General features: G+C 41.8%; 1 protein-coding gene across 3 annotated transcripts; it reads left to right on the forward strand.

The window, feature by feature from the left end:
- Positions 1-3,387: 3,387 nt before the first annotated feature.
- On the forward strand, positions 3,388-121,659 carry ZNF516 (zinc finger protein 516). Of its 3 annotated transcripts, none has more exons than XM_035126324.3 (6): positions 3,388-4,085; positions 50,306-52,321; positions 97,442-98,893; positions 106,491-106,595; positions 107,604-107,671; positions 118,574-121,659. In XM_035126324.3, the coding sequence occupies exons 2-6, from the start codon at positions 50,428-50,430 to the stop codon at positions 118,631-118,633; spliced, it is 3,579 nt and encodes a 1,192-aa protein (XP_034982215.1). In that variant the 5' UTR covers positions 3,388-4,085; positions 50,306-50,427; the 3' UTR covers positions 118,634-121,659. The 3 variants fall into 3 exon arrangements, with proteins under 3 accessions (XP_034982215.1, XP_034982216.1, XP_088532390.1); XM_035126325.3 differs by lacking the exon at positions 3,388-4,085 and adding an exon at positions 11,415-12,226; XM_088676264.1 differs by lacking the exons at positions 3,388-4,085; positions 107,604-107,671 and adding an exon at positions 11,415-12,226 and having other exon boundaries at positions 118,574-121,651.
- The last annotated feature ends 14,097 nt before the right edge of the window (positions 121,660-135,756 follow it).

Below are 135,756 nucleotides of genomic sequence, written 5' to 3' on the forward strand. Positions count from 1 at the left end.
GGTCTTTCCTTCCTACCCCCAGTGCTTCTCAGGACCTTTTCTTATCTAAACTTCCACGAATCAGCCTTAGGAATGAGTGATACAGCGCAGAGTCTCATCAAAATGCCATTTTCCTGAGCTTGAGAAAGCCTACTTCCAAATGCTGAGCAAATAATTTATTTGGCTCTGGCAAAGGTAAATAAATGTTTTCCTGTTCCTTGTACTCCATTAGACAGAATTATTACACATAGCAAACTATAAATAGCAAAATATGTATTGAGCTATTAATATCCCTGACATTCTCATATAGTACTGTACAGTGGAACCTCGGTTTATGAACACCTCGGTTTATGAATTTTCGGTTTATGAACACCGCGGACCCATCTGGAACGGATTAATTCATTTTCCATTACTTTCAATGGGAAAGTTCGCTTCAGTTTATGAACGCTTCAGTTTATGGACAGACTTCCGGAACCAATTACACCCATGCTTCAGTTTATGAACATTTCAGTTTAAGTACTCCACGGACCCGTCTGGAACGGATTAATCCACTTTCCATTACTTTCAATGGGAAAGTTCGCTTCAGTTTATGAACGCTTCAGTTTAAGTACTCCGCGGACTGTCTGGAACGGATTAATCCACTTTCCATTACTTTCAATGGGAAAGTTTGCTTCAGTTTATGAACGCTTCGGTTTATGAACAGACTTCCGGAACCAATTGTGTTCATAAACAGAGGTACCACTGTATTGTAATTTAACAAAATAATTTCAAATTGGAGTACTTCTGTAAGATTTCATTGAGACACAGAATAGAAAACAAAGCATCTTTATAAGAGATTGATCAAATTGGAAACTGGGATGTTTATCATTTATTTCTTTGTTATCATGTAACACGATATTATTCCTATTATAATATTATTCTCTGAACCAAGAAACAGTACAATCCATTGGAAGATGATGACGATGATGAAGAACATCTATAGATTAAAATTATTTGGATCAACTAGCTCTCTGCTACTCTGCAGAAAATAGCTTACAGTGAGATTCTAACACTATGCAGAAATAAATCCTGATGATTTCAATGGAATTTACTGTCAAATAAGAGTATATAAGAGGGCAGCCACCATAGTGGCAATTTAATTAAAATATGTTTCTCTTTCTCAGTTTTATTTGATCACAAACCCTGTTTACCTATCTACAAAATTTAAGGCCCAACTAGGCAGCCCTTTCTAAGATGTTTATTCCTTTTACCGCATGAGGATGAGCTCTGTGAAAAGCATTGTTGGAGGACCGCATAATGGCATAGTAAGCTTAACTCCAAACATTCACCTGACATTTGCATCAATGCCAGCCATGTTGTTGAGCCATCATGGCTTATGCTGTCGAGCTGTTCCCACTTTTTGTGAACACAGCGTCTAAAGTAATTAGTGCTTGACACAACACGGCTCACAAATGAAAGAGATGGGTCATGACATTCTTGCAACGTGGAGAAGTTTGGGCATCCTGTCCAACTTTCACTCCAGTAACTTGTCACTTTTCCCCACTTGGAAAATTATTAGCCTCATATTATAGCTTTAAATGCTGCCTAGCAAAGCTGGCTTACAATGGATGCTTTAAAAGTCTGCACCAATAAATGCTCTTCTATTGTGTGCACTATAATGGTTAGAAAATTTGCGCAGCACATTGTCACTTGTATAGGATTTTATAGAGTGAAATCGTATTCCTGATTTCCACCTGGTACAAAACAGAAATTCCTGGAGTGTGCGTATGATGAAGAGAATAATCTGCTGTAGTCTGTGTTCTGAAAAGGACACGTAAGAATGATGAAAATGCAAAACACAACCTTTTAAGTATGGATTAACTCTTTTTTCTTTTTATAGGAAAATAGAATATTGATATGAGATGCCAGTCTCAAGCTGCTGTCAAAAATCACTGAAAAGGGCTATGTATACACTGAAGTATGACTCTCTATGGAATGAATCGAGAATGCCCCAAAATGTATCCCACTCAGGCATTCATGCTGAAACCAGCAACAATTGTCAATGACCTTTAACATGTTTGCTATTCAAATTAGCGCAGATCATCAATTGTACGCAGCATACATAGTTATGTTTTTGTGTGTTCTTCATTACAAACTTTCCCTCCATTTTCTTCTCCTCTTTTTTTGATCTCCAAGTGTTCCCTGACTCTAAGTATTTATATTTATGAGTTCAATTTGCCACAGACAGCGTGCATGCATGCCCCTCCCCCAGCGACTCTGCTTGCTGCCGGAGTAGATTCTGTCGCAAATGGGAAGAAACTGGAGAGGGCTTATGCAGAGGCTTCAAACATTATGTGCACCAAATACCACAGCACTAGGTAACTGTTTAAACTGAAGCAGAAGCATCCTTGATTGTCTGCCTTGCAAAGAACCACACTGAAGAGATTTGGACAGCATGCTCCTTTTAAGTGCTTAGTAATCATGGTTGGGCAGGGAGGAGGGGGGAAGAGGGTGAATATGCAATGGAAGGGAAATGGAAAGATCGAATCAACACTCCTCAAAAATTTTGCCTTTGCCAGTTATCACACACTACAGTACTAGGCAAAGACTAAAACAAAGCTCCATTCTTACCCCCAACACACCCAGCACCTAGCACCACAATTCAGCCAATTAATTTGAGGCTCCAAAAAACCTCAGAACTCAACATATATCAGCTGTGTGTTTGGGCGATTGAAGTGAGCTTTAGAAAGCATCCTGGAAAATATGAGATAAAGTTTGGAGCTTATCTTTTTTAAAAATAAGATATATGGCAAATGGATTTGTTCTGAGAAGTTCCAACTCTTTCCACTGTTAGTAGTATTGTCTTCTTCTTGAAGCCTCTTGTTTAAAAGAAAGGGCGGCGCAGGAGTAAGCCACTTCAGATATTATGACTCCTCTCAATGAGTAACACGTTTGTTTAGGGAATTCCATTGCCAAACATATTGGATAGTATCCAATCAAGGCATACTCAGAGTAGACCCATTGAGATCAATGGACTTGAGTCATGATTTTAAATGAATCATGTCCATTGATTTCAATGGGTCTACTCTACCTTGATGATTATCGTCACATGATACAAGCACACACATATTTGTCCTGTCTATGCACACTGTGGTTGATATGTTTTGGACAACACCCAATGATACAACTGTGTTTATTTAAAAAACTGCGATGCAAACCGAATTCATAGTTGACAAATGTCTGATTCTGATACAAAATAATGTATGCCTTTAAGAAGGAGCGGTGTGCATAGCTTTCTCTTTCAGCTTCCAGTACATTGCCACATGAGATTACTGAACGTATATAATTTGTGTGTGGTCATTCTAGTACAGCATGTACCTGTGATGAAATTAATGCACCCAGGAAAGCCACACGCATCAAATGTCAAACCAAGATTTCATGGAGAAGTTGTCTGCAGCAGACGTCTCTGAATTAAGCAATAAGGACAGCAACAATTTAACAAGAAGAAAATGGGCAACCCAGCAGCATGGTATCTATCGCGAGAGAGTCGAAATTATACAAAATTGCATACTTTGTATGTGAATATATAGTTTCCTTTAATCCCCATCTATTTAGTCATTTGGCTGAAGCAGAGATGAATAACAGATCTGCTAATGAATCAGTCCTGTTAGTGGAATAATTGTTTTTTATGTGACTCGCTTTTGGCTATCTAGACTTTCCCCGCATAATACAAGAACTTTGTGCTGATGAGACAATAGTAGACAGTGTGTGCATTTAATATAGAACAGACCATTCGCCCGGCTGGGGGAAGACGTCAACCTATACGCTGCGAGGAAAAAGACCAGGAAAAGGAGAGGGGGATTCCTCCCGTCGCCTTCCATCCCGGAGCCCTCAAGGGATTCCCAGATGGGCTAAAGGGCGGTGGAAAGTTTGAAGCCGGAGGACCCCTTGGCCAGGGCTTGGCACCGAGGGGTGTAGAGACGCCCCCCTCGCTGCTCGCCGGAGTGGAGCTGGCGCAGTGAATCATGTGCAGTTCTTTCCTTATTGCCTTCAGCGCATGGTTTCACCTTCAGGTTTCTTGTTTGTCTGTGTCCTTCTCAAAATCGCTTCACCTCAACTGCAAGAAGGTAAGGGGATCGGGAAGAGATAGTTAAGCCCTTCTTTTCTCTCCACTCCCTCCCTCTTTCTTTTTTCTTTCTTTTTTCTTTGGAAGTGCTGAGGAAGAAGATGGGAGGGGATCAGAAAGAGGAGGAGAGAGATGAGAATATTCTTAATACGCCCGTGGGAAAAACTTCGCGTTTCCAATTAATAGTTAATCTCGCTCGGTAATGGAAGAGACTTTTTTACAGAAACGATAACTTTGGGCTCTTTGAAAGGGGTGGGGGGGGTAGGCAGAGGGAGGAGGAGAAGAAAAAATGGTATTTTGCGGGGGCTGAATGGATTGTCGCTATATGTTGTTATTTTTTAAAACTGTGAACATTTGGACTTTGTACAGAGGGGTGGGGAGGAGATCTCGCACGCAAGAAAGAAATCTGCCTGTCTTTTTAAAAAATGAAATGTTTGCAGGCTGCGGGAGGGAGGCGATGCTTCTCCAGCTTGGGAACGAGCCACTTACATTATTAAGGGTATTTGCAGATTGGATTGATTTATTGCTTAGTGTGTGTGTGTGTGTGTGTGTGTGTGTGTGTGTGTGTGTGTGTGTGTGTCCGTCCTCTTCCCCTCGCCACTTCTCTCTCTTCCATTCCCCCCCCCTCACAACCCCTCCTGAGCCTCTCCCATCAGCTGAATTAAAAGGACTAGTTTATCCTGGAAAGTTGAGGGCTGTAAATTAGGTGGAGAGGAAGGGAGTCCTTGGAGGGCAATCCCGGAGATTAGTCCTGCCCATTGGATATACCGGGAAGGTGGGAGGGGGGGGGAGAGAGAGAGAGAGAGAGATGAGAGGACTGGTGGGGGGGGGGTGCAGAGAAGAGAAATAATGCAGACATTTTGTCCTATGAAACCCTCCTCTTCTTCTTCCTCCTCCTCTGCCCCTCCCATCTCCACCCAGAATTAGCATAATACTACTTGCTTGCAACCGTCATTTGAATCAAGCTGTTTCGACAAGTTGAGGAAACTTTAGAGGGGTCGGAGTAGAGCTGCAAGAAGTCTCAGGGCGCAGGAGGCGTTTTTCCTCCAGGTTAAGGTGACAGGGAGGTGGTCTCAATTTTGTGCTCTGGCTTTCGGGTCGCCTGCCCTCTGCAGCTGCAGAGCTCTAGAAAATGCTGCCCACTTCCCCGCGGCAACGATCTTGCTCCAGAAGCGCTGAAAAAAACTCCCATCAGTAGACCAGGACGCTCTGGAAAATATATTGTGTGGATCTAGAAGATCTTGCAAATTCAGGCAGCCCCCCCCCTCCAGCTTGTAAAAGGATATTTTGTTGTTGTTGTTGTTTCTTCTAGACCATTTATGGAGATCTATTAATGCATGGTCTTTATCTAATCCAGATGTGGCCCCCTGCCCCCTCACCTCTCTCAATCTCCGTGCAGTGCTTTATTGTTGGTTTACAGTCTCTCTCTCTCTCTCTCTCTCTCTCTCTCTCTCTCTCTCTCTCTCTCTCTCTCTGTGTGTGTGTGTGTGTGTGTGTGTGTGTGTGTGTAAAAAGCGATCTGTGTAACCTGTGGAATTTGAAATGCAAATAAAAGCCCGTGGGAGTTGAGGCAGAACAAATCAGCATTTATAAAGTGGGGAAAGATTTCATGTCTTTGAAAGCATAGGGGGCGAATTCTCTCTCTCTCTCTCTCTCTCTCTCTCTCTCTCTCTCTCTCTCTCTCTCTCTCTCTCCCCCCCCCAGTTCTATTAAAAAAAAACAACCACCGGAGTATTGAACAGTGACGTCAATTCGTCCCTTTTCTAATGTGTGTGTGTATATGTTGTTGTTCTTGTCGTTAATGTCTAAAAAGCGGGCATGCGAAGTGCTTACAGGAAAACAGATTACAAGATTAACATCTGTTAACATGATCGTTTATCTCCAGCCAAAAATAGGTCAGTCCTTTCTTAAGGAAGCTCGATTGGTTGGCGCATGATTAAATAATGAAATTAGACTAATGAGTTCGCAAATTAGACAAGAGTTGGGGGTGCTGTTATAATCCCAATTGACCTGCAAGAATAAAAATAATAATGGTACAGTAATGGTAATAATAGTAATGGATTCAGAGACTTTAGGAGATCAACGTAAGGTCAAAGCCTCTTTCAATGGAGTGACACAACTCCTCTCACCTCACCTCTGGGTCCCTTCCTCCTCCTCCCTCCTCCTCCTCCTCCCCCTCCTCCCTCTGCTTTACAGCTAATAGTGTGTTACAGACTCCAACTCTCGTTTTTTTTCCCCTTTCTCCACTGAAGTGATACATTAATATTTTCCATCTCCAGTGCTTTTGGTGAAGGAGACCAACTCCTCCATGGATATGGATGTTTGTTGCTTCCTAAACAGTGGGGTGTTGTTTTTGGGAGAGGTGGGGGGAGGGGTTCACACAATGTGACACACAGTGGCAAAGAAGAATGGGAAACACCGATGCAAAGTAGCTGTGGTTCGCTTGACTCTGCCCTCCTGCAAAGATTGGCAGACCCACCGTCCAATCAGCAGCTCCAGCCCTCCTTGCTGCCTTTGCATTGCAACTCCACATTACAGGCTCGGGAAAGCGGTGCTGCTGTGCCCTTGTGTTTCTCTCTCCCTCTCCCTCTCTTTCTCTGTGCCTGCATCTGTCTTTGTTGGGATATACGTCAGTATTGAGATAGGTAAATTAATACTTTCCCTCCCCCACCACCCCCGCCCATCTGCTGTGAACTAAAATCCAGTCCTTGGGACCAGAAACTCGAATCATGAATAGAGAGTTATCGTTAAGGAGCTGGTTTTAAGTATCAAGTTGAGACCTGCTGAAGGCAAGGAAGTATAAAATGATCTATGGGTGTATCTGAACAATGTGGCAGACTCGCTTATCTGAAGGGAGAAAAAGGTGGAGTGCATCCAGAAATTCCACCCATTTTCAATCCAAGAATGATTATTTATATCACTTTTGAAAGCCATTGCTATTAAAGAGGGTTTTGTTGTTCTTTGGCCTTTAAGATAGTGCAGATTCACACCACCTCTGTAACATAATGGGTGTGTTTGATTTCTTCATGGTTTTCAAAGCAGACAGCTGTGTAGCCAAATAATAATAATGAATCAGGCAGTGCCCTCTCGATTCTTTCTGCACCAAGTGGTTGGTTAAAAAAAAACAACCTCAAAAATAATTTAAATTTAAAAGTCCGCTTTAGCAAATGTCAGATTTAACCATCATGGCACAACAGCCTGACTGTTAGGCAGCATACTTTGTGAATGCCACACCACACAATGAGCACATTCATGGAAGGAGCAATCCTATACTATGCTTCAATTATGTTAGGCTGTGGATTTGCAAGATACTCCTCCTATGCCCACCATGGCAGCAATGCCCATCCCACTTGCATACCTTGAGAGGTTTGGCCCTTCGGGGTCCAGGCAGTGGGGGCGGGGAAGGCCACTGCCAGAACCCATAAGCTCTTTGCCTGCTTTAGAGAACCATTCTGAGCCAGATTTTTCTAGGGGGTTAGGGGAAAATCCATGGGCATAGCCAAGGGGGGCAGCTGACCCCCCTAGATCAAAAACAATAGGAATACTTAACTAACTGACCAATCACTTCGATTCTCCCCCCCCCCAAAAAAGTCCTGCCCCCCTCAACAAAAATCCTGGCTATGCCCATGGAAAGATCCCAGTTTACATTTTCCTAGACCTAGAGGGAAATGGTTGTATTTAGCTAGGTAACCCAGAGTAAAGGTAAAGGTAAAGGGACCCCTGACTCTGGGGTTCCGATGCTCATCTCACGTTATTGGCCGAGGGAGCCAGCGTACAGCTTCCAGGTCATGTGGCCAGCATGACAAAACCGCTTCTGGTGAACCAGAGCAGCGCACGGAAATGCCGTTTACCTTCCTGCCTGAGCGGTACCTATTTATCTACTTCCTGAAATCAATGGAACAATGTAAGTCTGTATATTCATTTGAATGGGTCTACTCTGAGTTAGACTAGTACCGTATTGGATGCAGCTCAGAGGAACAACATGTATGATAATGTCATAGTCTTATTGAACAGCATCCAGGATGGAGGTGATTCTGGAAGGAAAGTATTTATTTATTTATTTATTTATTTATTTATTTATTTATTGTGTGTGTGTGTCTAACTAGCCACTCCAGCAGGGATTGTACAGTGGCTTGACACAGATATGAGGGTAGTAGCTCCATAGTAAGGACATCTTCACCTGTTGCATCTGTCTGAAATAGAGCTTTTCTGCAGATCAAGAACCTTTGGGAGCATGCTGGTCACTGTTGCAGGTTACGGAGTGGATTTTGATCATGATGAGTGCAAAGTGGGGAGTGGGGCGGATCCTGTAGCTGTGGTGATCAAGGGAAAGACAAATATTGTATTCAATTTTTTACTGTTCCTTGTTTGTTCTGTGTATATTTACCTAAAAAACAAAAACAAACCATTTAAAAATAAGAGAAGAGAGAATATCAAGCAGTAGCCAACAGCTCTCCAACATAATCTCTGTAGAGGGATGCATATTGGGTTCTTGTGAGCAGGTGTGAGAGAGCAGTGACTGGTGCTGCCTGAGTGCTCAGCCCTGTAAGGCAAAAGTGAGCCTGTAAGGCAAAAGTGATCCTGTAAGGCAAAAGTGCACCTGAGTGTCTCACCAGAAGTGGCAATAGTTGCAGAGGAGTGCCTGCCTTTGTCAACAGGTAGCCGTGATAGGAGGCAAGAGAACATCGTGTAAAAGGCAGCAGGCAGTGCGGTTGCTGTAAATAAAGCTGTACAGTTTAGACAAGATGGACGTAGTCGCACATAGCAAAGGGGGTGTGGTAGAGGGAGACACTTGAAGCAGGCATGCGTTACAGGATGTGTTTTCCCCTTTATTTACTTCATTGTTGTTGGGATGGAGTGGAATTTGGTGATAGGAATCTGGAGCCCTATGGTGAGTTACCTGCTACAGTTATCGGTCACTTGCAACCAAGTGAAGATGTACGGCGCCAGAATGGTGCCTATGTCTCCACCATCTGGGGATGCAGGCCTGGGGATCATTGGATCTTGCCTGTTTTCACACAATAACAGTGCATCCTTTCGAATTTTATCTGTGGGGTTTTATCTGCACAACTGGAACGCATTTCATTCCATTTTGGCAACTGTAACCCTGGTTTAAGGAGCCATTTGGTGCCTAGCTTTATATATCTGAGTTTCTAATATTGGATCAGAGTGGTACATAGCTCTATGCACTCTGTCAGCTGATTTAGGATGTCTCTGTGTGGGATTTATCTATTGATGGTGGTGTGCTATGAATGGGTCCTATGCTTTGCCATGAGGATGTGACTGGAGTGATTGTCCATGCAGGGGTTGCTTAAATCCCCACCCCCTTCCACTGATATCTCAGCTGCTTGTGTGGATTCTTTGTGATAGGCTGAGCACTGATGTAATATTGTGCTGTTGATGGGGACGTGTCTGTGGACTGAAGGATTGTAGGATACGATGTCTGGAGTTCTTCCCTGTGTGGCCCATGACTCTGCCTGATATTGGCCTTTTTAATCCTGGAACGGCTCTGCCAACAGAGTGCTCTACATATCTGTCAGGGCGACAGCCCATCTGGCATTCTGCCTGCCTAGCATGGCTTTGCCAGTTTCTACGGCAAATCTCAAGTACTGTATATGATTGCCCCCTAAAAATGAATAGCTGCAATGTGTCCTTCCCTGCTTTGTACTTAGCAAATTCTTTGCTTTGCGATTTCATTTGTTTCCTGTTATATCAATATTATAATTGATTCTGGTTTTGTATGAGGAACATACTGCCTGTTAGTATATTGATTGTTCGGGGCAAATGAGGTTTCTGTGCTTTCCAGGATAAATGGTTGATTTCCTGGGTTTTTCCATGATCTGTATTTGGGTAATGGGACAGGATGGACAACTGAAGGCCTAAATTCGCCCTTTTGTCTAGAAGCCAGCTGCCCACTTCTTTCGGAAGATGGTCAGAACTATTTTTCTTGTTAGAGAGAGAAACCTGAGTAGGTTCAAAGAAGAGTCCTTTATGCTTTGGCCTTGTGCCACATACTTTATTTCATAGCTGCTATGCTAAATGAGTTAACTACCAAAGGGTTTTTCATTAACTCACTTGGCAGCCATATATTTAACTTTTTGAAAAAGAAAAAAAAGAGAGTGTAACTTAAAGAGGACAAAACCTCACACGAGGAACATTTTGCTATTCAGCTGCATAGTTTTAAGAACCAGATTTATTTATTTTTTAAATCATTTCCTCCTATTTGTTCTCTCCATCTCAACCTGGGACAAGAGTAGGTGGGGGAGATCTATCAATATTTCAGCAGCTAATTACCATAGGCAGCAGTAACTGAATATAGTCCTCACCCCTTGAACTCCAATGTCACCAGTTCCCTCTGTTTTATTAGGTCAGGCGTGCACCCATTGTTACACGCTGTGGCATTAGCAAGAACATTGTTCATGTTACAGAACAAGCCATGGCAGCTTTCAGGCCAACGTGGTGTTAGTAGTGGTGATGTCTGTTTTCCTGCTTGACACCAATAGCCAAATCCTATGTATACCTAGTGCTATTTTTCCAGAAAAAGACTCACCATGAGCGCCTCGCTTGTCCTCTTATAATGACAATGGTGCCCACCTGAGGGTTGCCCAGAATTGAATTCTGGTGAGTTCCGGTTGAAAAAAGGCCCTATGTATATCCATTTATTCATGATTACATTTATATCACACTTTCCCACCAAGAAGCTCAAGGTGGCATAACAGTTGCCTCTCACAACAACCCTGTTTGGTAGGTCAGACCTAGGTCAGCCAAGGTCATTTGGTGAGTCTCGTAGCCAAACAATTATTTGAAAACTAGTCTTCCACCCCCACCCCCTGCTCTCCGCACACACACACACACACACCCGGTGCCGGAGCATGAAGCTCCGCTACTGCTTCCAGGTCCAACATTTTAGTCACTACACCTGGTGTAGACTTATGCACTTCTTGAGAGAAAGTCCTGCTGAAATCCATGGGGCTTCCATTGGGGGGGGGGAACCTCCATAGGATTAACCTGTTTAAGCATATTTACATTTCCCATATCTGCCATGCAAAAAGGGAAAACCCACTTGGCTGAAATGTATGTTCTGCTTTCTGCTCTGTATACGCAGAAATAGTGGTTCAAAAGTGCACTTACAAGCACAGTCCTATGCATGCATAAACCAGAAGTAAACCCTATTTTTTTCCTCCAGTGGAACGTCTTCCAAATCAGAACGCCCAGCCTAGGGTCGGAGGCCGAGGCTTCAGTCCTCTGTACACTAACCCATCAAACGCAATGGGACTTCCTCCTGAGCAACCATGCGTGCGTAGGGGGAAGTGCGCTTTTAGGATTATTTCTGAGAACTACTGCAGACATGCCTGGCAGACCCCCTCAGCGACATTGGCACCAGTATGGGAGAAAGGTAGTGTCATTTCAAGGTGCAGTTGTTTGCAGCAGAATAGCAGGAGTGGCTTTGCCCTACCCATTGTAGCAGTGCCAGCTTTTATTATATTCTGGGACTACAATTAACTATCCCAGAAGAAGCCAAAAACCCCAGACGACCCAATACTGGTAATAATCAGGATAATAAATGATGTTTGAGATTTTTGAGTGGGGCTTGGAGCTGCAAGGATTGGGGGACGGTAGGGTTTATACCTGTGAAGGGCAGAGGCAGAGCTGTTTTCTCTCCACGCCCCCCCCCCACCCCAAAAACAGCTTGTTGCTGTGTGTTAGTCTGGAGGAAGGAGGGAGGGGAAAGCAGCAGAGAGGCGAAGAAGGGAGGAGCTTCGCCCTGGCAGGCGGCTCTCACCCTCAGTTGTTTTCTCCCCCTTTTTCTGTAGCCAGAAACGTCACACAGCCATGTAACTGTAATACAAGAAGTGAAAGAGGCAGAGAGAGAGGGAGGGAGGGAGAGAGAGAGAGAACAGGCACAGCTCAACTTCTAACCCTTAACAAAGGCAAAAGAGAGAGAGGGAGAGGATTTGTCAAGGCGCTACCCAAAAGAAAAGAAAAGTGGAGGTGGTGGTGGGGGGAGAGACCGCTGCAGCCCCTGAGAAACCAGGCGAGGCTCAATTTCTGGAGGAGGAGAAGCAAGCAGCTCTGGAGGTTAGAGCGCTGCCCTCTTGGATTATGTGGGGCTCCGGTTGGCGGAGGACACTGACTCGGGAGGTAATTGCTTTCTATTTTCAACTTGAGTTTTGTTATTGTGGAAAAGGGAGAGCAGCGAGGGAGCGTCGCAAGGCGTGGCGAGCGCAGCAATTGTTGCACAAGTGTTTAAAAGGGAGGAGGGAGGAGGGAAAGCATGAGGTGCAATGGTTTGGCTGGCTGGCTGGAAGGGAAATATGCAGCATGCACAGATGTAGATAAATAGTTAAGATGCCGCACAGTGGGGGATTAGTCGCCTGCACCCCCCACCCCACCCCACCGCCTCCAATCGCTGGGAAGCTTTCCTTGGGGAAAGAGGGTACTGGGAAAACGGGGCGTGTGTGTGTGTGTTCAAACAGGAGATCTTTACTCGAGTCTGGAAGAGGTGAAACTTTAGCAACCCAGATGTATTTCTTGGGCGTGAGATGAAGGCAAGCGCAGGTCTGCATAACAAAGGGAGAAGGATGGATCGCGGATTGCAGATCTTAGATGAACTCTTATTCTTGTTCTGGGCTTTTTCAGAGAAGTGGGTGGCTGGGAATCCAAAGCCCGTGCGTATTGACGCAAATATGCATTCGTTCATTGAAATGGGAGAGACTCGTCGCTGTTGTTGTTGTTATGTCATGTTGCATCTTAATCATAGGGGAGGGAGGTCTGCACAGAGTGTTCTCCGGAGTTCTAAGGCCTTAACAACTTATAAAGGAGTTGAAAAGTTGACACCAGGCCTTACATTGTTGTAAGCAGGCTTCCTCTGCTGTGTAATCAGCGGCTGCATTTAGAGATGAAACAAATCCCACAAAATGTTTTCCCAACCAGTGATGTGTCTCAGCTAAATAATAAAAACAGAAACAGCCCTTCAGCTCAGTCCACAGGATGACTATTGCTCTGAAACATAAATATTCCAGCGGCTATATACATATTATCTTCTTGTGTTTGTGTAAGGCAGAAGAGAAGCTTGTTTTGCTAGGTTGCTTCCTTTTCTGTCAGTATGATGTTTAATTGTATCCTATCAAAATCTGGAGGATGTCATGTTGATACTTGCATATATATATAATTGAACGCTCTCTTTCAGACTGGTAGGAGAGAGGGAATCGAGTTATATATGGGTTTTCTAATAAAACTGGAGGCTGAGCTCGCATAGGAACATTTGTGGCATAATTAGTACTAGAGCTCAGTTATCCAAGGAGGCGTCTTCAGTTTCACAAGAGTTACTGCCATAGCCATCTTGAGTAAACTCTGAGTAATAAAGTGATCTTCAGTTCTGTTTGTTTTACTCTGAGTCATTTAATATTAGGCATGCCTTTATTTAGACCTTAGACAATGTGAAAGATGCAGTTAAGAGGCCTCTCATTCATTTGCAGGGCCTTAATCCCTGAAAGCTATATTCACCACCAGTAGGGTTAAAAAAATACTGAATCATTTGAACACTTTATTAGATTATATCTAATTCATACAGGTGAAGATTTGTTTAGATAAAGCTCAGATCCAAAGTTGATGGCAACTGTAAATGAGTATACTCTTCAAATCTGGCATGCACAACATCAGGAACAAAAGAAAGCCCTGATGGATCAGACTTTGTTTCCCACAGTAGCCAAACAAATGCTTCTAAGAAACCCATATGGAGGCAGGAGGTGTTCAGGAACTGGCACTTTCTATTTGGTGGTATAGTGCATTTGAACATGGAGGTTCTATAAAACCATCATATCTAATAACAATTGATAGGCATATCCTCCATGAATTTGCCCAATCTACTGAAGTTATCCAAGTTAGTGGTCATCACCACATCTTTCGGCAGTGAATCCCCTAAAATAATGATGCTTTGCGAATTGGCATTCGGGGTGTGTGTTTTATACGTGCCAAGAAAAACAAAGCCGTGATAATTCAAAAATAAGCAACGATGACTCAAAAAGGATTAATAGTGGAGAACAACGTTTTAAATCGGGCTGCAGAACTTAAGCATTTTATATGTTTAGCTGGTTGGAAATGTTAATTTTTCTTTTAACAGGCATGGGAACGGTTTGTAATCACTAACCAGATGATAACCCAGTGGCATAAATTGGTTGGGGAACCAGATGCAGCTTTTTACAGGGACGTGCAATGGGTCTCTGTGGCTATGCAGTGTGTGGATAGTTATTAAAATCATTCAAAATGGGAAAAATGCACAATTCACATGTTTTCAGTGGTGGAAAGTGAATCTTCTTGGGAAGCAGGTTGCTTCGCAAGTTTTTCACTGGTGCAGCACTTACAGTAATTCCACAGTTGCAACTACAATTACTTAGGAGGAAGCCTCATATTCCATTGAGGCTTCCACTTTCAGTTTTTGGTTGTTGAACATTTCAGAAGTCGAACGGTTTTCCGGAACAGGTTACATTTGACAACTGAGATTGGACTGAATACACAGGTTGGTCTGCAATCCATATACACAACATGATCATAATGACACATAAGCTTGTATGTTTACTCAGAGGTCTGAACAGGGCCGTCTTAAGGGTACCCAGCACCCTGGCGCAAAAAAATTGCCCCCCCCTTCCCTTCGGCCTGCACGGTTCCCGGCTCCAAGTTACTCACCTCTGGTGGCTCTGGATGCTCTCCTCCTGGCGCCGCTGCTCGGTGGCGCTCAGCTCTAGGCGCACGGGTCGGCCCAGCTCACCCAGCTCCGCTTCCCTGCCCAGTGGAGGCCTGTTGTACACGGGCCTGCGGAGGAGCTGCCGGGTGAGCTCGGGAGGCTGCTGCAAGGGGAGCGCGACTCCGCCGGCCTCTCCGAGCTCCAAGTCTGGCAGGCCCCGTTGCCAGCCCAGCGCCCCCTCGCTGCCACCAGCAGGGCCGCCGCCGCCAAAGCCAGAGGCCCTCCCACTTGGGACACCCATGACCGCCAGCCCCGACGCATTTCTGCTGCGCCACCTGAGGAGCGCAGGGCAGGACCCGAGGAGGAAGGGCCACCCCGCTACCGCCGGGCCTGGAGCAAGGAAGCGGCCTTCTTTGCAGGAGCAGCCGAGGTGCCTCAGAGGCTGCACGGCTCCTGGCCTCGGAAGTTTGACAGCCTTCCCGCCAACCCTGGCGCTGCGTTTCATTGGTAGAGCTGCTGCCATGTGGCGTCACCTCTACTAATGAAACGCAGCACCGGGGTGAGGGATGACCCTGCAGAGCGGAGTGGGGTCCTAATGCCCCTGCTCCGCTCGCTTACCTCCCTGCTCTCCCCTGAGCGGCGCGGCTGGCGGAGGGAAAAGGGAGGCCGCCGCGCAGCTCCTCCACTTGCTGGGGCGCCCCTCAGCGCCCCCTGATCACCCAGGCGCTGTGGTGCATTGCGCCACTAGAGCCAATGGGCGAGCCGGGCCTGGGTCTGAACAAGTTCAACTGATTTCCTAGGAAGTGTAGCCTCAACCAATGAATACTGCTGATGGGGCAAGAAAGCAACAGCAAGGTCTCTTTCTACCCTTCACTTCAATAGTCTCCTAGGGAAGCCTCTCAGGAGCACTTCTATGAGCAGTGAGATAATGTGCGGTTGTTAGCAGCAAGTACCCTTAAAGGTTCTCAGCCATTCTTATCTGATACTTGACTAGGTCAGTTCAGGAATAACCATCGTTTTCTTTGTTGACTTCTTTACCTGTTACATATAATGATCTTACTGATGCTCCAGAAGGTATCTTGGTCGGCTGCTGGAGTTTGGTAAGAGTTGTAGCTCAGTGGTAGAGCATCTGCTTTGAAACTAGAAGGTCCTTGGTTTAATCCAGGTAGGCCTGGGAATGTCCCCTTGCCTGAAACCTCAGGGAACTGCTTCCAGTCAGTATGGACAGTATTACTGTGCTAGATGGACTTCTAAAGAAGGCAGAAGGGGATGTAAGCTTGCCCAAGTACTAGGTATGGGACTACAACAACCTGTTGTCATTTACTGGTTCTAGCTGGCAGGTTTTTATTCAGGTCCTGTGATGATTGCAGTAACATTTAAATCCGCCACAGTACCCACATATGTGCCAATGAATATCATCTCATTAAAAAGAAGAAGAAAGAAATCCAGAGGGATGTCTCTTAAGATTTAAGAAGACCCAATATCAGTGCAAAGAACAAATCAAAAGAACCACGGGCGTTCTAAATCTTTGCTTCAAAATTTATTCCAACATCTCAGGGCTTATTTATAGGTGTGGAAGGCACAATTCACTTCACATAAATGAGCAATCTGTACACTTTCAGGTGTTAATATTGTATTTATTTATTTATTTATTTCATTTTTTAACCTTCTCCTGTGAGGCATCCTGAAGGAATTTACAACGTATAATACACACACACACACACACACACACGCACTGCATATGGGTTGTGTTCAGCTAACTTTTACTTAGAGCAGACCTATAGAAATTAATAACCATGATGAATTTAATTTCAATGGGTCAGCTCTAAGAAAAAGTTAGTTGAATGGACCTCTATAGCTCTCTCCCATATCTTCTACTTCTGAGAGTTGCCAGAATAACAATATCAGACCCAAATAAGGTGAAATCAATAGCACCCTTATTTTTCATTTGTCAGATAGGCCAACTTGAGAGATGTATTCATGACCCTGTTCAAGGACACAGAAACTGCTCTTTTAGTTCTTCTGTATGTTGTTTTTGATTCGTTCATATGCAGAGTGTCAGTCCTTTGTTGTTTTGTCCAAACAGTGTAATGCAATAGATTTTAGGGCTGTTTACATCTAATCCATCCATGTGGAGCCATAAGTGAGACTGCGCTAATGGATGCACACACTCTGTTAATATCATATTCCAGATTACTATCTTGGATTGTGTTGTGAAAGGACCTGTTGTGGTTTAATGGAACCAGGGTTTCATCTTTTTCATTGTTTTGAATTAAGCACTTGCTCAATGCTTTCTATCCATCCATACAAGTTGTTTCAGGATTGGGTACTTTGTAATACTACCTGCTTGGCAGGAAAGTAAATTTGTAGCACTGATCTTCCTTAATCTTAACTCCAGCACAAGAAGCTGTACTGTAATAGCATCTGGCTGTTTAGAAAGACCTTGTCCAAACCTTTGCATTTCATTGGTAATTTTTTCAAAAATATGTTTATACTGTACATGCTTCAAACTGTGATGTATTTCTTCTCGGGAGCAGTAATTAGTATTGGTTTATGTGTTTTTGTCAAAAAGTTTGTTCACATTTTTGACAGTGCCATGCGTTTTGGTGTCATTCGATGTGTGTATTTTCACTTACATGAAAGGCAATAACTTCTTGCATCCATTGCAAGAGCTTTTGACACCTGTTATTGTAATGCATTGCTTCTGACAATGGTGACCAACTAAGGACTACCTCTGATGTTCAGAAATATGTGAGTGTTTTCTTAACCCAATTTTATGGCTGAAATTATTACCAGGGCTTTCTTTTCAGGGGGAGCTCACAGGAACTCAGTTCCAGCACCTCTCAGGGGGGCACCATTGTCATGAAGGAAGTGTCCATGGCTGAGTTCCAGCACCACTTTTTCTAGAAAAATAGCACTGATTATTACCATTAATGTAATAGTTAAAATAGAACAGCTTTCTCTGGCTGTGTGTCTTCCACATGTTTTGGACTGCAACTGCCGTCATCCCTAACCAATGGCCATTCATGCTGGAGCTGATGGAATTGTAGTTCAAAATATCTGAAGGGAAACAGTTTGGGAATTCTGGAACAGAGTGCCAGGCTCCAGAACTGCTGTTAAGAGAGCAATTATTTACTTTTATCATGGTGGGGAAGGCTCTGGAATTGACTTTTGCATTCCTGAAGGTATACATATGCCTTATAGTCCTGTCTTTCTCAGAGTGTGAGAGCGGCATAAAAAGCAGAGGGAAAACAACTGTTTTTCTCTGGAAGTGCCAAATTGTATGAGTGCTTTTGGAACATATACTTCCTTTGTTTAGGGGATGATCTCAAAACTGACTTCTTCTGTAAGGGAGAAATGAGATCCTGTGTGGGTTGACACTGCCCATCTCACCACTGGCATGAAGTAACTTTTTTGAAACAAAATTTAAAAATTCCTTCCAGCAGCACCTTAAGGACCAACTAAGTTTTTTATTTTGGCATGAGCTTTCGTGTGCATGCACACTTCTTCAGATACCGGTAGCTCAGTTGGGTAGAACGTGGAGCTGATGACGCCGAGGTCGCAGGTTCGATCCCCCACCAGGGGCGGACAGCTGCCTGGGGAGACGTCTGTTTCAGTGTATTTGAAGAAGTGTGCATGCGCACGAAAGCTCATACCAAAATAAAAAACTTAGTTGGTCTTTAAGGTGCTGCTGGAAGGAATTTTTTAAATTTTGTTTCGACTACATCAGACCAACACGGCTACCTATCTGTAACTTTTTTGAGAAAGAGAGTTGAGTGTCTTTGTGCGTGCTCAGGTCGATATTGAATCACTTTTGAGCAGTGATAGCTGGAGATTTGTCATATTTTGGTTCCACATTGCAAAAAAGAAATGTTAAATGTTGAATCTGGAAAATAAATAGCCAGATAGCAAAATTCAGAAGAAAGTCTCATTTATTTTAGTCAACTTCTTCAGTATGCTGTAAATGTTTGTACCTTGCAGCAACATTCCCTTTTCAAAGCAGACACCTTACATATTGTAAATGTTTATACATTTTCAGTGCTAGGTTAAACTGTTATGACTCACTTATGGCAAAACTCTGATCACTCAGTCAGTGTAATCTTCGTTATTCTGTTGGCATGACAGTTTTGCAAAGATAATATGTTTACAGTCCTGTGTAGACTTAATGTGGGAATGAGCTGCATTGGGTGTGGTAGAATCTACCGGTCCTTCAGAGTAGCCCGCATAAGTCTGGGCTGTTGGTCTTTGTTTATGTTTACTTTAACCCCCTCTTTTTGCATTCTTATTTATTTTTAATTGGAAATCGTGCAATTAGAGCTTTACAGTGTAAACGTTAAATGATCTGAGTAAATCGTTTTTGAATTGTTCACACTGTCATAACTTACATTAGTATGGTTTCGGTGCAAGTGTTGACTTCATTGGGCATTTGACATTCAGCAAGTGCCCTGTCTCATAGTTCAGTGAACTGAGCTTCCTGTTTGAGGCGCAGTTGGCTTTTCAGAGGTAGTGCCCAGTATAATAGTTATTCAACAAACAGATGGTAGCCTAGTTTTAATTATATCCATGTTGCTTTTTTATTGTAATTTCATGCCTTTCACTGGAGATCTGCATGGCTATGTGATTCCCGAGAACACATTTTCTATTGCTGATTTATCCTTGTATTCTTGAAGTTTGATTACAGCAACCGTTGTTTATGCCAGCACTCTCAAGGCACATGCTTATGTTCTGAGATGTGCTACGATCAAGGGGGTGCGGGGTGGGTGGGAATTTATTAAGTAGCTGCCAAATAACTTATTACTCAATAGTAATAGTACACATGTTTTGTTCTGTATGATTTGTGGATTTATTGCTTCTTAACTATGAGGTAATGGCTTTAATATTATGTTTTGCAAGCTAGCTTTATTTTTAGCCTAGCTTATCCAGTCAGTGTCAGAAGCTTCTCCTCTAGAACTGCAATACAACGTGGATTAGACTAGTGCCCTTCAACCAGTCGAGACCCGAGACCCACCTCTGACTCCCAGACAGGAATATGGCCTACTTCTACATTTTAACTTTTGATTTATATTTAGTAGCACTAGCATTTCACTGCATATCACATACTGAGGTGCTGACATGCAGATTTTTTCAATACACATGAGCCAGTATTTCATGTGCAGTATTGTAGGTCAAACCTTTTAACCTTTTAAAATAGCTGTAACCCTCTTGATTTCTGACAGTCTTGTCTAAGCCTGTGGCTAATATTGAGCATTACTATTGCATTATTTTACCAAAAAAGCGTTTCTCTCACTTTCCCCCCCTTTCCATAAGTTTCACCACTTCCCTCCTTTTTCTGTCACTTCTGGTGACTTTTTCGCTGCCTACCTATGTGTACTTTCTGTCCTCCATCTTTGCCTCACCCTTGTGCTTCCTTTGTCTGATGTCACTCCCTATCATCTCATCTTCTTCCGTGATCCTTTCTGTCACCAGCTATCTGCCTGCTGCCTCTCTCTCTGCTCATGCTTTCTTCCACATTTCAGTTACCTACTCAAATATTTCTCACCTTTCTGTTTCTCTTCATCTGCTGGCATTGCCTTTCTGTCTCTCTCTTTCGCTTTCCTTTTTACTGTGCTCACTTTTGTCCATCTTGTGTCACCTTCTCTGCCACCTTTAATTCACCTCTCTGTGACTCTTGCCCCTTCTGAAGGTCAGCTTGCCTGAGATCAAAATGAACAGCATTTCACCCTCAGAATTTATTATCGGTGGCAGCTGTATGTTGTTGCCCCTTTGTTGGATGATGAAGTGTGAAGGAACTCATCATATTCTCCTCCACTGAAGTAACGTATAGTTGTCACTCCAAAACACTTTTTTCCATTTAGTTTGCAAAGTCTTTCCATATTGCAGTCTCTTTAAAAAGCAACTAAAATTAATTTTCCTTCCCAATCAACATTGAACAATTAAAAGTTGGAGTTCTGTGCTTACTTACTTGAGAGAGTAAGTATCATTAAAATAACAGCCATATTTCTGAGTAGGCATGCCTAAAATCTGCTTATTAATTTAACTAAGGTCCTCCCTGAGGAGCTGGGTCTCTTTTCCCCTTCCTGCAGTTCCACCCCCTTTTCTGTACTCTTTTAGGAATGCATCTCTTTCCCTCTTTCACAACCTCTTGTCTAACCTGCCCTCTCCTTATGTCAGCTTACCTGAAATCAAATGTACAGAAAATAAATGTGAAAAGGTTTTAGTGCCCTAAGAACCTAACATATGCATCAATTCTTTGCTGTTATCCAAGTCCACATAAGTTGGAGTAAATCCCATTTAAATGAATGGGCTTTCTGAATAAGTGTTACGGGGAGTCAGGAGGATGGCTCATCAGTCATTAAGCAAGCATGACAGTGCAACCCTAAACATTTAACTAGCATCAACAAGAAGAGTACTGGGCCTTTTGCTCAGCTCCTCTCTCCTTCCCAAGATGTTCATAGTATGCTTAGATTGAGCAATTCTAGCACTATGGAACAGTGAAAGTTAGAAGTAATTCTGTCAGCTTCACAGGAACTGTTCAGAATTAAAAACTAGTGTGTGGGAGCAAGACTTCTCTTTAGGACGCATGGGCATCTCATGGCAAAATGGTTACAATGGATGTTTACTGTATGTAATTGTAGTATGCTCCCAGTGGTAGTTATGCTTATTTGTCACATTCTGTAACAGGCATAAATATTTGAAAACCACTGAAGGTGTCTGGAAACAGGAAATTTTAGAGCCATTAAAATTATCTGGTCACTGTATCTTCTTAACATATATTTTTGGCTGCAATCCTATAGCCATTAATTTGGGAGTGAACCCACTTGAACTCACTGTGACTGACATATGGGTGGGACATGCCTGGACCTTGATACATATTTTGTCTCATTGCTGTAATTAAAGATACCTAGGACAGTACTTTCATTTGCATTGTTAATTTGCTTAATGCAATAGGGATAACTTTCACCATCAAACGGTTGTTTAGTTCTGAATATTTATTGAGAAAAGCAAGGTATAGTTTTAGGGCCATTTGTAAGGAGTTTGTGTTCAAATTATTAAATGAATAAAGACTACTGTACAAGCCTTCAGCTATGAAACGGCCTTACTTCAAATGATTACTGTACAGTGTATAAAATTCATCTTCCAGCTAATGTCTTAGCCATGAATCTTCTTTCATAGAAATCTCATTGTGCCTTCATTCTGCAGCTCCCCATTAACCTTCTTTTCCCCTAAACCTCTGTTTTTTCCACTTGACCTTTCCTCTATTCTTGCTGCCTCTTCCACCCTTTTTCTAGCTGTTCTGCCACTGTGCTCCATGAACTTTCACTTCCCTAACACTGGAGTGTTTTTTTCCCCCACTCAATTTTCCATTCTTACCACACATAGAATTTCCTATCCCTACACTGTGGCTGAGGGTATTAATCCTAACTAAACTTACAACATTCTTTTCCCATATAGATTCTGTACTGTGAGTATTCTATTGATGCTGTTTCCCCAATCTGTTGCAACATTTTGTGATAATGCTCAGGGACTTGATTTCAGAGGCCTCCATGCAGTAGGCACAATATAATATAGATGATGGAGTTGAATTGTCACCGTTCCTGCTATTCCATTACACCAGCAGTCTTCTTATTAAATTATGTGAATGGAGTAGTTAGATCTGAGCATAGAGAATTAGTTTCCTATTTGCTAGCTGCAGCAAGAATGCCTTTTCTGCAAAGACTGTTAATAACACTGAACATTACAGAGTGTGGGAGTTTGCAACTATGGGCGAAGTACATACTTTTTTAGATTCCAAGAAGGCAGGCAAGACAATATAATTTTTTGATAAACTGGCAAAACTTTGTTGGCTGCAGCAGAAGATGTGGGATATTTCCAATTATGAGTTAAAGGTTTTCATTGTTTTAATTAGTTAAGGCAATATAGTATGAGAGACTCTGGCGAGAGCCCCCCCCCTTTTTTAAAAAAACACCACATGCAGCATTCATCTAGGCTACTTACAATAAAGTTACCAGATTTTTTTCAATGAATCTGGGGACACTTTTCAACTTCAATGGATTGTGTATAGGGACCGATTTGTAAATCTGAGGACTGTCCCCAGGAAACGGGGACGTCTGGCAACCTTAATTTACAAGTATATCCTAAAATTAACTCTCTCTCTCTCTCCCTCTCTCTCTCTCTGTGTGTGTGTGTGTATACATATATATACAGAGAGAGAGTTATAGCTTTCAAATAAAATAATCTGACGCCACCTCCCTCTCCTCACTCTCTCACAGTGTTTCCCCACCAAAGGGAATTAGTTTTGTCAGATTAGACTCCTTGATTCAAATGCCCTATCATTATTATTTCCTTGGCCCATTTCCCCACTCACCTCACAGAGTGTTTGTTGAGGGGGAGGAAGGGAAAGGAGAATGTTAGCCGCTTTGAGATTCCTTAGGGTAGTGATAAAGCAGGATATCAAATCCAAAACTCCTCTTCTTCTTCTTAAAAATATGGGTTATAGAAACCAGGCCTGTGACATTTGCTTTCAGGAAGCATTTAGGTACATGTTTACCCGTTGTGACTTCCAACTGTTTTAAGATTTTAGAGTTTATTTGTATGCAAGGCATGTTCAAATATATCAAGACAAAATGACGTTTGAAAAACAACACCTAGATTTAGTTCTTTTCACGTGTAGCTCCTCTACTATTCAATTGTTTTAAAGGGTTCCCCTGCTTGATCGTCCTACATTTGGTAAAATTGTACATACCCATATTGTATAAATAAATCTGAAGTCACAGTTTGTGGTTTCCAAATGTTCCTTTTTCTGAAGTATTATACAGAGTGTGATGGTGCATGTAATGTCAAGCAATTGATCTGTGAGTTTGACGGTTTGTCATGATCCTGGCTTGAATGAGTAAACACCCTTTTATACTATTACCAGAGTAGATATAGATATATGCAAGCTCTGAATATTTGCATATATATGGCAACTTTATTCCTATAAATCATTGGCAGAGCATTGCTCATATGAGAACCCTAGCACTAAATGAGTGTTCATTTATTGGTTGAAACATGGCCTATTTAGGCCGGAGGGTAAGATTTCCAAAGGTATTGACTTGTTTATTAAGAATATTTAGGTCCTCACCTTTCAACATAACATCGCTCAATGTAGTTAGCAATATGAATTTTTCGCAAGACGAATGCGTTTTGCGATTTCAATGAAGACTTGCAAGACGAGGTTTCCTATGGCGCGCTTCACAAGACGATTTTTTTCGTCCCATAGGGTGCCTCGCAAGATGAATTTTTCGCTATACGAAGCGACTCGTGGGACGAATTAAATTCGTCTTGCGAGGCACCACTGTATTTGAGCTGTAACTGGCCACAGCACATTCATATAGTGGGAACCCCATATAAACTGACCAGTGTCTCAGCTCACCCTCAGCGCTAGACTTCTTATAGCCATCGGCAGAGTAGCTGTGGAGTCAGCCATTCTTATGTCTGTCTCTAATGCCTGCCCCGAATACCTCCAGTAGTGCAGCATTTAAAAAAGATGTGCCGTCTTCAAGTGTTTTCATCTCGAAGATGTGAGTTTATACTTATTCTTGCATTGGTGAACAGGAGATGAGAATTAGATTTCCATATGCTGTTTAGAAGCAATCATTGAGTTCTGTATTCTGCAAACCTCTCTCGGCAGCATTTTATTGGTATCTCTTTGAATTCAGCAGTATGTATCATACATTTTCGCACCTGCAAAACTGTAGATGCAGTAGTTCTATCCGTGGTTGATTAACATTGGTCCCTTGCTGACATGTTAATTAATGACTATGCTAATATATTTATGAGAAAAGGAGGCATGTGTATTTGCAGATACCTAGGAAAAAAATCTATATAGATGGGATGCAGGATTCAGGCTCGGCCCTCCCCCCCCCCAGATGAATTTTAATGCTGCGAGTTAATGTCATGATGTGTAATGCATAATTTATATTATCATTAACAGGGATGTTAGAGAAATGTTTTCATGCCAGGTTAAGAAAACAGTGCAGTTAGTAATAGCAACTGTCGTTGGGAAATATTTGAACTGGTATTGCCAGAGATGTTCGGGTCAATGGTATTAATAGAAAAAATCATACCTTTTCTTAATGGGGTGGGTTCGGAGGAATTCACATTATGGAAAGAATGCACACAGTTCCAACGATTGGCCCAGCATACATCTTGATTTGGAATTGTTTTCAAGACATTGACTCTAGCTGGAGCAATGGTGCCTGGATTCCTTAGAATTAATTTATGCGCTCTCTCTCTCTCTCTCTCTCTCTCTCTCTCTCTCTATATATATATATATGAACAGCAAGTAAACCCCTGTGTTTAGCACTGGCTCCATAAGAAAAAATGCAGCATAACTACCTTGGGATTGATGGCCTCCTCTTGGGAATAATTTTTTTAAAAAAATGTCATTGTAAAAGTTGGGGTTTGGGTGTTTTATTTATTTATTTATTAAATTTGTATGCCACGCTTCGTCTGTAGATCTTGGGGCAGTTCACAAGATAAAAGCACAGAGTACACAATAAAAACCAAGAACAGAACAAAACAAAACAATACCCCCCCCAAAAAAAACACTCTCACCTCAAAATACAATTAAAAGGATATAGGCTGTTAATCAGCCAAGGTAAAGGTAAAGGGGCCCCTGACCATCAGGTCCAGTCGTGTCCGACTCTGGGCTTGCGGCGCTCATCTCGCTCTATAGGCCGAGGGAGCCGGTGTTTGTCCGCAGACAGCTTCCGGGTCATGTGGCCAGCATGACAAAGCTGCTTCTGGCGAACCAGAGCAGCACACAGAAATGCCGTTTACCTTCCCGCTTTATCTACTTGCACTTTGATGTGCTTTCGAACTGCTAGGTTGGCAGGAGCTGGGACCGAGCAACGGGAGCTCACCCCGTTGCAGGGATTCGAACCGCCGACCTTCTGATCAGCAAGCCCTAGACTCTGTGGATTAACCCACAGCACCACCTGGGTCCCTAATCAGCCAAAGGCCTGGTTAAAGAAGAACATTTTTGCCTGGCGCTTAAAGGTGTATAATGATGGCACCAGCCAAACCTCCCTAGGAAGAGTATTCTACAAATGGGAAGCCACTGCAGAAAAGGCCCTTTCTAGTGTTGCCACCCTCCGAACCTCTCATGGAGGAGGCGTATGAAGGAAGGTCTCAGATGGTGATTGCAGTTCCTATGGGGAAAGGCTGCCCTTGAGGCATTGCACTCCTGAGCCAACTGACTTTTCATAGACACTGTCTATCTGAATCACATGACCATATGCTTGCTGAAGTATGGAAATTAAAAATAGGAACAATATATTAAGAAATAATCTGCGGATTATGTTTTGTCTCTTACATATGATGCCATGCTTATTGTGTGTCTGTATTTTTAGGTGTGTTATTGTAATAATATATAATCTTCATGGATTGTATGGCCTTGTTTAGAAATAAAGATGATCCTGAGGACAGCTTCACATATTTTATTTTTCATACATACAATGCGCTAGCACTGTGTGGGGTATGGCAGGGGTGGCCAACTTCCAAGAGACTGCGATCTACCCACAGAGTTAAAAATTGGCAGTGATCTACCCCCTTTTTGGGTGTCCAGGTCAAAGTTGTTGAGCTTGAGCTTTTTTTTTTTTTTTTAGGAAGAAAAGCCCTGTTTTGGGAGGTTCACGTAAAAGTTGTTGAGCTTCTTCAGGAATGCTTTGATGGTGTTTCCTGCTTGGCAGGGGGTTGGATTGGATGGCCCTTGTGGTCTCTTCCAACTCTATGATTCTATGATTCTTTAGGAAGGAGGAAAGTGTCATTGAGCTTTCTTTTAGGAAGGAAAACCCAAAGCCCTGTTTTTGGTGGTTCAGGTCATTTTAGGGGTGCAAGGCAAAGGTGTTGAGTTTTTTTTAGGGGAGCCAAAGTTTTTTAGCCTCTTTGGGGGGTGGGGAAGCCACTGATCTACCGGTGATCTACCACAGACATCCAGTGATCTACTGGTAGATCACGATCTACCTGTTGGACATGCCTGGGGTATGGGATTATGCATTGTCTCCTCTGAAGTAAGGTCCTGGAGTTCGTTAGTTGCTAAGTGTCATAAGGCCATCAATCTCACTTGGCATGAGAAATGTGCTCACGCTATACTCAAAATGTGAATTGTTTTATCCATCTAAACCTTACTGTGCCAAATAATATCCAAAACATCCCTTGAAGAGCCTGATGTTGCATTTTTCAAATATCCTTGGAAAGAAATGTCCTCCTTCTGTTTTGCGAGTTCTTGGTTTCTGCAGTCATGGCAGCGTGGCCTGAGATAACCCTGTACAACTTGCATGTAAGGCTTCCATGCTATGAGCTACTTGACAAAAAGCCTAAAAGGAATGTAACTCTTGAGAGCTGAAGGAGGGGTTAGAGGAAGAGCCATAACTCAGTGGCAGAAACATGTGATTTGCATCCGAAAGGTGCCAGTCCACAATATCTCCAGTTTAGAGCTGGCCAAGACTTTCACCCAAAACTTTACAAGAGTCATGACTACCGGTAGTTAGTGTGCAGTACTCAACCAGATGTATCCACCGTCTGACGGTAGACAGCAACTGCCTACATGCCCTAATTCAGGGGTCAGCAAACTTTTTCAGCAGGGGGCCGGTCCACTGTCCCTCAGACCTTGTGGGGGGCTGGACTATACAGTATTTTGAAGAAGAAAAAATGAACAAATTCCTATGCCCCACAAATAACCCAGAGATGCATTTTAAATAAAAGGACACATTCTACTCATGTAAAAACATGCTGGTTCCCGGACCGTCCGCCGGCCGGATTTAGAAGGTGATTGGGCCAGATCCGGCCCCCGGGCCTTAATTTGCCTAACCATGCCCTAAATCCATTGAAACCATCTCTGCATAGAAACAGGATGTTGAAATATATTATGTCTATTTACTGGTATAATCATCATCACCATCACCATCATCTGCCAGTTTCAAAGTTTTTTTTTTTTTTACAAATAAACTTTATTGGTTTCAAAAATGAAAAAAAAATATTTACCAACCAAACAAGCCAGTTTCAAAGTTAAGAGAACATAATCTCTTAATTTCACCTTAAATTATTAGTCAGAACTTTGCCATTAAAACAATCATGAGTGGTAGCAGAGAATAAAATGTTTATTTTGTATACAGATTAGGATACCAGCTGATGTTGCCTGTATGAATTCTCAGATTTTCAAGTTCTCATTTAGCAGTGATATAATAATAATAATGGAGGGTTCCGATTACCTTTTTTGAACCAGGATTACATTTATTGAACTCTGTAAATTATGGCAGGTTTGAAATAAAGCTGTTTTGAGTAATTACGGTGTGTGTGTGTGTGTGTGTGTGTGTGTGTGTGTGTATATATATATATATATATATATATATATATATATATATGCACCGGGGAGGGGTGGGGGTAGGAGGGGTGTGCCCCTTCCTGTTGTGAGGACAACCAGGATAGGACAGGAAGCCAAGAGCAGTTGCAGACCTTGAGGGTGTCAAATTTCAGCATGTGACACCAAAATTCAGCCGCCCCACAACCTCTTGTGTTCCATTCTCTATTATAGTTGTGGCACACCTGAGATTTCATGCCCATTGTGACCAAACCAGTCACACTCCTCTAAATCTGCCTCTGCCAAGAAATGTTCATAAACATTTGGATTTCAAACCTAGTAACATATTTAAAATTTGCTTTGGTTCAGAACTATCTTATCCTCAAGGAAATTGGTTACCCTTTTCCTGAATAAGTATATTTTATTATCCTGATTCAGAACCAAATCATGTGAACCAAAGTCATCTTTCATCTAATTTAAATGCTGGTCGAGTTGGCCTTGGGATAATTGTAACTAATTATGTTTACTTATGAAAGTCACAGTCCTGAGACTCCTTACAAGCTTAGTAAATCTGCTTGATTCCAGAGTTTAGTTTAAATCTGACTTTTAGTTTTAACCTATATTTAAGATGATTAGAGATTTAACTGCCCAGTCTCTGTTACACTATTAGTCATTCCATTTTGTCATGGCTATTGTCATTTTGCTTGTGCATGTATAAAGTTGCACTTGTATCATATCACATGCCTCTTTGAAAATCTACATGTCTTAAGAATCCGACTGTGAACACTATCTTTGCAAATTCATAACAAATAGGAGTGGTGATGTGCTCAGTCATTTACAATAACCATTTCTTTTTCAACCAATTTCTAACCACCTTAATGTAAGTAGTATAAATTGACACATGAAGTTAAAGACAGACTAGCAGCAACTTGAAAAAACAGAGGTGTATGCTAATGTGTCTTTATTGTTTATGATTCTGTTAGTGGCTTAACTATTTTCTGAATAAAATGACTTGTCGTTGACCAAAGCAACTTTTTAATGAAAAACCTCTAGGAAATTAGCTATAACTGGAATATTTGGAGGAACGCAGGTGGCTCTGTAGCTAGACTTTTCAATATCCAGGAGATAATTTGTCTTTAGTAATGAACATTAATATTCATTCATTCATTTTCTGCAAGGAAAATGCAGAAAAATACTTAGGCAAATGTTATTAATTCCTTGGTGTATCCAGAGGCAGTTGTGGGCTGGGATGAAGTTACAGCTAGGATGTACAGCTAGGATGTTATGAGAGGCTTCTGTGAACAAACCATTTGCAAAATAAACTTGATGTAGTTGTATAGTCATTTGGACAAATATTTTTGTGAATTTTGTACTTAGGGGTATTGGTATAGATATCGGATAATGCCATTGGACATGTTTGGCTTAAACAAACCAACAGAATAAATAGTATTCTGTCACATGCATCCCTCCCCACCAAATCAAACATTCTTCTTAAAGTTAATGATCACAGAAGCATTTAAGATATCTTCAGAAAACACATTCCTGAGATGCTGTGAAAAGGATCATGAAAATAGCTGTTTTGTCTCTATGTCCGTGAGAGTTTTTAGAGGGGCTGCCAAATCAGTAACTGCTATATGATAGCGATGTCATCTTCTCACTTCAGTAGTGGTTGTTTGTGCATATGTCTGTCTGTACTCACTATGAATGCAGAAGCCATGTGTGGAATTGTAGATTCGTGTTCGCAACAGGATGAAATAAATTACGGATCCACAGGACATAAAAAGGAGAATTTCTGTTCTCAAGTATTCATCTGTTAGATATTCATGTAGCTTATCTTAACATGGGCTTTGGTGTTTAATTTGAGCTGAGAAAATGTTGGTGTTGAGTTTTCCCTGTCAGACTTCGTTTTAGAAAGTTTTGTTACTCTCCTATTAGAATAATATCCTTTTGGGGATTTGTTTTTGGAAGAAATATGGGTTAATTCATTCTGTTTCATGCCCACCTTCTCTCTTTGCTTATATCTATGAGCACCAAACAAATGGGGTTCTGTTTGTTTGTTTTTGGAAGAGTTTCTTCATTCATTCACCAGGCAACACACACGCCATTCTCTGACCAGATTCATGGGTGCAAGAAGGTGCCTGGGTGGCTCCTTGAAGCACAATATGCAGGCAGCTTTATGGGCAAACTGTGTGAGGCAACTACCCAATTGTGGTGGCCTCTTTCAACCATGCCAATACACCCCACTTCCTTATTTTGCAAAATGTGACCCAAATTGTTATGCTTTCTGATCACCACTCCTGTGTGGAAGATGAATAATACGTCTCATGCACTTCATTGTGGAGAAGCATATATACAAGCAGGACCTGCAACAAAATGATGCCGTGTGGAGTGTTCTTTTTCCGGATTACAGCCCACCTTAGAAACAGAGAATTGTAGATAGGAAGGGATCCTGATAATCATCGAGTCCAATTCCCTGCAATGCAGGAATATGCAACTGGTCCTTGGCATAATTAGCACCATGCTCTAACCAACTGAGCTAAATGCCTTGTTCTCTAGCAGGATACTCCATTGCATAGCCACCCTCCCTGCAGTTTCCCATATTTTTCTCTAAAGGGTCTTTGCATCAGGGCCAGCTCTAAGCCCGCCCCCGGTGGTGCGGGGCGCCAGGCCACCAGGGGCGCCACTGCGCCCCCCTGAGAGGCGCGGCTGAGGCTGCCCAGGTGCGCCTCCGCTGTTCAGCGGCTTCAGGCCGCCCTCCGGAGGCGCACGGGCCTAGGGCCACCTCCACTGCGCGCAGGGGTGTTGCAACAGGGGGCGGGCAGCGCCCCCTGGCCCAGGGCTGGCCCTACGGCAGGCTGGGTGACGCAGTGCAGCTGCGTCCGTGGCAGCTGCACTGCGCGCGGCACCCGCCCGCCATGCTGGGAAATGGGGAGGGGGTGCTGGAGGGATCCGTCGCACCATGGCGCCAGGGCGCCGGGCATGCTTAAGACGGCGCTGCTTTGCATTCTGTGTGCACTGAACACGCTCAGTCGTCATGGAGCTCTAATGGGGCTCCTCTTTCTCTCTCTCTCTGTCCTCTGTTAGGATCCCCATAAAGTTTGTTCATTTTATGTTTGGTGCTTCTGTATATGGTGCTTTCCTCTGAGCCTTCCAATACCTCCCTCCTGTTCTGGCTACATCAGAATCTACACTTGACAAATCCATGCAACATGAGCACATATGCTGCTGATGACTACTTAGCCACTAAATTAAATAAAATAGCTATGTGAGCAGTGTGGTTTCAGTGTTATTTTAGGCCAGGTGTTTTAAAAAAACAACACCACACCACAACATTTTACATTCACTTGTAAGACGAATTAATTGCACTTGGAAGAGTTTCCTGTTTAAAATGGTTTGCGTTTTGTTGTCCTGAAATGGAATTCAGATAAGGCTTCAGAACAACGGTTTCTCTCTGACCTTGAATTGTGCTTGTTTTTCTTGGCATAACTAAAAAAGAAAGTTAAAATACACTTGATGGCAATATATATGCAGACCAAGAAGAATCTTGTATTTGGCAGTGAAGTATTTGGCTACGAAACATTTAAGTTGCTATTTATTCCATCTTAGCATTTTTTTAAAGGAAAAACAAAACACTCCATGAAGCTAATTGCAACCCTTTATTAAAAATGCAGGAATTCATAATATTTGTCTATTATTACATTATCCCACCATTTCTCCATGGAACTCTAGGTGGTATACCTGCTTTTCCCCTGCCTATTTTATTTTCACAAACTCTAGGCTAGGTCAGGCTAAGAGACAACGACTGGTCATAACTCACCCCGTGAGTGGGGATTTGAACCCTGGTTTCCCAGGCCCTAGCCCAGCCCCCTAACTACTTATACCACACTGAGTGTTTCTCAATCAGGAAAGGATCTCATATATTATGTGCCTACGTTTGCTTCATCATACTGGACAACGTGTGAGAAGATTTGCTTGGGCTAGGTAGAGAATTCAGTTCAGGGGTGTGTGTGTGGTATTTTTTAAAAATTTAAAACTCTTTCTTTACAAGGCATTTGAGGTTATTTACAGTGCCTTTTCCATCTTTAGGCATTTTGCCAGTGGAGAACAATAACAGTCATAATAATTTGAGCATTTCCTAATGTGGTGTTCCTTCCATAGTGAAATAGATATTTTCCAAACAACAGATCTTTTCCAAACTTGCACATAGAGCCAGATAAATTGTGTGTGTGTGTGTGTAAATGTTAGAGGCAAAGTACAAAAAACCCAGATATTCTAGATTACCTAGGAATCCTATTTATTAGTAAATAGTGTTTGGTAAATTACCAGATGAGGCCAAATGAAAATGGGCGCAACTTGATCTAACCTAGGCAGACTCCCAAGAATTCTATAGTTTTCCAAGTAAAGCTTAGGGCAAGGATACATAAGTAGTGACCTGCCATATCTTGAGAGCCACGGGTTCCCCATCCATGTTTTAAGAATGCGGGGTTACATGATAAAGACTTGCAGGCTTTCCACAGGCTCTGAATGTTGTTTCTTCAAATTCTCTGGGTGGGATTAGGCAATGGCCAGAAAATGCCAGGAAAAAAAAACACCAAACAAAACACACTGCAGAATGTGCGATTAAATGCTGTTTTTATAATTAATAACAGGACAATGTCTTTGTGATTGTAAGTGAACCAAGCACAAATGCATGACTTGTGACGCCTGTATGAACCACAAACAATATTTCCCATATTCTTAAAACATGCAAAATTGCATATTTTTACTTGAATTTATTATAGCATGGCAAGCCTGAGTGGCACTTAACATTCACACAAAACACCATTTTAACTTTGGGTTTCAACACTTAGGCTTGCAGTTGCATTTTACAAAACCGTGTCTGTTCTAGTCAATTGTTCTACTATACCATCCAATATTAGTGACAACTCTTTGACTTTGGGGATATTGCAGGTGTTCTGTAGAATGGCCGTGTTCACCTTTTGCCTCCAAGTCCCACGCTTTACTGACTCCATGCTAGAGACAATATTTTTGGTAGAGGAGCCATTTAGTGTTTTGCATGGTGTTTTGGAGTGTGCTGTTGATTGTCTAGGTGATAATTAAATTGCCTGAATTTTGCCTCCAACATATGCTTCAAAAAATAACTAAATGGAACAAACTACATGGAACTGCAAAGTGGCACACATTGCTGTCTTTCAGCTGAAACCAGTGCTTGCAGTCAAATAGGAGGGTAGCTGATTTCAGGGGAGTGTGAAGTATTTTCATTTCACAGAAAGGTGTTGTACCCAGTGGCAGTTGGCAAGGGAGTGAATACAGATGGGTATCCTTCCAGTGCGAGTTGCTATAGTGCAATATAGCTTAACATTACAGCCTAGCAACTGTTCAATATTAACATTGCTCATTGCCTTAATTAGCTGCTGAGCCCCGAGTCTGGCTGTAAAAACACTTGGCGGTGTCAAACATTGATCTGCGCTGCAGTTGTGGGTCTGGCAAGCCTGAGAATAAACTCATCGCTCCGTGTCAATTTGTAGGCTGGTGAAATAATGTGCCATTTGTTTTGTACCTGTTTTTGAATGTCTTTGCGCTGGAACAGTAAGAAGAGTAGCAAAGATTCCCCACCCCCACTAAAAATTTATGGGTCACTTTTTGCCCTTTGACCCATCGGAAGAGGAGGAGGAGCTCAACTAATCACAGTTTTGCGTTGCTCAACCATCCCTACTCTAATTCACTGTTTGGGTGATTTGTATAGATGCTCAGTTTTGAAGATGAATTATTCATCTTGGGAGATGAAAGGGTAACCTCATACATTCCCTTCTTAGAATGGAAAGGACTCTGCTGTAGTTCTGGCACTGCTGCTAGCCACCATTTTATTTAATACTAACATGTGGAAAGCCCACCTTGCCATTGTTTACAAGTAACAGTAATGTTGCATGGAGTATCATCTTAATGCTGCCCTTGTAGAATTATGCAGCATCTTTGGAAGAAATCATCTGAATTACTATGTTTTTAATGTTCAAACAGATGCGTTATAATGTGCTGCGCACTTTTTTTAAAATGAAAAGGATTTTGAAAACCATTCAGTGTGAAAAAAAGATACAAAGTACAGAGTTGAACTATAAACTTAGAAGAAATCTAAAGCCAAAAAGCATGCAAAACTGATCCATTCAGCAACATTGTTGAGAGTAAGTTACAAGCACAGTTTACCTAACCCAAAACTGCAACATGAAGTAGTTAAAAGAATAGAAGCTTCTGTAGCTGATCACAAAGATGGGCGGGGATTAATAATAAATTATTATTGTTATTATTTTGTTGTACAATCCAGTGAAGACTTAGGCCTGGCTAAGCTTAGTTTGTAAGCAGAATTTTGTGCTGAATTGTGGCTACCATATATAAGGTTTCCATATATTTAAACAGTTAATATAATGCTTGAAAGTAAAAATATTTTAGGTGCTTCTGTCTTTATCACCACGCCTTAACTGTATGGATTGCAGTCAAATATCACATTTCTGTACTATTTTGTTTCTCATGTCCACGAGGCAGCTGGACACTGTTTCATCAAGGTTCTGTTTAGAACACAAGCATTATAATGACACTGGCATATATGCAAGATGATAATTTACGTGGCAACATGTAGTCCCAAGACACCTTTATCAGCCCCTAAGGATTTTTTTTTTAAAAAAAGAAGTAATGCAGAATCTATTTTTCTTTGAAGTGTTTTCTCAAGGCCTTGTTGTTGAGGTGAGTTTTAAAAAATGTGACAGCATGTTTTGCAAGTTTGGGGTGGGGGTGGAAAGTCTGGTAAAGAAGCCTAAGCTCATATGAATAACTTTTAGAATGATTTTGGGACTCAGTTCAGCATTATCCCCTCCCACCTCTAGTTGCTTTAACTATTTAAACATAAGATACTCAACCAGGTGACAGGCATGTTCACCACATGTTTCCAAATACGAAAATCAGTTGCTGCAGTTTTGGAGTTTGGAACGTGTCCAGAAGAGGGCAACCAAAATGGTCAAAGGCCTGGAAATGATGCCTTATGAGGAACGGCTTAGGGAGCTGGGTATGTTTAGCCTGGAGAAGAGAAGGTTAAGGGGTGATAGCCATGTTCAAATATATGAAAGGATGTCATATAGAGGAGGGAGAAAGATTGTTTTCTGCTGCTCCAGAGAAGCGGACACGTAGCAATGGATTCAAACTTCGAGAAAGAAGATTCCACCTAAACATTAGGAAGAACTTCCTGACAGTAAGAGCTGTTCGGCAGTGGAATTTGCTACCAAGGAGTGTGGTGGAGTCTCCTTCTTTGGAGATCTTTAAGCAGAGGCTTGACAGGCATATGTCAAGAATGCTTTGATGGTGTTTCCTGCTTGGCAGGGGGTTGGACTGGATGGCCCTTGTGGTCTCTTCCAACTCTATGATTCTATGATTCTAAGACATTTCCAGTGTAGTGAGAGGGGTGGTGTGGTAAGAGCCAGTGTGGTGTAGTGGTAAAAAGCAGTGGACTCGTAATCTGGTGAACCGGGTTCACTTCCCCCACTCCTCCACATGCAGCTGCTGGGTGACCTTGGGCTAGTCACACTTCTCTGAAGTCTCTCAGCCCCACTCACCTCACAGAGTGTTTGTTGTGGGGGAGAAAGGGAAAGGAGATTGTTAGCCGCTTTGAGACTCCTTCGGGTAGTGATAAAGCGGGATATCAAATCCAAACTCCGCCTCCTCCTCTTCTTCTAGATTTGACTCTTCAGGTGTGAATGTCTTGCGCACTGTTTTTAACAATGAATAATTAGGGCACAGGTTTTGTTTATGGAGCCAGACTTGTTTGCTATCCATACGCAAACTCTTTGTGAGAATTGGAGTTAGATGTTAAAAATCAGGACAAGCAGCCAAAGTATGTGCGTGTCTAATTTTATGGGGTTTAGGCTAGAAGCTTTCCTGGAGAATGAAGCGACCCTAATCAGTAGACTCTCTAGCCCTATTTTCCTGTGCAAAAGTGCCTGAAGCAAAGCACTGGAAGAATTTGAGAATGAATACTTGCACTGAAATCCTTTATGCTGGAATATTAGAGTGTGCGGTGTTGCAGATAAGAAAAAGGGAGAAGAATAGTGCACTAGCCTGCAAAACAGTTTACCAACTCACAGTTCTGCAGGCTGCCTGCATTGGGTGTGGCAGAGTTGCTCAGAAGGAATTTATATTCATTAGAGGTGAATGGGCAAGTAACAATCTGAGCCAGGCTGCATTAGTGTAGTGCAGAGGATTTCAACCTTTATACGAAGACCCGGGAATGGATACGATCTCTGTCAGTTTCTCATATATTTATAAGTATTTTCTGTCCTGTTTCCTTATTAATCAGTGATTAATAAGTTAAGTTCAGCCAGTATGTCAGGTCCAAACTCCATTCTGGAGCCATGTGCAGTGTGCCCCGTGTGAATGGAAGGATGGGATGGAACAAACTGACACAACAACTTTGGGGGATTAAAATGGGCCACAACTTTATTGATTACAGGTGCAGGTAGGCTTAGGCTTAGGCACTGGGCATGTATCCTGTATCAGCTTCCTGGCTGAAGGCGTAGGTTTGAATAGAGGCATGGCTGGATTATGAAGCACCTCAGGATGCAGGTCAACTAAGGTGGCCGTCCCCAGGCTGCAATTGGAAGTTCTATGGCCCCTCTGCCCACTGTTGTGCTTCAGGACAGAAATGTCCACCCATACCCCTTTATTGGGGTACTCTGTGATATCGTACCTGCCTTAGGTCAGGGTGATGCACCAAGTCACATACCCAGAGTTGGACTAAGGATTCCACCCAATGCCTTACCCGCCACACAAACCGCCCCTGCATTGCTCTTCTGCCAAATACACTGGAGATTTCAGGCACAGTCGGCTTAAATCTTGTAGCGGCAGACCAGCGCGAAGACTTGTGCACTCTGGTCTGCCGCCCAGGCCCTGCCCCTCCCTCCCTCAAAGACCACCAGTGGCCATTTAGGAATTGAAACGAAGACTTATGAGCAATGGCTGAGGGAATTGGGTGTGTTTAGTCTGGTAAAGAGGAGGCTGATATGATAGCCATCTTCAAATATCTAAAGGACGGTCACATGGGAGATGGAAGTTTTTTGCTGCTCCAGAGAGTAGGACTCAGATCAATGGATTCAAGTTACAAGAAAGGAGATTCTGACTAAACATCAGGAAAATCTTTCTGATAGTAAGCGCTGTCAGACAGTGGAGCAGACTCCCTCAAGAGCTCTGGACTTTCCTTCCTTGGAGGTTTTTAAGCAGAGGTTGGATGGCCACCTCTCATGTATGATCCAGTTGAGATTCCTGCATTGCAGGGGGGTTAGACTAGAGGGGCCTGAGGGTCCCTTCTGACCCTGCGGTGCTATGATTCTAGGATTCTATAATATACATTAATATATCTAATTAAATATATATCATTAAATATAGAATCAAGACAATTAATCTATTTAATTATTAAACAAATTTAATACACAAACAGAAGTATGCACTTCATGAAACAAACAATAATTTTTTTAAGGCTTCAATATGTTTTTCTTTCTTGAATGTTGCTGAGGACTGCCCAAAAAAGGCTGCAATTTGTACCACCCTGAGCTAAGGTCATTACAGTGGAAGGGGGTGGTGTGGTGGGGGATTTAAAAACTTGGAGAATGGTCACTATCATTAAAAATATTATTGATTAATGGCACATGGTAGGACCTGTAACTGTTTTTTAAGTGTATGCTGTCAAAAAGCAGCAGAACAAGTTGTACCATAATGTGATCAACAATTAGATCACACCAAAACAGTGCTAACATTTCAGTAGTTGGGGAAACGCCTTGCCTTATGCAAGTTTCCTTTGTCCTTTTTTTCTGCAGCTTTTTAGAGGCAAGGGACCAAGGGGTAAGTGGAATTTTTGGATAGGAAGAGGTATGTTAGTGGTGCAGCTGAGCATCTTGAGGAAGGCCAAATCACATTGCACTGCTCATGACACAGCATGGTTCAGTTGTGTCAGGTAATATGATATTATTATTACCGTGTTATTATTAATTACAAGGATGCGTCCTAGTTTAAAACCTGCAACCAGTTTTAAACACACAGACACACAAACACACACACCACCACCACTCTTAGCCCAATCCAGTTTCAGCAATAAGCCCAACCTGTTTTGCAATAGTTGATAATTCCTTTTGATGTGAACTTGCTCAACTTTACTGGAAGGTCAAAATTGCATGATGCATTGTATCCCATTGCAAATGTAGGGAGCTGCTACTGCGTGGGAAGTTCTATAAGCCTTTCCAGAAGATTGCAAAATTCGACATCATACTTTTCAGAACAAAGCAAATTCAAATGTGGTTATTTTGTAAACATACCTTCACTTAGTTAGCTTAATATATATATATATATATAGAGAGAGAGAGAGAGAGAGAGAGAGAGAGAGAGAGAGAGAGAGAGAGAGAGAGAGATGCAAGTGCTGCAAACTAGCAGGGTGTGTTCATAATAGCATCTTTCTACACACGTATATTTTTATGGAGACTTTCCCCCTTGGCAGCTGATCCCCAGAGAACTGAAAACTGCCTGTAAAACCTTTCTGGGTGTGAAAAGCTGGTGACTAAATAATTCTCTTTAGAAAAATTTCTGGAGGGGTATCATGTATGTAACAGTTTGAAGAACTTCCTTTTAAAACTTGCTTGCACCAAATCTCTAGATCGTCTTTAGAACTGCACTAGGGAAGTCATGAAGAAACGTGTGGTTATGTGAAGGCAGCTGCTAAGAGGGAAATAGTGGGGAAATGGGTGCACTCAGCTATGGGCCATGATAATCATCATCATAACAACTTTCTCTAATAGCAAACTTGGATAGTTGAGTGCCAACAAGACTGCACCCCAAACTGGAGCACAGAAAAGCAATCGGGCTGAACCACAAGTACCAAAAAACAAACAAGCGCAAAAGAACTCAACTCCAACTCCCCTGTCCCCCCCAAAAGCAGTCTGATGAGGACTCACCCTTTTCAGCGACTTCCAGGAAGCATGGGATGTTGCCCCAAACCTCTCTGATTTTATTCTCAACTCAGAAAGGGTGGGTTGATTAGTTGGCTTGAGCTTTCTGGACCCTGAACATTGCAGCTACATCTACACTGCTCAATTTAATTTGAGATAAATAGTTTTGTTTTTATTTCCCTAGTTTTCAGGAAATGCTAGTGCCATTTAAAAAATTGTTTTTATCGAAACCTCTTAGATTCATATTATATTAGGTGGTATATTTTTTATATAAGTAAGTAAACACAAGATTAATTTTTATTCTGTACACACAGTTAAAGAAAGGAGACAAATTAACAGAATGGCCCAAAATTATAATACACAAGTCATGCAATCAAAGCATTTGGTCAGTGTAGTTTATCCTCCTAAAGTGATTTTTTGGGGAAATATACATTCAGGCATAACTGCTGCAATATTTGTTGTGCTCTGATAGCTCTGAGGACATCCATGGTGAATCATTGGGTTGCATTCAGCTGATTTTTTACTTTCAAGTAGAGCAATTGGAATTAATAGCCATGAATAACTTAGGTCTGTTAATTTTAATGGGTGTGGTCTGAGTGAAACTTGTTGTTGTTGTTTAGTCGTTTAGTCGTGTCCGACTCTTCGTGACCCCATGGACCAGAGCACGCCAGGCACTCCTGTCTTCCACTGCCTCCCGCAGTTTGGTCAAACTCATGTTCGTAGCTTCGAGAACACTGTCCAGCCATCTCGTCCTCTGTCGTCCCCTTCTCCTAGTGCCCTCCATCTTTCCCAACATCAGGGTCTTTTCCAGGGAGTCTTCTCTTCTCATGAGGTGGCCAAAGTATTGGAGCCTCAACTTCAGGATCTGTCCTTCCAGTGAGTACTCAGGACTGATTTCCTTCAGAATGGAGAGGTTTGATCTTCTTGCAGTCCATGGGACTCTCAAGAGTCTCCTCCAGCACCATAATTCAAAAGCATCAATTCTTTGGCGATCAGCCTTCTTTATGGTCCAGCTGTCACTTCCATACATCACTACTGGGAAAACCATAGCTTTAACTATACGGACCTTTGTCAGCAAGGTGCTGTCTCTGCTTTTTAAGATGCTGTCTAGGTTTGTCATCGCTTGACTCAGTGTGCAGTGTGGGGAAACAGATCTGCCACTGTTTGCTTCTGCAAGAAAGCTACAACATATGCCTTCACGCTATGACCTGGGTCAAGGTTTTTCCCCTGTAAATAACAGGATTAACTGTATTAGTCATGGTAACCAAATGCTACTTTAATCATTCTCATTGGAATAATGAAATGAAATTTTAGACCCAGCCACCTAATTCAGTTAAAAGCATATTGGAACAGCCAAATCATCAAGATGAGATGAGTCAGATACACATTCACAGGGATGGGGCCACCACTGAAAAGACCTTGTCTCTAGTCCCTTAGAAGATCTCATAGTTCTTAATGGCAAGCCTGTGAGCAGGGCCTTTGTGGCTGTAGATGCACATAAAGCACATGATTAATGTCAACCATATCATGTTATGAGGGCATGAACGCCTGTGGCCAGATCTGCCTTCTCCAGTGTGGGCTCCAGCTGGTGAATCAGCTAAAGTTGACAAAGGGCCTTTCTGGCATTCCTCTTCACCTGCATCTCTAAACATAGCACTGAGTTGAGGACAAGCTCCTGATTATTCATTGAGGTTCACTGAGGTGGATGAAAATAAAACCATCTTGGTTTCCCAATTGTATGCTAGCCTACCTCACAGGGTTGTTGTGAGGATAAAGTGGGGAGATCGAGAACTACCTCGATCTCCTTGGAGGAAAGGTGGGATGCAATTACTTGAATAAATAAATAGATTTAATATATTTGGAGGTGATTTCTGTAATATTTCTAAATCAAAAGCAAGAATTCAGAGCCTGGGTATCAAGTGATATCCGAAATGATATTCAGCACTCCTATTCTCCCTGTAGATATAGTGTATAAAAACAGAATGCTATTAGTGATCGATATATATGTATTCTATAATTCATCTATTGTGCTTGCTAATAGACCATTTTTTGTCACATTGTGCCCACAAAGTGGTTTCTAGCATATAAATAAAATAGTACTTAAAATTCACAAAAAAAGCACAATTTCAGTTGGTGGAGCAAGCAGTGCTATGGAACAAAGCAATTCTGAAACCCAGGACAACCTAAACAATTACCATACATGATAGAGAGCTTTGACTTTGCCTTCCCACGATGCATATGGTGGCAATGGAGAAGTGTCCCAGTGATGCTTCATAGTGCAAGATAATGTATAGGTGGAAAATCTGTTAGTGCTGTTCATTGGATTGTATTCTTAATCTGAGCCCACACTGTAAAAGAAACAAACTGCCCCAGGGGAGAACTCTTCTCCTGTGATAGGTTGGTTGTCTATATCATCCTGTCCAAAAAAAAAAAAGGCAAACAGAATTTAGCCACACTCCCAAGTGCTGAAATGTGGCTAAAATATGTGGTCAAATGCCCATCTGTATGTGCTCTGTTTCTCTCTAAGGGCAAGCAAACTCCGTGTGTTTAGCTCAGAAAACTTGTTTTTGTCTTGCAGGTAGCAACACAGTTGTTATGGACTCTGTGTTTTCTCTGACTGCTGCTAAAATTAGTCAAATGCCTGCTGGAGATTTGCATTGCTACGGGAACTCTAGTTAAGCTACTGAACTCCAGTTTCTCAGATCTGTGTTTTTAAAATCATTCATTTAATGTCATTTTGACTGCTTGCGTTGCTCTTAGATTTCATTTATTTTTCTTAGCATCTGCTTTAAAATTATTCTGGTTCTGGAATGCACTATTGCCTCCATGTGCAGCTGGTTCTGTACGTTTTGTCAAAGCCTTCGGTCGGTTAAAAATTGATTGCCATTCATCATGGATAGTGTACTGTTATGTTTTAAGTGAAAAATAAAAGGCAGTGGGACGTTACATTCCTGCCTAGGAATTTTGGCTTTCCATTTTCAGTGGAAATGTCAGATGTTTTATACTGGATAATTTAAAACCACATGAGGACAGCAGCTTCAGCAAGAGCCTGGAATTCCAACATAACTCTACACTTTGCCTTGACTCCATTGCTTTGGTGTGACTAGCAGCAATTTGTTAAAGTTTGAACAAACCGGAAAGGCAAAATGTAGAGCTCGGACTAATGTGGGATTTTTCTTCCCAGTATTTTCTCTGTTCTGTTTGTAAAGCCAACATGGAAAATGGAAGACAGAAAATACTTGCAAACCTCTGTTTGCTCTTGATGCTCCCTAGGAAAAATAGTCAAGTTTATGCTGACTCTATGGGACAGACATATGAGGGATTCTGTCCTTGGTTTTGTAGTCATTGAATAAATAACCTTGTCTTTACCACCCATTCTGCATACTCTCTTTCAGGAACAGCCTCCCAGAAAAATTAAAACACATCTATTCATAGCAGGTGAGGATAGCAGTAGGAGATCTCTGTACCACGTTGATGCTGGGACAGAATGAGAGGCTTGAAACATGTCTGCGGCTATTGCCCCATATAAACCAAAGTTTATGGAAGTGGTGAAATATGGTTTGGGAATGTTATTGGCAAGCAGCAAACAGGGCTTTTCTTTCTGCCATTGTGCTGTGTGATGTGTTATGCTGGAGTTCCATATAAATAGTTCAGCACTTTGCACCAAAATAAGCTGGACTGGGGTGACAGCTGAAAGGTTTGATTTCAGGTTCGATTTCTTCTCTGCAGGGATAACTATGTCTGGCAGCTTTGGAAATTCAAAATAGTCAGCTTGGGTTTCACATTTTATTTGCTGTATGGAACTATTGCTTTCCAAATTGTCCCTCTTTCTCTGTTTAAAAAGAAATCCCATCTATTACTTAGGGCAGCTAGGTTTTGTGAACGTTGCGTGTATATATAGATGCTTATGAAAAATGTGGGTTTCCAGACAATAATAGGATGATTTAGATCCTGTTTATCATGAAGTAGTCCACACTGTGGAAGTACCTTAATTTCTGCTGTAATGGGTCCATGGCGTGTACATAATGCTATGTGCAAACAAACAACCAGTTGAATGTAGAGTGAAAATTGCAGCTGCTTCACTTCTCCTTTGGTTCTGTTGCCTTCATGGTAGTTGGTGCTAAGCCCTGGATTGGGTTTTTGTTACGTCCACACCTGGGCATCTGCTTTGTCTTGCCCTGTGTTACTATTCAGTGTTACTATTCCCAGTGAAACAAAACAAAACTGAAGAAGAACTCTTAAAACAATCAACAATCAAATTCATCCCAGTATAAACAGCATAGCAGTCAAAGCAGACATAGGGGTTGTTTCGAAATATATGTTTTTGGGAACCAGTTTTTTTGTGGGTGGTGGTGGTTGTTCATTAACTGCAGTTTCTGAGCAGTCTTCATAGAGAGCCCCACACACAATGCAGTTCTGGGCTGCATCAATAGGAGTATAGCATCTAGATCAAGGGAAGCAATAGTACCACTGTATTCCGCTCTGGTCAGTCCTCACCTGGAGTACTGTGTCCAATTCTGGGCACCACAGTTCAAGAAGGATACTGACAAGCTGGAACGTGTCCAGAGGAGGGCAACCAAAATGGTCAAAGGCCTGGAAACAATGCCTTATGAGGAACGGCTTAGGGAGCTGGGTATGTTTAGCCTGGAGAAGAGAAGGTTAAGGGGTGATATGATAGCCATGTTCAAATATATAAAAGGATGTCATATAGAAGAGGGTGAAATGTTGTTTTCTGCTGCTCCAGAGAAGCGGACACGGAGCAATGGATTCAAACTTTGAGAAAGAATATTCCACCTAAACATTAGGAATAACTTCCTGACAGTAAGAGCTGTTCGACAGTGGAATTTGGCAGCGGGTTGGACTGGATGCCCCTTTTGGTCTCTTCCAACTCTATGAATCAATGCATTGCAGCACTCTAATTTGGAAGTAACAGACCATGGATTACTGTGGTCAGGCTCTGTCTGTCCAGAAAGAAGAAGAAGAGTTTGGATTTGATATCCCGCTTTATCACTACCCGAAGGAGTCTCAAAGCGGCTAACAATCTCCTTTCCCCTCCTCCCCCACAACAGACACCCTGTGAGGTGGGTGGGGCTGAGAGACTTCAGAGAAGTGTGACTAGCCCAAGGTCACCCAGCAGCTGCATGTGGAGGAGCGGAGACGCGAACCCGGCTCCCCAGATTACGAGTCTACCGCTCTTAACTACTACACCACACTGGCTCTCACCAGGCTAAAAAGAAGGGACACAGCAAGTGTACGAGCTGCGGTTAGTGGAAGAACTCCATGCTATGAAACCCCTTTGGACTTCCAGTGGCAAAGGTGACCAGCTGCATCAATAGGAGTATAGCAGGCATCCCCAAACTTCGGCCCTCCAGATGTTTTGGACTACAATCCCCATCATCCCTGACCACTGGTCCTGTTAGCTAGGGATCATGGGAGTTGTAGGCCAAAACATCTGGAGGGCCACAGTTTGGGGATGCCTGGAGTATAGCATCTAGATCAAGGGAAGCAATAGTACCACTGTATTCCACTCTGGTTAGACCTCACCTGGAATACTGTGTCCAGTTCTGTGCCCAAGCTGAGCACCCCTGTCTGCAAACCCATCACAGAATGAACTGTCTTACCAACATTCTTTATCAGAATGCAGCTGCAGATTATGGGCCGTCATCCAGTCAATTGCTGATCACAGTCACTGTTATTTATTATTACTAGAAACAAAACAAGAAGTGAAATACAAGATACAAATACCAGATATTGGACATCCATTGCTCATCTGACTGAGAGTCTTCAGCCTACTGATGCTCACTGGGTTTCCTTAGGCAAGTGACTATTTCAGCCTAGGATCTCGTTGGGTTCTTGTGATGATAAAATGGGGTGGTTGGGAAGAATCATATATGCTGCCCTGAGCTCATTTTCCCAGCTGGTCTGCCAATTTGGGCCAATTTAGCACCCTCATCCAGGATTAAATCATGAACTATATACACTATATACACTACACATGGTGCTTTGGCTCATGGTCAGCTGAACTAAAGATGGGTCTCATTTGGGAGTTTCAGCTGATTCAGAATGCTGCTGTCTTCCAATGCCATAAAGAGGAAGGAAGATTTGCATCCAGTTTATTGGGAGATGTGCTGGCTCTTAGGTGCAATGCTTTTTGAACTTTGGAAGTCTTAAATTGTCTGAGCCCTGCAGATATTGAAGAATGTTTCTCAGGCTGGGAGGATGGTGCATAAAATTTCCTCTGCAAAAGCAGCAGGGAGACAGAGCAGATCTTTATAGTGATGTCCTATGAGGTTTGTTACCTATAGGTATCAGCATTGTTTCAGAGTTGGGCTCCCCAATGTGGCACCGTGATGCTCTCAGTCATAACCCTCACTGCATGTTTTGTTTTGGGTGTTTGGGGTGGTGGTGGTTTTGAGCATAGCTAGCTTTTCTTTTGTGAAGTGGCTATTATGTGCCCACAGCAGTTGCTTAGACCTCTAAATGTAAGCCCAGGCCCCCAAAGGCAGGAGACCCCTATTATAAAGCCTTTAAAAGACAATATAAACATTGTTATTTGTTGTTGTTGTTTATTTGCTGGATTTGGTAGCTCCAGAACAGAAGAGACTTCGATACTATTTTTAATGCAGTGATTTTGTTCATTTGTATTGTAGTTAATTGGTATTTGAGTTCAGGACAATTTAAATTGTTTTAAATTATGTGCATCCTGTTTAGATCATTTTTTTGATTGGGCGACTTAAAATGTGCAATACACATTTCCCTCAAATTCTCCTTAAGCTACTCTTACCTGTTGTCTCTCAGCTTCTCCTTAGTCTAAAGTTGCCAATAGCAACTTACATATTTGCATTCTAAAATCAAAATATCTCTGGCAAAACCTCCACACCTACTCATGTTCACGGATTAGTTTTCTTAATCTTACCAACAATAACATGCTGTCCCCCCGACCTCTTTGCATTTGAAGTCAGCTTCAGCTACTAATCTTTATATTACAGGAAATACACTCTATGCTCTTATGCAATAATATTTGGCATCTCATGATTAAATATTCTTTATTTAGATGATTTTCTACTACTTATCTAGCTCCTGTTTGATAACTTAAAAAGCTATCAAAAGTTGACAAAAGAAAGAATAGCTTATTTGTGTCAATGTATGCCAGAGAACGATGGATGCATCATTTTTATTGCTGCCTGTGTGATAGCATGTTTGATGAAATCAGGTTGTGTTTTGAAGATTTGTTCATACTGCTAACTGCAATTGGGAAATGAATGTTTGAGATTTGTGACTTGCTCAGAGAAACAAAGACCTTAAATGAAAAGGAGAATTGTGTTTTATCCACTTGAAAATGTGATGCGTCCTGCAAGTATGGTAAGGCGCTATGTAATTTGGAAAGCACAATTTCATTTGGTGGGGTGCCTGTGTGTTGAGTGTGAGAGCACATGTGTGCAAAATATGTTCACGCAGAGACAGTTTTTGAAATAAAGGGGTTTGGTAAAGGGGTACTGTAAACAGTTTTGTCAATGCCATGTATGACCATTCATTTCGACCTTGTGATGGTAGCATTTTTGTGTGTTCTGTTTCATTGATTTTTCCCTCCTGTACATGAAATAACTGCTAATATTGGCTGTCCTTTTATTCTTCATATTAGAGTGGAAATGTAGTTTGGACATAATGGATTATTGATTGGTCTGAGAACAGCAGAAGCCCCAAGGCCTTGTCATCAATGGTACTTACTCTCCCATTTAGAGAATGCATCACTTCATACAGCTCTTGGGGACCCAAATCTGTAGAATATAAGCTTATAATTGTTGATCTTGTAACAGTGGTTTTTAGGGCAAGGAGTGCTTCATTGTTGTTATGAGTTCCCCTCCTCTTCCCATTTGTTCAAAGAATAGCCTCTTTGTCCTGGTAGTAAGATAAGCTGGACCAGGATGTTAATGATGTATTTTAATTCATTCCTTATAGTGCTACAATGTAGCCAATAAAATACATTTCTTTGTCCCTGGGAGGACAAACAGGACCAGTATACTGAAGCGCAAAATATCTACTGAGTGGGGGACGGGTCTGTGTTTCTCAGAAGTGCACAAGAACACCCTCTTCACATTGATCTCCTTTAGAAAATGCTATATAAGCTGCTTTATTGGACGTATCACTGCTGTTCTTTTCTTGCCTTTCCTTATTGTAGATATTCCATGGCCAGGAGGTTGCATTTGCTTAATATAGGTGCTTGTTGGTGTGCTTTGTCTCTTCTTTGGGGTTATTGTCTGTGGTGCTGTTTCAGAACAGCTTAAATTACATTCTCCGGAGGTTTAGAGCCCATTCAAAATATCATTAGAACAGAGAAGGGAGAGTGAGTCAGTCAGAAAATGCCATGGCAAAGGATTCTCGGAGTAAGGATGCAGGGTTAATAGCTGCAAATCTGAAAAGGATGTATCCCAAAGTGTAAAACAGGATACATTAATTAAAAAGAAAACACATTCTTCAGTAACACTGGAAACAGAAGTAACTTCAGTTTAAAGAGCACACACACCCCCTTATTTATTTGTAGCAGTCTCTCCTTTTCGTTTTTCACTTCTACCTCTGTGTTTTGACAACTTATGCTTCAGTTGTGGCTATAAGTAACAAAACATATTTTGTTGACTGTTTTCTATATATGTATATTTTAAACTGCCAGTATTTTTGTTCCAATGGTTTTGGGGGAAACAAAATCAAGGCAATGTCATGCTGACTTTTTCCTATTGCCTGCATTTACTTGGAAGGACGCAGGTTGCTAGGGTTTCCTGTGAATTCAAGGATATGCTTACTATTTAAAGACAGGCACCCCTTCCCCGCCCCTGTGCATTTTAGCTGCTCCAGTGTGACTGAACAGTTGTGCTCTCTTTGGAAGAAAGCAGTATAACAGTGAATTAAGTTGTCCACAACAGAAGGAAAGAAGAGCCTTTCTGCAGGATTTTTGTCAGAGCAAGGAGGTACGGATTAGGTATTCCATATGTGTTAAGTGTTAGACTTTTACATCGTTTTCTATTTCCCGATAATGTGAACTGCCTTTGATAATGAGAAAGGAACACCACAACAGATGGTTTGAAGCGGAATATCAAGGTCTGGGATTCAATTCTAGGGCAGCCATAGGCGCACTGGAGGTGCTGAGGACAGCCATATCAGTCGTGTAATATAGGTCCTATTGAGTTCAGTGCAATATATTTCTACGTAGGCATGTGAAGGATTGCAGCTTCAAAAGTGCATTTCAGTTTTTTGACATGTTCAGAGCATTCTGGGCGTTCCTCTTGGGTGGTGGGTGAGAGGATTGCCATGCAAAAAGTTAAATTCTCATATCTACCAGAACTGAAAGTTTATTTTTAAACTTGCTTCATTGCTTGAGTAACCCTACAGTCCCCTGTCTGAGCAGATGTTATTTCAAGACCAAGGGTGCATGGCTAAGCTGCTGTTGAAATAATGAAAGCCTAGGTTCTTCATATGTTTATATATGAGAATATATTTAAGTAAGTGAAACAGAATGGGTGTATTCACCGTTTCTTTTAACGAAATGCATGCTTAAGTCTTGATGGTGTAAAGGAGTGGGTGTGGTGAGCTGTGGTTGCTAGGTCAACTTTTTAAAGGCAAAGCTAAATTTATTCCATATTCTGAAGAAAAGGAGGTTGCCACCAATAAGATATGCCGTACATATAAACCAGAACAACCAAAACTCGATCTAGTTCAACAACTGGGGAAATATTCTGCTTTGGATAAACTGCTGCTGTAGATTAGTTATCGCTACTGAATGGAGCAGTAGTCTTTGTTCACTGCTGTTCAGCATTGCATAGTACTGGGCAATGTAGGAAGAGATACGGTATTCATGAGACCATCTTAATAATGGAGTCTTTACTAGCAGTGGAATATGGTCAAAATTTACAAGTGGTATTCTTTGTGTCTGATTCCAGAATTAGGTGCAGGTTTGAGGAAGCCCAAACACCATGCAGAAAACATTTATGGTATTTTTAAATGGGGTCCGGGATGGACATTAGCATTGGGTCCTGATTGGATTTGAAGCCTCTGTCACCTGTCGAAGGATGCAAGGTGCTGGTGCCAGCCCTGGCTGATCATAAATCTGCAACTCTCTCTTCCTGGATACTTGACCAAAGCTTGAAATCTTTTGGATGCATTGCACTGTTCACACATTCATGTTAGTAACTTGGTGACTGCAATATAATAGAACAGGGTGTCTCTTCACCAGCAAAGAGAAGGACTCATTTCTTCTTGAAAAGCACAACAGAATGTCAAGATATCCTTACAAAACTTTGGTTTACATGATTATACTTATGGTCAGAAAGTAGTACAAGTGTATCCTTGCCATCTCATGTAATAGGATTTAAGCAGCCGAAGTCCGTGCAGGCCTCCAGTCTGTATGAGCACTGCAGAAGTTAAGGCATCTCTACCCTTCACTAACTTCTACAGAAAATACAAAATTTCACTCCTGTTGAATTCAGTTTAAAATAACTATCTTTAATGTAGAAGGATTTCAGCCTAAAACAGTTTAACCCTGTTTCGTTGAATGCTCTATGGATCCTTCCTGGTATTAGTAAGGATTTCCAAGTCTACATTAACATTTGCCTAAATAAGGTATTACTGTTACTGTTAATTTGAATTGGCCTGTTTAAAAATCTTATTGAATTGCATTGTTGCTTTAACAAAAATTCGATGCACTCTTAGCTGTCTCCATTCAGCAGCTATGCTTAAGTTACCGTCAACAGGGATAGAGTGCTGCACTCTACAAAAACCCTTTATCTCTAGGCAAACAAACGTTTGGCTGTTTTTCATTAAATTATACATGTCTATAAAGCCACAGACTTAAAATATTACAGCTTCTTCAAGAAAGGGCTTATTCACTTGAAATTATGTATACACACACACACTTTTGTTTGGGCTAGAAAGAAAAAGTACGTGTTTTTTGATACTTAAATTCTTATTTTTAGTAAACATACAGACACATACTCTATTTGCCCGTGTCTGCAACTACTATGGAAGTATACTTGTGTAAATCCTCTACTAAACATTCAGTTTGTGAATGACAATATTCAATGCAAAGTCAGATTTTCTGCAGCCTGCTGAAAATGTAATGTTTTGGTGTAGATGGCAAGAAAATATTAACGGGGCTATTACAAAGGGAGCAAAAGGAAATGAAATGCTTTGCATTTAGTAATGCCGTGTCCTGTTTTCTGTTTTGGTTCCAGGTCCTGCTTGCTATCTGACTCAAGAAACGCCAATGAATGTTTGTATCCCAAATGCTTTTACACAGCTGGAAGGAAACCCAAATATGAGAATGGAGAGATAAAGGCTCCGTCATCAGGAATGCATGATTGAAAAAGCAACCCAGTTTCCCAGCCCGAAACAGGGTTCTGCCCTTTTGACTGATGCTTCTGTGGTGCAGATGGATTGTAGCGTAAGCACAAACATGGAATTACGAAGAGCCTCCAGTCCTCACAAGATGAACAAGAGTGATATGAATGCAAACAAGTCTGTGCTGCACAGCTGCTGCATCTGTGGCAAAAGTTTTCCTTTCCAGAGCTCACTCTCACAGCACATGAGGAAGCACACAGGGGAGAAGCCATACAAGTGCCCTTATTGTGACCACAGAGCTTCCCAAAAGGGCAACTTGAAGATTCACATCCGGAGTCACAGGACAGGCACTATTAGTCAGGGGAATGAAGTGGAGATGGGAGGAGAAGCACAGCTCAGTGAGATGAGAGTATCTGAAGGCCTTGACGGTTGCACTAGCCCTACCAAAAGCACCTCTGCCTGCAACAAGATATTGAACGGAGCAACTCCCAAAGAAGAAGGCAAGATCTTGCTCAGGAGCAGCAGGAAGGAGTCCTCTGAAGAAGCACCAGTTGGAGAAGATGTTAAGCTTTGTTCTTTTCCATGTACCTTCTGCAAAAACAAGTTTGAAGGTAAGAAAGAGTTGGAGCAGCACATCCATCAGGTCCACAAACCTTTCAAATGCAGACTGTGCAACTACATGACATTAAGGGAGGAGACTCTGCTAAACCACATAGAAAGGGACCACATCACCACTCAGATTCCAAACGGGGAAACGTACAATGCCGAGAACTGCAAGGCTGAGTCGAGTGCAGGAGAGTTTCCTTGCGAAGTCTGTGGGCAGGCTTTTAGTCAAACCTGGTTCCTCAAAGCTCACATGAAAAAGCATAGAGGGTCATTTGACCACGGATGCCACATCTGTGGCAGGAAATTTAAGGAGCCCTGGTTTCTCAAAAACCACATGAAATCCCATGGCCCAAAATCTGGGAGCAAAAACAAGCCAAAAAACGATTCGGAGCCTATAGCCACTATTAATGATGTCGTTCAAGAAGAGATGATTGTGACTGGTTTGTCCCTGTATGAAATTTGTACAAAGTGTGGAAACCTGTTTACAAATATGGAAAGCCTAAAAGCACACAATTCTGTACATTGCAAGTCTCAAGGAGCCCGCAGTGAACATAGAGTTGATAGGCTAGTTGACGGGGACCCCCCTGTTGCAAAGCAGTTTTTCTTCCAGTATCTGAAACTAAGGCCATCTGTAGGGATTGATGGCGCTCCAAGGGGCCATTCAGGAAAAAGAGTAGCTGAGCTGGATCCAGTCAACAGTTACCAGGCTTGGCATCTGGCTACCAAAGGAAAAGTTGCAGAACCTTCTGAGTACGTGAAGTATTTAGGATGGGACGAAGTCCTGGCGGATGCTGACGTCACTTACGACAGGGACAAAAGGGAATATATTCTCGTCAGCCAAGAGAAGCGCAAACAAGAGCAGGACTCCTCCAGCTCGTCCAGCAATCCAAAAAAGAAGAATTGTACTAGTGGGCGTTCGGAAAAAAGCAGCCATGTGCAGTCGGGAGACAGCTGCATGCTTAGCCAAGAAGACCTGGAGTATAGGCCGTCCTCGCGCCAGAGCAGAAGGGTGTCTCAGAACAAGTCCACAGAGTGCTTTGAATGTGGCAAGATCTTCCGCACCTATCACCAAATGGTACTTCATTCCCGTGTGCACAGGAAAGACCGCAGAAGCTGCAGTGAAGGGGTGGCAGCCGCTCAGCAAGATCGGTATAGATCAAATAGTGAGGATGGCGACTCTGGGTCTGCCAGTGGACCGAGCACACCAAGTTCTGCTTCTGGCCCAGAGGATTCAGTCACCTCTGGAGTGGGTGAGGAGGGGCCTGAGGATAGTTCAGAGGAAGGAACGCAAGAGCCACCCCCACGTAAGTGTCTGCAATTTTTTTTAACAACTTCCTTCCCCCATTTTTTTTGCTTCCTTTCTTGCAATGCTAGAAGATGCTGTTTCTTGAGCTTTTCAAGTAAAGTAGGAAACATTGAGTATCCCTCCGAGTTGTTGCTGGACCACAACTCATAGAAACATAGAATTGTGGAGTCAGAAGGTACACCAAGGGTCATTTAGTCTAACTAATCTCAAGAATCTCCGGTAAAGCATCCATGAAAGACAGCCACCCGATTCATATCACCCCTGCCCTTTGGCTATGCTGGCTGGGGCTGGTGGAAGTTGTATCCAGATTAAATTAGTTAAACCTAGGTCCTGTTGAAATGTGGAAACATTGTGGAATGTTAGTCATGATTAATGTAAGCTACACTTGATTTAGGTGTGCCTAACTTCATCTGAATCCAACCCCCGATGCCTTTAATGTCACTATAGGTTTTCCTTTAAATGGTTGCCTTCAAATTCAACAAACATACCCACAGAGAGCCGTGTGGGAACCACTTGCATTTGGTGTGATTCCAGGCTGTTGGGGAACATGCACAAGTCATTCATAAATTAAGAAACAGAGAAGGCCATTTAAGTAGATCTTTCCCACCAGATGAGCACAGTCCCTCTCGGTGAGATGTGAATTGGGTGAGAAAGACCTAACTGGCCCCACCCACACGGCTACTTATTCTACCTGGTGCATTGAACTGCACCAGCACTGCTGTGTGTGTCTCTGAAAAGGACCTTGTATATGATTAAACATACCAAGGTTCCTGATTTGGAATAATTATTATTCTTGAATCCTCAACTTAACATGGGATGGTTAGCTGGAATGGTGGCAAGCTGATCCTTCTCTCTTCTCATTTGCAGTTTGGCTTCTGCATCTTGCTTGCAAATCCAAGATTTGAAGCCACTATGTAGTAGCTACTTTGCTAAGAAACCATGGCATTAATTCTTGCCTGGAGAATCAGTCATATGTAAATCTTACTTATGAAATTGTAGCATGCCTTTGTTGAATTTGCCTGATTTCTATTCTTTTAATGGACTAAATGGATATGATGGAAGCAACCCTGAGTTGTTTCCTTTAAAAAAATAAATAAAGAGTAGTTAAAATATAGAAAAGGGAGGTGGGAATATGTGTTGAATTGTCCATGATTCCATTTTAGAGCACCCTTTTAATAGGCATTCAACACTGCTATCATTATACCAAATGTTGCAATGTATCATTAGCTTCTTAGAAGTGTTGGTTTGAATCCAGTTTCAATTATGTCAAAAGATTTAGGAAGCATATTTAGGATGCCAGTGCCTCTGAACGATATCATGGTCTTTGTTATCAGTTAATGTGCATCACCACATACAGGATATCTTGTTCCCATTTATGCAATACTCTCCTTGATTCAATAATTGGTGGCAGTCCTGTTTTGCTGATGTAACCTAAAGCACTCAGATTGCCTAACAATTATCAATGAGAGAAGTGTGCATTCTTCTCTCTCTCTCTCTCTTGGTACTGTGCCTTCAAAAGTTGTTCGAAAAACTTGAAAGGATGTAATTAATCTCTCTGGATTACTGCAGTCCTCAGAGTCTGATTCTGGTTAAATGGAACAAGTTATTCTCCAAATAGAAGCCATGTAAATATTTGAAGAATCACTACTGTGACTGCTTTTGTACAATGTTGTTTTATTATTTTGCATTTTTTATTTCTCTTTGTTTATAAGGCTCTCTTAGATTCTAAGAGAAGAAAATTTCTTTCCTACAAGTTGTTTATATTTTTGTTGTTGGTAAAACAGTGCTTTCCTACTGACATTTTGGTCCCCTGAGAGTTGGCGGATTAGAGTTTTGAGAGTTTTAGCCTGCCGTTAGGAGCTTCGTTGTAGTAGTAATCAGCACAGTTCAGAACGAAATTTATATAACACTGACTGTCGCTATATTGAGGAGCAATTCACACATTGGCCTGGTTCACATGCCAAATTAAACCTTAATTATAAATGAACTGTGCTTTAATGTGAATGAACAGCATGCTGGTGCATGCTGCCAAAAAGTTCTACTGCTCGCCAGAGTCTGGCTTGTCACGGTGTTCAAAAACTTGTCCTACTGTTTTGTTTCTCTCCAAAGCGAGTCCCACAAGTGATAACCAAGGTTTGTGCTTGTGGTTTGTTGGAGAAAGCAAACCACGAACTGTATTCCATGTGCCGCAACAAGCCAGACCCTGGTTTGTCATCCAGCAGGGTGGCGGTCGCAGGAAAAAGAGAGCAGCAGAGTAAGAATTTTTCAATGGTACGCACCAGCATGCCGCTCGTGTACAGTAAACCATGGTTTGCTTTTAAAACTAAGGTTAATAAAGAACAGAATTCAATCAGAACCCTTGAGGAGTGCACATGTATCATGCACCATTCACAGACATGTTAAATTGTATCTGTGAAATCTTATACAGTCATAGCTTGGTTTAAGTACGCTTCGGTTTAAGTACTTTCAGTTTAAGTACTCCGCGGACCCGTCTGGAACAGATTAATCCACTTTCCATTACTTTCAATGGGAAAGTTCACTTCAGGTTAAGTATGCTTCAGGTTAAGTACGGACTTCCAGAACCAATTGTGTACTTAAACGGAGGTACCACTGTATTCCTTTAAATTAATTGAAGTAGGTCTGCTCTTCCATGTTGCCTGGTGTTGGATAGAATCCACAGGTTATAGAATGATTAAAACACTAAAAACAGCAGTAGAAGGTTTCTGAACTATAGTGACATTATTCCATAAGCTCATATTTACTAGCATCAGCAATTAAGGGTATGATGTATTTATGCTAAAATTAGTCGTTAAACTAACCTGTTCTACCAAACTAAATGAATGTAACTACCAAAGGCATTACCTTATATAAGCCTTTCTGTCACAATCATAGATCATTTTAAGAACCGGTTCTTATGAAAAAGCCATCACCAATGAGCAGAATAGATTCTCCCCCTTCCCCCTTTCTTTTAAATGTAGGGCTCCACTTCACAAATGAATTAGCTGGAATTCAGTGAGATATAGTGGGTTCATTGGTTTGTCAGCCAGACTGTGTGTTGCCAAAGTGTTTTAAGCGAAAAACAGATGATAAAATGCTGCAGTTATAGAGTGGAGAGAACCTCTGAGGCACATGGATTGATAATTTATTCAGTTTAGCCCAAAGCTTTTTGATTATAGTCTTTGTTAGGGGCACACTCGTGTTTTGCATGTTGCCAGGTGATAGAGAAATCACTCCGCAGCATGCAGTAAACTCAGAAGCCCTATGCCCATATGACTTGTGTGCAGACAAGTGGCCTTTTAAGTAAGGACTCAGCTATACAGCTGCAAATAAAACATTTTAAGTGTGCTTTAAGTGCAGTGTACAATGTGACACTAGATGACGATGGTGAGCCTTATGGAAAATTCAATGTAATTTTAAAAACGCTTTTAAAAAAGCATTTTCAGAATGTTTTTTATATGTGTGTAGATTCCACCTAAGTTGTGAGCTGAGGCACATTTTGACCCCTCACCTGCAGCATAGCACCTGCTTCTTGTAGTCACCGCATGCTGCACACAGTTGTGTGTAAAGAGAATCGGCAAGCGAGCTCCTGCAAGAGTTTTTGCAAGATTGGGACACCTGTATTACCACGTGTCTCTTTATTTGAGCAGGAACTTACATGCTGAAGTTCCTACACAGAATTGCAAACAGTATCTGGGTTTTATAAGAAGCAAAACAATGTCAGGGGCAGGGCTAAAAGTACAACCCCATTCCCTACTCATTGCATTGTTTCCTTACATGTGAGCTACATGTGCCACAGGCTAGTGTGGTGTTTTATTTTACAGTACCCCCAATTAAGATTGTAATTAAATGCATTTGTCTGAATCTCCTATATATTTTGGAAAGCTGTTTGTCCGTTCCCTTAAGATATCTTGATGAAATTTTGCATGATGGTTCCTGAGATCAGCAAGCCCATCTTATTCTAAATTTGGATACAGTTGGATGTCTTTTTGAATGGAGATGGTGTGCTGTACTTTTCAAAACTGCATTGATTTTTTTGGTTTCTCAGAATTCCTGAGCAACTCTGAGTATGAGGCTGCTAGTAAACTCTTAATTTCATGCACCTCAAACTCTCTCTTGCTCCTTCATTGCCTTTGCCATTTCTGTTTCATCTTAACCAAACAGTTCCACCAAAGTCTCCCCCCTTTTTTTGCTCATATTTAATTTTATCATAAGGCTTTGTGGTGTGAAACCTGCTGTTGAGGTTTCCTCGTTAACGAACAAGCAAGTGTTTCTAGCTGTTGACCTTTTTACAGCGAAAGGAAAACTCATTTTGAAATTAGAGATGCAATAAGTTGAATCGGTACACCTGACATTTCTAGAAAAATATAGTTTGGAACAATCCTTAGTGGTCATAAAGTGGTCTTTAAGTGTTGTTTTAGTCAGAATTGTTGAATTTTGCGTGCCCTCCTCTCCAACCTGAGCTGTAGTTCACTGTGAGTTCATTGACTCCTTCTGTGTACAGGTAACACTTGGGTATATTGTGCTAAGGATATTTCCCCCCCTTATGCTCTTAAGGTTTTGCTGAGCTTCCACTTGCGGGTTTCCCATATGTCTCTGGGTGGCCACTGTGAGAACATTAGCTTGTCCCAACAGGCTCTTCTTTATTGTATGGATGATGGGTGCATGTATGCCATTTTGCCAACATTTTTTTAAAAAACCAACTTTTTACTAGTAATTTTAATAAACACAATACAAACAATTCAATACATTTAAATGAGTCCCAGAGAGAAAGAAAGAAAGAAAGTGGAAGGAAAGAGAGGCAAAAACTATATACTGCATCACAGTCAATTTTGGTTTTATGAAACGATCATGACATCTTCTATATTAACTTTAGTATACTTTAATACAGGGGTCTCCAAACTTACCTGCCCCTCGGCTGGTGCCTCCAGCGCCGATCGTGTGGCAGGCCAGAGCGGGCGGGAGTGCGCACCCCTACACGTGCACACACACGATTTCCGGCACACTTCCGGGTCGCCGGAACACCAGAAATAGCTTGTGCGCATGCGCATGGGTCTCCTCCGACCTGGAAGTGCGCAGGAAATGGCGCTTGTGCATGTGCATAAGCTATTTCCAACCCGGAAGTGGGCAGCCACGCCGCGCTGCACTGGTAAGAGCAGGCGGCAGCCGCGGGCGGCGGGGGTCACCAGGGGCCAGATAAATGAGCCTCACGGGCCGTATCCGGCCCCACACCATAGTTTGGTGACCCCTATACTTCAAAGTTATAACAACCAAATATTAAAACAGAAATGCTGGGGAATGGAAAAAGTTATTCCTGCATAAGCTGATGGCTGAGACCTTTCATGCTCTTTCTTGTTTGTTGTTGTTGTTGTTGTTTAGTCGTTTAGTCGTGTCCGACTCTTCGTGACCCCATGGACCATAGCACGCCAGGCACTCCTGTCTTGCACTGCCTCCCGCAGTTTGGTCAAACTCATGTTCGTAGCTTCGAGAACACTGTCCAACCATCTTGTCCTCTGACGTCCCCTTCTCCTAGTGCCCTCAATCTTTCCCAACATCAGGGTCTTTTCCAATGATTCTTCTCTTCTCATGAGGTGGCCAAAGTATTGGAGCCTCAGCTTCACGATCTGTCCTTCCAGGGAGCACTCAGGGCTGATTTCCTTAAGAATGGATAGGTTTGATCTTCTTGCAGTCCATGGGACTCTCAACAGTCTCCTCCAGCACCATAATTCAAAAGCATCAATTCTTCGGCGATCAGCCTTCTTTATGGTCCAGCTCTCACTTCCATACATCACTACTGGGAAAACCATAGCTTTAACTATACGGACCTTTGTCGGCAAGGTGATGTCTCTGCTTTTTAAGATGCTGTCTAGGTTTGTCATTGCTTTCCTCCCAAGAAGCAGGCGTCTTTTAATTTCGTGACTGCTGTCACCATCTGCAGTGATCAAGGAGCCCAAGAAGGTAAAATCTCTCACTGCCTCCATTTCTTCCCCTTCTATTTGCCAGGAGGTGATGGGACCAGTGGCCATGATCTTGGTTTTTTTGATGTTGAGCTTCAGACCATATTTTGCGCTCTCCTCTTTCACCCTCATTAAAAGGTTCTTTAATTCCTCCTCGCTTTCTGCCATCAAGGTTGTGTCATCTGCATATCTGAGGTTGTTGATATTTCTTCCGGCAATCTTAATTCCGGCTTGGGATTCATCTAGTCCAGCCTTGTTTGTATAAGAAGTAAAAACAGACCATATACTGAAGAAGGTGTCCTTTTTTACCTTGTCAATGCTCAACTCCAAGCCTTTGTAGTAACTTTCCCTCACCATTTTTGTACTCTTTTGTTGTATGTGTCTTCCCTCCTGGGCTTCAAAATACATCCATTATTCTGCCCATGTAGCTTTGGTCCATGTCTCCTTGAGTCTCTGGCATAATGTGAATATAGGATTGATCTGCCTACCTCATGAGATTTAACACGACTTGACTGCATTTTAGGGACCTGTTTGCTTTTTTAATAGTTGGGTTGGGATTGGGTCCAGGACAAAGCCAGAGAAGTAAAACTTGAGTTACTGGTAACGCAATGTGTTTAAAACGACTACCAGCACAAGTAGTTAAATTCAGAGTCACTGGGAGATGTGCCTAGGTTTCAATTCAGCTTGTATTTCCCTCAGGTTGGCATTTGCCTTCAGGGCTTAATTATGTAGGTAGCACATGATTACTCAAGTTGGTCAAAATGTGCTAACTCAGGTGTGTTAACATGTTGAAGTAGATATGCTGACTCTAATCCAAAGCTTCATGTCAGTGCCAGATCAGTGCAAGCTAATGGAACTGTATGAGTAGAGTTGTCTTGCATGTTGAAATCAATGGAAAAATCATTACTTAAGATGGGACTTGCAGGTTTGCATCTGAGCTCCTTCATCTGAATGGGGCTCTTTACTTGACACCATAGAAGTGTCTTATTCTCTTGAGTCCTATTGCAACTCTGGACTCATCTGGAAGCAGCCTTTTGCTGCTGTTATTCATAGATCATGTATAATTAAGAAGGGGAGTCTCTCTCTCTCTCTCTCACACACACACACACACACACACACCTTCCATTCATTTGTGGTTGTCTACTATATCATTTTTGGAGGTGATGGGAAACGCTTTATTTGGTGGCTGCTATAAATAATGGACATTTAGGAATTACATACCGTTACATATTATTTATATCTTCTATAAATCCATAATTTTAGTTTTTAGAATGTTGCTGGCCAAGGCACAACTCATAATTCTTATTTCACAGATTTGTAGGTTTGTTTGAAAATACAGTTGAGTTTTCTGTCCAGGACTGGAATACGTCTCCCAACCACGTATTTGTGGGCATACAAGTCTGGAATAAATATTCAAAATATTTAGGAACTGACGTATCCAGCTGCCTGCAATTTTTCTATATAAAAGCACACACACACTCTTCAACGAGCGTAACATATATATCATGAGTTTTCTTCTGACTATCTGCACTCTCGTTCATTCACCCCTAACTATGGTTTGCCTTTGTTTTAGTATGTGCACTGGGTCATCTTGTGCTTTTTCACTTCATTTCTCAGTAGATTATCTAAAACGACAAAATGAAATATAGGTTGCTATACAGTATACCGAATTCTGAACATTTTGGTGTTAGGGGGCTGTGTAAGATGCTCTGAAGATTGTGCAGATTTGTGGCATCTAATTAAACACATGCAATTTCCCCCTGTACCATTTGAAGTATTCCCAGGTACTATAATTGTAATATGTTGATTTTGATGGAGTACATTTATTGTGTACTGTATTGTTTTCTATTGAATTGACTTATTGTACACTGCCTTGGCGTTATTTTAATGCTAGGTGATAAATACATATTTTAAATAAACAAATTTAGATATGCATTTTCAGGTAGACAGAGATATGCTTTGTCTATTGTTAGGGTTTGAAAAGTTCCATTTCTAATGCAGCCCCGCATTACTGCTATTTTGAATGATGCTAAGACTCAGGGATCCCTGACACACATAGACAGAGCATGCAAGCAATAAAAATCTTATGATTCTCCCATGAAAATGTATAGAATTTAAGCACTCCTAATATTCTGTGGATTATGCTTAGGGTTTTAGTTAATTCAGAAGGGTACAGGATTCACCGCATAACACGACTACTCTTTGTAGCCATGCTGATCCCCCTCCCAGCCCCCAAGAAGTCTGTCTTGTTAAAGAAACAAATAATAAGACTATATTGGGTTTTTCATTACAGCTACAGTGGGGCTACCTCAGCAGATGCTAACAGCTGTTGCTCTGTTTTGTTTTTTACTGACCTTGGTTGTCTTTTTCTCTCCCCCTCTTACTGCATTCAGTCTCAACTAAAAATGCCTTATAGGAGCCCTTAATCACTTGAATCGCAAAAAATATTCAGCAAGAAAGAGTTCATTTTTATCTTATCCTTACCAAAGCATTTTTAGTGGGAAGAACTAAAAGGACCTTGAAAATATATGCATGTATTTTATGTTTCTTTGGATTTCCTGTATTGGTAGTGTAGGAAACCACACAGAAATATCAGCAAGACTGATACAGAAGTAGACTGAATTGTGGGACGGCACCAATCTTTTGTTCTCTTTAATATAAACCTCATCCAGGTGGGCCCACCCACTGCCATAAACCACCGTTGCTGCTTCTGCATCCCTCCCCACGTTGGTTGAACTTTGGCAACCTGTGGGCTCTTGCATGTAGGTTCTTTGTGTGATTTTAACCCAGGCATCCCCAAACTTTGGCCCTCCAGATGTTTTGGACTACAATTCCCATCATCCCTGACCACTGGTCCTGTTAGCTAGGGATCATGGGAGTTGTAGGCCAAAACATCTGGAGGGTCGCAGTTTGGTAATGCCTGTTTTAACCCCTGGAACATCAGGGTTCTAAATTGTGTAAGGAACATACACAAGTAGGAATGTTTCTCCTTGATGCAGATGTTCAGTTGCCAACTAGATATGGGAAGAGCCATAGCTCAGTTGCTCCAAAAGTCCCTTAAAAAGGAGAGGTTCAGGGAAACACAATATAGGTGTGCTAAAAGAACAATGGCCACATTCTGATCAAAATGTTGAAAATGCAGAGTCTCAGATTGTGGACGATATTTAAAGTCAAATGTCTAAAATTCAGGATCAGATTTTAACAGCTGATTCGCAGTTTCTGACAGAGCCACAAGTAATGAATTTGCCTGTGCAAGCATTTCTGTTGTGATTGACAGCTGGCTGCCAAACAGCTGTGAGGCAGAAGAAAATACCTACAACAGTTGTGATTTTCCTTTTATCCTTTTCCCTTTGTCTCTCTCCCCACTCGTACATCACAATTTGGGATTATCTTTTTGGTTGCATCTTTGATACAATTTTCATTTTTGCATGCCTCCTCACTCAGTTGGTGGATGTGGGTTTCTGGTTTGGGGGGGGGTGGATTGCCAGAGGGGGGAAAAGATGAATGGTTTTGCTCTTGCACAGCAATGGAGTATTGTATTGTGAGAGAGAGGATTTGGTGTCAAAATCTTGCAAGATTTCAGACAAAGTAGAAAAGAGAGATCTGGTTTCTGGCCGAAGAATGGTTAGCTGGGGGCAGGCAGGCAGTTCAACACACTTGGGCCTACTGGTCTTTGATTGGTCACTTTTCCAGAGGGCTGTAAGGGATTTTCTTTCTTTTTTTTTAAAAAAAAGTTTTGCCCTGATTGGCAAGTGGACAGGTATGTTTGGTTTACATGCTTTGTTGCTGTTGTTTCACATTCCCTGGGGTACCCTTTTTAATTAGAAAACTCGCCGAGTGTTGGTTGTTTTTGTAATAGCTGCGTACGGTTTGGTTTCCTCAAAGTCAACGGCAGCCTTACAGTGTCTGAAAACACAGCACATGTTAATTGAATAATGGATTTAATGTCAAATTTGAAATACCAGTCCTGAAACTCAGTTTTTAGCATTTGAATTTCAATTCCAGCCATTCTAATCTATCTGAGCCATGAAAATGCCTTGGCTGATTCAAAGTAGATTTTAAATGATCCTTACATTTCTCTCCTTTGGATACATAGGAATAATATGCATGTGATCCTTGCCATGCAATGCATGAGGAAAAGATCCTAAGGCTTTTGAGTGACTACCACAGTAGGGAGCAAAGATGCCCTCTCTTAATTACCCAAATTAACTCTGAACACATTAGCAGGACTAGTCTTCAAGGACTCTCACATTGTACAAAGGCCAAATGACTCAATGAATGAGGTAAGGCAGAGGTGTGGGCCTAATGCTTAGCATTCAGACATCAAAATAATTACTCCTCATTTAGCATCTCGCAGAGCATGATCTGGAACCAAGGGTACTGCAACTTGAACAGTATTTTCCCTACTTAAACCACTGAAAGCTCACTTTACATTTCGGTTTAATTTTAATTCTTCAAATACTGTTTGAATAGATGTGCTGGAAGCACATGGCGATGCATGGGATTTGACCATTTCCTCTGATTGTAGCTGAAAAGCTCTTACTGTGCTTCCATTTATTCACACTCCCGTTACGTCAGCCCATTAGGATATTGATGCATTATTTATCATTGTAATCATGGTTAGGGCAGGACAATCATGTTGAAGGTCTGAGTAAAAATGGGTCAGGCCCACACCGTTGCCAAGGATGGGGAAAGGTGTAGGTAACTACAGCAGAATATGTTACACAGCAGAGAAACTTGACTCTCGCCGCTCTGTCTTTCAGGGCTGATATACACAAAATCCTTTCCAGCCCCTGCCATCCTTTCCCACCACGACCACGCATACACCCCGCCACACACACTATAAAGGTAAAAGACATCTGCAAAGGTGCATTAGCTCATACAGTCGTACCTCGGCTCCCGAATGCCTTGGGAGTCGAACGTTCTGGCTCCCAACGATCGAAAACCGGAAGAGAGTGTTCCGGTTTTTGAACGTTCTTTCGGAAGCCGAAAGTCCAGCGGGACTTCCACGGCTTCTGATTGGCTGCAGGAGCTTCCTGCAGCCAATCAGAAGCTGTGCTTTGGTTCCCGAACATTTCAGAAGTCGAACGGACTTCTGGAACGGATTCAGCTCAACTTCCAAGGTACGACTGTATAGAAAAAGCCCTACTCAGTTTTTGCATCTCTTTTTCATAAGCTAGTCAGTTTGAGAAAAATCTCTTTAACTCTGGATGGGTTTTATTTTATTTTAAGCTTTTGTGATTTTTTGGCTAAAATTTAAAGAGCATAGTAGAAAAAAAATTATGGATACACTGTTCAAAATTAATATTTCTTCTAGTAATTTTGTGCACAGCGAGGAAACAAGGGTGCCATTGATTACAAGTGTTTTGGAATATTTGTGGACCATCGCAGGTGCATGATCTAGCAGTGGTCTGTGAATGATTGACAAGGTATTTGTATGGAACATAATCTATGATAGCTGTGCAGCTGTAGTTTTACAAATACCTAAAAAAACACCAAATGATAAAAATATTATTCTAATTTTTTTCTTGCTGGATTTCATTTTTGCCTCCCTTTACTTAACGATTCCTCTTCTGATGCCGATCCACATTTTTAGAACTTTTCCTTGTCTGTTAAGTTTTGAGCTTGGCCACAACATAGAAGCCACTTCCAGAACTACAGAGCAATGTAGTGCCAGTTTAGTGCTCATTACTGGGTTATTTGCTCCCCCCCCAAAAAAAACAACAACTAAATTTGTGCTGTGTGCCACAATATCTTTTACATTGTGAAAAAACTGAATTATAATGTGGTATTAACAGGGGAACTTTGTGAAAATAGAATAAGCTGCCATGTGAATGCAGCCAAAGTTGCATCTCAACTCATGTTTAAAACGAATCAGGACCACACTTTGGCTTGATATTCTGGTTTGTTAAGTAACCCTAAGCGTCACAGGCCTATGTAAATTATACCTACTCAGTTCCACTCCACTGTCTTAGAATACCTGCTGGGAATGGCCAGCAAATAAAGGCTTCCCCCTGTCATTGGCTGAACAAGCTCCAGCTGTCTCAAAGGACCTAGAGGAACCTGGAACTCTGGTAGGCAATGGCCATTAGCCAACACAAGGTGAGGCCACAGAAGATGGCAGGAAATGGCAGTGAGTAATCTTGGCACCATGTGGACACAATGTTATTTCTTTTCCTGATTCTACACTGAAATATGAATATGATTTTATCATCCAACTCTTTTGTGAACTACTTTGACAGCCTTTTGGAGCTACGAAGGAGGATATCAGTTTTCTAAATATGTATGTAATGGTAACTGTGGTTAGTTCTTGTCATGTGGGAAGGAGAAGGAGCGGTGTGCAAGCCCAAGGCTCGCCATGCAAGTTCATTTTTGCAAACACAAAGCTTGCTTTGACATTACTTCTGAACCTGGCCAAAAATGCTTGGCTGCCAGAAATTGAAAATTGGCATTACTTTATGGGAAGCCATGATTTTCTTATCACATTAGTGTTGGGCTCTGAAATGAAAGGTTTGGGAGGTAAGTTTTTTTTAATGTTCAACGGATGTTTAATTTGTCATTAAAGAATATTGCAGTTTAGTTGGCTTTCTTGGGTCCACTCAGTTATAAAATGTACCTTTCGAAAATCCCACTGAAGATGCTCAGACTGCCAAATTCATTCTAGAGTGTAATGTCCTTTGGGATTAATTCCATACACAAAATATGTTTGCTAAGTATTTATCTGGTCACAGTCCAGCTTTTAGTGCTTGTTTCTGAGACTTCCAAAAGTGGAAGAGGAAATGGAATGGTATTGTAGATATATGTGCTTTTGGTACATTTAATGAAAGATGTGTTTTACCTATAAATAAGCAAGTGTTTTTATTCTTAAATATAATAAAATTTGGTCATTACTAACCCTGTATGGACTTCACGGGATCAGGAGACCTCTCAAGTTATCTATTCTGGCCTCAATGATAAAATATTGGGAGAAGCAACACTGAAAAATTCCTCTGTAACAAGTAAATGTATTCATTTAACATTGGAAATATAATTTCTATAACCGTTAATAATGACATACCTAATAACAGTTTAATAATGTGGATATAGCCAAAAAGCTGGCATTTGTTGCAAACAGTGTCAGGGAAGATAACTACTCCTAGAAATCATACATATGGACAAATTAGATTTATGATTATGGTTGAAGTCACAGGGTAGGGTTGCAAAATCAAACTGAGCATCTGCCAGTATGAATACTATGAAAAACCTGACCTATAACCTCAGCAGACCAAAGTTTTTGAATTCAAACTGGAACACAGCCAGATATGCACCTTTGCCTTAAAAATGACACGTGGGAAGAATTACTCAACGGTTGCATGAGATTATTCTAGTATTAAATTGATATTTACATATCAGTGGAGGGAATGCATGATAGCCAACATGCAGATCTGTTTGTCTTCCTGCTGATACAAGCACAGAACATTTAGGAACTGTGTGGGTAGGGGAGTAGGGTGAAATGGCAGGCCATTTTCCTGGCACCATGGCAGCTAGGGTGCAGAGCTTTCGATGTCTGCCTGTGACCAGTTGGTAGGCTTTTAAGCAGGGCAATTCGCATTGACTGGGTAAATTTCACACTGCGGCATGAGAATAACTGTAGCTACTAGCAGAAAAATCTTATGGAGAGGGAAGGCTCATATATTAACAGTAGGCTGAATATACATTCTAAGCATGGTGGATATAATTGAATGAACACACAGACACACACACTTTTCTCATGAAATGCCGCACAACAAATGTGTTCAAGCTACCTTCACCGGCAGTAAACGGTTTTATCTGTCTTCGCTCAGAGAGCACATGCTTTGAGTGCAGAAGGTCTCAATAGGTCTGCAAGTGGATGGGAACCGTGCATGACAATTTGCAGAGCTGCTAGTCACTGTTGAGGTAGATGGACGATGTATAATTGGGCAGCTTGTTCTTTTCCCAGCCTTTCCTTCAATGGAAAGCATGGGAGAATTTTCTCATGCTTCTTTGATTCTAATCTGGGAAAAATATATCCATCTTTTTCTTCCCTTCAGTGGAAATTTTCTCTCCTAGCCCATAAATCTACAGTGGGTCAGGATTTCTATAAGAGCACAAAGAGACTGGATTCCCAAACGGTTTTGTGTTTTTGGTTCCTCAAGCACTGGATTTTTACACACACACTCACTGTATGTGAATGAAGTGCCTCATGACTCATGAACCATTGCTAGAAAAGTCACCTCACAAAGGGGAAAAAATATGTTTTGGGGCAAAAGAGGAAATGGGATTAATTCTTCCCATTTCCTTTATAATAAACTGTTTCGGGTGGTTTTATGTTGGAGGATTAAGGGGCAGAACAATCAGAAGTGGTCTTAATGAAGGGCATCGCCATCATGGATAATTCTAGTCTTCTCATTGTCACATATTCTTGTATTTAACTTACTGTTTTCTATTTGGCTAGTAGGAGCCTTTTGTTTCTTAGCAACCATCTGTTCATCCAGTTTATTCCCCCACCTGAAGTAATCCTTAGTTTAGCATCACAACTGATTACTGTTGAATTGATTATGGGATGACTGCCAGAAGAGGGCGGGTGAAGACATTTATTTACTTTCCTATTGAGGCATACCTGAAGTTCCTATGAATTTTCACGTTCTGACAGTATGGTTAATGTGAAATCAGAGCTATATTTTATAACATTCTTTTATTTTAGCTGGAATAAAAAGAGAACAGTACATTAGAGACTCACTTCTCATTTGTTTTCATGACAAAATTATTATGAGAAGAATCCTTGGAAAAGACCCTGATGTTGGGAAAGATTGAGGGCACTAGGAGAAGGGGACGACAGAGGATGAGATGGTTGGACAGTGTTCTCGAAGCTACGAACATGAGTTTGACCAAACTGCAGGAGGCAGTGCAAGACAGGAGTGCCTGGCGTGCTATGGTCCTTGGGGTCACGAAGAGTCGGACACGACTAAATGACTAAACAACAACAACAGCAATGTAATAATTTTTTTTTTAAAAAAATAAGTTTCTCCAAAAGGCTGAGTAAAAATCAAGCCCCAGTAAACCTTATTAAACCTAAAATCTCAACTGGAAATATATATGTTACATGTGAGCTGAAAGTTAATTGCATCCCTCTTTTCCTCAAATCAAAAGCTTTCATTATCTCAAGCAGTCTTATTCTCTCCAAGACAAAATTTTGGACTACGATCTGAGAGACCTGGTTCAAATACCTACTTGGCCATGGGGCTTACTGGGTCAGTCACTGTCTCTCAGCCTAATTTACCTCACGGGGTGGCTTTGAGAATAAAATGGGGAGGAGGAAAACCAGGTATGCCACTGTGAGCACATAATGGTAAATACATTAAATAAAAGAGATAAGCCATTTTCCAGAATGTTGGGCTTCTGTGGGGTTGACCTCAGTGACCGTGCTTCTGAGTCCCTGCTTTAAAGCAGAGACGTAACGGTACAAGTGCCTGCTAGATTTTCTGCTGTTTTAAGTTCAAACCCTCTTATGTGATTGGGGAAAATAGCAACTGTCACATTGAGGCAGCTTAATCTAGAACGAGGGACTGACTGGCTTTATCTACTGCTTTCTGGCAGCTAACTGTCATTAGGTCTGAGCCACCTGCTGTTTATGACCATTGGCCAAATACACTACACTACACATTTTTTTAGAGGCCTTGGTCAAATATATTCCTTAGGAGGACTAGAGTCTCAGTCTCTCTCTCTCTCTCTCCCTCTCTTTCGCTCCCTCTCTCCCCCCCCCACTTATATTCACCACCTCAAAGATTCTCTGAGCTATAAATGTATATTGTTCTCTTACAGTCTGTTACTACCCAGTTTTCTATTTAATAGAAAGTTGCAGGTCATTGTTTTTCAGGTTTTATGAAATCACGCCTCCCCAATTTACTGGCTTTTCTTCTTCCCTCAGCAATTTTTGTGTAGTTATTCAGGGTCCCATAACCTCCTTTGCCATTTCAAAGAGGGTTCAAGAATCGTGACATGTGCTTACAAGTTAAGAACAGTCATGCATGCCTGCTGTCAGAGGAAAAGGGAAACTATAGCTCTCCGGGTGCTGCTGGACTCCTCTATCAACCCTGACCATTGGCCATATTGTGGCTGATGGAAGTTGGTGTTGAACAATATCTCTATCACAGTAAAGCAGTTAGGAACATGAGTCCCCCCCCCCATATTTTCCTCTCCCAACTTCAGCTGATGGTCCCCTGGCTTTTGCATTTTATGGCTCATAGATGTCCCTGAGTATGCTTAGCCTTCAACACACTAGAGTTCTCTTTTATTTATTTGCTGAATAATATTTTTCTGCATGCCAGCAGAGTCCCCCAAGTACACAGAAACCATTAACTTTTTAATGGTCAGCCCTGTCTGTCTTTCCAGCTCAATAACTAAATTCTCTCTCTAACAGAAGGAGCAAACGAGAGCTGCAACAAAACGTCGTAGCAGATCCTATGTCCTAAAAGGAAGGTTCTTGCCAGGGTTCCAGTCTGGCCTTTTGGCCCAAGAAAGGCATTCCGCTCAATCCGCCCTCTTTTGTCTTTCCCGCCATTCTACGTTCTGTGGCTACTGAACATACTCAGTTCTCCTTGGGCTGCTTGATTTTTCATTCCTTAGAGTTTTTTAAAGGGAAAAAATGTGTATTAGTATGAATCTTGGAGTTCCCCCAAGCATGCTTATGTCCTCCTCTTCTTGTTTCTCAGTGAGTGCATTTTGGCTATACAGTGGTACCTCGGGTTACGACGCTTCAGATTACAGACTCCGCTAACCCAGAAATAGTACCTCAGGTTAAGAACATTACCTCAGGATGAGAACAGAAATTGTGTGCTGGTGGCACGGTGGCAATGGCAGGCCCCATTAGTTAAAGTGGTACCTCAGGTTAAGAACAGTTTCAGATTAAGAATGGACCTCTGGAACAAATAAAGTTCTTAACCTGAGATACCACTGTAGTCTTGTTGTCTCATATCACTGATTTTTCTGCTAGAAGGAGCAATCATTATAATATTTGATTACTGTAACTATTGAATAATTGTTAACATATACCATCAAGCTCTAAATGGCTGGTAGTCATTGATTTAATCTATAAAATGAGATTATTGTGGTTGTTGCTTTATATGCATTGTGTTGTTCAATTTGCATAACACTCTTCACCCTAAAATAACCCAAGTGCAATATGTTTATCCTGTATATACCTATAACAATAATCTAAGTATCAATGTAAATTTAGCATTTCTCGATATTTCTCTGAGAATGGAACCATGTTTATATTGATACTTAGATGTGAAATGCTTAACATTCTTTTGCCTGTAATAAGTGTTGTTTCCGAAATCTCCAGCTGTCTTTATATGCAAGACTTAAGCTCAAAGCTAAAAGGAGCTGTAAAAAGGGCTGCCTTTTCACTAGACTAATACTAAAAGCAGACTTTGCGCTCTTTAAAGTTAAATAAAATGTTTGTATTTTAAAACAGGCAGCTGAATTTTAATGTTTTGCCTGAAGACAAAGTTGAAAAATGATTCTGCAAAAAACCACTATTCTAGCCTGACTTGTAGTCTGTATCTATGGAATGTAATCCACTTGCCCCGACAGACGTATCTAATATAAGCAAAGAAGGAAAGGAACATCTGAGCTTCAGCTCTTTTCTGGTCTGTCTGTCTGCCTGGCTGTCAGTTTACAGTATATTTTAGGTGGCTTTTATTGTGTCCAGTTGCAATCTACCCATAATTAATTACACACAATTATGCATTTATTTTCTTCTGCACCCAATTTTATTTGTGTTGGGAGTTTTGCTAGTGTCAACCCTCTGACCTATGCAATTTCAGTGTTTGGAATTTGGACAATCTAAATGTTTGCTCTCTGTTTTGAAAACTGTCGAAAATTCAGACTAGGTTCCCAGCCAGTGTAGTGGGAAAAGAATCCTAGTTGTTTTCCTTCACATTCTTGATCAAAACATCACCTTGTTACAAAATGTCCACTGTGCTTTGCATATACTGTAACATAGCCTTATTTTCCTCATAGACAGTTTTTTGTTTTTTGTTTGGTGTGGGCACTAAATTGTTGTCTTCCTTTGAAGATGCAAATTTTGATCCAGCCTCTGTAAGAGAGTTGCACAAGATATATGCTCCATTGATTATGTGGGGGTTAGGAGAAGGGTTAGCTAACACTGCTCTTCCTTCATAATACACAACAGAAATATTGTGCATTGTATTTCTGATATGTGGCAAGCTTTTATGCCCTCCCGTAGCTCCTCTCAGCACTTCTTCCTCAGAACTTGCCAAAAGGCTTGTCTGAATGCTCCAGTGCAGTCTAGTTGTCGCAAGAAGTATTAGGCAATGCAATTTTTTTATTCAAACATTTTGCTTCAGTGATGCCGACTTCCCTGAGATATTGTTCTAATATCGTAACCCGCATGCCTCTAAATTTGTAGCACTGCTGCAACGTGGATGCTTTCAGTCACTGCTCAAGATACTGTCATCTTTAATTCTCTGACTGTGAATTTTAAATGCATTGTAATAGCTACAGATGATTGCTGGCAGTTGGGAAAAAAATTCTCCCTGGCATTATCCTTTGATGCCTGTCAGTTTCTAACTTATGTTGTCACTTCTTGCCCAGAGAATAAAAAGATAACTGGTCAAACAAGTTAACCAGGTTGCTATCATTTACATTAATCATAAATGTCATCTAGGCTGTTCTCGCAGATTTCAATTACAGCATAATCTGCTATCATTTAAAGTATTATGACTTCCCAATCTGTATCTCATTAGCCCATTTCTGGTGAATCTTATTCAGCTTACAAGCTACAGGTATATAGTTGAAGATATAATGTATGCTGCAGAGTGTAAGCAGCAGTTCACTCAAGCTCTGCAACTGATGAATAAGTAGTTTTTAAAAAATGACGCTTGAATTGAGGTTGAGGAAGCTGTGTTGCTTTGTTCTGCACAAGGAGTGTCCTTGGCTTTTGTATGTTTATAAACTTCCTTATATGTCCTCCCTAGTTTTGGTGGCATGGAAAGTAACACTGAGATGTAAAGCACACGTTGCAGATTACTGTTCAATTCTATTCATCATCTCACATCTTTATGCCCTATATTTCTTTGGTCATGGAGCTCGATAGTTCAGGACCACAATGCCTCATGGACTGCCTCTCCCCATATGAACTGACTTCGACTCTGTGATCAAGAACTGAGGCCCTTCTTTGTGTGCCTCCTCCATGATGAGGGGTCTGGAGGATGGCAACGTGAGAACGGGTCTTTTCTGCAGTGGCTCCCCATTTGAGGAATGTTCTTCCAGAGAGTTCATCCGGCCCCTGCATTATATATCTTAAGGCGCCAGGCGAAAACATTCCTTTTCAACCAAGTCTTTGTTTGATTAATATTCAATGTCCTTTTAAATGTGTTTGTGCCAGGGTGATGTGTGTTATTGTTTGGTTTTCATTTAATTTTTTTTTTATTTTGTGCTTTTGTCCTGTGTTTTTCTGTTGTGAATTACCCTGAGATCTTCGGATGAAGGGTGGTATATAAATAAAATAAATAAAATAAAAATACACGTAGCTCCCAGGTGGTCACCCATCCACTAAACGGACCCATCCCTGCTTAGCTTCAGCAAGGCAGTGACCTCATATGCCTTCAGACCATACACTGGCCACTTGACTACTCATTATTCCCAAGTGTAGCTTCTCCCCGCTCACTTTCTTTCAATGTGCAAAGGGATAAAATAGCAAGACTTTTTGTTCTGGTGCCTTTCTTCATTTCCCCCCAGTTTCTGTCTGGTTGCTGCTTTGCTTCCATGGTAGCGATAAGGGAAACAACTATATTGCTCTTGGTATTTTGTGAAGTGATTATATCTGTGCAGACAGAAAACACCTACCGCATTTTCTTTGGCAAAGAAATATCATGTTGCTGTTCTTAGCTCAGTGCTTAATCTGAATCTAAAGATCAGCTTTGAAAGTCCTATTCTTGCCTTAAAGAACAGATTAGCTAGATAGCAGGAAAATATTTTGCTGTTCCTAGTGAGTGAATAATCTGCCTTTATTGCTATAATCTGACTTTATTGTTTGTGAGAGCAAACAGGCACTGTTCTTGAAAAAAATAATTTTAACTGTGATGAGATGATAGCAAAATAACTTTCAGTGACATTTAGAAATTTCACCCATTTATTGTCTATGTCAGTATGAGCAGATGTCAGTAGATCCAACCTTTTTTTCCTTTTTTCCCTTTTTTCGTAGAACCCCAAGATCTACCAAGCAGAGTTAGACATGCAGTTAGTAGGATTAAAGAACAGGGTGAATCTAAGCACATCATGACCATAGAAATTTATTTGACGTAGCATAACTGAACTGGGTCCTTTGGCACACAAGTCCTGGTTAGCTTTCTTCATTCCAGGAGCCTAGTTTGGGTGGGAAGGGCAAAACGTTCCGTGCTTGCACAACTTCACCTCATTTAGATGGTATAGAGAATTGGAGCTGGGTGTCACACACAGATTGATGAAGTGACTTCACCCAGTGGCTTCATTTAGATGTTAAACAGTATCAGGGACAAGATTAACCCCACCTTAAGTGCCATGGAGCCAAATGGATGTTCTTCAGTTCTCTGGAACCATCTTGTGGATGGGAATAGCACCACCGAAAATGGTACCCGCATCTCCAAATACACAAAGCTGTGTCTAGACATGCTTTTCAGTGGCCGTCCTTGTCTTCTTCCTTTTATGGCAGCAAGATTTTTTTTTAAGATAGAGTTTCCCTTCTCTTTACAACAAAATAGCAATCAAATTAGTAAAGACTGAGTATGAGAGAATATTTGTGTAAAGTGTGGGGGGGTGGGGGGGGTGGTGTGTATGTGTATGAAGTTTTTATTTAGCTTTGATCCATTTTTTCTGCATTACACTTTCTGTGCAGAAGGCATTCTGTATCTATATTGACTGACCAAAGTCCTCAGCCCATTTTAGTCTTGAGCAAGAAAGAAGCATTAGTAGATAACATATTGGGCTGTATCCATTGTTTTTGGTCTGCTAGCGCAAGGGCTTTTGTGTTGTCCAATGGGCGAGTCTTCAGGTTGTGCAACAGAGGAATCTAACACAACAGTTGCACCAGCAGAAACCCATTGCACAATCTATTGTGCGAAAGGTCACCAGCAAGCAGCTTTTGCATTTTCTTGCACAAGAACATTTTGCCAGCACAACACATTTTGCCGTTGGACCAGGTATATCGCTAAGTGACTTTAACTCAGAGCTACATTGGATGCAACCTATTACTTTCTTACACACATCAGAGAGTAATTTTAGTTGCTTTTGTACCCTCCCCCTTCCAACTTTCTGTACTGCCTTTAAGAACCTAGCTAACAAATTGGTTACATGTGTGAGCGTTTCCTTATACACTTGTCCACAGTAATCACATTTACAAGGTAGAAAACAGCATCCTTTTGATATTTACAAAACAAACCATAGTATAGTGGCTCTTAGATGGAAAGCCGTTGACAGGACGTTCCATATTGGTGACACAACCAATGGAAAATATATGCTTGATCTATGATGGTGGTGGGCCCAGTGGACTTAGGCAGGTTGATTCCCGAAGGCATCATGATGGGCATGCAGACAGTGTAGATCTTAAAACTGGTGGGATGTGTTCCCAGCAGCCAAGTGAGGTCAAAATCTTGCCTGTTTATCTTCAACTAGCTTCCAAGTCGTAAGCTCATGTGCAATACATTGTAGTACTGTATAAACAAGGTGTTCCCAGAGCATGGTCCTTGTTGCCAGACTGTCCAGGAGAGGCATACTGGCCTAGAAAACACCCTGTGCCACTGAGGACACCTATACCTCAAATGCCAAGGGTGGATCAAGAATTACTCCAAAGCCATGAACCTGATTTTTCAGCAAAACAAGCTGAATTTCCCTTCTCCGGGCCAGGGAGTAATTTCCCCACCACCACGCCCCCATTACACCATTTCTCAGCAAGGAGTGTATCTGGGATCCTTGCTGCTCTTTGCAGTTCTACCGCCGGTAGAAACCACTGCAAAGCTTTTAACAGATTTTTAAAATAGAAAGACTGATGCAACTCTCTGCCACCTTGTATTTATTATGGCGCATCTCCCATCCCTCTGCCTTCTTAACAGAAATGTCCCTTGATCCAAGAAGCCTACCGGGGGAAAAAAATCTTTGGGGAGGGCATTTTTACAGGCCTACAAAGTATCTCAAAACAACAACAACCCTGGTCTGAATACTTCAGCTCAGCACAAGAATCAGGGGTCTGTTGGCGATGTGTTGCTAGGAAATCCAAACAGGAGGAAGGGAAAACTCTCATGGGAGTAATATGGAGATACAAGTGATTTAGCTGTAGAGAGGATTCCCTTGAGCTTCTTCTAGACATTGTAAGTTGCGCAAAATACATGATGTGTGCATGGAGATTTTTATTTTTATTTGGTAAAGGATCTTAATCTGTTTTATGGTATGCATCTCCCCCCCCCTTTATTCTTTATAATAACACTTCCTGAGTGTCCCTGAGTGCTATGATGTTTTTGCAGTAAATGGGGCAAGAGAGAAACAGGCACCATTGCACAGGGCGATTTCACAGTCGTCCATTATTGATTATTTTCCTCTCCCATTTTCTTCCCAGGCCCTTGCCCTCAAACCTGTCAGGTGTCTAAAACTTTCAAAGGCAGCAGCAACACTTCCTTCACTCAAAAATCAAACCTGTTACTTATTTATGCTCAGTAATCTTCCTTTCTTTTTCTTGCTTTGTTCTTTTCTTTTCTTTTCTTTTTTAAACTTCGAGGGGACTGGCCAAATAATACAACTTGTTAGTTTTGCTTGGATATTCTTTAGCACATCATTATTTTGTACAATATTTCTAATTAAACTATGATGTCAGCTGTAATTTTCTGAACTGCTTAACTGAGAAAGAGGGTGGAGGTTGAACGAGGCTGGAGGTTTGCTCATTTGGAATACAGTAAGAATGTTTCTCTTGCTTAAGGTTAGATTGAAAATACATTTCAAGGATATTTTTGTGTAGTTTGGGTTTCACGAATTTGTTCTAGGCTTTGGAGAATTAAAATGGAGAAATATTAAATTAGGGAGTGTTACATTAGGAAACAATAGCTGGAATATATGTTTTTTTTTTACTTTTGAATTAATTTGTTGCTTTTTTCCAAGATAGTAGCAGGTTCCTTCTAGTTGCCACTTATTGGTCAAAGCTTGACATACTTTCAATTGTGTTTCCATGCAATTTAGGACCACACACCATGCAAAGGGAAATGTTGCAATTTGGATTATAAATTGTGAATAGGTGCCATCTAGTGGTTTCTTGGGTACAGTGCAGTTCCAGCTGAATAAATTTGAGGCAGCTGCCCTCTGAATGAATGTCAGTGTCTTATTGTATTACATTCTTAACAAAGATTGCTTATATTCTGAATTTTTTCTTCTGCAGAGGCGTGCACTGGAGACATTTAGCATTTTTTTCAAAAAAAGGAAAAGCTTATCATAAAAGGGGTACTACTTTTAAAATAGAAATTAATTGTTAACTTCCTTGATATTTTTAAATGGTAATAAACTGTTTCAGTGCATACACACAATTACCAAAATGCACAGCCAGGCTTTTTACGAGGTCACATTTCTCTAGTGTGTTGTATCAATGATTTCTTTGTACTCTGCAGCAATATACTGAAACATAATGCCACAAAGAATCTTACATACATAGGATTCCTAGGTTTTTTATTTATGTCAGACTTCTAGCAACAAATACATTGCGTTTTAAGATTTGCACACTATTAGTCCCACAAAGGAATCTGGGCATCGTGCAACTTTTTATTAGTTAATTGCAGCTGTTTATGAGCCATAGCAACAGCAGTAAAAATTCTGTGCACACTCTGAAAATCACTTTCAGGAACAGGAAAATACTTGGTGTATAGCAGATCCTTCATCATGAAGTTTTACAAAAGTTTTATGTTCAGAAAGGAAGCCATTAGAAGTGTTGCTTGATAACAATTTGGAAGGGGAATTGCAGAAAACTTTTGGTGCATTTGTAAAGTTGGTTTTTATGCTTATACACATAGAAAATTGCAGATGTTATTATAAATGGAAATTCTTACATCACAATCAGGACATGAGGTATGGACTTCACAAACTACAAGATTCAAGCTCATATTAGTGAATACAGTCGTCGTGGGTGGAAATCGAACAAACATAACACTAACATTTTTGTGTAATGATATCAGGCAAGTGTAACTTGTACTTAAAGCAATCCCAAAATGCCACCTGAATCTTTCTCACATATTGTTGGCCTGGTTCAATGAGTGGGTTTCTGGACCGATGATTGTTAAAACCTAACTTCATGGTTTAACATGGTTTAATCATGAACTGTAACCAAGGCTTGTTCTGTGGTTCACAGCTCATGGTTTGTCCTTGTGTTTACCTTTACCGTTGTACCTTGGAAGTTGAATGGAATCTGTTCCGGAAGTCCGTTCAACTTCCAAAACGTTTGAAAACCAAATCGTGGCTTCTGATTGGCTGCAGGAAGCTCCAGTAGCAAATCAGAAGCTGCGGAAGCCCAGTCGGATGTTCAGGTTCCAAAAGAACATTCACAAACTGGAACACACTTCTGGGTTTGTGGCATTCAGGAGTCAAAACGTCCAAGTTCCAGGGCATATTAGATCCAAGGTATGACTGCATACAGTATCTTTTGGAATATCTGCAGCAGACCTTGAAGAAGCTGACACCTAAACAAGCTGAGTGATTTATGGAGACCAGCCTACACAACGGGAAGAGTGTCAGTTGTGGGTTCTGCCAGGCTTGTCTGCCTCCAGACCTTTTCTCACCAGAATTGCAGCCTTGCTTCTAAAAATGTGGTCTAGACACTAAAACCTGGTAGTTTGAGCTAAAGAGAGGTACAAGAAAGTCTTATAATCACTTAAATACAGTGGGATGGTATGCCGTCCCATTTCTCTTCATGTAGCCCTAAAACACCCGAGTTATTTGCTGTGGATGTAAAACCACCCCAGGTTGTGAAATGTCAACTGAAGCCAGCCCAGAGCTATTGCTGAAGCTGAGAAAGAAACAGAGAGAGACTGCAGAGACTGGAAAGGCACTTAGGTAAACAGCTTCACCATCCTTTGAAGCCTAAGTCTGTAGAGAAGTTGGGACCCACAGAGAGACATGGCCTAAAGTGAAGTGAATGGGTGGACGAGATGGTTATCAAAATATGGTGCCACAAAAGAAAAGGAAGACTTGTTGTTTTCCCTTGGGGTGGGGGGAAAGCTTTCTGTTTGGCAATAGACAACCCACTGCACACACGAACACATGCAGAATATTATAATTTCTCCAGTAAGAACCTCGCAGTGGCTGGACAGAGGAAGGGGTTTGGTACCAAGTACAGTGCTACCTCGGGTTAAGAACTTAATTCGTTCCGGAGCTCCGTTCTTAACCTGAAACTGTTCTTAACCTGAAGCACCACTTTAGCTAATGGGGCCTCCTGCTGCCACCGCCATGCGATTTCTGTTCTCATCCTGAAGCAAAGTTCTTAACCCGGGGTACTATTTCTGGGTTAGCAGAGTCTGTAACCTGAAGCGTCTGTAACCTGAAGCGTCTGTAACCCAAGGTACCACGGTAGTGAGGTGGTCATTGCTAGTTTGGCACTCCTACTGGTGCACCTGTGTGGCCCTTGCCTAGCCACGCCATGCCCCAGCCTGGTTTTGGGAAGTGGCAGCATTGCTAGAATTGAGGAAGCAGGTTCAGCAACTCGTCTAATGTCCACCTGCTTAGCTGGCCCTCCGCTACAAGAGTTTGCTTTGTAAAATAATTGTGCAGAAGGGGACCTGGCCTCACAATGAAAGGAGTGCACACAATGGGTGGCAGTTTTACTCAGAGTATGCCTATTGAAATGAATGACTGTGGCTAAGTTAAGTCTATTCATTTCAGTGGGTCTGCTGTGAGTAAAACCTAGCTGAATATCTGGAAACCTTTTCAACTGTATGCCATGAGCGATATTAGCTCACATTTGTTAAAGGTTTTAACTTCATTTTTGAAATTTCATTTAATGACTGATTGCTGAGCCATTATTTCAGAATGTGAGTGTTCTCATTCAGATTTGTAAACAAATCTGTCTTAATTTGAAATGAAACTATCCTCCTCCCCCATTTTGAGTACTGCTTAAACATTCCCTCTAGAGTAGACCTTCTCTCTGTAGAAATGTTAATTTTCTTCTACCTCAGCACTTTTGTCCAGCATAAATAGTCACCTACTTTAGATTGAAATCACTTGAGATTACAGTACTGTACTGGTGAACCTGTTTGGTAAATGTGGCTCTCATCAACTTCCTGCTTACTTATGTTCCTAACTGTTCTTTTCTATTTTTAAATTTGCTTACAGGTGCTCTGTTCGTATTTCTTCACTTGTGTACTTAAAAAAGAAAGAAAAGCAGCTCATGTGACTTGAAGGTGGAATATATTTCCAGAGCAAAAAGTGATCTAACACCTGAATTTCACTGGGTTCCTTTTCTTTGGGAATCTGAAATCATCTCGTACTTTCAAAATATACATATGAAAACATTCTACATTGCCATTATATTGCAGATGAGAGCACTAGCATAGTATGGGCATAGTAATAATACGTTCTGTTTATCCCAGTGTGATCATTTGCTATATAACACTTCTAAGCCATGATGCCAGAGGAGTAATAAAATAGCCACAGCTTCTTTGGACAGCACCTGACAGTACAAAATAGAGCCATTTTGCAGATGGAGTGAAGATTCTGAATTGTGAAGCTCAACAGCATTTAGCTACCTTTCCTAGAAATAAATTTAGCATGGCCAGAGTGGCTCAGACAAGGTGATAGTGCTAGGAACACACAGCATAATTTATACAAAGCAGTGTAAATTAAGTGCCCACATAGACCTGGATTGCTTACTTTCCAGAAACATTGGATGATACACTTCTGACTAATACAAAACGCAGCGATGATTACCCAGTGGGACAGTATATGAGTTGCCACTTAAAACTTGCATGAACACAGGCAAGTTGATGATGAAACAAAACAGATTGAAGCAGCCTGGGTGACTGCATTTTATTTATGTACTTTTTTAGTAACTACTTCCTTGTTAATTTATTTAAATCAATGTTCACGTGGCTTTCATAAAGATAATGTGGCAAGTTTATAAGGGGCAAAATACAGTCATACCTCGGTTTAAGTACGCTTCGGTTTGAGTACTTTCAGTTTAAGTACTCCGCGGACCTGTCTGGAACGGATTAATCCCCTTTCCATTACTTTCAATGGGAAAGTATGCTTCAGTTTAAGTACTCCGCGGACTGTCTGGAAAGGATTAATCCACTTTCCATGACTTTCAATGGGAAAGTTCGCTTCAGGTTAAGTACGCTTCAGTTTAAGTACAGACTTCCGGAACCAATTGTGTACTTAAACTGAGGTACCACTGTATATGTAGTGGCATCTCATTGACTCAGTCCCATTCTTTTTCACTCAAACTCTATTCCAGTACATGCAAAAACCCGCTTCAGAATGCAGTGGATTCCCAGGAAATACACAACATTTTTCACGTATATTGTGTTTAGTGCTGAAGGCATCAGAACTTTCCTGATGGAGAAGGGTAGAGCACATGTATTGTATTTTTATTTTATTTTTTAAGTTTCAGATTCAATTGTTGGCACCTTGAAGAAGGGCTGAGAAAGATAGAAACACAGCAGAGATGTGCAGCTAGCTAGTTTCTTGTGCTCTCTAATGTTTAAATGATTAGCGGTACAATCTAAAAGTTTTGCACCATTTGTGAAAGTAAAATGCTGTGAAAATAAAAGCACACATTTGTCACAATGATTTTCTTCTACCCATCTTAGCAAGTGGGTTAGGAATAGAAAAAAAAAGCTTTGATGTTCTCTCTTTTTCTCCTCCCTCCAGAATGAAAACTTCCACTTTGAGCCAGGCTGTGGCAGTATGCTTCAGCCTTTTCTTTGTGCTTTCCAAAACAGCCTCACTCTCCCCCTCCCTCCTACTATTCCCAGCCAGAATCCTTGGGAAGAATCCTGCATGTAGCATAACCCATCACTGAAATCTTTGAATTATACCCTTTCCCATCTACAGTACTGAAATGAATGTACTTTTGCATAAGTCCCTACGACTCACCAGTGTGCAGTAGAATCAATACTACTGCATGTGGATGAATTTATTTTAGGGGTGGTGTTTTTTAAAAAAAGGAATTGGGATATCTCTGAAAAAGACCGGATGGCAGAAATTCAGATTGCTCTTGTTTTCATTCACTCGAACATTAGTGCTGTTGTTATTATTATTATTATTATTAAAAATCTTTCCGGTGGGTGATTTGTGAAATGAATGTTGCCTTCCACTTTTAGAACAAATCTGATGTGACATTTTGGTATTGATTAGTGTCTCCTTTTCTCCCCCCCCCATCATTCCTTTCCTCTTTAGGCTTTATTCATTCTCCTGGTGATCTTGAACTCTTTTGGCTTCTTTGTCTTTTTAAAATAAACTAAATACTTTTTTATGAATTCCGGGAAAATGCACTACCCTTTTCTAAGGAAAAAAGTTGTTTGTTCACGTGCTGTTTTCCTCTGTGATTTCCAAAGTGTTAAGCAGAAAGTGATTCTTTCCCCTTTTGTGAGCTTTAAAATCCAGGCCCCAATTTGAAAGCATTATAATGAGATGGAAACTTTTAAAGGTCAGTGCACCCAGAAGTGGAACCCTCCCCTGCTTCAAGGAGGATTCTCTCATAGATTTGTTGTCCCATTGACTCTTAAAGGAGCTTATTGAAGATGCCAGTAAAGCCTCTCCTCCTTCCAGAGGGGAGGAGTTGTGAGCATTTCAGCCCCTTGCAACAGCTGTCCCGGCTGCCGTGCCGCCCTCCCCGCAGCCAGCTAATAGGGCTGTCTCAGGGGGTGGTGTTTAGCCGCACTTAAGTAGCCGTGGCAGCCCTCAGCCCTCATTGTGCTCCGGATTTTGTCGGATCTCCTGCCCACCCACTCTTTAGGTCATTTCTATGCCTTTGACCTTGCTATGGACTCCGGTCAGCTGCCTTGGTTGCCCAGGGAGCCTGGTAGGGATTTTATCCATTTGGCAAATTGGCACCAGCTTCTTGGTTTTCGCCTACCTCATAGCAAATCGTCACAACTTTTCTGGTATTGGCGGTTAGGCATTGGAATATGTGTGGTGTATCGGAGGGCAGGTTCTGGCCATCGCCTACCCCTCCCACTTATTGGGTATTCCGTTAAAGGAACCCGGCAGTCGTGAATCCTGTCTGACGTCATGCTGGTGGCTAGGGCCATGGCACGATCCCCGATGACATCAGGGGGAGCTTCCAGTTGTATTTGCATCAACAAACTCCACCTTCTGGTTGTTAACCCTTGAATGACTCCCCACTGAGTGGGGTGGAGTCATGTATAGTTTGTTTGATCCAATGCCTAAGCCAATACCATTCACATGCTGTAACCAATAAAAGTTGTGGCCTTTTTTGGCCCATTAACCTAAATACATTGTGTTCTCGTGTCTTTCTTCAAGCGGGTGGCGGGTTCTCGACTCACAAATAGCTGATGTCTTTGGCAATCTCAGTAACGCTGTCACCAGGACTGTTTCATAGTAGGTCTTGAAAGCGGTTTGCTACTTGGTTGTCTTTTTTTTCTTTTTTTATGCCACACATAGTTATCATTGTTTTTCCTCAGTTCTTGTGCAAAGAGGAAAATGGAGGAAGCTGGGATGAAAGGAAACAGGAAATGGAACTGTATACAGTATTTAGTCAACCTTTAGAATTAACTAGTGTGACAGGTCATCTGAGTAGATCCAGTGATTTGTTTTTACAAGAACTGATATTGGTATGGTAACTGCACAAAGCTCACAAGAGTCCCCCTACACATGATAGAAAGCTAAATCAACTTTTGGCCAAAGGTTGAAAACCAATAGGACCTCAGAATTATATTACTTACAAAAAAAAAAAGCTGATGAGATACATTGCCTTCACGCCCTGCACCCCTTCAGAAACCAAGCCTAGATACATGTAGCTGCAGTTATGCACATTCTTCACATGCTACCCTTGCCTCTTATCTTTTTCAAGACACAGTGTTCAGGAAACAATTTTCCGTTTGAAGTTCAAAACACAAGCTTGTCTCCTTCACCACTTTATGGGGGTTGAGAGGAGAGGAGGGAAGAAAGAATAGAGGCAAGGTTTATCAACATCGTGCTGTTACACATTACATTTTATTATTTTATTATTCCATTTTATTATTTTAAAAAAACTAAACACTTATTAAGTACACTTAACAGTTACCTATGTAGATGTAACATTTACAAGAGCCATTAAAATGTGTTGTCTTCAGCAAAGCTGTGGGACATATTTATTGTCTGTCTCCGGACAACAAGACTGACTTCTTCCTCTCTCATGTAAACTTTCCCTTTTCATAGTTTGTCCAATGGAGACTCCTTGTTTCACTCCACTCAATTCAACTTTGCAGTTTTAATTAATGCCTACTTCCCGATAAAACATGGTTGTTGTTTTTCTGTTGAAGCTTATCTTCCCTCTGTGGTTCTTTTTTCAAGGACTGAAAATGGAGACAGCAAAGTGGTCTACTCTTTGCTAACTTCATTTTCGGTCCATACTGAGTGGAAAGTAAAAACAAATACAGGCTGGGGGCAAAGCCTAAAAGTAATTTGGATTCATATGACCATTGGGTTTCAAAGCAGCATTTGTTAAACTTCTCTGAGCACCATTTTATCTGTAGGGATCTAAACTCTTTCTTTTGCTTGTGCTTTTTAAAGGGAAGACCAAAGATTTTACTTAAAAACGATTTATACAGCTCTCTGTCTTAGTGGATTGGCATACATTTTGCACAATAAGGATCCACTTCACAGATGACACTTTTTCCATGTGGACAGAAATGCACTGTTGTGTACTGCATCGTGTGAATAAAGCAAGTGTGTCTAATTTTTTTGGCTTATAGGAAATAGTCACTAGCATTTTCAGTACTGTAAATAATAGCTTTCTACACACACGCACACACATGCACACACTTTAAACAGTCTCCTTTGCTTCCTTCTGCTTCATTATCCCCCCCAAAGTACCCCTTTCTTTCTTCAACTTCTAAAAGTTCCAGTGTTATGACTGCAAGATTAATGCCTACATTTATGATTTCATGGTCCACAAATTTATACTTTTTGCCGTAATGTGAAATTCCTTGCTGGAAGGATTTCCAGAGTTTTATGTTAAAGAAGAAGAAAGGTCTCATTTTCCTGAAATTGTTATTCTTGAAAATGAAATAATTTTATTGATAAAGCCCAGTGGTTTCAGAATGCAACCCTACCATAGCCAGCATTTGGGAACAAAGGAGCAGACACTTGCCTGCAGTCCGGAACAGAACAGATTATTGAATTGGTCTGCTGGTTGTCCATTCATGTTTTCCATTGCCCAAATTCTAAGAGTTTAGTGCTTTTTATTTTCCACAAGCACCAGGTGTCCACTTAGACAATGCTAGAGTGATTAAGATTCAAATATGTTATGAGTTGTAAATTCCTTTTGGCTTTGTGTGTGTCACCTGTTTTTCCTCATTTGTTGCTGTATTGTGTTTTGTTTTGTTTTTTTAAGGACTGGAGGGTTTAAAGGGATAGTTGAAGCACGCATTGGTTACCCTAGAGCAGGAGTAAAGTAATACCTAAAGTATTTTTTTTTTAACAAAAGAAGAAACAAAAATAATTTAGGCAGAAAATGTACTTGGATCTAATTTCCACAAGGGTTATATAAGGTATGGATAGTGAATTACAAAATAGCACAGGTGGCTTTGTAGAATGGAGGTGTGTATGAATATTATTACTAATATTAATATTGATAATAATTCTAACTCAACCTTTAGCTCTATAGATATCTGAGTGGTATGCAGGCATGTGAAATAAAACTAGCAGTTTTTCCGGGTCATGTGGCCAGCATGACTAAGCCGCTTCTGGCGAAACCAGAGCAGCACACAGAAACGCCGTTTACCTTCCCGCCGGAGCAGTACCTGTTTATCTACTTGCACTTTGACGTGCTTTTGAACTGCTAGGTGGGCAGGAGCAGGGACCGAGCAACAGGGATTCGAACCGCCGACCTTCCGATCGGCAAGCCCTAGGCTCAGTGGTTTATACCACAGCGCCACCCGCATCCCAGAAGATGAATGGAGACCTTTTTTATCTGTGGGCCCACCCCTGCTATACAGTGGATACCTACATTTATGATTAACTGGAGAGAAAGGTTCAGGATTAGTTCGTTCTTAACTGCATTTCTTCTTTCAATTGCTGTTAACTATTAGGCCAGGCACCCCCAAACTGCGGCCCTCCAGATGTTTTGGCCTACAACTCCCATGATCCCTAGCTAACAGGACCAGTGGTCGGGGAAGATGGGAATTGTAGTCCAAAACATCTGGAGGACCGAAGTTTGGGGATGCCTGTATTAGGCTGCAATTTTCTATTCACTTACTTGAGAGTAAGTCTCATGGGTCTCAGTTGGGCTTTCGTTTTTATCAAGATGAACATATGCAACATATGTGATCCTGCTCCTGAACATCAAAAGATGGATATTAAGATCATAATCAAGATTAGAAGGTATTGGGATTTTCGGATACAGTGTTGTTTCTAATAACGAAGTCCAGTTTTAAACAAAATTAAATGATACAGATTCCCCTGATCAGTAAAAGTGGTCTAGATCAGTGAAAAGTGTTTGATTTGTTTGGGGTCTTGCTGACATTCTCAGTATTAGAGTAGTACAGTGGTATCTCTATTTATGAACTTAATTCGTTCCGGAGGCCCGTTCTTAACCTGAAACTGTTCTTAACTAGAGGCTTGCTTTCGCTAATGGGGCCTCTTGCTGCTGCTGTGCTGCAAGCACACGATTTCCGTTCTCTCATCCTGGGGCAAAGTTCTCCACTCGAGGTAACTCTTCCAGGTTAGCGGAGTTTGTAACCTGAAGCGTTTGTAACCTGAGGCGTTTGTAACTCGAGGTCCCACTGTAGTGGGTAGTATGGCGGGGCTCTGCACTCACCCAATCTCCAGTTTGTCATGTTGCTGATGCTTACCAAGAAGCATAAGGTCAGTGTGGTGCAAGCGCACTGGCAGAGCCAATCAAGCACTGTGCTGACCTCACCATCAGCTTTTGCACTTGGCCTTTCCCCTTCTACCTCCTGGTAAGCAGCAGCAATGCAACCAACCCCAGGCATTGTGTTGCTGCTATAGAGTTGTTATATGCTATAGTGTATTGTGTAGGTTGTTTGTGTATCTCCTCTCTCATTCTATAATGACTTGGGTAAGCTAACTGGACTTATTTTGCTCTCTCTGGTTCCTTAAAGATGTGTATCAGGTGAGGGCTATAATACTGTTGAATATTAACTGGTCCAACACGTTATATATTGATGCTGTTGTGTAGGGAAGTTTTTAATGTTTGATGTTTTATCGTGCTTTTTTTGGGGGGGGTGTAGTGGGTCTAATAAGTTGAAATTTAATTTTAGACTCCATTTTGAGTTACTTCATCATCGCTAGAAAACAACATAAGAATACGTGAGATTTAAACTGGAATATTCTTTTTTATTATTATTATTAAAGATTTTCTTGGTTTACAGAAATATGTGCAATGTCTCTCGTAACATTTTTACAGATCAGCTTTTAATATTCTAGGGTGGCTGGGGAAACTCAGCCAGATGGGCGGGGTATATATAAATAAAGTATTGTCATTATTATTATTATTATTATTATTAAATGCAGGGGGCCGAGCAAAATAACCTTTATGTCCTTCCATTCTATTAAAAATAAAATTTGAATGTCCAAACATTCATTTCATAATCATTGTTCTAAGACTGACTATGTGGTTCCACATTTGCATTGGGGAGGTGAAAGGAAAGACCAATGCTTTTAAAATACATCCTCCTTTTTTTGTCCAGTTGTATTCGAAATATTTCACTTAAAGTCATAGAAAACGAGAGCTTCTGTTTACAGTTGACATGATATTTAGATTAAAAAATAAATAAATTAGAAACATTCTTTAGCAAAGTGGAACAAACTACAGCGTTTTAAACATACACCTAGAGAAACACACTGACAGGCAACAAACACCCACAACCAGAATGGAAAAGCAACTAGGTTAATCTGATGTCTTTACAATATTTTGCTTACATTTTTTATATTTTAAAATAGAAGATTCATGTAAGTATTAACCGGGTTTTCTGGATGCATTCAAGCCCTTCATTTTTAATATCATGCTGCCAATAAAAGCCATCTGTATTAGTTTCCCATCTTCTGAGATAACACAGCAAAATATAAAATCCTGCAGGCAGCGTCGCCAATCAAAACAGAGCCAGAGGTCTAGCAGTAAAATGTAATAATAACCAAAAGCCATGTAATACAAAGCAGAAATGCTTGTTCAACAGGTAGGAAATCTTCTGAGGTTCTTTGTGGCATTACACTTAAGTAGGTCAGACTTTCTTTTCATTCACTTTTACTGGGCAGTAAAATGAGCCTTTGCCCAACTTGTTTGACTTAACTAGGCTTCCATCAGTGTGACACTCTAAAAGACATCAGAGCCCACTTTCGATATTTATTTATTTAAGAAATTTACATGCCGCCTATCATCAAAAGCCAACAGGGCGATTTACAACATGGTGACATAATAAACAACCTAGTGTATCACATGATATCCACAAAATGCAAAATGTTAGAAGTTGTTGTGAATTGTGTGTGTGTGATAGTGTGCGTGTGCATGTATAATACACAGTAAAAGATAATAGTACTTTATATGTTCTACATTATAAGCAGCAGTGACAAATTATTCATAGTGCCAACCAAGCAATAAACACCACAACCTTGCGAAACACAATGTCTAACAACATGCTATTATTTATATGCATTTACTGTGTCAGTAAAGGTAAAGGGACCCCTGACCATTAGGTCCAGTCGTGACCGACTCTGGGGTTGCGCGCTCATCTCGCATTATTGGCCGAGGGAGCCGGCGTATAGCTTCCAGGTCATGTGGCCAGCATGACAAAGCCGCTTCTGGCAAACCAGAGCAGCACATGGAAACGCCGTTTACCTTCCCGCTGTAGCGGTTCCTATTTATCTACTTGCACTTTGACGTGCTTTCGAACTGCTAGGTTGGCAGGAGCTGGGACCAAGCAATGGGAGCTGACCCCGTCACAGGGATTCGAACCGCCGACCTTCTGATCAGCAAGCCCTAGGCTCAGTGGTTTAACCACAGCGCCACCTAGCCCCCTCCTTTTTGTGTGCAAGCTGTTTTTTTAAAAATGCGAACATAGTAAAAAAAAAAATGGAGCCAAATATGCTGCAAAACCATGTGCAATATCAATTTAAGGAGGAAGCTGGGGTGGGGTGAGATTGATTAAATATCATGTGCAACCGGAACCCCAGTCACAATTCAGACATTGCATTTAGCCAGGTGACCTATATGACCCACTGCTCTGCAAGACTGTAACCACCACCTTAGCTGATTGTATGTTTCAAGCTTACCCTTGCTGACAGGTAACTATGTTCACATGGTAAGAAAGCTTGAACCGCAACTGCTGGTTTAAGATAGCTAATAGTTACAATTATCCTGTGATGAGCAAGGTTGCCATAAATGCTTAGTGCAGCAAAATGACCTGCTTCTCTCATTTAGTAATTTTCAGGTTACACCAGATTGTGGCTTACCACAAACACACATAAAAAGTGCTAAGGGATACAGTAGGTATGTTTGTTGAATTTCTCAAAGTGTTGCCCCTAAACATTTCTATGGCTCCAACATCTCTGCAACATCTCATAAAGTTTTGTGCACTAGCTTTGCAATGGAACAGTGGTTGGCATACCTTGTCCTACAGATGTAGCTTGATGAGTTATTCCTCTGTCGAGTTTATCACCCATGGCTGAAAACTATGGCCAGAAAAGCCACCTCGATTGGACTACCACCATCCCTCTTTTATCATCTGGGCTATGATACAACCCTTGAATCCCTTAGGCAAAGGCTTTGGAACATTTCACATAGCAACCTGCGATCTCGATCTCATGTAATCTCATGTAGCAGCAGGAATCCAATATGGGTACGACTTTCAGATACCCTCATATCTTAGGAACCTGTCTGTACCAACCTATCGGCGTAAAGCGAATTTGTCTAGCGAGGCAGCCTCCACTAGAAAAAACCTTTCGTTAAGCGGAAATTTCGTTAAGCAGGGCATTCCTTAAGCGAGGCACCACTGTATTTACCAAAGCCAGACTAAATGTATTTCCTTCGGAAGTGCTAAAAGGTAGACTGAGAGGCATCCCTTATCATAATAGGCTTTGTTTATGTTCTCAGGACGTCGATTGCATGATGCATATCTTACTGCATTGTGGGCAATACGAGCAAGCAAGGGACCAACTGATCAAACCCCTACTGGCAAATCTGCCGAGAAAATCTGAAGCCTCCCATATTAAATATCTTTTGTCTAATGATATTATAGCGGCCGTGGCAAAGTTTCTTTCGGAAGTCAAAAGAAACTCAAGACAAAACAAAATGACTGCCTTGGTTTCTCTGTCTCTCTTGTGGTTGGCTGTCTTAACTGTATTTTGTTCTGAAATTGTTCTATGGGTCTTTGGACCGCAATAAAGATTTATATATTATTCATTTGTCTGGGCATAATGAGTAGCATTGGGTTTCCCCACTGAGTAAGTTTGCCTATTGGCATCAATGACCTGAAAGTCATAGTACTGACATTATGGAAATAGTGTCCGGATACTGAAATCCTCAGCCTTAGTAGGTAAGTTGGGGTGTGGGGATGTATCCTACTAAATGGATCCTACTAAAAGTGGGTGGGAGAATTCTACACCCACCCCAGAATTCTGTCCCTCACACGGCATAATTTCTTAGCCTTATATAGTTAAACCCTGCATCCTAAAATAATCTAAACTTCCACATGCTCCAAGCCAGTACATTTCCCCCTGTGCCATGTCATTATCAACTCTTTTCTGCTCGTAGGTCTCTTGATTGGTCAATAAAGAGAACTCTGAGTAATACTACCAGGGGCATACTTAAAATAGTTCATTAAAAATTATTCTCTGCAGCACCTCCAGCAACTGCTTGACATCAAGGATGAGTTGTGGGAGTTAGCGAAAATTGGGGGGCTGTGGCTTGGGAAGTATCAAGGCATTTCTCATATGAGATCTTTCCGGAATAAATTGCCTCAGTAAAAGCTGATAATTTCCCATATGAAAAAAGGTGGCATTCTTTTCAGCTGCTGGTTTCCTCCGGATGTGTAGATCAGGGTTAGCCAACATGGTGCCCTGCAAACATTTTAAACTACAACTCCCATCATTCCTGGCTGTTGGCCATGCTGATGGGACTTGTAGACCACAACATCTGGAGCGCACCATGTTAGTCCAGATATTGACATTAAAATCATAAATCAAGAGCCAATTCCAAATTTGGAAATAGTGTGGAAAAGACTACCTGGAACAGCTGAATTCCAGTGGCCCAGTTTACACAAATAGGCAAATGAGATGGTGGAGTTGTGAGGAGTTGTGATTGTATCTGAATAGACTGCATTTAGGCACCCATGTTTCTGAACTCTCATATGGGGACAGGGAAATTCATTGAAAGTAGAAAACTAGCACAAGGGGGGGGGGTATGCTGGTTAGTTGTATGCTAGTTCATTTTTATTTATTTATTTATTTTACTGGCAGGGAGTTTTCTTAGGTTAGGGAGCATGCAAAAAGTACACACACATCCGGGCCAATAGTTTGAAGCTGTAGAGTTATTTTGGAAATTAATAAGAAAAGCATACAGTACTAGGCAGAAATTAGTGAGTTTTAAAAGTCTATATTTCTGTGATCTGCATGGAAGGCTATGATTCTGCGCACAGTTAAAGCTGCTTAAATTGCAGTGAAATCATATGGCTCTAAGGCTGCTAAGTGTGTACAGGATTTCAGCCATTCTTGGCTGTCACTCTAATGGCAGGTGATTTCCCAACCCCGTGAAACACCAAAGTCTAGAGAGCAAGCCTTTGTTACTGAAAATAATGACTCCTAGTGGAAAGGATCAATCTCCTCTACTGTATTGCAGTTGACCGGAAGTGTTAGTTATTTACTTCTGTTTATTATTTAGCTTTTTAAAGCAAACTAACTGCACCGTAGTAGGAAAGACTTGGAATTCTTCAAAACATTTAACTGCAGCAGATGTGCTTTAAAAATAACACAGATGTGCAGTGTCAAATTTCACAATCCCTGGCAGCTCTTTTGATTCCAAGTGTCGATTTAACTAGCGGTGCTGGGCATGTGCTTTCAGGAAGTCTTAACTTCTTGTAAAACAGGAAGAAACACTTTAAATACAAAGAACCTTGTCCCATTGAGAATTTGAAAAGAAAATGATCTTTACCGAATGAGTATTCAACCCTGCTAGACAGCAAATGCATGGGTTATTTTTAAGCTAATTACTCAGAATTAAACAAAGGCTTAAGGCTTTTTGCCTGAACTGGAGATGAGGCCAAATTAAATTGAAGTTGAGACACTGGTTTTTTTTGTTTGTTTTTAAAACCACACTCAGCCTAAAACAGATCACATTTAGCAGGGTTGGAACACTGCCTGTGGTACCAAAGTTATACTAAGCAACAGTGATGTGACTTTCCAAAATACTTGCATGATGCAGAGAGGAGATGCAGATACAGAAAAGACCACTTATGATCTGATTCTTGGAATCTCAGTAATTCTGAGCACTTGGAATATATGTGGAAGATGAATATTACCAGCCACAGGGCCAGGCCCATCCATGAGGCAAGGTGAGGCGACCAACCGCCTCAGGCGGCAGGAGCCACAGGGTCAGCAGATCTGGCCTTCAAGGAATGCATTGCCCACTACTAGAAATGGTCCAAAATAAAACAAGCAGCACGTAAAGGCACCAAATTCAATCAAGTTTCAATCAAGTATTATTAATCCAAAGAGAAAACAATAAGAGAACCATATACAAGTGCTGACACAAGAGCCAAAATCAAACGTTAAGCAGATAGCATGTACAAATTAAAGGCAAACCAGTCTTTATAGTCTTTGAGGCTATCTAGCGGTCAGCAAGTGGCAGCAGGTCGAACGAGGTGTCAATGGTAGTAGACAGGCTGCCGGCGTTTTTTTGCCTGTTTCGCCCATATGACGGGCTTCTTCAGTAGTTCTCCTTGTACTTTTATGTTTAGTACATTCACTGGTGGTATAAACCAGGTCTTATTAGTATTCGAATTAAGACACTAATATACATATAAACAGAACAAATATCAGAAACAGTACTTACAATTTGTATGAAACCACTTATCTTGGCTTAGGCCACAATGCTCAGGTGTTTTTTCAAAAGGTTCTCTCATTTACATATCCACTGGTAATACAAATCAAATTCTGATTATTGTTTGAAATAATACAGTAATACAATTTCTAAAATACATGTACACATAAAGAGATACTTACATTTCTTGTATTCAGAGTATTTTTGGTTTGAGCATGTATTGACTAAGCAAATATCCTGTGTTTGGAGCACACTTATATACAAAAAGTTGGTTCACAGGTGATAATAATTAAAGATGACAATTGGGAGGGGGCAGAAGAATGTGAGTACTGATAACACTTACAGTATCTCTATGATTACTGTATGTTATACTGCTGGTGTGTTCGTTTAAATGAATACAGAAAGGTCAAGATCTGAGTTTAAACCGTCCGGTTGTAATGTCTTAAACATAAAAATCAATTTAGTTTCTTGTTGTCTCAATATTTTTAGGATATCCTGCTTGTGGTATTTCTTGGGTGTGTACTGCCATAAGCCAAAAAACATTAAATCGGAGTCACTGTGTTTCATTTGTAAAAAATGAGGTGTAAGAGGGGCTTCCATCACTTTATTGCGGATGCGTGATCTGTGTTCTCCTATACGTACCTTTAGTGCCCGCGTGGTGCTGCCTACATACAGTTTGTTGCAAGGGCACCGTATGCAATAAACTACGTTCTTGGAGTTGCATGTGGTCATGGAGTTGATTTTAAAAGTGAACTGCATATGTTCACTTTTTATTTCTTTTACTTGTAAACTGTAGGGGCACATATTGCATGAGCCGCATCTATAGTGGCCTTTAGTGACAATGGATGGTGATTCCAAACAATCAGCTTTGACCAATTGATTGCGCAAAGTTCCTTTCTTCCTCAACCCTAAAAGGGGGGGATCTTTACAGCCAGGTATGTCTTCCACAATATGCCAATGTTTATATATAATGTTTCTAATGTGGCTGGCCAGGGGTGTGAAATCCATCCCCATGACCAGGCGGCTGGGTTTTCTGTTTTTAATGCTATCAGACCGTGTTTCAAGCAAATTTTTTCGATTGCGACCGTCTACACGTCTGTATGCGTCCTGTATGATACAATTAGGGTAGCCCCGGTTAACGAGAGCTTTTTCTAGCTGATGAGCCGCATTTCTATAGTCTCTCTTGTCCGTAGCATTCCTTTTCAGTCTGATTAACTGTCCGTATGGTAAATTTCTTTTTAAATGAGAAGGGTGACTTGAAGAGTAATGGAGTAGGGAGTAACAATCCGTTAATTTCTTATACGGTTTGAATGCCAAGGTGTTTCTATTTGAAATGTAGACCACTACATCCAAAAATGGAATTTCTTTTTTATGATACTGACAAGTAAATTTTAGATGGGAATCCAATGTGTTCACCCATTCTTGGAATGCAATACATGTTGCTTCAGATTTAAAAATTATGAGCAAATCATCAATGTATCTTTTAATCAGAATGATGTCATTTGTAAAGGGGTTAGATTCAGAAAAAAAATGTTTGTTTTCAAAGTCAATCATGTGAATGTTTGCTACCGATGGGGCCAATGCCGCGCCCATAGCAACCCCCTTGGTTTGGATGTAGAAGTCATTTTTATACCTGAAGAAATTATTTTCAAAAACAATATCCAGTAATTGGATTAAAAAATAATAAGGAGGGGTTTGTTCTTGTCTGGAACGTAGTAAATTTTCAATGGTCCCTCTTATGGTCTCTAGTGGGATATTAGTGTAGAGAGAACCTACATCGAGTGTTGCCAGGATCGCTCCTCTAGGCACGGGAAGGTCTTCCAGTTTAGCAATGAGATCTTTAGTGTCTCGGATATATGTGGTGGCCCTAAGCACTCGCATTGATGTGTATAAAATGATCCGTCAACTGAAACTAAAATTATTATTTCAGTCCAACACTGATACCTTGGACACTAGTACTCCTTTTAAAACCAAATCAACCTTCATCCCCCATAACCAGGATTTTAGGATAGAAGCTTTTCATCATGAAATTATAAAAGACTTAGACAGATTGGAAAAACGTCATATCCCTACTAGACATAATATAACTAGAGAACAACAAGAGCTAATTCATAACTTGGCGAATGACCGCTCCATCACAATTAAACCTGCGGACAAAGGAGGGGCTATTGTCTTAATGGACACAGTCACTTATGAACGGGAAATAAACAGGCAATTGGCCGACAGAAGATATTATTTACCTCTTAGTTATGATCCCACTCAGAAAGTTTCTAACCTTATTCGTATCACGGTCAATGAGGCTCTAGCGCTAGATTATATTTCTATACAAACCGCCGAGTTCCTACTTTGTAAAAATCCACGGGTCCCTATCTTTTACACTCTCCCCAAGCTCCATAAAAATATCACACCACCCCCGGGCCGTCCTATTGTCTCAGCTGTTGGTTCACTCACTGAACCCTTATCCAAGTACCTAGACTCATTTATATTTGAATACTCCACTGCCACCACCACATATATCCGAGACACTAAAGATCTCATTGCTAAACTGGAAGACCTTCCCGTGCCTAGAGGAGCGATCCTGGCAACACTCGATGTAGGTTCTCTCTACACTAATATCCCACTAGAGACCATAAGAGGGACCATTGAAAATTTACTACGTTCCAGACAAGAACAAACCCCTCCTTATTATTTTTTAATCCAATTACTGGATATTGTTTTTGAAAATAATTTCTTCAGGTATAAAAATGACTTCTACATCCAAACCAAGGGGGTTGCTATGGGCGCGGCATTGGCCCCATCGGTAGCAAACATTCACATGATTGACTTTGAAAACAAACATTTTTTTTCTGAATCTAACCCCTTTACAAATGACATCATTCTGATTAAAAGATACATTGATGATTTGCTCATAATTTTTAAATCTGAAGCAACATGTATTGCATTCCAAGAATGGGTGAACACATTGGATTCCCATCTAAAATTTACTTGTCAGTATCATAAAAAAGAAATTCCATTTTTGGATGTAGTGGTCTACATTTCAAATAGAAACACCTTGGCATTCAAACCGTATAAGAAATTAACGGATTGTTACTCCCTACTCCATTACTCTTCAAGTCACCCTTCTCATTTAAAAAGAAATTTACCATACGGACAGTTAATCAGACTGAAAAGGAATGCTACGGACAAGAGAGACTATAGAAATGCGGCTCATCAGCTAGAAAAAGCTCTCGTTAACCGGGGCTACCCTAATTGTATCATACAGGACGCATACAGACGTGTAGACGGTCGCAATCGAAAAAATTTGCTTGAAACACGGTCTGATAGCATTAAAAACAGAAAACCCAGCCGCCTGGTCATGGGGATGGATTTCACACCCCTGGCCAGCCACATTAGAAACATTATATATAAACATTGGCATATTGTGGAAGACATACCTGGCTGTAAAGATCCCCCCCTTTTAGGGTTGAGGAAGAAAGGAACTTTGCGCAATCAATTGGTCAAAGCTGATTGTTTGGAATCACCATCCATTGTCACTAAAGGCCACTATAGATGCGGCTCATGCAATATGTGCCCCTACAGTTTACAAGTAAAAGAAATAAAAAGTGAACATATGCAGTTCACTTTTAAAATCAACTCCATGACCACATGCAACTCCAAGAACGTAGTTTATTGCATACGGTGCCCTTGCAACAAACTGTATGTAGGCAGCACCACGCGGGCACTAAAGGTACGTATAGGAGAACACAGATCACGCATCCGCAATAAAGTGATGGAAGCCCCTCTTACACCTCATTTTTTACAAATGAAACACAGTGACTCCGATTTAATGTTTTTTGGCTTATGGCAGTACACACCCAAGAAATACCACAAGCAGGATATCCTAAAAATATTGAGACAACAAGAAACTAAATTGATTTTTATGTTTAAGACATTACAACCGGACGGTTTAAACTCAGATCTTGACCTTTCTGTATTCACTACTAGAAATGGAGCAGGAGAACAGTAATAATAATAATAATAATAATAATAATAATAATAATAATAATAATAAATATTTGTATTTGTATCCCGCCCTCCCCGGCTGAGGTCGGGCTTAGAGCAGCTAACATCATAAAAACAACACAATATGCATAAAAACAGACATCAATTAATTAAAATACATTTTAAAATTAATTCAGACATGTTAAAATCTGGGCAGGTGGCAATTATCAGGTTGGAATTGAAGTGGTTAATACTTGCCAGGGCCAGCTGTTTCCACTGAACATACAAGAACCTGTTAGCGGGTTGGGGGCCTCCTTCGGGCTTGTTTTATACAAAGGAAAGTAAGCACAGCCCTAGGACTGGCTCATGTGATTTTGGGTTGTTTTTCTCTCTGAGTAAACTGTCCTCTCTGGTCGGTATTTCCTAAATGGTTTTTGGGAAAATACCATTTGAACCAAGAATACTTCTGTACACTAAGCAAGAATGTCCACAATTACAGCATTGCCCAAACATGTCACTGTGGTTGCAGAAATCACTGGCAAAGTATGTGTATCATTTGCCCACACAGTATGTTTCCCATGTTATCTGATACAGGCATGTATCTGTGAAAATTTGCCCTGAGGAAAAATCAACCCACAGGACTGTGTGAACTGCTCTTTGGTCTTGAATCCTTGCATCGCTTTTCAAATTGTTTTTCATTTCTGGCCATCATCTTAGATCCTTCTTCGTGTACCCCTTCCATGGGAGATTCAGAGGGTGGCAACACGAGAATGGGCCTTTTCAGTGGCAAACCCCTATTTGTGGAATGCTCCCCCCAGAAAGATACACCTGGCACCACTTTGATCTATAGTCACCAGGCAAAGATTTTTCTCTTTTGGCCCTTAATTTGAAGGGTGCGATTATGGCCTTTTAGTGGGGTTGGATATGTTAGACCTGCCTTTTAATTGTAAAACTGTGTTTTTAAGAATGGGGGTTGTTCTTAATTAATTTTAATGTAACTCATTTCAGCAGCGGCGGAGGGCAGGCGCACTGCCCCCAGGAACATGGTGCGCCGTGCGCAGGGGCGTGACAGGCAGCCGCGATGGCGCCCCATGGGATTGCGCCACTCAGGGCAGCCCGCCCATATCTTCCTACGCCCCTGCATTTCAGACACACATTGAATAAAGCAACTGACAAAAACAATAATGTGAACGTAATAGGTAACTTCGCTGTGTGCATCACCCAAGAGAGGTGTGGAGGGGAACCACATGTGATCAGTGATGTGTTCCCCGTCTTGGTTTGTGGAATACTCTTCCCAGGAAAACCCACCTGGCACTATCATGATAAATATTTAGGTTACAGGCCAATACTTTTGTGTTTATTCAGGCCTTCAGTAGCTAAGCCTCTTCTGTAGTGCTCATCTTTTAGTGGGGTGGGGAAGGACTTAGCATTTTGATTGTGTAATGGGATGGCCATTTTAGGAATTGCATATTGCTTTAAAGTGTCTGGTTTTCACTTGATTTTATCAGTTTGCATTTTATCCAATTAAGTCACTTAGAGGCTTCTCTATAAAGTGACTAACAGATGTATTAGTAGTAAGAATAGTGATGATGATGATGATGATGATGATGATGATGATGATGATAGCTTCACTGTGGGCTTGTGCAATGGGGGATTTGTACTTTTGCAATAAGCAGCGCACACAGAAATCCACTACTTGTATGTTTCCCAGTTCCTTTCAGTGGTGGTCCCTTGAGCTGAAAGCAATAGGTGGGAAAGTCTCATGGAGGGCAGGGGCTCACTGTGTGCATGAGAATCACCCACCTGTGGGGCTGCTGTGGTATGCTGTGACTTTGTCCAACCCAAAGAAGCTTTTCCCCATTCTCTGATATTTATCTAGAAAACCTGCATCTTGCATGTGTTTTGTCTTCATAGTAATTCTGTTTTTATGTGTGCCTTCCAGGTAAGAAGCCATACCTTTGCAGTTTTTCTGAAGAAGCACCTCTGGCAACCCTACAGTTCAACCATGGGAGAAACATTACAAGAGAAAACAATGCCAGTGAATCTAAAACAGAGCTGTCTTTGGTGGCATCTATACCAGAAAACAAGACCAGAGAACCCTTTCCAAAACATGTGGATTGCAAAATTTCCCAGGATTTAAAGAGGTCGGCATTTCAGCAAAGCCACAATTTCCCTTGCTCCAGTAGGACGGTTGACTTTGCTTCTAGACTCTGTCCAACGTACTCTGATGTGAGACTGGATTTGCAAACCCCGCTGGGCAAGGGCTCTGAGGAGAATCCTCCTGATATTTGTGAAGACCCTGTGTTAATTGACAGTGCAGATTTCCCAGAGAAGATTCCATTAGATCTAAGTGAGAAGTCAAGCAGGGCTGATTCATGCAATGCGAGTTTTACCTCAACCTTACAGGCTGCTTTGATTGTCCACCCGTGCCCTTACTGCAGTCATAAGACCTATTACCCAGAAGTCCTGTGGATGCACAAAAGAATTTGTCACAAGGTCAGCTGTAACTCTGTGGCTCCCCCTTGGGTCCTTCAAAATGGATTCAAGAGCATAAAACACAACGCCGTTTTCATGGCACGAAGTGGCCGCACCGGACCCCCTCCTGCTCTTGGTGGTAAAGAATGCCAGCCTTTGCCTGTCAGCAGATTCACACGCCTTCAGGTGCCAAGTTTGGGACCTAAAAATAATTCTTCTGGTTCTGCTATGACTGCTAAGCCTGGGGCTATGCAGAAGGATGCGCCACTGCCCACTGGTAGCTATGGTCCACGGTCATCAGGCACAGATGGGTACAGGCAGCCCAAACTGAACCACACCCACGAGCAAAACAGCACAGTATCCCAACAGCCCCAACTGAAAGCAAAATACGAAGCAAACCCCAAGTTGCTGCAGGCAGGGAGCTTTGGCGTAAGTTTGGCGCCTTCCCCGGTGATTGTCTCTAAACCCAACTCACAGCCCTCCAACAGCAAACTCGCCGAGAAGTATACCGTCCCCCAAGTCAGTGCTGGGTTTGTCCCTTTAAGCAAGCATTGCACTTCAGAACCAGGGAAGGCCAAATTTTACTCTCCGCCTCAGTACCTCCCCCCGTGTAAAGCTGAGCCATACCTTGTGCAAGAAGACCCACCTGTGCCTCAGCAAGATCCGAACACCAAGAAAGAGAATGAGGCGAGGGCGCTGGTCAATTGTACAGCAGGATCCAGAGCAAGTCCTCTAATGCTGTCCCAGCCTAACACAGCAGGGCCTCTCCCACCTGTACATTCCACCAAACAGGAGCCACCGTCGGAAGGACACGAGAAGTGCTTGGACATTTTGAACATCTTTAAGACCTCCATTCCAAAGGATCTCGCCACTCTCTACCAAACATGGGGTGCCAATAGCCCTGTAGTGGACCATGCTGGTAAGGGTTCTAATAACTGCTTTTCCATGGTATTTTGTTCAGTTAATGACTATCGCTGACCTTTTGGATTTGTGAAAAGGGTGTGTATTAATCACCATGTTTAAACTAGATTACCTCCCTTGTTTTAACTGTCGCAACTTTACTCCAGTTCAGGCTTCCCCAAACTGCGGCCCTCCAGATGTTTTGGCCTACAACTCCCATGATCCCTAGCTAACAGGACCAGTGGTCGGGGAAGATGGGAATTGTAGTCCAAAACATCTGGAGGGCCGAAGTTTGGGGATGCCTGCTCCAGTTAGTTCCCTGGGAGTAAGTCCTGTTGAATTCTATTGGTGCAAATTCAATGGCATTTTTATTTTGTGTGCAATAAACATACCTTTTAGAGAACGTGAGGCGTGGAGAATTTGGAAATTGGGGCTCGGAAGAGACCCTCACTGGTATAGCCGGCCATGCCATCATTCACTGCCCTTTGCACCAGAATCCTGGGGTGGATCTACACTCATGTTTTTAATGTTAGGAAAAGGTTAAGGAAGGATTGTGGTAAAGCAGAGGGACAATGATGCATTGCTTTTAACATTCTTGTTGTTAAAATGCGACACCAGAGGGTGCTGCGGAGCAACCAGAAGTGTTTTGACTAAAATAAACCAACAACAAGGTAACAAAGACGATTTAAATTACAAGTATGCACTGTGACCTTTTAGAACAATATATCTTACATCATGGGTAGGCAAACTAAGGCCCGGGGGCTGGATCCGACCCAATTGCCTTCTCAATCTGGCCCACGGGCAGTCCGGGAATCAGCGTGTTTTTACATGAGTAGAATGTGTCCTTTTATTTAAAATGTATATCTGGTTTATTTGTGGGGCCTGCCTGGTGTTTTTACATGAGTAGAATGTGTCCTATTTATTTAAAATGCATCTCTGGTTTATTTGTGGGGCATAGGAATTTGTTCTTCTTCTTTTCCTCCAAAATATAGTCTGCCCCCCCCAAGGTCTGAGGGTCAGTGGACCGGCCCCCTGCTGAAAAAGTTTGCTGACCCCTGTCTTACATAGTTCAAATAACGTTAAACAGGTCAGTGTAGATCCAGCTTTTCAGCAGCCTTTGAATGTGAACCCTAGTGATGAGGGGGTGTTGGGAGGGGGGGGAGCCCCTTGTCAGCACTGTGCCAATTGCTCCCTTTTCTCTGGTGCTGATCCTGGTGAAAGTTCCATCTACACACGTTTCTAAGCAGAAGGTAGATATACAAATGTTCTTAGTCTTCAGTGCAAAGAACTAAGATTTTTTATATTTCTTTTCATTTCTTTGTGGAAGAGTCTTTGAGGGAACAGGCTTTATTGAATGCACTGGTAAGGCTGTGCATTGTGACTTAGGGTTTGAGTTGTGTACAATGAGTTATTTCACAACATAAAGACAATAATAAAACAACAGGTGCAGATGGTCATGCATGAGAGAAGAGAGTAAATGGGTAAGGGAATAGCAGGTACCTCATCTTCAAGGATTTGACTTTCCCTATTGGATTCTGTGTGTATAAACTGATATGGAAATCTGCTTCCTTTTGTTCATGGCCCTTGTGTAAACATCCATTGAGAAATCCTAAGGCTTTTCATTCCTAATTCTCTTAGCAAGCTAAATATAGCTGTTATTCCTTACTGGCTAAATAAGAAAGTTTTAACTAACTGTTAGCTAGATAAATCTAACAAGATGCCCTTAGAAAAGTTCCTTCTGTTCTCTCTCTCTCTCTCTCTCTCTCTCTCTCTCTCTCTCTCTCTCTCTCTCTCTCTCTCTCTCACACACACACACACACACACACACCTCAACACCCCTCATTTATACCTGCCTATTGAGTAGAAAAGACCCTGGAAAAGACCCTGATGTTGGGAAAGATTGAGGGCACTAGGAGAAGGGGACGACAGAGGACGAGATGGTTGGACAGTGTTCTCGAAGCTACGAACATGAGTTTGACCAAACTGCGGGAGGCAGTGGAAGACAGGAGTGCCTGGCGTGCTCTGGTCCATGGGGTCACGAAGAGTCGGACACGACTAAACGACTAAAGAACAACATTGAGTAGAAAGGCTTTTAGAAGTGTCTTCTAAAAAATGTATACCAAAGAGGTGAAAGAATGAGCTTGGCCAGTTGTGGATACAAATATAGTCCCGAGTAAGGCACAAGCTTTTACTTTTTGACCATTGTGGAAGAATGCAGTAATATATTTAAGGACGGGCCACCTCATAATTCTGGAACTACTGCTACGCAGTTCCCCCCATGTTGCAAAATAACACCAGAATCTCCAGGCATGAGGATGAGTCTACATTTTGACTTTTCCCCATGACAACATTGCCCCATTTCTGAAATGGTCAATTACAGCATGGGGAAGAGGTACAGTATGGGTCCTGCTCACATGACTCCTGGATGCTGATTATACTGTCATACTCAGGCTACTCCCACCCAACCCCATGTAATGTTTCCCAAATTCTACCCCCCCCCACCAGTTCTATATTCTAGCTTCCCACAAGTAGAAAAGGCCATGCAGGCTCCAACCACACATGGCTACCAGATGTTTGGTGGTGATGTCATTAGTCTTGCTGGTGCAATCATGCTTCTGGATCTGGACACAGAAGCTTGGCTTAGAATCATAGAATCATACCACAAGGGCCATCCAGTCCAACCCCCTGCCAAGCAGGAAACACCATCAAAGCATTCCTGACATATGGCTGTCAAGCCTCCGCTTAAAGACCTCCAAAGAAGGAGACTCCACCACACTTCTTGGCAGCAAATTCCACTGTCGAACAGATCTTACTGCCAGGAAGGTTCTTCCTAATGTTTAGGTGGAAGCTTCTTTATTGTAGTTTGAATCCATTGCTCCATATCCGCTTCTCTGGAGCAGCAGAAAACAACCCTTCTCCTCCTCTATATGGCATCCTTTAATATATTTGAACATGGCTATCATATCACCTCTTAACCTTCTCTTCCCCAGGCTAAACATACCCAGCTCCCTAAGCCGTTCCTCATAAGGCATTGTTTCCAGGCCTTTGACCATTTTGGTTGCCCTCCTCTGGTCACGTTCCAGCTTGTCAGTATCCTTCTTGAACTGTGGTGCCCAGAACTGGACCCAGTACTCCAGGTGAGGTCTGACCAGAGCAGAATACAGTGGTACTATTACTTCCCTTGATCTAGACGCTATACTCCTATTGATGCAGCCCAGAATTAATGGGCCACCCTTTAATTTTCTGGAGTTAGGATATGTGTGCCAAGTTGGGCTGTTAATCACAGGCCCCAGCCTTGGTCATTAGATTGGCCATTCTGCCTACTGCTGGCAGTTCACATGTTCCCTTAATCTAGATTGAAAACACTAGATACCCCTGGCCAATCATTAAAAAATTAAATTATTAACAAGAAAGGAAAGTGGGAAATAGTCTGTGGGCAGGAAAGGTTTTCAATAGCCTTTTAACACGTTTCAGAACACCAGTATCGACATTCAGTTTGGGGGAAAATATAAAAATTGTTAAAACGAATTAGGAGGGCTGCTTTACCTTTAGCTTGTTTTTAAAAGTAAGGTGGAATTGCAAAATGTTTATTTATTAGGATATTTCATCCAGGACAGTTGACACTCTATTGCCAGACTTTCATACATACTTTTTGGTCATTGCATTCCCCATTCACACACATTTTTGTCAATAATAATAATAATACTGTAATAATAATAATAATAATAATAATAATAATAATAATAATAATATCATCATAGGAATTCAAATGGTTGCTTTTGTGTTTTAGTTTACCTTTCATTCTCTTTTCCGATCTCTGTATTGAAGCAAGTGCTGGTGCAGATATTTAGACACACTAAATTTGCTTGGACAAGAGTAGTTTCATTCAGGTTTCATTCAGAAGAATAGTTCAGTGATTATAGTTCTACCCAACCCACAGATTATAATTAGTAGAAATTTGGAATTATTTTAGCATGTGTTTGCCAGCGTGGGTCACAATATTACATTGTAAGCAAAGAATGCTTTTTTGTAGTTCACATACAATCTCTCTCTCTCTCTCTCTCTCTCTCTCTCTCTCTCTCTCTCTCTCTCTCTCCCTCTGTATTTCTCTCTCACACGCAGAAGCATTATTCATCTTCTAATTTTGAATATTCGGTTTATTTCTCTTTTGCAGTAGAGCTTTATTGGCCCCAGTAGATCATTCCCTTATGAATGCTTTAGTATGCAATGGAATTGGGGCAGGTTTGGAGCTTTGGCTTTTACATTTTAAATTGGCCTTCTATTCTCAGGAGAGAAGTGCACAGTTTTGTTTCCTTCTAGTAACACAGTGATTTCCCAATCCCGCAGAGAAATAGTTACAAGTACTGCCAGAATATCAGTGCAAGCTATTAGCATTTGTATTATGTCAGGCATTCAGCAGTTTGATGCTTGCTTAAGAATTTCTAAAAACTAGAACAACAAAAACCAGGGGTCTCAAATCTGTGGAGGTTATTTTTCTATTTTACTGTTTGTGTTATTTACTGCTATCATAATATTAAATGTGACACTGGCAGCACGGTAATTTCCCCATGTGGTTTCACAGAAATTCCTACGTATGATGAGAAATTGAAATTTATTTAAATAAAAGTGACTAATATTTATATACATATATACACTCCTAATATTATATAATTTATCTTGAGAGATAATTCCACAAAGGTGTCATTGTGATCTGCATAAAAACCTTGAGAGTGTTTTTTCTCATCAACAGTTGACAAAACACACTCTCAAGGTATACAACCAGATTTTTTTTTTGCAAAGGGATTGTTAACATTAGCTATAAATTAATAGTGTTTCTCCTCTGTGTGATTTAAGACCAGTTGATTGGCTGCTTTCTGCCCTCCAGCACTGCTTCGTGGTAAGATAATAGTATATATTTATGTAGCACATTATGTATGTATTCATTTGTTAACTGCTTTTTCTGTACAGCCCAGGAGCTGAAGCTCCTTTGGCAGCTCACAAAATGGAGGTCAACCACCATAATATAATAATAAGACATGAAGTAAAATCTAAAATGGATTTTAAAAGCCACAGAGAAAACAACAACAGTGAAGAGCAGCAGTGTAAGGATATTATAAGTGTCAACATATTTTTAAAATTAAAGGACAAAAGAAGTCTAGCAGAATGAAAAAAGTCTTCATCTGGCACCAAAAAGACCAACATTTGGGGGCCACATGAGCATATCTGAGATAGGCGTTCTACAATATGTGTGGCATCACTAAAAAGTAGCTGCCTATTTCCCTGCATTTGGTGAGAGCACCCAGAGAAGGGCCTCAGAAGGTAACCTTTGAGTTTGGAAAGGTGGTCCAAAGTACCTCATATACACTATTTATACACCTCATATACACATTTATGAGATCCCCATGGAGCAGTGGTTCCTAAACTTTCTTTGGTGAACCGTTTATATAGCACCGTGAAACTCGTATGTTTTACAGTGAATGCAGCGCCTCAGAATGCAGCCTGCTTTTAATCCATGCAGAACAGCTAGTTTAGGGGGTGTAGGACAGGCTGCATGACACATGCACACACAGCTCTGTCCACTCACTGCCCCCACAGCATCTGATGCCCGAGGCAGCTATCTCACTCTACCTCATGGTAGAGCCGGCCTTGCTTCTCCTTGGTGAAGCAGATGTCTGGAGTTCAAAGCACAACTTGTCCCCACTTGACTCCCGGATTACAGTCCAAGTCCTCAGAACTCACTGGGTAACCCCTATTCTGCACATGCCTCTCCCAGTGGAACCAAAATCTGAGAACTGGGTTTTTAGAATATACTTTGAATATGACCAGTAGGAACAGCCATTCCTTTTTTTATTGAAAGTCACGCCATGATGCGGCATACTTCCCACTGGGCCATTCTGTTTGCAGTGAGGTGTTATGCCAGGTTGCCACATACCGTACCTCTGCCACAGCTGAAAATAGCACCATTTATTTCTTGTAAAAGGATACTGCAGTTCTATGTTGCCTCATCTCTACCCCTTCTTGAAAAATGTGAGATTTTTTTTTGCCCTTTAAAAACTCTTAAAATCCTAACACCCACCCACCCACACCCACAGTTTTGCAGTCCGTTATTACTTTCAGCTTGAATTCTGGATTGCCTGCCATCCCTTTATTTTATTTTGTTTTCCTTGCAAGGCTGCAATGGAGCAAGAAATGCAGACTGGAGGTGGGGAGAGAGGCAGGACTTGTCTGTGAGGAGGGGATAGAGAGAAGATCTGGAAAAGGGCCAGCAGGAATCATTTACCCGTGTGAGCAGCTTCTCCCCACCTCCCCCTGCCTCTCTGTAACCAGCTTGGGCAGCTGGGTTGGAGCGCCAGAATGAGCTAGGATTAAGACAGGATCACGGATTTGGGTGAAGACAAGATTCACAGTCTAAATTCTAGCCGTGGTTTCGGACTGTGGTTTGTTGGCCACAAGCAATTCATAATGAGCACTGTCCTAATGTGTACATGTGTGTTTACTTCTGTAATGTCTGGATGGCTTTTCTACCACTTGGATGTTCCACAATGATACATTTTCACTTTCAATGTGCCAAGGCAGATGATGCCTATTTTAATTATATCTCTATCTCTCAATAAAAGAAAATTAAAAAGATAAATTCTGTTATTCTACCCTTGATCCGCCTCTCCTCCTCACCACCGCAGCGTTTTGATGGGTTCAAAATTTTCAGCAACAGCCCCTTAAATGATTTTTCTTTTAAAAGGCAGGACATGCTAATGGCAAATAAAAACCTTTTCCCACCCCTTTTGAAGATGCTGCCTAACCCAAATAGCAAAGAAGACGCTTCAAATATTTTTGAGAAAATAAATAACCCAATAAAAGTCAAACGTGTCCTTTTTGATCAGCAGTAAAAGACAAAGACCAGCCCTTTAAGTCAGATACTGTAAACTGACCTTTGGAAAAAAAGAAGAGGTTTGAGTCATTTTTCCACAAATGCTAATGGCCTAGAAAACATGTTTATCAAAAGCTGGCAGAGGACTGCTGCGTTGCTACTATCTCCAAATGCCCGTAATGACACTTTGATTCACAGATGTCTTCCGCCTGTGCCTCAGAGCTCTGGGGTCAAAGCAGCACCAGCAGGCAGGTAAGGCAGGGCTAAAGGTTTGATCAGCTTGTGATGGCTCCACTCACTCTGCATTTGTCTCCAAGGTATTGCAGCCTGGGGGGGACAGTCGGGCTCTGGTTCTACTCACTTCCTATTATCCATGTGACTTGTCTCCGCCACGCTGGAGTCACTTTGATTTGCCTGATGTACTGCTTGACAAAGCTGGGTGATGGCTGAAAAGTAGATCCAGCTGCTATGAAAAGCGCACACCTGACATGCCAGTCCTGGTGCGGGCACATCATGGGGAGCATTTTTTAATTCAATGTAATTTATGCATCCTTGCCGTCCTGTGTGTGCCTGGCCTGTCAGCCGGTGCCTAGATGAAGGCTGACAGTTGTCATCCAGGGCCTGAAGGTAGCCTCACATAATGACACATTAGACATACTAATGATGTTTTCCTCTGGCATAATGTTTTCTTCTCAACTTTCCCTGACTCCTCGCTTCTCTCCCCCCTCCCCTCTTCTCTCTACCATAGGGATGCTTAGGACACAAACACGCCAAGGAGACTATCTCTGCGTAGAGTGTGGAAAGGGTTTCACCCAACCAAGCCACCTCAGAACTCACATGAGGTCTCACACAGGTACATTTTTCTTTACCATTCCATCAAGCGGGTGGGAGAAGCCCTTACTTACAATATTTCGCCTTATTCTTAATTTCCTTTACTAACCTGCTTTTTATTTTATTTTTTGATTTTTGTAAAGAGAAAGATTCCCCATTTTGTTTAATTTCATATTTGATTAGTGTCGATCTTGTTCTTTTTCAGGTACTTAGTTCCCCCCACCCTCCCCACATGCCTTACATAGCACTGCAGCACAATTGAAATAAGCTTATTTGTAAGGTTTTGGTATATGTGTGTGTGTGTGTTTAAAATAAACCCACCACTTTAATTAGAGAGCAGAATACTCTGGAATGAATATGCTAATGAATTCTCTTGCCATCAGCACAAATTGAAATCAAAGACCCTTTTTGATCCAAACATGAAGCTTTGTTTTGCTTTCCCCTTGCTGCAGACTGAAAGAGGTCTGAGGTTTAATTTTTTTATTTTATTTTATTTGGACAATGATAAAACACTAAATCTCAGCCCTTTTCAAGCTGTGCGATTTGGAGAACGTAGCAAGCTTGAAGCTGCTAGTGTGTCAAGTTACCTCAATAGCATTACATGAGACAGTGAGACTAGCAGAGGTTTTTTTTATTTATTTAAAAAAATATTTCTTTTTCTTTTTTGGAGAAGTGTGAATGATGCATACATAAGCCAGTCTGATGCAAAATGACAGAGGCCAAATGGTAAGTAATTCAAGAAGAGGGTCCCTTTACACATACACTGATAATTAATGTTGTCAGTGATTGCTTTCTTCAGCACTGAAGTCTGAATTAAAAAGGGCAATGGCCTTAGGCTGCCATTAGCACACTCTCTTACAGTAAGTGTTACGGTAAATTGGTATTTTCCGGCTACGGGCGAGGAGCTGGTGTCTCTGCTTTTTCCCCACCCTCCCCCAAATGTGGTTTAATCTGTAATGGACTCGAATATTGTACGCGCACTAACGAAGCTTGAATGTTAATCTGTTAACAAGCCCCCTTGTTCCCACAGTGGTATTTGAGTCTAATGGACTCCGAGGTACTGACGTTCACACCACCTCCGCAGACGCCCCAAAACAAGTATGTTTTACAATTAATTGGGTATTTGGTTTTTAATGTGGTAGCTGGGGAGAAAAAAAAAGTTACACCGTGATACTCATCAGTAAAGCACTGACTCGTTAGATAAGAGTGTAAGTAAACAATAACCGTGCTGTGTTTGGTTTTAGATGCTAAAATTTGTGGAAAGGCCCTATACAAATGAGACAATTTATTAGCGAATGTCAACAAAATTGCTAAAAATATATTGAGAAGGGAGGGAGGGTAATTTAACAGCATTTAAAATTGCTATCCTGGTTTCGCTAGGTAAGTTCTTCAGTGCATATCTGCCCACTTCTCTAATTTCTGAAATGCAGCAACAGTAGAACTCACCCATAGTCCGTGTTTTTCTGAAGAGTATTCCTATCACAGTATTATATAGCTCCTATCTTTTGAAAGACGCTTATCTTTCAATCTCTGTGGTCTCTGTGTGGTGGTGTGTTTTCCTCTCTTGACAAGCACCTGGCTGTCCTCTAAATTTCCTTATTTTCACTAATGCTGTCCTGGACGTTATGTTTCTTGCTTTTTATTCCTCCCTGGTGTTTTTGGTTTCATTTTTATTTCCAGTCAGTTCCAGACCACCTAGTTCCCATCGGCCCATCCATGCATAGCATGGGCCTAACATCTAGTGCAAGCAAGTTCAGTTGCTTTTTCAAGTTCTGAATGTGATCCTTTATTAGCACAGGAATAAATTCTGGCACACACACACACTCAGGCAAATACTGAGTAAGCTATGTGTGTTTATTATTGCCTCCTAGTACAGTACTTCAGTCCATCAGAGGAATTTATCAATTTTTCCATTACAACATCCCCCACCATTAGTTTCAACATGGCCGTAGTGCTTGGAGAACTGCACCCAGGATTCCTTGCACAGGACCTGGAACAAGGGATTGCAATGCCCTGATCCTGAGCACACACACCAGGAAATGGACCTGTGCGTATATTATGTTGATACTGGGACGCCTTTGAAAATAACTTCATCCTATCCTGCCCATAACATTTGGGAATGTTCATCAAGGAAAGAATTAGCATCATGTTGAAGGTTTCCATTCTCCTCAGAATGGCTGTCAGGAATGTCAATGGGGTAATGGAAAACTCTCAAAGCAGTGAAAATAATAATCGTTGGTAAACACACATCGTTGGTAAATGCAGGAAATTCATATAGTTAAACACCTCTAAGAAGTAAAAAGATAAGGACATTTGTATTGGGTTAGATACAGTGGTACCTCTGGTTACGAACTTAATTCGTTCCAGAGGTCTGTTCTTATCCTGAAACTGTTCTTAACCCGAGGTACCGCTTTAGCCAATGGGGCCTCCTGCTGCCGCTGCACCACCAGTGTGCAATTTCTGTTCTTATCCTGGGGCAAAGTATAACACGAGGTACTACTTCCGGGTTAGCGGAATCTGTAACCCAAGGTACCCCTGTATATTCCAGGGCTGGATCTAGATACATTTAAAAAACCCATTTCAGGAAAATGCCTTGTAAACCTCATACTGTAATGGGAAATCATGTCGCTGAAAGATGAAACTTCACAGCGCCATCTGGTGTCACAGTGTTATAACACATTTAAAACGCCTTTTCTTTACTAATGTAGCTGAGTCCCAGGTCTCTCATGTCCACCATTTTATTTCCAACAATAGCCAACCCAATAATTTGGGCAGAGACCAGTGCTGACTGACAGACCACAAACTTTACATGGAAAAGGACCTGGGATAAATCCCTGGTACCGCCTGTCAAAGTGTGATATGAAAAGGCTCTGCCTGAGATGCTGGAAGGATAGCGCTGCTGAGAAGAGCAGTACTGGACTAGAGGGACAAAAGAGTCTATCTATGTTGGTACAAGGCGGGCACAAGGATATGTGCCTTGTCACGGGACAAATGATAAGTTATTTATGAAGCACCACATTGGGGATCCTAGTTCTAGGTGATGGGCCTTTTGCAGCAGTTCTGTTTCTTGTTTTATCACAGCTGTCCTTCCATTTCACATATGTATCCGCTGCCCTGTTAGTGTCGTTAATTAAAATGCATACTTTAACTGTGTCTGCTCTCATCTTTTTCACCACAGTCAACAAAAGGGCACTTTACCCACAATATCAACTTCTAGTTCATTCTCAGGGGTGGGGAAGGGATCTCAGTGCCTCCAGAATGCTGGTAAAACCATTGTTTTCCTGTTATAAACTTCTTAATTGGAGAAATAGCTATTCAGGACACTGGAGCAATGTCAGTTCTGGTTATGGCTGTGCCATGATTTCCAGATTTTCTCCATGCTCCAAACCATAACAATAGCTTTGGAAAGAAAGATTAAAATGGTTTTCAGTGAAGGTTTGGTGGTTCTTAGCACTGTGTATATAATTGTACCACTGGCACATTTCAGAATGTAGGGAAATGATGTTTATCCCAGGTGATCAGAACTGAATCCTTTCCTGGCCCATTCAAGACTCCTTGTAAGATATTGGCTTTTAAAAGAAATGAGTATCCAGCTCAATGATACCTGAAAGAGACTGTCAGTTTTGTGAAACCGATTAAATTACAGCCACAAATGTCTATGGGTCGATTCCAGTGTTTATGCAAATGGAATGCAGCTAGTATGTTTCCGAGCACAATTCAAAGTGTTGGTGCTGACCTTTAAAGCCCTAAATGGCCTCAGTCCAGTATACCTGAAGGAGCGTCTCCACCTCCATCGTTCTGCCCGGACACTGAGGTCCAGTGCCGAGGGCCTTCTGGCGGTTCCCTCACTGCGAGAAGCCAAGTTACAGGGAACCAGGCAGAGGGCCTTCTCAGTGGTGGCACCCGCCCTGTGGAACACCCTCCCACCAGATGTCAAAGAGAAAAACAACTACCAGACTTTTAGAGGACATATGAAGGCAGCCCTGTTTCTGACCACAATTCAAAGTGTTGGTACTGACCTTTAAAGCCCTAAATGGCCTCAGTGCAGTATACCTGAAGGAGCGTCTCCACCTCCATTGTTCTGCCTGGACACTGAGGTCCTTCTGTCAGTTCCCTTGCAGCGAGAAGCCAAGCTACAGTGGTACCTCGCAAGACGAAATTAATTCATTCCGTGAGTGGTTCCGCATTGCGAAAATTTCATCTAACGAAGCGCAGTTTCCCATAGGAATGCATTGAAATTTAATTAATGCATTCCTATGGGCAAAAAAAAGCCGCTGCCCTCCGGGTTCCTGCAGGTCCGTCCCCGCGGCACGCTCGCTTCCCCTCCTCCCAGTTCGCCTCGGGAGCCGGAGCTCTTTCCTGCCGACTCACCCGCCGAGCCAGGAGCGGCCACAGCAGCCGCATTGCCCCCAAGTGCCACGACCACTTTAAGGCTCTTCCGCTCCATGGCCCTTTTAAGGCGCCTGAGAGAGGAAGAGAAGCCCACCCGCCTCCCTCACAGCCCCAGCGCTCACCGGCATTATTTCCGGCGCTGCCACTGAGGCCCGAGCCGGCCGAGCCGAGACTCCGCTCTGAGGGAAAGCGGTGAAGCGGGCACGCAGTGGTGCGGAGGCACAGACGAGGCCTGCTGCCGGCTGCGCTGCCCACCCGGGCCGGACAGAGGGCCAGGCTTCTTCAGGGGGCTCCTTTTCCCTTCAGTCATTGCTGCGGCGGCAGCTTCCCTTCCTGTCGCGAGGCTACTTCGTCTTGCGAAGCAGCCTCGGCCATAGACAACTTCATTTTGCAAGTCTTCAAAAAAATATATCGCAAAACGCTTTCGTCTTGCGTTTTTTTCATTGCACGAGGCGTTCGTTTTGCGAGGTACCACTGTACAGGGAACCGGTAGTGGCACTTGCCCTGTGGAATGCCCTCCCACCAGAAGTCAAAGAGAAAAACAACTACCAGACTTTAAAAGACATCTGAATTTAGGGAAGCTTTTAATGTTGGACGCACTATTGTATTTTAATATTTTGTTGGAAGCCACCCAGAGTGGCTGTGCAAACCCAGCTAGATGGGCGGGGTATAAATAGATTATTATTATTTTACTATTACCATTACCATTACTATTACTATTATTACCACATTAACTACATTTTTGCATTTACCACGAAACTCAAAAGGCGCACAAAAATACACCATGTTTACAGTATGGTAATTAATAGGCATATTCTCAAAAATCCTTAAAATGAAAAAGTTTGTAAGCTAATTAGGTGGGGAGGAAGTTCACAATAAATCATTAGCTGCCTAAATATTCTTAAGTAGAAAACATTTCAATGGTTGGTTGTAGAGATGAATACATTTTATCATACATCTAGACTTTCATGTGTTTGAGAAAGAATAGAAAAATGTGATCAAAGGGAAAACACAGGCAAATATTACTACAAAATCTTTTCTCTTTTCTTGACAATTTTCCTTTGCAGTGTTAAGTACTAGTGCTAAGGTAGCAATCTAAAGAATACTGAAGCTAGCAACCTTGGTATCTTCAGCTAAAAGTCCTCTTTTTGACATTTCATTGACATATGGAATAATATCGTGCCTGCTTTCTTTGGCTTTTTTAGCCTTATGATTAATATTTTATTGCAATTGTTTTTTTAAGATAGCTAGATTGAGTCCAAGAATTCCATTAATCAAAATAATGCATAATGAACAAATAAATGGCAATCTATTTTGTCTCCTTCACAGCTAAAAATATTATAGTACAGTCAAGGAACAGGTAGATCCTGTTTGGATTGGTCTGCTTGTGTTTCCTTTTGCTCACAGATGATTCAACTGACATGTTGAAGCAAAGAAGAACACATCTTGGCACCCTTTAATTTTTAGCTGAATGTGGGCAAGTCCATCCACTCAGCCATTCATTCTCATAAACTTCTAAAAAATACACTAGTTTGCCTATATTTACACAGGAACATCTCTAATTTCTTCTGCAGATTTCTTGGAGGGAGAGAGGAGAGAGTTGCTTTTGGTCTGCACAGAGTTGTATCAAAAGCTTGCTCTTCTGCTTGTGTAGCTTAACTTCCACATTCTCTCCTCTCCCTTGCAGTCCCCCACCCACCCTCAAAATTTGATCCAGAGAACTGTGGGACTCCTCCCTGAGTAGATTTATGGGGGGGGGGAGTGCATGGAGACAAGAGAAGTTGGGGAAGTTCCCTTGTACAAGGGGAAACACACTTGCTCAGTGATTCATTTTTGTGCTTCTCGTTCCTCTGCATTCCACAGACTTATTGTGCACATAGATTCATTTGCACATGTTTACTGTTGGTTTTTTTTTTCTTTCTGTTTTACAATATAGGAAAAATTTTTAAGAGGGGTGCTATCTAAGGTGGGGAAATATGCAATGAATGAAGGACAAACAGAAATGAAAAGATGCATCAAGAAGTGCCGCTTCCAGCTAATTAAAATGCAAAACTAGATCCAGATCTGGTTAGATCCAGATATCCTATAACCAGTTCCAACTTATGGAAGTGGGAGAGGGAAGGCCATTTCTGCTGATTTCTCCTGCCCCCAAAGCACCATGCAGCTCCCTCTTATGCACCATTAAGACTCCACTGGGGGGGGGTGTTTAGAGGACCCTCTGGATAAATATGGGAAGTGCTACATGAGCCTGCAAGCTAAAGAGAAAAAAAAGCACCCCCTTCTGTTCTGTGAGCTTTTGCTGGGTCACCAGCCCTTCTGTGAGCTGGATAAACCCTTCCACGAAGAAGCCATTCCATGTGGAGAGGGCTGCTCTGGATCCAAGCTTGCTATTCTTAATAGTTTGATTTTTGCAGGCAGACAAGACTTTTCAGAGTACCAGTGTTTGTTTGTTTTTTTAAGAAGAGTTCACATCTTTTCATTGGATCAGTTCTTTGCTTGATTCATGCTTTCTTCATGGTGCTAGTAAACTCATCCCTATTATCACATCTGTAACCGGGTCAATTTGCTCATAGCAAATTGGTGGCTTTATCCCTCCCCACCCACCTGCCACCATCCTTTACGCTGCTTGCTGGCTATCAAGCTGCCATAACTGCACTGGCAACCCGAACTTTATGTGGAAAATAAACCATGTGGAATCCAAGAGATACACCCCAGCATCTTCCGCACACCGTATTTTTTTTTGCTCCATAAGACGCAGCTGACCATAGGACACACCTAGTTTTTAGAGGAGGAAAACAAGAAAAAAATTCTTTGCTTTCTTTAATTGTCCTAGGCATAGCAGCCAACTCCTAGAGGCCCAGGAGCCTTTGCCTCCCATTAAACATTTGAGAAAGCCTCTCCCCCAGTGGCAGCTTATGTAGTGTAACAGTATAGGGTAATTCTCTCTTGAGTCAGCTTAGCAGTTCACTGTTGGTTGTAGCCAGTGCCATGTTATTCAGAGTAGACTCACACATTTCACTGTGCCTAAGGAGGGATGCGGGTGGCGCTGTGGGTTAAATCACAGAGCCTAGGGCTTGCCGATCAGAAGGTTGGTGGTTCGAATCCCCGCAACGGGGTGAGCTCCCATTGCTTGGTCCTGGCTCCTGCCAACCTAGCAGTTCGAAAGCACATCAAAGTGCATGTAGATAAATAGGTACCACTACAGCGGGAAGGTAAACGGCGTTTCCATGTGCTCTCTGGTTTGCCAGAAGTGGCTTTGTCATGCTAGCCACATGACCTGGAAGCTGTATGCCGGCTCCCTCGGCCAATAACACGAGATGAGCGCCGTAACCCCAGAGTTGGTCACGACTGGACCTAATGGTCAGGGGTCCCTGTACCTTTAAGTAGGATTAGCCTTGGATACAACCTAGATTTTAGCCTAGATTTGGAAGGTGTCTAAGGGCACCTTGACACCATGATCTGTAGTTCATGATAATGTGTTCCTGAAAAACAAAACGGCCACCCAAGTATGCCAATAATATAGTTGTATAGGTTGGATCTCAGAAAAAAAATTAAGGTGACCTTTCTAAAACTCATAGGAGCCAAATATTGAAGAACCACAATAATCACAGTGGATAGCAAAAGCAGGTTGTTTAATCAGAAGCATCGCCATTTGGTTTGGAGGTTGTTTGAATACCTGCTTGCAATACAGGCAGGCAGCTTTTATGAGCAATGCAATCAAATAATTGATTTGAAGTCATTTGGTCTGGAGCCAGTTAAACTAGCCTCAGATACTTGGCATCTTTATCTCTTAGTGGAGCTTTAGTAACACATTGCCCCCCCCCATCCTGTAATGGCTCCAGTTCATCTCTTCTTCCGTGCAACTGGGAAACTTTTTCTCAAACTTCCTTTAAAACAAAACAAAAATCTCTTGCCACTTTAAAGCACTTTCTCTTATGGTAATGCAGACATTCACACAATATCATTACATATTCTAATTTAGCACCGAGGGCTCTGTTCCCATCGTAGTAACACAAGTGTGGGGAAGCTTTGCTCTGAGCTATGGCCTTCTCCATTATTGTACCCAGAGAGAATTCCACTAATGTGGTCTGCTTAGGGAAGAATTATTACGCACCCCTCCCACTCATTGCCTGAGCTCCTGGCCTCCTTGCTAATCTTATGTTGTGGGACAGTTGCTAACCCCTTTCATGTTTCTCCGCTATGTGTTAATTCTCCTCTGTGGGTGAATTGCAACTGGACCTGTAGGGCAAGCCTTCCCGAGGAGTCACTGACGAAGATGGCTGCCCCACATAGATACCTAATTACACCCTCGGGCCAAGGTCCCATCTTCCATCGCTCTCTCTTTCTCCCCCCCTTTTTTGTTTCTCTGGCAATTCTTATCCAGGGAGACTGGATCAAGCTGTTCCTTTTCCCTCCCATCACAGACTTCATTCCCATATTCCCTAGTGCACCTGTAGTGCGGAACGATAGAGAGAGAGAGGGAGATAGCAGGGCCTCTCTCTCTTTTAATTTAACAATGAGCATCACCCCTTGAAATTGTTCGCCTATCTCTTAGGCATGATGTAGCTGTGCAAAAATAAAAGGCATCTTTCTCAGTTTACTGCAAGGAATCCAGCAACCAACTAAAGAAGTTTTATCACATCTTTCACTCAGTTACCGTTTCCTACATTTCAAATATACTGCGGTCTGTACAGCTGCCCCCCCCCTGTTTCACCCCTTTAATTTTGTTGCAAATCTTCCCAACTCACAGCAGACATTTGACTGGTAAATGTCATGAATCTTGGGCCGGCCTTAATTAGGATGCTTTTCTCTCTCTCTCTAAATCTATTAACAAAGGGGAGATGCTTAATACATTATGTCAACCAGCACGGGCTCTTCTTCAGTTCTTCCCAGGACTGCCATAGGCACGGCTTGAAATTTACTGGGAATGGTGGTCCTTTTTGCATGGATGTTGAGTCTTAAGTTGTGTTAATTTAAAATGGTCTGTTTCCCTTCATCAAGGCTTTAGCTTAAGGTTAATGTATGAACATAAGATGCATTGTGCCATAGAGCTTTAGCAATCAGGATTGTAAGCCACATTGTTCAGACAGGGCTGCTCAGAATGCCAATGCCAGGGAGCTGGAGGCACCTATTTCATCGCGACTTTATTTTGAGGTTTACTTGGGTGTGGAACAGCCCCTTCTACTTTTCCATATTGGTAATTTTCCTTTTATGGAAACTGGTCAAAACTCTTACATATCTCTTTACTTTATTTTAAAAATAGTTGTTACCCACTCTTCATTGCCACAGGCAAAATCCCAGAGCAGGGCACAAAAATATGGATTGATTGATTGATTGATTGATTGGGTTTCTATGCTGCTTTTTGTCATACCTGACAGTGTACATAATACACCATATAATTACAAATCACAGAACACAATAAAATATCAGCAACATCAGTAATAAAATCACAAAAGCAGTTCTATAAAATGAAACAAAAAGCTCAAGGGTCAAAAAATAAGTGAAGCAAATAAAAAAAAATAAGCACAGCTAAAAATGCCTAGCAACTGATTCAGAACACCAGGATATTCTATGATAGTATTTCAGAGGGGAGGGAGTTCCACATATATAAGTTCCACAAATCAAGCACCCTGCAGAGAGCTGTGCTGCCCTCGCTTATTAGAGGCATATATACAGTATATGCTCTCAAACCTAGCTTGATCTAACGATTACCATAAGGTCTCTTTTACAGGAAGGACACTTTCGATTGTCATTCACATCTGTGTAATTAGCCGTTTCCCCAACACATATAATAATTTTAATAATAAGTTTATTATTCGTACCCCACCTATCTGGCTGGGTTGCCCCAGACACTCTGTTGCAGACAATCTATACTATGCATATTGATATGAGAGATGTAATTGCCAGTAGAGAGACAGGAATCAGTAGATTTCATTAAAAGAGGAGAGTGGGGGGCTGATTTACACATACAAGCAGCTGTGTGGGTGGCCACTTGAAATATAGCGACTTGAGGGTTCATTTGTATGAAGTGGCTTCCTGTGCAGTTCAAACTGGATGTGAATGTAAATTCTCACTTTTGGTTTGAGCTTCTCTCTCTCTCTCTCTCTCTCTCTCTCTCTCTCTCTGTGTGTGTGTGTGTGTTTGTTTGTTTGTTTGTTTGTTGTGGCTGCATGAGTATCCCTGTTCAGACCTGTGCATGGAGCAGTTTCTGCACAATTGTGCTTCAAGCAGCCTTCCACACAGCTTCTTACAGATATGGAATAAGGTTGGTCCTAAACGCAGGATCAGAACAACCTGCCATTAAAACAGACCATTAAACAAAATGTGCTCTTTCCAGATCATTAAAAGATGTTTGGTCCTGTCCTTCCACTATATTCTTCACTGCCATAAAATAAAGCCCTGTCAACTATACTTTTTCCTGGAGGCTGAGGCATGCTACTGTGCAGGGTTTTGACCAAATTTTGGGATCTCTCAGTGCAGACCATTGGCCATGCTGACTGAGGCTGATGCGAATTGGGAGTCCCATCGACATCTGGGGAGCCAAGGGCTCCCCAATTGCTGTGTACAGAGTGAACCCATCCTGCTTTCTGAGGGCTCCTTTAAAATCTCACCCAAGCATGTGGTTTATCTTGTCACATGAGCAATGGTTACATTTTAAGCCAAAAGAGAAATTCGAAATTACTAGCAGGCTGTCCAGCATGAAGAATCCAATAACTATGTATGCTGTACCAATGTATTGATTCACGGAGGGGAAGATGGCATGCCTCTGTGCCTGGAAGATGGGGTAATTTGGCACAGGTGGAAATCTTAGGCCCAGGGGCCAAATGTGGCCCTCAAAACATCTATTCCTGGCCCTCAGATCTCTCCCCTTGTTGGCCCTGCTTCACAACTTGAGTGTTTTCGCCTGGCTGGAAAAGTATCATTGAACTCTTATAATGCCTCTTGGTTGTAGAAGAATAGATAGCAGCATGTTTGTGTGTCTCTATGTGTGTAAAAACTAGCCTAAAGCACAAATATAAAATTTATCTTCACTAGTCTGCCTTCGAAATGCTGCCCAGAAGGAAATGTGGCCCCTGAACTAAAAATATTTCCTCACCCTTGTAGTACGGCGTAAGTCATTTTGGATCCTTGAATATAGTTCACTATTCAGCTCACATGAACTTCAATCTGGTCCTGCCACCAAAAGCAATTTAAAAACTACCCTATCATTTACTTATAAATCCCCTCAGTTACCGTAAAATTTTGCTTTCCCCTTCCTCTGGTCTTTCCCCTCTTCTTCTAGCTATTCTTAACCTTTTCTTAAATGCTCCTTCAGTCACTATTATTTGCTATTCTAGTATGTCATAGAGTTTATAGGAACTTGACATGCTGTGCTCTCACTGGAGATGATTAAAAATAACTCTTTGTGATGTATTAGGTCAACGTTAATGTGCATAATGCTAATAAAAAGGTAGCTGGGGCCAGTAAAGAATGTGAGATTGCTCAACTGCTAGCCTAGAAATGGAAGCAATAATTTATTTTATTTTTTTAAAAAAGTGTTATGAGAAAATAAGAATAATAAAATGCTCTCCCTCCTCCCTGTTCTATCTCCCCTCTCCCTCCATTTAGGCGAGAGACCCTTCCAGTGCAGATATTGTCCATACAGTGCCTCTCAGAAAGGGAACCTAAAGACGCATGTCCAATGTGTACATCGGGTTCCTTTTGACAACAGCCAGTACCTTGACCGACGGTTCCTACAGCCTCCAAATAATTATTCTCACAACCCTATGGAAGAACAGCTGGAAAACCTCCTCGCAAAGCATCCGGTCCCAGGAGCAACTGTGTTACAATGAAATCTGTGCTCTGTGCTTTGCTGGAAAGCGATGCCTCTGAACTGTTAATCATTTTTTTAAAATAAATGAAGAAGCTGCAGAAGATATATACAAATTGACATACTAATCAGTCCCCACTGCTCCTTATTTCCTTTATAACAAACAGCGGCGCTGGCAAGCTTTCTGGTGGCGCAAGGCATCTCTATTAATCAAGATAACTTTTTTTAGACACTGGAAAAATTAAACTTTATATGATTTGGAGGGCAGGACTGCAACAAAATCCTCCCTCATGGTTGCTTGAATCTTTAAAACACACACACACACAGGTGGATTTGGGAATGTGGGATGGAGTGATTAATGAAACTGCCATTAGCTGTCATGCTGGGGGGGGGCACACAACTTTCCCCCCTCCCCTCCCCCCAAAAAGGAAGAAAGCAAAATGGAGGAGCCATTCAGTGCTGTGAAAGCCAGGCTTGATGAAGGACGGAAGGGACTAAAGAGAAAGAGCATCATTCTGCAGCGAGGTTGTTTCATGATAGTTTGGGGACCACTTGCATTTCCAGTGGGCTTATCCTTGACTGCACACCATTAATAGTATGTGAATATGGAAATTGAAACACTTCTTTAAAATGCTTCTCTTTTCACTTCAGAAAGAAAAGAAAATGGCTAGTCAGACACTAAAAAAGGAGAGGAAGAAGAAAAACAGGCTTCTGTGTTTAGTTTTGTTTTTACTCTCAGGGCCTTTCTGATTGTTTGTTTATCCTGCGATTTCTTTCAGCGCTACTTTCTGTGACCTGATCACAAAGGAAATGTGCATGCTTTTTAAAAAATAAAATTAAAAAGATTTTTTTTGGGGGGGGGGATGATTCAGCTGTTTAAAGCTGCTGATTTGTATGCTTTTAATAGAAAGAAAGAAAGAGAGAAAGAAAAATAAGAGTTCAGGCAGACCTAGGCCCTTAGGGTACTTTATGTGCCTGTATTTCTGTGCAGCAAGCCAGTTACCCTTTCTGGGCCCTTGTGACATTTTGAAGAGAGAGGGGAAAAAAAGATGAATAGCTTCTTTCGTGGTGACAGGTCAGCGTTCATCTAATGTGTCATGTCCTGTACTTGGTAATCACTGGGGTAAGGGGGAGAGAAAGGAAGCTTTATATACCTCTTCTTACAGTGCAGTTGTAAGGGTTGCAAGTTGTTCACCATCCAGTGTCTGCAATTCATTTTTTTTAAAAAAATATATATATTCCACAAGTATAAATATTTTTCTTTCCCTTCATTGCTATGACACTATGTGTGTTGGTAATAATTCAGATTTTCAGATTTTGCACGTATAATTTTATGCATCATCATCATCATCATCATCAAAATGCTGCCTTGAAAAAAAATATTCTGTGAAACACTTTTTGCAAAAAGAAGAAGAAGAAGCTTTACTAGGTTTTTAAAAATTGTAACATTTTTGTAAAGGCAGAAAAAAGGATTTTTTAAAAATAAACTAGCATGCTAAATATATTTTTCAAAAAAAGCAATAATTTTACATGTACAGAAATGGCGCTAACCTTTTAATACTGATCGAGAGCCACCGTTTACTTTCTACAAATAATGGGATCGTGCTGTCTTTGAAGTAAATGGGCTTCTTACACAAAGAATTTTAAATGTGTACTTTTTCTGTTCTAATTTTGTTTTTGTCTCTCTTTGATTTGGGTTTCTACTTAATTGCAGATTACTTGACCGTTCTTGCTTTACAGTTGCTGACGATAATGCAATTGAAACGTTTGTATGCAATTTGCTGGTTTGGGATTTCTATTTGATTCCTCATACACCAACTGTATGCCTGCTGTAATCCTGGTATAGCTAAGAATATCTGTGCAAATGCCTATATAAGTGATTGCAATCTGCTGTCTTTTGAAGTTATCTTGCAGTCTTGCAGAAATTTGTATAGACACATTCCACACTCCCCACTTCCTGTACTCCACTCCACTCCCCCCCCCATCCAGCTCGTTTTCTGTCTTGATTAACACTTGATCAATTTGGGATTCACACTCAAGTGCTACTTTCCCCTTTATCAAGCACTTATTTTCCTTGTTTAAAGCAAACAGGTAAGGATTCAGGAATGCACAAAGGTAGCTGCTTTGCTTATTTTGTGTGTTTGTAGTTATTAAAAAACCCTTCTGTCCCTCAAAAGTTATGTGAGTGTCATGTACAGCTGTAATTATTTATGTTGGTTGATTGTGTTTTGTTGTTGATGGGGGGGGTTGGGGGGCGTGTGATGGGTTGATTTTTGTTTTTGAAAGCTGATATGAAAGGATCTTAGTTAATATTAAGACTTTAAAAGCTCCTCCTGGAGACTGTTTACTTCAGGACTGTCTGACGCAGAGAAAGTGCTGTCACTGCCATTACCAGGGTACTAATCAGCAAAGTTTACAATCATAATTTAGCTACATGAAGAACAACAGCAGGGGAAATCAGTTTAAATAATTATATGCTGTGTATAGCACAGAAATGAGATTTTCACTTAATTAAACAAGAAATGGGGAGGCTGAGGGGGAGCAGTCATTAAAGAGCAGCCGTTTTCACGTGTGAATCCCAAGCATTGTAATTTCCTCCTTTATCATCCATATTGTATCGATTTGTTAATTCAGTTAGACCCTAGTACTTAGGATGATTTGTGTTCTTATTTATTTAGTTCTTTGGGTTTCAGATAGCTTCCCCCCCCCCTTTTTAGGAAACTTGATAATTTTGTAGCATGACACACTTTGTAAGCCATCTTCTGACTGTTACAGAGACTTTTCTACTACCTCTATCAATCTGTTTCTTTTCCTTAACAGGTTTTCTACAGTGTTGCAGTCTAATGTACCTTAGACAATAAAGGGTTCGATTATGAGCACTGCAGATGGTGTATCAGCTATACCTTTCTCAATCTCTCCTTTTGTTTTCCTTCCTTTATTTTTTCTTTTTTTGCCCTCCAATAAAAACAAACAAACATGAGCCATAGCAATTCACCTTCTGCTCTGACACACATTAAAATACTCTACAACAGGCTTCCTCAACCTCGGCCCTCCAGATGTTTTGAGATTACAATTCCCATTTATCCCTGACCACTGGTCCTGCTAGCTAGGGATCATGGGAGTCATAGGCCAAAACATCTGGAGGGCCGAGGTTGAGGAAGCCTGCTCTACAAGGACCAAAACCAAAACACAGGAGTAATGGCACCTTTCCAAAATGCTATGTTTGCGTTCACCTTTGTGCAGTGGAACCTCGGTTTACGGCTACCTCCATTTACAAACACTTCGGCGTTTACATCCGGGTTCCGCAGCATCGGATGCGCAGACGCAATCTGAGCAGCTTGCGCATGCGCAGAAGCAATCTGCGCAGCACGTGCATGTGCAGAAGCGCTCTATCGTCGTTTCGCGCACGCGCAGTAGTGTGTCTTCAGCAAGCAAATGCCTCCGCGGAACGGATTGCAGTTGCAAACCGACATACCACTGTATTCCTTAGATGATTTCTACTGCAAGTGAATGGCTCTGTGTACACACCATACCTTAAAGTCCATTTAAAGCACATTTCCTCCCCCAAAGAATTCTGGGCACTGTGGGTTACATCACACAGAATTGCAATCCCCAGCAACTCTTAACAGACGGCAGTGCCCCATAATTCTTTGAGGGGGAAAACATGCTTGACAGCATCTTCCTTAGGGGATCAAACAAAAACAAAAAAGGTTGGGGTGGAAGACTCAAGTTCTCATAATTTCAGAACAGCCACGTGCAAGTTTGAAATGTGTGACATTGATGCTTTGTGATCAGGTTCACACAATGTGTGTCAATAGCTCCTTTGCAACCCACTCATCCTGGAGACATTACTATGCCACATACAGGAAAGAAGAGTGACCGACATCTGCCTATCCCCACCAACTGAATATAACCAGATGAGAGACAGATAATGTGTGAAAGATTAACACTCAATTAGAGGGATATAACTAGAAATAGTTCCCAAATTATTTGAATTTGCTTCCGACTTTCCACTCCTAATACATAAATTGGGGGGGGGGGGTAGCGGAATTTAAAAATGCTCAATGCAGGGCACTATTCTACTTGAAGATAATGATCTCCATAATTCAGCTTGTCTTTCCAGTAGTGATTTTCTAACAATCCAGAGCACATCAGCTTTGGAGAGTGTCCAAATCACTAAGATTTTACCTAGAATAAAGTGAAATGAAAATTCCAGTGTCAAAGACGAAACTGGGTTGATTCTATCAATGATATCCTTCCAGAAATGTTCACTTACGAAGATCTCCAAAACACATACTAGATTCCCTTGTGAACTTCTGCACCACTAGGATCTCTAAAATGCCCAAATCAAGTTTCATAAGTATGAGTTCTAGATCCACATATGACAGTGATTTGTATATTCTGGGTCCTGCAGTTTATTAGCCTAGTCAACGCAGTTGGATGGCTATGTGATGAGGAAAGATCTGTAGCATGTCTATTACATTGAATCCTGCCTGTGCATGGGAAACACAGCAGAGTATTTGTTCATTTGAGAGGTAATTCTAAATATCTTAAGGACTTTTTTTGAACTAGCAGCAAAATTAATGAGCAAAACTTGAGCATTAATATATTACCTTAAAACTTTATCTGTTCTACTAGTTGTGCTCAAAAACAATGGGTAGGAGACCAGGATCATATACCCCATTGACTGGATACAGACTCCTGTCTATTTCCTCTGCTGAGGACTTGCTATGATTCTATTCCTCACTTGGGTGTTCACAGTACCAACAAAACCATGCAGAAAGGCAAACCAAAAGGAGACTGATGACTTTCTGAAAGCCAAAAGCTGGGCATTTTATAAGAAGTCAGTCTACTTAAAATCTCCATTGACCACGGGCAATGAAAGCAATGGCAACGGATGACCAGTTAAAAAGGAATATGATGGCCCAATGACAAGGAAAAGGCTGGAAAGACAATTTGCCTCTCCTTTCTAAGCAGCTTGTCCTATTAACACAGGGAACAGGAAGTAGGAAATGTGTATGTTGGCTTAACTTAATTGTTCATCTGCCTCAGATCTGCTACCAAAGATGTGGCAGTATCCTTAGCGAATAGGCAAGCAGCAAGACGCCTTGCAAAGTGCTCTGGAAAATGATGCTTTCACACCAAACAGTGGAAACCCGGGTTCTCTACCGGTACTTAAAATGGTCGATGCAGCACTTCAGAGGACCTTCCTTTTTATTATTTCCTAAGCAGATGCCTTGCTGCAGCAGGCCTTTGAGGTTGCTGGAGGGCTGGCACATCTAGCACTCTTCCAGGATGCAGTTTGTACACTTCATCGTTGCATGTTGGACGGCAGTGAAGTGGGGGTAATGCCCCAAGCCTCTGCGAAGAAAGCACATTTAATATTTAAATAGCCTCATGAATTTCTGATTACCAGTTTGAATATTTTTCTACAAAAAAACCCAATGTATATCACAGATTATAAAATAAAGACTAGCATTATATTTGTTCTTTTGAGAGAGAGAGAGAGAGAAAGAACACACACGTTCCAATCAGCAGGTCATTAGACCTAGCTTAAAAGAGGTTTTTCTCTACAAGAAGTTGGTAAAGTTATATATTAAAAAAATAGATCATGTTTCCCTGGTTTGTTCCTGTAAGATAAACTCATGCCATGTCATCTGTTATCTCCATCATCTGGAGTGCAGCGCCATAAAAAGTCCTCAGGGGACGAGAGTTATTCTGAGAAGTGGAAAAGTATTTATTAGCCTTATGAATACTCTCTTTTCCCTATCTGTCTCTAAAAGCCTTCCAATCTTTCAAAGTTGAGGCTTGCATTCGCTTGTAATTAAGCTGTAACTTGGATTTAGAGCTGCCTTGCATCGTGATATACGCAGGTAAGGAAGGATGCCTTCAGATGGAAGTTTAATGTGGAATCGTTGCTGCTCATGTCCACAGCTTTTATTGCAGCATCTGCGTGATGTCATCATCCTCAAAATGCCTGCCCATACTTTTTATTTCTTTTTACATTTAATCCAGATTCCTCCTTACAGTTGGAAATTTGGTAAGTTAAACACACACACATACACATTGTACATCTGTAGTAATTACTGGTGCATTTTTTGTGCTTACCTGGGAGACTTTACCTGTGGTACAGATAACAGGCTTTTGAGCTACATATTGGGATTTTTTTTTTTTTTAAAAAAAGTAATATGAGGAAGATATGGACAATACCTCTTTATCATTCACAAGACCTCAGTATGATTTTAAAAACAAACAAACATACATACATACACACTGGAAATGGGCATTTCCCTGACCACAAATAGCAAAACTCTCAATTTTTCTCATTGTGAAACATGGCTAAGTAAGGCTGCTAATTTTTGCTCTTGTGCACCGTCTGGGACACTCCCACTGAAGATTACCACACAAAGATACAGAAATACATGTCTGCATGCCCAGAATGAGAAAAGTTAGTGGAGGGCAGTGGAAACACAGAATAATACAGCCCCAATACATTGGGTCAAGCTCCACCTGCTGGTGGGAGCAGATAGCAGCATAGCGATATTTATCATGACTGGTAAAAAATGGAACAGGTAACTTGCCAACTTTACACACAGAAAAATAGGACCTGCCTGACCAGGTTGTGATATAAGGTCTGTAAACACCCTAAATTGGTAAGGTGAACACTACTGGTATCCTGCCTGGATTCTTGCTGTTTCCTATAAGGGATCCTCTTCTCTCTGCTCCACCAAACACTCCCCGCCATTCCAATTTGAGCAGCGGTGGGGCAGCATCACAGAGCCCACCTGTCACCTGTATGCTATTTACCTGGATGGAGCAGGGCAGCAGAAAGATTGGAGCTGCATGGGTGCATGTGGGGTTGCAGGATTGGTTCCACTTGCGACCCTGTGCAGCCACAACCTTTCCTCATCCTTGCACCATGGGACAACAGAGCTGGTGTGGGGAGGATGGCTCTGGGGCAGCGTTCTCGATTCTAGAACATTCTCTGGCAGGCTTCCTCAACCTTGGCCCTCCAGATGTTTTTGGCCTACAACTCCCATGATCCCTAGCTAGCAGGACCAGTGGTCAGGGGTGGTGGGAATTGTAGTCTCAAAACATCTGGAGGGCCAAGGTCGAGGAAGCCTGTTCTATGGCGTTCTTGGATGTTGAACGCCCATAGTACAGCAGCAGCTGGTGAAGTGTTTTGTTGGGTCGCAACAACTAGTGCCCATTTTGGGGTAAGAGGCGGAGAAAGAGGGATCCCTGCCTTTTTATCAGAGAGAGACAATGATGGATGTGGGGCTGCCACAATGGCATTCGTAGGGTCAGGGCCAGCCTGCCTATGAGGCAGACTGAGACAGCTGCCTCAGATGGTGGAATTCAAGGGGTTCTTCTGTGGATGAGGAGAAGTGGCTGGCACCTTCTGGGTTCTGGCGAGATCTCCCAAAGAGGAGGGCTGCAAGATCATGTGAAGTTCCCAAGACCCTGGTAAGCATGTCAGAGCACCTTGCTTACCGGGTTTTGGGAAGCTTGTGCAAGACTTCTGGAGCGTCCACATGACCTTGCTGAGCTCTCACAAAATCTCCTCAGAATCTGGAAACTGCAGCCACACAAGCCTGGGAAGTGAGGCTTCAACATGGGTGGCAAGGGGGGAGTATTGACACCTTTCTGTATTGCCTCAGGTCGCAACACGGGATGGGCCACCCCTGAGTATGGAACTGCTGTAACCGTATGGCAGATGTTTCCCTCTAATTCAGGGCTGCAGCCATCTTTCCATACTAGGTGGGGCTGACTCATTTCCCGGTGAAGCTCACATATGTCTTCTTGAAATTTTTCCATGGCATTTCCCTTTCTTTCAGTCAGTGGACTTTTCAGTATTGCAACAGATACCTTACTTTATAATAGGCATTAACCTGAAGCCTATGGGATGATTCAATGACCTAGTAAGATATAAGGGGTGGACTTAATTGCCGCTCTCAAAAGAAATCAGCTTCTTGCAATTATTTGGCTGTAGTTTTTCTCCCTCTGTGTGCTATGTTCATATACAAGGATTTGACAAAGTGCCACAGTATAATCTAATAATAATATCCATTTTGTCCCATAAAATTATTATATGCAGGCTTAAAATGTTAAATATGTCACTATTAGGCTGGAGTAGCGAAGCATTCAGTTTATAATATTAAATGCCCCCAAATTACACAACGTTATCAATCACGCACTCTGGTAACAGTCAACTTTCTTCCCTCTCTCTCTTTAATTTTGCATTTTTCGTCGAGCAAATTATGATTAAAGCTCCCAGTCTTGTGCTAAAAGACTCCTAGTGGTGAGTGGCAGCAAGGTTCTAAGCAAAGCAGTTAGAAAACAAATTACACTACAGTCTAATATTGCAGAGTACAAAGATTTAAGACCCAGAACTACAATCAGCTTTGGATCAGAAAATGCATGCTAGTAATAACAGAGGATATATATATATAAGACTGCAGATCATCACTGAAAGCCTTAAAATAATTTGAATCACCAAAAAGTGGCAATTTTTGAAGGACTTGTCTGCTCTCTTTGGTCTGTTTGCACTTTTAACTCAAAAGGCACTTGACAACAAAGTGATCTTAAGCCTGTTTTCACTTTTTTTTGTTATTATATGTATTTATTTTAAGAGTATTTAAATGGATGGACAACTCTTCCATCTAAAGGGCTCTCCCAGAGCATCTTTTCGATCAATTTAAAAAACAATCATGGGGAAAAGGGGGGTGGGTGGATGGGTGGGGGAGCAAACTCAGGGACCTGTTCTTAAAGTTAAAATTCTTATAGCAATAAGATGGAATGGAAACTGCAGGTAACCTGATGGAGTGGCCACTATTAAGTGGCAGAGAAAGATTGAGGGCACTAGGAGAAGGGGACGACAGAGGACAAGATGGTTGGACAGTGTTCTCGAAGCTACGAACATGAGTTTGACCAAACTGCGGGAGGCAGTGGAAGACAGGAGTGCCTGGCGTGCTGTGGTCCATGGGGTCACGAAGAGTCGGACACAACTAAACCACTAAACAACAACAACAAAGTGGCAGAGAAGGGAGGAACACCTCTGCACCACCACAAGCCGATAAACTTCAAACCATGGTAAGACTAACTGGTTTCTATCTTAATGCCCTTACTGGAAAATGAAAGGGAAGTCAGTCCACCAGGTACCATGGTCCAGAGCACATTACAGTAGTTTAAACATAAATGAGTCACAGTGGCCAAGCTATCCTGGTCCATCTAAAACAGACAGGACCCACCTCCATCAATTCTAGGACCTGGGAACCAGTCACCCACAGTATACTACTGGACTTGATCTTGATCACACCTACACTCTGTTGTTTGTTGCAGAAATGTACCTAAGCATGTTAGCCTGCATCCTGGGGGGGGGGAGTTGACAGGGAGCTGAAGGTGATGCTCCTTAATAATGTAAAAGAAAAGGCTACAATTCAGTTAACCAGGCTCTATCCTTGCACATAATGTACATATCAATTGCCTAGCGATGCATTATATAGCATCATCTAATTCAGTGTGTCAAACTTTTCAATCCAATTTATACATTCAGCTGCACTGAGTCTCTGCATCATTTACACTGAGTAATGTTTGAGCTGCTCAGAAGAAACTGAGTAGATTTACGGTACGCATTACACTCTGGGACCACCAGTGAGCAAAATGAATGAAGTAAACCTCACATTGAAGTACTAGATTATTGTGTGCTATATTTTGTTCTGTGATTTTTCTCTCTTTTTATTTTCCCCATCCACACTCGCCCCCCCCCCCGCAGCCGCCTTGCCAATAGAGGTATCCAGTCTTGAATGTGTCAGTATGTCGTGAATTTGCAGTTGCATTCGGAAAGATGCCTTTGAACTGGTGCTTTGCATTTCTTTGAGAGCTTGCATGGCGAAGAAACAGAACGTGGACTCAAATGCTATGAATGTGTCTCATTATTTCCCTTCCATTTAAAAAAGAAGTTCAACACAGGCAGATAGAGTAGATCCCATCACTTATTATATAGAGAGCATATACTTTGTGAGCTTCTTCTGTCCTTATATGCCAGCCGCGAGACCATAATGATTTTAGATGGTTAAGACAGCGGTGATGTAACTCTCCTGAACAAAGGAACTATGCAAAGCTTGATGTCTATTTTTCATTTGCTCTATCCTGTTAAAAGAGAGAAAGAGAGAGTAAGAGGGAGAGAGGGAGAGAATGAATGTATTTTGGGGTGGGGGTATTATATATATTATATATATATATATAATATTTGGGGATGCCTGCTTTAAACCTTCAATGTCCCTCTCACCACCCATCTGAAGTATGCCCTTCCATGGGTTGGCCCTGTGTCACCTCAGATATTCATCTTTTCACAAAGCGTTTATGCCGGTGACGCAAATAATTGGTACTTCGCAAGACGAATGCCTCGTGCAATGAAAAACTCGCAAGACGAAAGCGTTTTGCGATGTTTTCGGCGCTTCGCAAGACGTTTTCTATGGCCGCGCTTCACAAGACAAAGTTTTTTCGGCGGTTTTTTGTTGTTGTTTTGCCGCAGCAAACTGTGCTTCACAGGAAGAAATTATCGCAAGACGAAGTGACTTGTGGAACGAATTACTTTTGTCTTGCGAGGCACCACTGTATATATATGATGTCCCACACTGACAATACGTGACATGTGACAATTTGCATCCCTTTCACAGGACCCTAAAATCTATTGCCTGAGGAAGTCTGCCATACTCTGCTCAATGGTCAGGCCAGCTGGATTTTAAAAAGAACCTGGAATATTTGAGTAGAGGCATATCTGCATTCTGCCTAAGGTTTCTCTGTGCATGATGCGTGTGTGCATTCAGCATGTGTTCGGGCAGCCCCATTCTTGTCAGGGTGATGTGCTGCTTCATGCTTTCATGGGAATGTTTGTTGCATTTCTAGACTCACAGTCTATCATGAGCAGTGTCTGGGTGCAAGCACTTCTGGGTGCATGTTGCCCCCCCGATCTCTGAGCTTGCTGGAAAAGAGAGTCCGTTTCTAAAGATAGAGAGGGACACCATTGTGAAGTGCAGAACAAATATTTGTGTCACCGGCATAAACGCTTTGTGAAAAGATGAATTTCTGAGCTGACACAGGGCCAACCCATACTTCAGATGGGTGGTGAGAGGGACATTGAAGGTTTAAAGCAGGCATCCCCAAACTGCGGCCCTCCAGATGTTTTGGCCTGCAACTCCCATGATCCCTAGCTAACAGGACCAGTGGTCGGGGAAAATGGGAATTGTAGTCCAAAACATCTGGAGGGCCAAAGTTTGGGGATGCCTGGTTTAAAGGCCTGGTCTCGAATATATTCAAAAAAAGGGGGGACAAAAAAGCAGTACAGTATCTTTTAAGAGCACATTGTTATATCTGATAGCCACTAGAGGTAGGGGCATTAGGAGAGGGATAATACTTCTGGTAGGGGACACATCATGCTCCTTTGGGGGTAGTTTGTCCACCTTTGGTCTCCGTCCTGCACTTAGCTCTCACCTGTGGCTCCTAGAAGCTTTCAGCACGTGACAGTGGTAACACCCCAGGAATGGCTTCAACTGGCCAGCTCAGTCAGGTGAGGGTAGCCGATAGGGCTGGGCAATGTCAGCTTTTAAACATTGTGATGTATCACCAGCCAGACATCATGATATAGTGGTACATTGCAATTTTGAAAAGTGGAGGGAGGAACAAGCTGCACTGCAAGGTGTCGGGGTGAAACCACCTCAGCTCCCTTGGAAGGAGTGACAGCTGTTTCACCCTGGTGCCTGGCGATGTAGCCCGTTCCTCTCTGTGCTGGGCGCTGACTGTGTGGGGACTCCAGAGCGACGGCAGTTTCACCCACAATATACCACCGGGTGAAGGCGCCATCACATTCTGGCCCTCAAACCGGTCCTGGGTGATATATTGGTACATCACCCAGGCCTAGTAGCTGATGACTCTCAAACCCAAGGTGAGTTGGGGACTCCCCCTGCATGTTAAGCCTGGCTTTATATATTTTTGGAGTGCTTTTGCCTGGTTTCAATGGGTCCTTAACTCTGACTGTTGCTTGCATGAATGGAAGCTAGAAAAGGATGTGAGTATGTATAGAAACTAGCCTAATACAAAGGTAAAATTCTCTGTACACTTTTTCCCTGCCCATGGCATGCGGCCCCCAGGAGATTTCATCCTCAAGGGAATGTGGCCCTCTGGCTGGTTAAGGCCTCCCATCCTTTAGCTAGACTTGTGTTGTCAACACATAGCAATCACTCACTTTGCTCTCCTCTCCTTCCTTTGTGTCTTGGTTATGTCTACCTAGTGTATTGTCTCATTTAATTGTTTATAATAGTAATAATTGCTTGGAGAGTAGAATCAGTGTGTTGACCAGAAATACATATTCTCCCAGGGAATAATAATATATGTGGTCTGTAATTGTGCATGTGTGTGTTTGCGTCTGCAAGAGAGATCTGCCGCTACCTTCCCTACATGCTGCCCTAGAAAGCTGGCAATGTAGTTCCTTTTTAACTGAATCAAGAGTTCTGCATTTTTCATTTTGAGATATGCAGAGGAGAAATGAAAAGGTGCACATTTATTCAAACTGATGTCTTAATAAGTTCTACAGTTATTTGCTGCAGTTGCAGCTAAAACTCTCCTGCTTAGCAACTAGTGGCACAGGCTCTTTAAAAAGTGTTAAGGGATCTACAGTACGTCTACTACATCAGTTAATACTTTGCAGTAACGTGTACATTGTAATGTGGGGAATACATTAAAAAAAATTAAAAATCCATTTTGCACATGTCTGTCTTCTGGGGGCATTCAGTAAACAGACTGTTTCTTAAATACAATTTGGGGCCCAGCCTCTGACATGCACTATTTTATGACCTGAAGTAAATGTCTTGATATCAAATATTCAGTTGCATATCTGGGATTTCATTCAGGGTGCTTAGCCAAAAGAAATAGTGGATGGCTGCAGAATTGCCTGGCTCATTTTAGCCTTGTGTGTTGTAGTTTTGTTATTAGCAGTTTTTTATAAGAAAAATAGAGTGGGCTCACTCGAGAGCAGTTCAGCAAAAAGGAAAAATATTGAAGTTCATTAACAGCTAGGCAGGTTATTTTAAAACTTGAGTGAGGACACAATCCATTAAGGAAGTTCTGCACCTTAGACTCTGTTACATTGAGAAAGAGCTGTCTAAGAGTATAACTCCTATTCATTTCAATTGACTTTTCCTCAAGAGAACTTGCTAGTGGATTGTTCCCAAGCAGATCTGGAATACTTGTTCAATGAAAGAAAAATGGTTTCCCTGACTGTTAATATGCCTCTCCAACATTAAGCTAGGCATGGCTTACCATGTCTTCTACAACACCAATTATCATTAAAACCTCCCTACCCATCTCTTCTGTTTTTACAAAAATATATATGCCCTGCTACTTTTATCAAACCCATATGGAACACTCAACTAGGCAAACTTTCATTTGAAAGCTAGGGCCACAGACAGACAGACAGACAGACAGACAGACAGACAGACAGACAGACAGACACACACACACACACACACACACACACACACGGCTTCCAGCATAAATGGGGACAAAGGGAAATGGTACGTATCAACCTAGTTTGGCTGTCAGTACCAAAACAGGGGCTGTCTATAGGCACAGCAAAGAAGGATGGGGGGGGGAATCACTCCAAACTTCTGTTGGTGCAAGGAATAAATAACTACTTCACTCCATCCATAAAAGTGTTGCCTCCTCCCATATGTCAAACACCTTCCAAACAGTTTGACTTGCAGCTTTTAAAACATCTGTTTCTTCTCTCCTCTTTACACACCAAATCATGGAGCTTTTCCGCTAATGTGACAGAGGGGGAAATGGCTTTGTAGCAATCAAGGGTGCTGCCCTGGTGCACCCCCCCAAAAAAATAAAACAGAAAATACATTCACCCACTGTGGGCCAGCTATTCTTCAACATGCCTTTCCCTGCCATTTCATCCCCACAATCAGGAGTTTTCTGCCCCACACCCCCTATCTTCCAAAGAGCAATTGTAAAAGTGGAAGTTATTTTTTCTGCCTATTCAGACACATTTTTGTGATAGTTGTTTGTAGCACAGCTGGTTATGAAACTGAACTATGAATCAGGAAGTCCCCCATTTTGTATCTTACCACGAATTGCCTCAGTTGGGGATGGGGAACTACAACTCCCATCCTCCTTGACCCACCGGCTATGTTGGCTCAAGCTGATGGGAACTATGTGTTGTGCTTCCGCCATCTTGGCATTCAAGATAACCCTACAATTAATTGGTAGTTGTTATGGCTATGAGCTCATATATGTTTATATGTGCCTGCTTTGATACACTAATTGGCTAGCTTTGATGGCACCCTTATCTGTGGGAACAGGGATGTTGGGCTCAGAGTCCAGAAGATAAACTATCTGTAATATTTTGGGTACTGGCCACTTGCACCCCTGGCCAGGTGGCTGACAAAGTTTGCCTTGCTGTATAAAGAATGCTTGGATCTTTGCTTGGGCATGGAGAAGCCATCTCTTTGCTGCAGTACCTGCTTGCTGCAGTGTCCGTCCTGTGCATACCTGCTAAGTCTCCCACTGAAAAATGCGGGATCAGCAGCGGCGCAGCACCGGAAGTCGCTTCTACGCAACTTCCGGACATGCGTAGAAGTGACTTCTGGTGCCACTCCGCCCATGCCTGGGCACCAAAAATTGGGCAGAGCGGCACCAGAAGTCGCTTCTACGCATGTCCGGAAGTTGCGTAGAAGCAACTTCCAGTGCCGCTCTACCCAATTTTCGGTGCCCAGGCATGGGCGGAGCGGCGCCGGAAGTCGCTTCTACGCATTTCCGGACATGCGTAGAAGCGACTTCCGGTGCCGCGCTACCCATGTTTGGGCACCGGAAATCGGAAGGCGCCAGCACCAAAAATGGAGCCTCCCTGGCAGGTAGGAAATCTGAGGGATTTCTGGGATTTTTTTCAATTCGGGAGACCAACGGGAAACGGATTAAAATCCGGGGGTTTCCAGCGAAAAAAGGGGGACTTTGCAGCTATGGTCCTGTGTCTCTGGAAGAGAAGGCAAGGGGAAGTGATAGGCTGCTTTGCTATAAACCTATATCTATCTTCAATAGATCACTATGGTGTTTTGGACTTCTTTGAACTCTTGCGTCTCAAGAACCCCCACAAGCTTTCCTTCAGCTCTGGGGCTGTGGTTTGGGTGTGCAACAAACTGGGGCCAGTAACACCTGTAGGGACACAGGTTCTCCATCACATATCCAGGAGGCTTTATGTAAGCCATTCCGGTGTTGCATCTGTTGCGTCTTACAGGGCTGATTTTAGGATTAGGACGAGCTAGGGCATATGAAGCTCTGCGAATGTCTGAAAACACTCCACACATGTTGTTATCCTGGAGCAGTGCCACACTCATAATAGAAGACAGCAATGCACACTTCACAGTCCACTCTGCTCTAGGAGTCCAGCATAGTATCAAGCACCATAGTCACATATACAGTACTGTCAGGGCTTAGGTTTACAGAATGGGGTGTTCTTGGGGAAAGACAATGGTGACCATCAGTCAACGATTGGCTGCTAACCAAAGTTGTGAAGGAGTTTTGGTGAATTTGGCTCCATAAAAATCACATTTCCCTCCAAAATGTGAAAGAAAGAACGTGGTTTTGTCCATCTTTCATCCCGAAGCCCAGAGTTTAAAGGCTTTGAAAGTTCAGCCAAGCATTAGTGTGGATAGTATGTGGCCCTTTAAAGACCTTGGTTCAAATCCATGGATTCATACATAACTGTCTAGTTTTCCCTTTTCTCATGAGGAATTCAGCATAAGGGAATTTCCCTTTAAAAAAGGGAGAACTTGACAGCTATGTTGATAGGGTGCTGTAGGGAAAATGAGTCTCTTGCAGCTTCATCCAACAACATTCTTGCTTATTTGCATCTGGAAAGAAAAACATTTTCCTTTCACAAAAAAACTTTCAAATATATCTCCAAAATCCACCAGAATGGTTGTCCCAGTTTGGCAGCATGAGAATGGAGCCACAAAATGGCAGGGATATATTTCAGCCCAGCCCCATATTACCATTTACCTTTAACTAAAAGAGTTGAATGCAGAGAGAGCAATCATACCAGCCAGGGAAACCAGAGTGAGTCAGGTGACACTTTCTGACAGCTGTAAAAGCTTCCAGGTCAGCTTGCTCACTGTTACCTGCAACTAGGAATCTTTGAGACTCCCATGGACTGCAAGAAGATCAAACCTATCCATTCTAAAGGAAATCAGCCCTGAGTGCTCACTGGAAGGACAGATCGTGAAGCTGAGGCTCCAATACTTTGGCCACCTCATGAGAAGAGAAGACTCCCTGGAAAAGACCCTGATGTTGGGAAAGATTGAGGGCACAAGGAGAAGGGGGCGACAGAGGACGAGATGGTTGCACAGTGTTCTCGAAGCTACCAACATGAGTTTGACCAAACTGCGGGAGGCAGTGCAAGACAGGAGTGCCTGGTGTGCTCTGGTCCATGGGGTCACGAAGAGTTGGACACGACTAAACGACTAAACAACAACAGGAATCTTTGATGTATGCAGATTGCCTTCACCTTCAGCTGCGTCAGAGTCAGATCTGACACCTGTGTACTGTCTAAGGATGAGCCAGGTGTGCATGCCCTTGGCAGTCTCAAGAAATCTGCAGATCAAATCATCAAGAGTAAAATATAAATAATATAAATACATAATTTAAATAGCATTGTGAAAATGTTTGCGTGGCCATGTACAGAATGAAGAGAGAGAAAATCGACACTGCTCTCCTTCGTTGGCTGTGTGATTCATGTGTACAAATTGAGGAGGCTGAACCATAATAAAAAGGTGAAATTTCACATCTCTTTCGATAAGCGTGAAGGTTTCCGAGGAGGGCTGGGCAGAGTATATTTATCTGTGGAGAATATCTCTCTCTCTCTCTCTCTCTCTCTCTCTCTCTCTCTCTCTCTCTCTCACACACACACACACACACACAC

This window comes from Zootoca vivipara, chromosome 8, assembly GCF_965207765.1.
Source record: "Zootoca vivipara chromosome 8, rZooViv2.hap1.1, whole genome shotgun sequence".
Taxonomy (NCBI): Eukaryota; Metazoa; Chordata; class Lepidosauria; order Squamata; family Lacertidae; genus Zootoca; species Zootoca vivipara.

Coding starts and splice junctions, on each gene's coding strand:
- ZNF516 (XM_088676264.1), top strand. CDS start 50,428: ATGATTGAAAAAGCAACCCAGTTTCCCAGCCCGAAACAGGGTTCTGCC. Junction 98,894..106,490: donor CCCTGTAGTGGACCATGCTG/GTAAGGGTTCTA, acceptor TCTCTACCATAG/GGATGCTTAGGACACAAACA. Junction 106,596..118,573: donor TCACATGAGGTCTCACACAG/GTACATTTTTCT, acceptor CCCTCCATTTAG/GCGAGAGACCCTTCCAGTGC.